This window comes from Lotus japonicus, chromosome 5 (assembly GCF_012489685.1).
Source record: "Lotus japonicus ecotype B-129 chromosome 5, LjGifu_v1.2".
NCBI lineage: Eukaryota > Viridiplantae > Streptophyta > Magnoliopsida > Fabales > Fabaceae > Lotus > Lotus japonicus.
This window is the reverse complement of record NC_080045.1, coordinates 7,005-136,267: the sequence shown is the minus strand read 5'-3', so window position 1 is coordinate 136,267 and position 129,263 is coordinate 7,005. Positions and strand designations below refer to the sequence as shown.

Here is a 129,263-nt window from a genome sequence, read left to right as displayed (position 1 = left end):
TACTTTCATTGTTGATCCAGTGCCCATAATGTTAGTGTCTCATAAGAGTAACTTGTTGAATAAACATGCTCGTATCACTTTAATTAAGTCAATTCCACCCATGATCCCTATTTAATGCAACTCAATTGGCTCCACCAATCTATTTCATAACCAAATTGATGTCGTTACACTCCCTTTTATTTGGGGTGGTGCAACCAGTTTGGGTATTCATTTGCTGGTACGGGATTAAATGATGCGTCCTAGGAAGCAGGGGCCCTGGTCTCCAAAGCCTATGGATGAACAAGGTTGCTTTGTTGGGCAAGTAGTTATGGAGCTTGATTCAGTGGGCTGATAAGTTTTGTGTTCAAATGAGGACGTTTAGGTATGTAGTCGTGGCTCTCCCGTATGGAAATCAGTTTTGAAAGCTAGAAATATGTTGCAAGATGGTTTTAGTTTTCGGTTTAGTCATCCAGATCCATCTTCTCGGTACTCTAATAGATCCCTTATTTGTCCTTTGCGTTATAACGTTTCATATATTGATATCCATGATTCGCAAGTTACGTTGAGGAATGTTTTTACTTTTAGACATTTTAATGCTTCTCAAATGTTCATTGGTCTTCCTTTTGATTTGTCCCATTTCTTATCTCAATTCCAACATGTTATTTTTTATGATGATACCTCTAATTATTGTCCTGTTTGGAGTAATTGTTTGGATGGTCGGTATACAACAAATGCAGGTGGGTTATAATTTGTTGCTGGACAATGAGCAAAATCGTGTGCTCAATTATGTTCAATGGTTTTGGGGTGGAAGCTTCCCATGCTTGAGAATATATGCTTCTCCATTTTCATTTATTTTTATAGTTTTTATTTTATAATATCATGTTTATATGTTTTATATTATTATTTTTAGATTATCTTCTTTTGTCATTGTGAGCATCCTATTTTTATTCTAATAAAGTTGGTTTTTATTTCTGTTCTTCATATTTAATTTAATTTTTATTCATTATGTTATGATTTTGTAATACATACCTTATTTAAAAATTATATAGATTCGTTGTCAATTAAGGGCAAGGACAAGGTATTTATAGGTTTTACAAATGAAGGTATTTGAAGAAGATGAAGAGCCTAGGTTTTATTATTTTATTATTTTTAAACCTAGAAACCGTTAAAATTTGGATGGAAATAGACGGAAAATCAATTCTGCAAACGGAGGTATTCATTGAGGACGTGAAATGCAATTAATTTTTGTGGGGACCGAAATCGTGAAAAATGTATATGTGGAGATCAAATGTGCAATTAAGCTTATTTATTTCTTTGCGTTGGGGTTTCTTTCTGTGTTACCAGACCAGCTGCTGTAGCGAGGTTTATTCAATCAACATATGCAGTGAAGTGGTGAGATTGGGAATTAGAGCAGAACAGAGGGGAATTGAAATCAGATCAAGAATGCACCTGAGCGAGAACGAAGGAATAGAGGGCAAGACCTTGGTGGTCACGGGTGGACTCGGATTCGTAGGATCTGCTCTGTGCTTGGAACTCGTACGAAGAGGTGCTCATGAGGTGCGAGCCTTTGACCTCCGCGACTCTTCTCCTTGGTTCGCTATTCTCAAGGACAATGGAGTCCGTTGCATTCAAGGTTGGTTGGTTCAATTTTCATTTTCATTTTCATTTCTTTGTTTTCTGAGATTGATTCGATTGATAGATACTGACCAAATCCAATCCAATCCAATCCAAAAGGGGATATCGTTCGCAAAGAGGATGTGGAAAGCGCCCTCCGCGGTGCCGATTGTGTGTTCCACCTTGCTGCTTTTGGAATGTCAGGGAAAGAGATGCTCCAATTAACTCGTGTTGATCAAGTCAACATAACTGGGACTTGCCATGTTCTTGATGCTTGCCTACACCTTGGCATCAAAAGACTTGTCTATTGTAGCACCTACAATGTTGTCTTTGCCGGTCAACGCATAGTCAACGGAAATGAGTCCTTGCCTTATTTCCCTATTGATCACCATGTTGATCCTTATGGCCGCTCTAAATCAATTGCTGAACAGTTGGTTCTCAAGAACAATGCCCGCCCTTTCAAGAACGATGCTGGGAATTGTCTTTACACTTGTGCTGTTCGTCCAGCTGCAATCTACGGACCCGGCGAAGACAGACACCTTCCAAGGATCATAACCACGGCAAAGTTGGGTCTGCTTCTGTTCACAATTGGCGACCAAACTGTAAAATCAGATTGGGTTTTTGTAGAGAACCTTGTCCTTGCCCTTATATTGGCAAGCATGGGACTTCTGGATGACAGTGCTGGCAAGGGAAAACAACGCCCTATAGCTGCTGGCCAGGCATACTTTATATCCGATGGTAATCATTTCTCTGTGTTATCTGTTAATGAACCTGTTTGGATACCGACTTATTGGAGCTTATCTACTAGATAAAGCACTAAATAAGCTCTAATAACTGCTTTTTGGTTTGCATCCAACGGGATTCAATGTTTACTAACAAACTATGCTGGAATTTTGAGAAGCAACTGCTCTGCTGACTCTTCTTTTCTGCAGGTTCACCTGTCAATACTTTTGAATTCCTCCAACCTCTACTCAGGAGCTTGGAATATGAACTGCCCAAAACTTCCTTAGCTGTTGACCATGCTCTTGTTCTCGGGAGGATTTGCCAGGGCGTTTATACAATCTTATATCCATGGCTTGACCGCTGGTGGCTCCCTCAGCCATTCATCCTTCCCTCTGAAGTACACAAGGTTAGTCCTTTTCTTTTATTCTAGCTGAATAGTATGCACTTCTTAAGTCTTGGAACATGTTGTGTAGATTACCAGTTTAACTCCATTCAAGAAAGTTCTATGAATTACCCTGATGTTAACGTACAACACATGTATTTTGAGGATGCATGGATAAATTATCCTGATTAGTAAAATGCTATATTATGCACTTTCATACTTGTTCGTTTACAGGTGGGGGTGACCCACTATTTCTCTTATCTTAAAGCCAAAGAAGAGATTGGCTATGTTCCCATGGTGAGCTCGCGAGAGGGGATGGCTTCGACCATATCTTACTGGCAACAGAGGAAAATGATAACTCTAGATGGCCCTACGATCTACACGTGGTTGTTTTGTGTCATTGGAATGATCTCTCTGTTTTGTGCTGCTTTCCTACCTGACGTAGGGATTGTGTTCCTTCTCAGAGCTACGAGTCTATTTGTCTTTCGGTCAATGTGGATGATAAGGCTGGTGTTTATTCTAGCAACAGCTGCTCATGTCTTTGAGGCAATTTATGCTTGGTACCTGGCTAAAAGGGTGGATCATGCTAATGCAAGAGGCTGGTTTTGGCAAACTTTTGCTCTTGGGTATTTTTCATTGCGTTTTCTACTTAAAAGAGCAAGGAAATAAATGAGCACCTTACAATATTCTTTTGCTGGTGCTTATAAAAGAGTAAAGTAAGCAGTTGCTGCAAAATAAATTACACAACAACGAACCAGTTATCAATTGCAGAAATTAAGACAGAACAGGATGAAGAAATAAGTTTGGAAAAAAATGTAGTAGAGAAAATTATTGAACTTAGTTTTGTTTTTTTAACTTTGTTATAGTGGTGTAAGACTAACTGCTCTAGTAATGTCTCTAAAGATGAAGATGAAAGGACTGGTGCTAAACAGAACTGGATGATAAGGTAAACGATCCTTGAGTCTCTCGAAGGATGAGGGAGGCATTAAAAAAGAAGTAAAGTGTTCTCAGGAACGATAGATTTAGCCTTGCAGCCCTTGCTGATTATGTTATATTCCATTTTTGCCATACCTTCATCAACTTATTGAGAATGGTTCTTGTGTTTTACACTAATATTTTCTTTGATTTCATTATTTATTTCAACATTTACTTAAAAAAAAACCAAAATTCAATTCAAACTGATTAAAGTTGGATTGAATTTGAAAAATAAACTCAACCCATTGTATGATTAAATTATAAAACCGAAGTAATCTATTCACAACATTATACAATAATAAAAATATAAGTCATCATCAATCAAGAGTTTTATAGTTTTATCATGTGTCTTTTTGAATATCAAGTGTCTTTTTTTAAAGGATATTAAGTGTCTTTTTAGGAAAAGATTTCAATTTTTTGTCAGTAAAAAACTTAGTTTTAAGCGGTGATTATAAGATTTAACATAGTTTTTATTTTCCTTCTAAATTTGAAACTTACAAATAGTTAACATAGTTTTTTTTTTTCTTATAAACTTGAAACTAAGAAATAGTTCTCTTGTGTAATTCGTTCAGATAAATTTTCTCCACAAAACTAAATTAAACCGGACTGTAAATACCCCTTGTAGTGATGTCTCTTAACTTTCCTAGGTTGGGTAAATTCACAACATTATAAAAAAATAAAAATGGAAGCCATCATCAATCAAGCATTTTATAATTTGAATTTCAAGTGTCTTTTTTTTTGAAAGGATATCAAGTGCCTTTATGAAAAGATTTCAATTTGTTGTCAGTAAAAAACATGGTTTTAAGCGCTGATTATAAGGGAGAGGGAGCAGCACTCTACACATGTATATTGTATTTGTGAAGCCGTTACTAATAAGCAATTCTAACTCTTTCAACCTCATTCATAATTTTTTTTTTTCAAATTACCATTTTTATGTAAAAATTAAAGAGAGAAAAATGACTTTGTTCAACATGTGTATCCCAAAAGTTTCTTCCTCACAATCACATACATACATACATATACAACACATACTATATTTTACCTCAGATTTTCAAACATCCATTTTTATGTAAAAATTAAAGAGAGAAAAATGACTTTGTTCAACATGTGTATCCCAAAAGTTTCTTCCTCACAATCACATACATACATACATACATATACAACACATACTATATTTTACCTCAGATTTTCAAACATGTTCTTAGTTTGAAAGAAAACGAATTGAGGAGTTTATTGCATAATCACATACTCAGGCTTGATGAGTTTACGAAATCGAGGAGTTTACGAAATTTCAAACATGTTCTTAGCTTCAGAAATTCTTGCTGCAAAAACTCAGGCTTTATTTGTCTTCTGTTAAAATCAAGGCACAACTTGACCACCAAACAAAGAAAATCGAACAGAAGCTGATATAAATCAGCTAGAAATATATCATCAAGGCATATATGGTCCATCAGCAAAAACAGCAGTTACAAAAACACTTCAATCAGTGTTTTTAAGAGATCAAAATCCTATATAGAAGGGCAATCATCCATAATTCCTAAAACAGACTTTGACATGCGCTCGAGAGAAGCATAAATCGGTAATCATGAATTCCTACATTCATCAAATCATCATTTGTTAATCCTAAAGATAGGTCTTGTCCAGGTCATCAAAGTAACAATGTTCCATAGCTTTCTTTGCTGAGATCCTCTTGGAAGGTTCATAGTGCAACATTTCCTGAAAATGAAGAGATGATGAAAGTCAACAACAATTGCTACAATAGAAAGGATCAAAGGAGTAAGTTAAGGGTCAGCCAACTTACAGATAGTAGATCCAGTCCAAGCTCATCCAAATTTGGAACAGCAGTTGACAAACTTTGAGGATTCCACTGAGGATACTCATGCCAGTTCATTAGTTTACTAACCCCTGGCCACACCTCTTCATTAGGAGTGCCCAACAATCTGCACAAAAAAGGAGTGCCCAACTATATAACAACACATACACAAAATGAAGCAACTAAGCAGGTGATGATAAACAATAATTTTGCTAGATTTCCACCTGAATATATGAAGGAGTTGCTGCAGCTCAGAATCACCAGCAAAGAGTGCTTGCTTGGTTACAAGTTCAGCTACATTCCAGATGAAGAAGAGAGCGATAAATGTTACAATACTAAACACAATAAGAGGTAGTAGTTTCTATCAAATAACATAGTAAGTGCTCACACATCAGCATTTCTTGCAACTTTTCTCAGGGACATATTAAGATTATAATACTACTACCCCCGGCCCGCCCCATAATAACATAGGAAAATCCTTTTGGCAAAAAAGGAGGGGAATCAAGGCTAATAACAGGAATGTACTGTAAACTGAACTAGTATAGTGTAAGTACATTCAATTCAATGTCTATAGTACTAGTGTACTGTCACAGGAATGTTCTTTTTGGTTTTTACCTGTGCCATTTTTGGTTGTTTTTGGAATATAGATGATACAACAACTTGGAGGGCCAGTTAAATTGAAATCTAATACAAACACAACCTATAGTACTAGCTTCTGTGATGTAGAAACTCGACATGATAGAGGTGTGAAAATGTAGGAAAATCCAGTTAGATGATGATGCTTACCAAAGATGCAGGCAACGGACCACATGTCCACTGCCATTGAGTAATGGGTGGCTCCCAAAAGGACTTCAGGAGCTCTGTACCACAGGGTGAGTATCTGAAACCAGAGACAGAAAAGTGCAATAACTAAGTAAGGTAATGAATGATGAACCAAAAACATGAATTAGCAATCAGAATGTATAATATACCTCATGCGTGTACTTCTTAATTGGCACGGTGAATGCTCGAGCAAGGCCAAGATCAGCAATTTTAAGCATATTAGTTTTTCGATCCATCAAGAGATTGTGAGGCTTCAAGTCCCTTCATAAAGAAAGAAAGACCCAATCTTAATCTTGTGTTGATTAGATAGATAAAATAAGATTCGAAAGAGAGATTAGGTTAGGTTAGGTTAGGTTACCTGTGCAAGATTCCATGACCATGGCAGAAAGCAACGCCCTTGCAAAGTTGGTACATCAAGCTTTTGACGGTTTTGGGTGGGACATTTTGTCCAGTTTGACGGAAAGTGCGAATGAATTTCTTGAGATCGGTATCCATGTACTCAAAGACCAAGTACAGCACTGTCTTCCCTTCCTTACTCTGACCTTGTTTAACATCCATTAACCTGTGTGTGTGTGTGTGTGTGTGTGTGTGTGGAGATTAGATTAAATTAAATTAAATTAGGGTTTATAAAAAATCCCAATTCGAATTCGAATTGAAAGATTAGTACCTGACAACATGGGGATCGCGAGAGAGCATTCGCAGAATGGAAACCTCACGGAGAGTGGTGGGAGGGACACCTTCTTCGTCTTCATGGAGGCGAGTCTTCTTGAGGGCAACGATCTTCCCAGTAGCCTTCTCTCTTGCCCTATACACCTTCCCATAAGTTCCTTCTCCAACCTTCTCCAGCTTCTCGAATGCCTCCTTCACCGACAAAACTACTCCACTCTTCTCCATCTCTCTCTCTTCTTTCTCAATCTCTCAATTCAAATGAATCGTCGTGCTTGTGCTTCTGCTTGTGCCTATATCAATCAATATATAGCCGTTGTCACCATTTCGGAATAGGAATGTCGCACACCAACGGATCCTTCCCTTTTCATTTTTGAATTTCAAATCCCGCTCCCCTCCCTCCTATCATCTCACCGTTCGTTCAAATTATTACCAAAATCATATTTAAATAATTCAAAACATGCTCAAAAAACTAATATATTGCAACAATAAAATAATTAAAAAATAATGTCTGTAAGGAAATTATTATTAGTAAGATGATTACAGTAAAATACTAATTAACATTATTATGGATTAATCAAATTTTAAATATAATTTTTCATATTTGGTCTTTTTTTTCGTCCGGGGGAGGAGTGCATGGGTGGAGGAGACCTGGTCCGTGACAGTAATGGACATTGCCTGGTGGGATTCATGAGGTATGGAACAAGGGGTACAACTTTCTGGGCAGAGGCAAAAGCGTTGAAGGAAGGGTTGTGGTTAGCCTGGACTAGGGGTTTTTGAGAGGTGATTTGTGAGACAAATTGTTCTGATCTTGTTGTTGTGCTTTGCGGATGATGATAGGATTTGTTTCAACAATCACCACCGAGTGTTGATGGACATCCGCGAGTTACTTCACCGAGATTGGAGGATAACGATGGTTTGGGTTGATTGTTGGCTTAATTGCACTTTTGGTCCCCCAACTTTGCCCTTCCTGCGAAAATCGTTCCCCAACTACGAAATTAGTAAAAACCATCCTCAACGTTTACACTCCGTTGCAAAATTGGTCTGCCGTTACACTTCCGTCCAAAACCATTCGAAACTTAACGGATTTTGGGTTAAAAATGAATTAAAAATTAAAAAAAATGAAACCCAATAACCTTCATTCATCATTCATCTTCTTCAAACATCTTCATTTTCATCCCTCTCATTTGAATATTGGAAAAACCCAGAAAAATAAAAATTTCCTTCAACAAACATAGAAAAACAATCTTCTTTAATTTTTTTAATCAAACCCAGAAGAACAAAAAAATTCTTCAAGAGGTCCCAAACCCTACCCAATTTCCCTTCTTCCTCTTGTCTATTATCATCCTCAAGAACACACACCAAGAATCCAAAAACCCCATTTCTCATAAACTCGCAGTCTTCAAAATAACATCAAGAACCCGCGGTGATGGTGAGAGTTCGAGATTCGATTGCGCTCGCTGAAATTTATGGGTTTCTACGTGATTTCATATTCTGAACAATTACAATTACTAATACAATAAATATTTGCCATCATATAGGAGAAAAGATGATAGAAATATCAAATCGATTTGACAACAGAAGGAGGCCACATAAGAAAATAAAATATAACACTAAATACACCAAATTTATTGACACCAAAAAAGTAAAACCCATATGGATCAAAAGCCAAAGTTTCTACAAACTCAATTTCTACTGTTCTACATTTATACTTCAGTAGAAGAAAAAAAATATCATGAATTACTATGGTCTATGGAGGTAAAATAAGCTTAAAGTTGGCCTAGTCATGATAATCCATGTTATTGTATCTGCAGCTGAAACTCTTCATGCATAAATGTGCACTCAATACAAAACCAACCACATTCATCATATACGACAATATGAATTTGTGAGACTTTGATACATTAAAGAACACCAATTTTGACATCAGTCACTGGACCAATCAAAATTCGCACTACATACTATGTTAATTAATCCCTGGAACATACTTGGCACTACAACAAAATCTAAAAGTCTCACTAATTGAATCAAAAGGAGCTGAAAGGAAAGAATTAAGTACTTGAAAATCAGAGAGCTCCTCCAGATACTCACATGTGGGAAAATATCAGGCCTGATAGACATTCCCTGGTCCAATTTGACAAAAGCTGGCCCAGCCGAGTGAATGTACTTCAATTTTGAATAGCGGTCCATTTCTTTGGTCCAACAATAACTTCAACGCAATTATACATTAGAATATGAAGTTCCTTTCACACTACCTAGTCGGTAACAAGAAAAGGGTAATCAATACCGGCCAATAGCGACGACTTTTTCCATAAGACCATAAGTATGACTACCTCCGTTCTTATTTAACTTTTAAAGAAGAGAAGAAACAGACATATTAAGGAATACAATTAATTTCGTTAATTTTCATGAAAATATTCTTTGTTTTCCTATTTCACCCTTTAAAATGTATTTTTATCTTTTCTCATTTATTGTTTCTGTAAGGACATTTCTTGGAAAAACATAATTTAATACTCTCTTAAAACTCTAAGTGGATAAATATATAAGAACAATTTTTTTCTTCAAAGTGGACAATCTATATATATTAGAAAAGAACAATTTCTAGCATGACGTGTCGCTCCCACAGGCCAAGTTAGTGACGTGTCGCTCCCAGATTAATTCTCATAAAAATTATTCCACGTGTCAATTTGTTAGAGGATATAATTTTCAATTGATATATGTTTTAATTTTATATATTCTAAAATAATTGATTGATATTATTTTAAAAGATAAGATTTGATCTTTTAATTTATTTTTAATTTATTTTTAGATTTTACTTCCAGAAAATATTTTATTTTATTTTACATTTATTTATAGAGTATAATAATAAATTTTTATTGAATTTTCGAATTTTTAATTAATGCAGGATTTTATGAGTTTTTATTGTGATTTGCTAGATTTTGATAGTTTTTATCTATCTTTATTTAATACCATTTTTAATATTAGATTTGATTGGGATTTAGGTTGTTAATTTCTTAATTCTATTTTAATTTATCTTATCATTTATTTTAAATCCAGAAAATACTTTATTTTATTTTAGATTCACTTTTAGAGTATATTAATTAAATTTTCTTAAATTTTCATATTTTTAATTAAATCAGGATTTTATGAGTTTTTATTGTGATTTGCTAGACTTTGTAGTTTTTATCTATCTTTATTTAGTACCTTTTTAAATTTTAGATTTGATTAGAATTTAGGTTGTTTATTTCTTAATTTTATCTTATTATTTATTTAATTTTACTTCTAGGAAATATTTTATTTTATTTTACATTTATTTATAGAGTATAATAATTAATTTTTATTGAATTTTTGAATTTTTAATTAATGCAGGATTTTATGAGTTTTTATTGTGATTTGCTAGATTTTGATAGTTTTTATCTATCCTTATTTATTATTTATTTAATTTTAATTTCATGAAATATTTTATTTTATTTTTGAGTTACATTTAGAGTATAAATGAATTTTTATGGTATTTTTATTGAATTTTCATATTTTTATTTAATTCAGGATTTTATGAGTTTTTTATTGTGATTTGCTAGATTTTGGTAGTTTTTATCTATCTTTATTTAGTACCTTTTTAAAGTTTAGATTTGATTAGGATTTAGGTTGTTTATTTCTTGATTTTATCTTAATTTATCTTATTATTTATTTAACGCTAATTCTAAGAAAAGGGAGTTGATTTGGTGCTGAGGGTCCACAAAGCTACCATGGACACGCAGAGATTTGATAGCTGTTATTTCTACCTCTGCCACATGTCACGATCATGACAGAGGTATGCCGTAAGATGATGTTACGTGAAGAAGAGTTTATCATGTTGTGATTGATGGTTTGTGCTATTTCAGTTTATCCTTTGTTCGTAATTCAATCCTGGATTCTTAAATTTCACATATTTTGTGTGTTTTGATCCAAAAGTTTACAAATTTTTGCATAGACCCTTTAACGAATCATTGTTGAAGACGTAATGTTTTTTTCTATTGTTCTACTTCCGCTTTTGTATTTTTTTAAACCAGATTTTAGTATAGTTTGTAGAAATCCATGCGTTTGAAGCCATTCTAAACCAGATTTTGGTATAATTTATAGAAATTTACGAAACTTAGGATAGCCTGAATTTATATTCATTTCTATCATGTTTTAGCTGTGTGTATAAGCATACTATTTGCACTGTATGTGAATGATGCACAACTTACTAATTTTTTTTAATGATGCACAGGTCAGTCAAATTGATGAAAGCATATGAAGAGCTCACATTTAATCTTCATGAGTATGGTTAGCTCATTCTTAAGGTTGGTTCATGTTTAGTGAAGTAACCACAATTATTTTGGGTGAGAGAATTATTTTGTTTTTTTCTTACATATATAGATAATTTGCTGGGGTGCGCACATATGAGGCAATACATCATTTTTTGTTTCTCTTGACTGAAATGTTCCTTTGATTTTTTGTTTCACAAGGGCTCTACCCCAAGATTCACAAATACACTAAATACAATTCTTTCACCACAGTCCTTTCAAATTGGTGAAAGAGGGTATTTTGTTCTTCAAGACTTCATTTTGGGTTTCTGTTTCAATCTTCTTCATGAATTGATTTTGTTCTTCAACTAATTGTAAGATGTCATATGCTTTAAGGATTTCTGCTTTTATCTTCTTAATCAAAAGCAAAAGGATTGAGGAAAAGAAAATCTTCTAGGGTGCAGAATATTCACTAATTGGAAGAATAAAATAACACGTGTCATTCTCAGATTAATTCTCATAAAAAAAATACATTTTAAAATTTTAAATTTGATTAGGATTTATGTTGTTTATTTCTTGATTTTATCTTAATTTATTTTTGATTTATTTTTAGAGTAAAAAAAATACATTTTTAAATTTTAGATTTGATTAGGATTTAGGTGGTTTATTTCTTGATTTTATCTTAATTTATTTATTATTTATTTTTAGAGTATTAATTAATATATCCCAAACTTTTTTTTAAAAGAGTGAGTTTGAAAGCTATAGCTTAAGTTAATTTGTTAATATATTTCCAAATAATAATAATAATAGTAATAATAATAATAATAACATGTGTGTGCGGATATGGGCCGGTTGGGTACTATAGTACCCATACCCGCACCCATACCCTCTATTTTTTGCGGGTAATTATCTATACTCAACCTCATACCCATTTAGCGGTTTTTTACCCTACCCATAGTGGATATTTTTTGCGGGTACCCTATGATTTTGAGACCCATTGTCATCTATAGATTTAGATTTCGGCAAAGATGAATAGCTTCCTATAATGACATTGAATTGTCTAAAGGTGGAGAGCTTCGAGTTGCTACCCACGTGAGTATGGAGACGGGTACATGTAATTTTTAAAAACGCGGGTATGGAGATGGTACTATAGTACCTACCCATTGTCATCCCTACTTAGTTGGAATAAACACAATAATGTTATACTTTATGATATATCTTACACAATCCTGATTTGTGCTACTATCACATTAATTTTTTTTTAAGATTAATATGTTAATAATTCTTTATATCTATGATTTGTGTTATCGTCTTCATATTTACAAAGAATGTGAAATGAGTTCCTCTTGGTCTCAATCGGGCTTAGAAGAGAAGTCTTTATATCCACTTTACTCATCAATTCTGACTTTTCTATTTCATTCGTTGTTTAATATATTTTTAATAATCAAAGTATTAATTAATGTATCAAATACAATAGACATATTTCCCGTGCAACGCGCGGATAAAAAACACTAGTTAATAAGAAATTGAGATATATGTAATGGGTAAAGTAAATATTTTCTTGAAATTTCTCTTAAGACACATTTTTCTTTGTTGTTTTTATATTTTGGATCTAGCAAAAAAGAAAAAAAAAAGTTTCCGTAGAATAAAATGATGAGGTACATGTTGTAGCACGAGGAACAAGGCAGACAGTAGTGAGTGGCGAGGAGAGATGGTTTTGGTTCATCCAGTAGGAGTAGGAGTAGGAGTTGGGGTTTGCCGTGGTTTCCTGTCTCTCTCTGTAAGTTATGCCGCAAAAGTAAAACCGAGAAGAAGGTTCTTCTGTAATGCTTCATGGCAAGAGGTTTCTTTTCGTTTCGTTTCTTTCACCCAATGAATGATGAATTATTCAAGATAATTAATTAATTAATGTTCTGTTCTGTTCTGATTGAAGCTTGCGGGAGTTTTACTATTCTCAGCGATCCCTTTCACTGCCGTGAAAGCCATAGCTAATAGTCCGTTAGGTGAGTCGCTTCGGAGGAACATGGAGGAGAAAAAGAAATTCGCTCTAGAAAACTCGTCCAAATTCAACGCCTTGGCCGACCAGGCCCAAAAGGAGAGGTAAATATCTTATCTGTATCATTCATTCATTCGGATACTTGATTATTGGTCAGTGTCATTATATATTTTCAGCTTTTGGTATGGAGAAAATCGGCCTCGTTGGCTTGGTCCTATTTCTTCATATGTCTACCCATCATATCTTACTGGGGAACTGCCTGGGGACTATGGCTTTGACATCGCTGGCTTTGCCAAGGATCCTGTCGCATTGCACAAATACTTCAAGTATGTCACTCATATTTTTTATTTTTATTTACTATGCTCATTCCATGCTGATAATTAAGAAATATTAAATATGTTCATTGTTATCATATAATATGGCTAGTATGAAGAATTTCTTCTAAATAGCTTTTCAATCATCAAAATTTTGACAAAGAAGCTCATAAAAATGTTTATTCATGATTTCTTTTATATTGTGTGAACCTTTTTTGAATTCAGATTCTGAACTGATCATTTTAACTTCTTTTATCATTAAGCTTCGAGATTTTGCATGCTCGGTGGGCTATGCTTGCATCTCTTGGTGCTCTAATTCCTGAATTATTAGACCTATTTGGAGCCTTTCACTTTGTAGAACCTGTCTGGTGGCGTGTTGGCTATTCAAAGCTCAAGGTTATCAAGTCCTGTCTCTTTGACCATTTTTGTACAGTTCGTCTTATCAAATTGTTGAGCTTTTTCATGTCCAAGTTCGGGAATTAAATGTACGATTATTCTCCATTACCCACTCAGTCAATCTATTAGTTAAAAGGGAAATCGTGTCTCTTATTTAATGTTGGCCAACAATTTGTTCTCCATAAAGCTGCATATGCTCTAGACATGGCAAATGAGTATTTCCATATCTAACCCTATAATTCATTGACATATTCTTTTCTATTATTGTACTATGAACTGAAACCAGTTGATCCGTTCTTGCGTGAGAAAAATATGCAGCTATTATCTTTTTCAGGATGACTTTATGAATGTGTGCTTTTATATTGAGTAAACTGGTAAATTATGGTAATGTAATCAGCTCTCCTTGCTTACGAGTCTTTCAATTTTTGAAGGGAGATACTCTAGATTACCTTGGCATCCAAGGTCTTCACTTAGCTGGAAGCCAGGGAGTGGTTGTGATTGCTATTTGTCAAGCACTTCTTATGGTAATGCTTGTATTAGTTGTATCCACTATCTATTGAATGATAAACTTGTATTAGAATCAGTGAGTAAGATATTACACACTATGAACGTATATAAAAGTTCATGTAGAAGAGGCAAATTGAAATACAATTAACTACTGATCAGAATCAGTTGAGGGAAAACTAACTAAGCTGCTAACAACTAACTTCTATTCTTAGCTTCTATACAATTAACAACTAACATCTTGACTATAGTAGGTAATACTCCCCCTCAAGATGGAGAGTCAATATTTTTGATCCCCATCTTGGATAAGAGTAGTCTGAAAGTAGGCAAGGGAAGTGCCTTGGTCAAGATGTGCCCGAACATGAAACAAATTAATCCCTCAATCCCTCATTGACCTTGTCATGAACAAAGTGGCAATCGAGCTCAATGTGCTTAGTTCATGCTTGAAATGTAGGATTTGTAGCTGTTAGATATCTTGTAAATAAGTAGGATATCCTTTATTAATTGTAAATAGGTAGCATAATCATGTAATTAGGGAAATAAGATTATTTTGTATTTATTGTACCTTTATGGTACCTATTATATATAATGAGCTCCGCTGTGTAGTTGAAACACACGGATTCACCAAATTCCTCATCTCTTTCTTGTCATTCAACAGTAGCAATATGAACCGAGGCCTGATTATCACAGTGAAACAGCTGCTGAACCAGTGTGAACTTGAAAATCACTGAGGAGGTAATTTAGCCATGTGATTTCTGAAGATACTGCTGCCAAACCTCGGTACTCAGACTCGTGAATCACCAAGAAACCTGTGGTAGATCTTCGGGTGTCTAACCCGTGGTAGATCTTCGGGTGTCTACACAGGTGGCCCAATCAGCATCCATAAAAGAGTAAGAAATGTCAGGCCGAGAGAGGGTGAGATAGAGTAATCTCCTAACTAATCTCCAGTATAAACTGTTGCAGGAAGCAAATCACCATCAGGATCATTCAGTTTGAGCTGAGTTTGCGTAGCAGTGTAGTAGGTTTAGAACCAAGGAAACCAGTGTCTTCTAAAAGAGATAAGGTATACTTTTCAATGAAAGAAAGATCCCAGCCTGTGTTCTTGCAATCTCTAGGCCAAGAAAAAAAGTGAAGAGTGCTGAAGTCTTTGAGCTGTAAATGTGCTTGCATTTCAGATTTGAGAGAAGCAATGAGTTTTTGATTTGCACTAACTATGATGATATCATCAACATAAACTAGAAGTGCTATAAAGGAAGCTCCTGAATTCTTGGTGAAAAGTGAATAATCTGATTTGGATTGTGTAGATCCCAACTTTAACAAAACTGCAGCAAACTTACTAAACCATTGTCTTGTAGCCTGCTTCAAGCAAAAAATGGACTTGTTCTGTTTACAAACCTTCTTTTGGGTTCCTTTTGTCTCCCCCTCAACATGATAGCCAAGGCGTAGGTCTATGTCAATTTCTTCAAAAAGATCTTGAAAGATGAATGGAACCAACCCTTAACACTGATATGCGTGTCATATTTGGAAATGTGACTGAGGAATTGTGGAGGAAATGGAAATCATGAAACACTTTACTATCAAAGCATACATAGTGGGTAGCACCCGAGTCCACTATCCACTCAAAAGAAGATAAAACATGAGTCAGAATACTAGAAGTGGTCAAAACAATACCTGCTTCTCCTAGGGATGCATCAGGATTGTTAGGATCTGAATAATCCTAATGGCACCCACAATTAGAGGAAGACAAAAATGGATATTGTTTTGGACCTAGATCTCACATGAAGAAGAGACCTTATCCAAAACCCTAGCAGACAAAGCTAGGAGAAGATAAGAATGTAATATATTAATGAAAAGATCCTTTTTACAATGAATGACCTCCTCTTTTATAGTGGGATGGTCCAATATCCTAATACTATACTAGTTGGGCCCTTGGGCCTAAAAAATCCTCAGCCCAGAGAGTTGGTCGCCCTATGGAGGTCTCGCCTAGCCGTCCTATAGTCGCGTCAAGGTCTAACTCTGGGCGGGTCCTATCATGAGCAGGTCCCGCCCAGTCCAGATATCTTTGGTATTTTTTATATATATTTAAACTAGGAAACAAATGCTGGAAAATAAACCAGAAGGTAAACCTTCTTACAAGGGAAAATCCCTTCGAAGGGCGAAACCCTTTTACAATACTCAATACTCAAATCATACCCTAATCTAATGAGAGAGCTCTTATTTATAATAAACTAATCCTAATAAAGATAGACTTAACCACTAAGAGATAAAGATAGACTACCAAAAATAAAGTTAAACTCTTAAAATAAAAGATAGACTCGTAAACTAAAAAGATAGAAATAAAATAAACTCAATCCCTTATATTTTGAACCTAATAAGGTGTCACATCACAAGTATGAGAAGAGGATGAATACAGTTGATTGGACAGAAAGTGGTTCAGTTGTTGACATTGATCTAGAGACAGAATTTGCAGAAAGCTCACCAGATGTTTGAGAATTTGTATCTGATACTTGCCCTATGATGGCTGAAGAAGGTAACTTCAATTTTCGCTTGGACCCTGGTGGATAACCATGCAGCTCGAAGTACCTCTCAGCTGTGCCACAATGTGAACATGTTGGTTGATTCTTCCAAGACTTGTACTTAGATCCAGAATCTTGAACTCCTTTAGAGTTAGGCTTCGGAGCAGCTAACCTTACAGCAAAAGCCATGAATGAATCATTAGAAATTGGAGCAGAACCAACCTCCCTCTGCCTTTCTTCTTGAACAACCAGAGAGAACACCTTGTTGATTGAGGGTATAGGTTCCAGAAGTAATACCTGGCCTTGAATTTGGGAGAATGAGTCATTCAACCCCATGAGAGAACACATAACATATTCAGTCTTGTAATATTCCAAGAGAGGTCGAATTCCTCCACAAGTGCAATTGCAATTTTGCTTGTAAGTGACTAGTTCTTCCCAAATTGTCTTGAGTTGAGTTTGGTGTAGTAAGTGCGCTGAGTAAGACTCATGAAATCATGGCGTAATTGGAAGATTCTTGGATCATTTTTCTACTGGAAGCGCTCTGTGAGATTCTTCCATATCTCTGAAGCAGTGTCTGAATACATACTGGTGGTAATGTCCTTTGAAACAGCATTGAAGATCCAGGAAATGACCACATTATTGTTTCGAATCCATGAATTGAGCTGTGGATTATCTTCTTCGGGCCGAGGAAGAGAGCCATCAACGAAAGGTACCTTGTTCTTCATGGACAAAGCAACAAGTACAGCACGGCTCCAAGTGTTGTAATTGGATTCAGTGAGTGGTTGAGAAACAAGACGAGGTCTAGGCCATCGGAAAGATGAAGGAAGAAATGATTGGCAATGTCTTCCATAGCTACAAATAGAAATCGACGATGATGATTAAGCTAGATGAAGACGAAGATGATGCCAAAGAAAGAATGATTCATGAAGAAAGGAACAACATGAAGGCTGTGAAATCAGAGTCACGGAAAAATACTATCTGATACCATATTGAATGATAAACTTGTGCTATTATAATCAGTGAGTAAGATATTACACAGTATGAACTTATATAGAAGTTCATGTAGAAGAGGGAAATTGACATACAACTAGCTACTGATCAGAATCATAAATGAATCTGTTATTGAGGGAAAACTAACTAAAACTACTAAGAACTAACTTCTATTCTTAGCTCCTATACAATTAACAACTAACATATTGACTATAATAGGTAATACTATCCACCTTCGCCTTATGAGCTCTGCTAACATTATTTATTTCTTGTGACATTTGTCTTCCAATATAAGTTTTTGAGCCTTGTGATGTGAGTGGTGCCTTGGTGTAGCATATATTGGATGGCAGTCTTTTTTTTAGCTCTACAAACGTAACATGTTAAAAAGACTTTCCCAGGCTTTTCTCATGGCCGCTCATCCTTCGTAGGTGGTCTGAGATACCTGACTGCAACTATAAAATCATACTTAGTTCGTAACAAAAATTTATATTCTCCTAAATCATAGTTTCAATCATTGTAGCTGCTGCTTAAGTACAAAGTTTATCACTATCAGACAGTCACATTATATACTAATTAGAGATTCTTGTTATTTAACAGGTTGGACCAGAGTACGCTAGATATTGTGGGAGTGAGGCATTGGAGCCTCTAGGAATATATCTACCTGGTGATATAAATTATCCTGGAGGAGCATTGTTTGATCCTTTAAATCTTTCAAAAGATCCTGAAGCATTTGCAGAGCTGAAGGTGAAAGAAATAAAAAATGGACGCTTAGCAATGATTGCCTGGTTAGGCTTTTACATGCAAGCAGCTCTGACGGGTAAAGGTCCGGTGCAGAACCTTCTGGATCACTTCTCAGATCCATTTCACAACAACTTGCTGGGCTCCCTCAACTTCTTGAAAGTAATCAAGTATTAGTAGAAAGGAACTTACATCCATTCGGTTGCTCTTTTTCTAACTTTTTTTGGAGTTAATTCAGGTCAAATGGTATAGCCACGGTGATTGTCTCTCGCCACATTCAATTGTCAACTCCCACTCCAAAAGAAACTGGTCTTTACCTTTTTTTTTTATTGTTTTTAGCGAGAAGTACTATTTAGTCTCGGACAAAATATTTGTGATAGTTTATATCACAAACTTTGTAATATATCATTGGGTGTCTGCAATGCAATTATGTGGGCAATGGATGCATAAATGCATTGAATTAGTTTTCATTGTATGATTGTAAGGGCTTGAATTTTTGCGCTGTCTGAAAAGGCAAAGGTAAGGCTCCTTTTGTTTGGTGATGTCTACCCATTGAAAGTTTATAAAATAGTAATTGATTAGGTATTTAAGTTAGGGGAATTGTTATTTGAGAAAAAGTTTGATGCACCGACGGTGTAAAGTTTTTTTACACCGTCAACCAATCAGATTTCAAGGATGTGACATGTCAATTAAAGAAATTAAATGAAAAGAGAGATTTTCTCACATCCTTGAAATCTGATTGGTTGACGGTGTAAAAAAACTTTACACCGTCGGTGCATCAAAATTAAACTCTTGTTATTCAGACCCCACACCCCTATTTAGAAATTTTTGAAACCCGAAAGTACCCCTTTCGAACGCACCCTTGTTGTGCGTTTCTCTTGCACCTGCCCACGGAGCGACGTAGACGCCCCTTAAACATGCGTTGTAGGCGCATGTTGAATGTGCGATTAAATAGGGTTAGAGTTGATGTCCCAGTGTTTGTCTATACATAGGAGAGGCATATATCCTCTTAGTGAAGTGCGTTACCATCGCCCCCTGAGCGTGCGTCGTTCACGCAGTTCTGTAGTGCGAGCTATCAAGCAAGACAACAGTAGGAAATTGGTTGAATAGTTGGATGGAAACTGGATGGGCCCAGAATAAGGACCGGATCACCGTGGAACCCTCTTCAGTTATGGATCAGTGCGTGTACCTGTCTTACTCCAACAACCTCATCAAGTGCTGCATCTCTGACAATTGCCCCCTCTTGGCCATGTGTGCCATCCGCTCATTGTACACTTGCCTTATGGTAGTCACATTCTGAGGGTTGGCATCCTTCAATGCAAGCAACATGTTACCTAGCTTCACTCTATTGTCAACCATTTTAGCAATCATATCCTTTTCTTGACTTGTAAGGCGACCGACATAGGCATGACCAACCAGAGTCTCGGCTGGCTGATGGTTGTGGTCGCCACGTACTACAGTCAACCTCTACAAACCATCTTCTGATGTGTATCTCGCCTTGAGCCTGAACGGACAATCACATTTCTTGGTTCCTGTCCCCTTCCGCACCAACACAGGCTTGTATTGTTGTACTTTCCGCTCATCTCGCACACCAAAGTAGCCACCTGTCTGCCTTTACTCCCACAACCCTTGCTCCCACAATCAGACCTTCTAATTATGATCACAAAGCCATGTTGCTTTCCTACATTCTTAGCCGAATCCAAAAGCTCCTCTGGAGTAGCAAAAACCTACAAAATATTAACACATATACGCATCACATATAAATTCAACTTATTGACATAAACTCACTCATTGGTTATGAAAATACCCTGTCTGTGGTAAATTGTTCTGTGTAGTCCGCTGCAATTGGCACATTATGTATATCTTCTACATTGGCTAATTGCCTTTCTTGTGGCATGTTCACTTCATATGACTCAGGGAGACTCATCCTGAAATGCAAAAGAAAATATGCAAATTGTTTACTGTTTCTGTACAGGCCAGAAATGTTTTAATCGCACGTTGAAAGCGCGTCACACACACACATCTTATAAGTGCGACAGCGACGCAATTAAACAATGCGTCTGGATAAATATAACAGATAAACGCACTATAAGTGTGCGTCTCTGTCGCACTCACAGGGTGCGAACCAGACGCACACATAGAGTACGGTGCTCACGCTTAATGAGAGTGCGATAGATCTACATCGGGATTAGAGTGCAGTACCTTCACAGATGACGACATCAACGAGGTAGGAGAAGTCGGTTGACAACGACGACGGCGGTGGCGACGTTGGTGATGGTCTTGGGTGAGGACTACAGCGACGGTTGCGTGGGTGGTGGAGGCGGTGGCCGGCAACAATGTGGGAAGTTGAGAGTGGGTTTGGAAGTTGTGAATGAGTTTGAAAGAAGAAAGAGAATGTGGGGAGAGGGGGTGGGGGGGGGGGGGGTTCCAACAAAGCATTAGGAAGGTGAGGATGGAGGGAGGGGTATTTTTCAATTTTTTTTTCATTAAGGGTATTGTAGACATTTCCCACATTTTTGGGGGTCTAAATAGGGGTGGGGGGTCTGGATAACAATTCCCTAAGTTAGTTTCAAACTTATTTAAGTTGTCTATATGTATGTTTGACCCAAACATAATTGTTTGGTAAAAAAGTTTATTTCACCATCTTATAGTGTATGTTTTTTGTAAGGAGGAAAAATCCCCAAAAATAACTAAGACATTAGCTATCCTACTCAAAGACTGCCCAAGATGATCTTGGTCAACAACCTACGACATTCCATATTTTGATGGTTTACAACATGCATCCCAAAAGTGAAATCATGAGAAAACTTGGCCATAGAATCTGCCACCCTATTAGAGTCCCTATTCACAAATATGAGAGATATCTCAGCTTGGGATTGGACAACTTTAAGGATGGAGTTGATCATATTAGTATAAGGGTGGTTAGAGGGGGAAAGGAGTACAAAACACTGAGAAAAAATCACTCTCTAAAATGACCATGGGAAATCTATTCTTCTCAATCAAATTCCAATGCTAATCTAGTACCCCATAATTTAGCCATCAGGATGTTTGATGTGCGTAACTTCGTACAAAAGCCTAACATCCATATGCTGGAACTATCTCTCAACACTCCCCCACAATCTGCTTCATACTTAAGTAACGTTGAATCATTGTTGCGATTCAAATACACGCGCAAAGAACAAGTGCATTTTATCGCAATAGTAATGTAGGATTTAAAGTCCCAGTTATTGTACCTAAGACATAAAGTTTAAGAGATGTGTTCATTGTCTAAGCAATTGAAAAGGTTGCTTGGTTGTGAGCATGCTAGAAAAAACAAATAAAAATAAAGTTGTGGTACAAAGAGGTCTCAATAATAAATATAAATCCCCCAATTTATGTTCCATTATTGAATCCTATGATTATTCATTAACCCCAAGTTGTTAATTAGTTTGGTGTATACTTAATTAATAGTGTTACCTAGACGCACTACATAGCAACAATCGTCAACAAGAGTTTTAGAGTGAGTAACTATGAAGTGTATGAGGTTACCTAAGGGGTGACTTTATGGCCTACCAATACCATTCTTAGCGAATCAAAAGTTTTAGAAAGACTAGTCCTAACAACCACTAGGGGTCAACTAATAGTGATTCTCCTATACTCGGTTTTCTCGTAGTTCTGAAAATTAACACCCTGATTAAGGCAAGCCAAATTACTAAACCTATAAACCGAGGTTCACATAATCTATTACATCGTAACCTCGAGAGAGGTTGCTTAGCTACTCATCGTAAACATGAAGGTTAGTAAAACCCTAATCATAGCTTAACATGAAGGGATGAACCAATGTTGTGCAGTCTTTGCCAATTCACCTCTTGATCTTCCTCAAAGGAATCCACATTAGGATTTCTTCTCATCTACGAACATCTCTCCATGTTGTCTTGCGAAACTCCTCTTTTTTTTGTGTCCTTTTGTATTTTCTTTTATGTGCTTCTCGAATAAGTGGGTTTATGACATTAGCATGCTCGTGGATAACTAACATTAGAATCACGCTTGGTGACAACTTAAACGTTCGTACTTCTTTCACATAACGTGACACATTGACTTTTCTGGTCTAGGGATGAATGGAAAATAGTGCAAAGGACTAACGTGAAGTCACTTTCAAGTTGGAGGAAATCTGGAGGTATTTTCTAAGTAGAGGGACCAACCTGAAGTCAGTGTGCAACTTTAAGGACCAACTTGGGTATTCACTCTAAAAATACACTTCAAAGTGTAAAATAGTAAAACAAAGAATATATTTTAAAAAGTTAAGAATATTATGTGTCTCTTCTTTTTGTAAATATTTATTTTAAAATGGACGTAGTTTTTAACTTGTTTCCTTTTTAGCTTTCAACTAATAAATTGGGTACTTTTCCCAGAAACAATGGTAATGGTTTGATGTTGTAAGCATTTCAAACAAGCTAATATTTGTCCAAAAGAAAAACAAGCTAATATGAATATAATTTTGATGCATTAGTACAAAAGTATAAAACCTAACACAATAATAACATTATGATGATTAATCTCGCATTGTTCATAATATTCGGACATTGTAAGACGGTGTTATGACGCAGGTGATAGTTGCGTTGCAATGGTCCATTTTGTAATTGGTTTTCTGCCAGTTTTGATTCCACTCTGCCGTTGAAGCATGAAAGCGTTGGTTCCAAACATAATAGCAAGTAAATTGCCTGCAGTCAGAACAAAAGTTACAGAGCATCCATGGACTGTAAAGAGTAGAGATTGCGTAAGTCAACAAGCCTTTGCTTAGAATCAATCTTCACTCAACATTAACCTGGATCACTTGAAGAAAACAACAACCTACATTCATTCATCAGTAAGATCAGATCAAACACGAGGGGCAGAATCGGTTAGATCTAAGGTTAGATCATTCCATCTATTAGACAACCTCTTTCCTTTTTTTTTGGGTTGTTTTTTAAAAGGAAGCAGCAAATTAATACACATAGAATCTGTTCTGCACTAATCAACTAATTCTCAGTCATGCCAAATCATATGCCCTTTCCTTCTCGCAAGCTTCTTCCCCTCCTATAGTCAACCTCTGCGTCAGAACATGATAATCCCATCTGATATTTCCGGCAGATTCTGGATGACCCCATTTTTGAGAATATATCTTCATCATCCAAGAGAGTGTGGTTCTCTGGTGTACTTAACCCAGAGCTGTTGCTACAATACCCCGGCGATTTATTATCTGACATGTGCAAGAAAGAAACGTATGTGCTTAGATGTAGATAGCGAGTAGTGTCAAAAGTTGAAGCAAAGATATTAGATAAGACAACCAACTCAGTTTAAATGCATACAATATAACCATTTTCCACAAAACTGCCCTGCACTTTATGATATTCATATCTCATACTTTACCACTAGAATATACAAAGATGGACCAATATCTTACCAGAGAAAAAATTGTTATATCTTTAATCTATAAAGTACAACACACCATGACTATTGAACCTTTTCAATTCTCAGGTTTTGATTAATAAGGAAAGGAAGGAGAAATAATACATTCTTCCACACTGTCCAATCAAACCTTTGGTGGTGTTAGGAGTTTTCAATGGTGAAATTTAATTTAAGGGTTTGATGACTTCGAAGTGACAATACATGACAGTAGAGTTTGACTTCAAGCAGGGATAAACTTGAAATGTTGCAATAACTTTTTCAAAACAAATATGTGAACTCATTTTAACTTCTTTCCTTAATTTTGTGTGATTTTGTTTAAAGGACCTTATAAATAGGACAGGAGGGAGTAATTCATTTAGAAGTGCTCTGGTCTGTTTTCTTTTTCTATTTCCATGATTCCTCAAGATGTAACAAAAACAAATCATATTCAGATCAAGTATTTATAGCATACCTTCATATCCATGACATATAGGGACAGGACTGCGTGCTTCCTTACCAACAGGACCCGGATCTAATCTAAGGCTTTTCAGATTCTGCATTGCCACATGTGTCTCATGAGCTTTGAATCCTTTCATCAACGAAGGCTCTATGCTTTCTTCCATTGCTGATTTGCCAGTGGTGAAGGGCATCATGGTAAATGAATCATCCATTACATCAGAAATTTCTACGTATTGACTGGTAGATATAATCTCATCTGCACTGAAACCAAATGATGCTCGGTAAGCTTCTATTTCTTCCACATCTTGCTTAGGACTTCTAGCATGCCTGCTCTGATGTCCATTTCCACCAGTAGATTGAACATCAGAATCTTTTGAAACGCTTAGTCTCCCACCATTATGAGGGAATGGAGGATTTTGGTCTAGATAGAATTGTGCATAGGTAGCAGGGCAAAAGAAATTTGTATCTTGGGATGCAATAGTGACACTATTTGTGTCATGACCTGAAACCCTCCCAGACCCAGTCCTCTGATATTTTCCATTCTCAAGAGGTATAGATGAATTCCACTGTGGGCGGAACTCCCGTTCAGGAAAAGAGGATGACAAACAGTCACCGGAGTTCCTTGATATTGGAGATATAAGGCTACTGGCAGGACTTCCAGGGTAGAGTGAATATGTCGCTTGAAGATCATTTGCATTGATGTAATTGTTCTTGTCCCTGTTTTTGAGATCTGCTGAAGATGATAGAAAATGAGCAAAAGGTACATCTGGGGAAGATGGAGTTGTTAAGTGAGCCAACTCTGGCGGAGGAGTGAGAGGAGCAGTAGATGGCTCAGTAGTAAAATTTGAGAAGACTGGAGGAGACACCAGTTGGGTTTCATGAGCATATGGTCCAGTGGCAAACATTGTAGATGAAGGACCACCAGGCGAATTAGCAGATAATGACAAGAAACAACTAGGTGACTGCGCAGTTGAAGGAAGGGCAGAATGCGTGAAGGATGCTGGTGAAGAAGGTGGAGCTAAAAGAGAAGGAGCCAGTCCTGTGGTTTGATTGGTTAACCCAACCGCTTGAGGCCCATTTGGCTGCGCAGCTGATCCATTACTATCAGGAATGCGAGATGCAGGTACAATGCGCTTCCCACCTTTCTGTGACCCAAAACAAGAAAATGCACCCCAGCATCCTCCCCATCTCTTTCGCTGTCAATGCAAGTCAAGCAATATAGACTTACTCAAAAGAACAATGAGATCAATAACAGGTAGATCTGTAAAGGAAATACAACTTAACAATTCACCATGAAATGTTAAGTTTTTAACAAGAATTCAACCCAAGAAATTCCACACAAATATCATTAAATATTTTGCCAAGATAAAAGCATACACTTAATAATCAAAACTTACGTTATAGGGTCTAAGTTCTTATCTATGGTCATTTTTTTTTATGGAAACTGTTCAAGGGATGATAATTAAAATCCCAGACATTGCAAAGTGTATTCACCAAGTGTCACTTTGGCTACTAGTCTAGTAATTTTTACCTTCATATATATACACCCATTTGATTTTTCATTTGTTTTTAGAAATGATTTTACCCCACTTTTTAATCCACTCTCCTAATCACTAGCAGTTTCTCTGAGACAAACACATATGTAAATGTAAAACTCCCCCCAAGGTTTAGGTCTTTCATTTGGAAACTCTGCTTAGTAGAATTAGCACAATTGACATGTTCCACCTTCAATATTCCTAGACTTCATGCAGCACTTTATCCTAAAGCTGTCATGTAGTGCATTCATTTTTATCATTGTAACGCAGCATCTTCTTGTGGAATAATCTATTTGGAATTTTTGGGGAACATTGGGCGTGTCCTCTCATCTATGAGTAATTTCTCATGATACATTATGAAAGGTTTTGGCACGAAAAAAGAGAGGAGTGCTTTGATTACAAATGAATCTGAGTACAGCTCAGGTTTTATAGAAATTCAAGAATCTTCTCTTAGAAGCTAAGGGTAACTGAATCTGTTAGACTCTGCCTTACAGCTGTCATAACTAAACTACTGTTAGAGCTAAACTACATAACAAGGTTATTACTTGCAAATACTCCAATAGTTTTAATTTATACCTTTTATCAACAAGAAAAAGAGAGCATATGAGATATATGGAATCCATCATGCATTCATCTTGAGAATATAAATATCACTGAATATCTGGCAATTAAAATATTTATTAATGATGAAATGAGATCACAAATATTTGGAAGAAAACAAAAAAGACAGCTGAAAGTTGCAGGCCTCTCTATAAAGAAAGGTTAGAACACTCTTACTGCACAAATATATTTAATATAATGATCTTTCAACATAAATAGAATGGTATTTTTTTAAATAACACTTAAATAATAGGAAAGACTTCATTTTTGGTTTTGTGTGATTTCTGTCAATTACTGTAGTGTTTTGTATTCTCAAGGACCATTATCTAGATTTGGCTTAAGTTGATGTTTAACTAGATTTGGCTTCTGAACTTAGGTTTACCCCCAAGGCTGATGACTGTTGTTGCCAATCTATCTTTGGAGGCAAAGAGATATTTGTTTAATTGAGTTTTATTTATCAGCTAATACAATCTTATTTGTTCCACCAATCCTATGCTAAGCATCAAGCTATTTTATTGCAATAATTCAATCTAAGTACCATGCTGGATTTAGTATCAAATAGAAATACTAGATTTGGAGAACTAAGGGAAGTCTTTTAATTTTTTTTATCTACATTATTAAACAAACAAACAAAAAGAGCCACAGTAGAGGAGCAGAAGGGAGCAAATTTTTTTATTGAGAAGAATAATTGACCAGTTTTCTAGATATATTAGCAACAAGTGTACTAAATCAGTTAAGTATAAGTAATAGAAACAAAAATGTGAAAAGCTCAAGATAGGAAATGGAAAACTAAACAACTCACGACATGGAACAAGAAGTTTTTCTGAACCCTGGATGGAAAAATGCTATAACAACAACAACAATAATAATAATGATCATAAATAATAATAATAATAATAATAATAATAATAATAATAATAATAATAATGATTTGATATGAATTTTATTTAAGTCTCTTCAATTTGAAGGAGAGCCTTGGTTCAATGGTTGGCATTATGCCATGTGACTATGAGGTCACAAGTTCAGTTCTTTATCATACAGTATTATTTATAGAGAGAAGGATAAAAAGATATTAGAGCAGCAGAGTATAAGGTATCCTCCTAAAAAAAAGGTGCAAAGAAGATTCGAAGGAGAAGAAAAGCACAATTCAATAAAACCAGGCCCTCTTAACTCTTTAAATATTTATTAGGGGACTCCCTTGTAGAGACTATTGACCAACCAGTAAACAACTAAAGAGCCTAGATTAACAATCTTGTCAGAACTCTCAAATGAAATCTGACCAACAGGCTGAGAATAATTCTTCAGAATATGACCTATTGGTAAGATTTCATTTGAGAGTTGCGATAAGGCTTTTGTTGTTGTATGAGCAGTTTGTTCAAGCCAAATAAATCATATAGCAGTATTAGATTGCATAACGCCAGAAATCCTTTCCTTTCTTAAATTTAGACCAGTTATGGAAGCTAATCAAAAGAAATAGTAAGAAACTGGATGAGAAAACCCAATATTAATCAAAAGAGCTGCACTATTTGGTACAAAACATTTTGTACAAAAAAAGTTACCAGCATACTACCAATCTTGTTGATTGTAAGAATACATGGAGAATAGATAAATATTGTATGATGCCATATATACTCGTATTCTCATCATGCAAACAAGTTTTGTACCATAACATTTCTCTAACAAAAAACAATAAATAACTTACTCCAAATGACAGAACTTGCTTGTCAATGTAAGAACTAGTAGGTAGTTATCTCAGGGAATTATGGCTGCTTCTTTGATATTATAATTCCCCTTGCCAAACTCTTCCCTTACTTAAGTGTTGAATGATCTTGGATATGTGGTTCAAGAATCAAGGTAACACAGAAAATAAGCAACACAGTTTTTCAATCTGATTTTGTTTGTGAATTTGCACAAGTATATGAAATTATAAATCTCAGAAAATCTGAGAAACTTTAAAACATGAGATTTTCTTTCTATTAGTACCCGGAAAGAAAGAAACACTCACTCACTCTCGATCAGTTATTAACAGTATGGTTTGATTTGTTATTTTGACTGCAGAAGACTACTAAGGAGCCTGATATTCAGAAGACTACTAAGGATCGATGCTGTGACTAAAAATTGAAGCAAAGTACATGGGTGGTGACTCTAATTTAAAATGAAGCAGCTTTAGAAACTAATAATTCATTGAACAATGAGATCAAATGAAATGAAATGACCTCACCTCCTACAAGTGGTGCTAAAATAAGAAAATCAAATTGTTTGGCGTCCATAATGTCATGTACACTAATGGATGCAAACCAGAAGGCGAAACAGAAAAAGCATTGGTGGCAGTTAGTGGTTTTAAATGCAATTATCGTGGTTTGATGTGAGATCTGAGGTTTAGTAGTAGGAACCTCAGATCAGATCTAACCCCAAAAACCCTTTTCTATCACTCGCAAATAATGTAAAAAGCACAATTGTAGGTGAGTAATTTAGAAATGAAATTTGCAAAGATCGAGAGAGAGAGAGAGAGAGAGAGAGAAATACTCTTTCATGCTGAGGAAATCGATTTTGCTCGGACCCCATTCGATATTAGCTGGGTTGGCTGTTACACTGCACTTGCACTAGAACTGTCAGCTAAGATCGATCGTTCTCACATTTCTTCTTCACAAGCTGACACCATGTAGACTCTTTTCATGTGAAGAGAGGAAGAATATTATTATTATTATTAATTAATTACTATTAACAATCAAAGGACAAAGAAAGACAAAAGCGAAAAAGATTGAAGACAGAGAAAAAGCGATGGAGAGACCGGGACATGGCCGATGTTTTTTTCCTCTTTTTTCTTTTAACCTTTTTCTTTAACATCTAAGTGCTACATCCGCTCTTTTATTTATAAGTAACAAAAAAAAATCACATAGTTTAAGAAATGTAGTTAAACTAGATAAAATACATTAAATATGTCTTGAATCAAAATAAACTTCCAAAATTACCCTTTGATATTAGTGTTGTAAAGTGGGAAAGAGAGAGAATAATTAATGAGACATATTTAACAAGTTAGAATTAATAAGGGCATCATGGGAAAAAAATAATTAATATAGCTCAAACTTTCATTTGGTTCTTATAAAAAGGAACAAAATTTTTCTTCTCTTTCATGCTTATAAATAGGACCGGAGGTAGTATTATTTATTAGGGTTAAATATTATTTTCGTCCCTGAACTATAGCAAAATTTTGATTTTCGTCCCTCAATTAAATTTCTGATGGTTTATGTCCCTTTACTTAGTAAATCGTTTGTTTTCCGTCATTTGACCATTTTGACCGTTGATGTGACATGTCAACTTTTAGGTGACTGCTGACATGTCAATTGTTTAGCCGGTTTTGAATTATTTTAATTACAAGTAGAATATGCAGAGGGACTAAAACCAAAAAAAAGTTAAAACTTCACTTTAACCCATCATCTTCATCCCCAATCATATTCTCTCCACCATGTTGATCATCTTCCCCGTATTCTTCAAAAATACACCACCCACAACCTCATCTTAACAAAATACTAAAAAATAAAGCCCAAAACAACACCCACAACTACATCTTCTTCAACCATTTATTGAAGAATCCCCTCCCCCTAATTGCAAAAATCAAACCCCAAGAATAACTACAAAAACCCATTCAAATCAAACCCATAAACAACAAGTAAAAGCCAGAAAATCAAACTCATTCAAATATTCTTCTTTTTCTTCCAAAACATTGCTGCCACCTCTTACTCTTCACTCAACCTTCATCTCTTCTCCACTCTCATCCCCTCTCTCAGTCCACCTTTTCCCTCACCCCCAAACCGCCACCACCTCCTTCGACCCAGAACCCTCGCACCCTTCAGTTTCTCCGACCACCGCGAATCTCGTCTCCGTCGTGCGTCTTCTCCCTCATCCAAAAAAGAAGATCTGATGGTTCATATTACAATTTCGTGAGAGCCCTGGATTTGGCACCCCAGAGCTTAGAAATGCCACCCCACTTAAGTGTGGGAAAATACCATAATGTCCCTGCGTGTTTATTTTCGGAACAACAATATCCGAAGGCTTTCGGATTCCGGTATTCCTAAATGATTCGGAAGGAACAGTTCCGAATACTGTTAGTATTAAAACAAAACACGGTCAGTCCCATTTCATTCCGAAACCTTTCATTCTGAAACCCTTCTTGGTCTCTCATTTCCGAAGCTCTCGCGATTTTCTCCCTCCAAACCTTCATCATCTTCGTCAACTGGAACGGGCTCCTGGAACGGTAGAGGTAAGAGCCTTCATCTTCTTCATCATCTAGTTGTTGTATTCAATTCAATTCGTATGTTAGGGTTTGGAATTCGAATAGTTTGGTGCGGTTTGGGGATGAGGTTGTTATTTGGGGTTTTAGGGATTTGGGGATTGTGGGGTGCGGTTTGGTTTAGGGTTTAGGGATTTATGCTGCTGAGATACCATTGTGGGGTGCGGTTTGGTTTAACTCTCAGGGATTGTGGGGTGTGGGGTGCGATTTGGTTTAACTGCTATGATGAGGAAGAAATTTTGTGGATTTTGGGGTGCCATGAGCAGTCTTGGGTTTGGTCTGCTTGTTTTGGACTGCTGTTACATACATGAAACTCCAACATAGCAGTGAATATAGATAGTTTATAGCTGAAGTTACATGAAACTGCTGTTACATTCAATGTTATTTTTTAGTCAATGATTCATGCTTATTGATCTAATATAGATAGTTTATAACTGAAGTATGAAGATCATTCCAACATAGCAGTGAATACACTCATTGACTTTGTTTCTGTATACCTGTCAATTGAACCAAGTTATTCTTTTCTTCCAATAACTTGGTTAGCATTAATGCATTCATGATACGTGAGTAATATCTTTGTACTTTTTTTTTGCTGCTGCTCTGCCCCCTTATATTAGAAAATATGCATTTGAATTAGAAGCTTTCATGGAACTAGTCATTATTAGATTTCCTTTTAAACTAAAACTCTTTCTTTTATAATGACAATATACAAATGTCAGGGACTTATGAGATAAGGTGAAGGCAACATTACACATGCACTTTCAACCTCATTTATATTTGATTGAAGTTTTTTTTTTGGTTACATGAAAGTATGAAACAAACACACTAGTATATTTGAATTAACATCTCTATTCTCAGAATCAATTCTGAAACGTAGAAGCTAATCTCCCTTCATTAACTAGTGATACCTATTAGTGGGAATATTGTGGAGCATCAAGGTTGGGTGTTGGTACATCCCACACCATCATCATTTCTGAACCAGTAAGTCTGAGTGAAACGAGCAGCACCTTCTGGAACATCTTCCATCACACACTCATGGCCTTTTGGGTAGTAAATTCCTGTGCGTGGGTGTGGAACCCAGATTGCTGAAGAATCCTCTGTCTTCCCACTAATAATCTTTGGAACTCCTTCTTCAGAGCTTTCTGCAGCAGCTGCTTTAGCAGTAGTCCCTGAGAACTTCATGACCCTATTCTCTGCCCGCCTAGCTCCCCTGCATGACATTGACACATTTCACTTGTTAATAAAAAATCTGGACAAGACTATGAAACCAATTGATAAGAACTTTGTAATGCCTTTGAATTTGTCATTAAGAGACTGATTAATGATAATTTACCGGAGAATCAGCAAGGTTGATTTGGTGATGCCACCTCTAGCCATGAGCTGCAATTAATACACTGTGATTGCAGTTGTACAATAATGTCTCAAATCTCAATACACTGAACTAACTTAACTGCCTCAGTATCTAAAGCCTCAAAACCTTATATGGTTGTACTCATTTTGATAATGGCAATGTCCTATTCCCCAATTGCTGAGTCATTGTGATAATTGTGAAGTTAATTAGTTAGTCCATTAGATAGTTAGCTAGAAGGGGATTCAAAAGGATTGGAAAATCAAGGTAGGTAGGAATTCATTCTGTACAATTGATTGTTTAAGAATTAAAGAAGAGATTCTCTGTGAAGGAAAAAAACTTGGGTAGAATTTCATTCTCCATTTTCTTCAGTTTTTTCAATTATACATCTTCATTTGTTTAGCTCTTTCTGTTAATTCTCCATGTTCTTTCTTTGGAATCCTATAGGTTATACTTATATTACTTAAGGTTTCAGATCTAATATGTGAACTGTCATAATCAATTTTGTTCCATTTCTGTTTGTTTCTTTTACTATTGATCATGTTTAAAGAAAAGTTGATCTAAACATCCTCAACACACTTGATACATGTTTTGCCCTCCGTACTTTCAGTTTTCATTCTTAGAAAACTATCTTCAAGTTGAGTAGCATTTACATATACTGGTTTATTCTTTTCAGTACATAAATATGCTAGACATGCTTATTGATCAAGTATGTTAGACATTCTTTTTATTTACATATACTGGTTTATTGATCAGGAAACTGTTGAAAAGATTAGAGTTGCAATCAAAGAACAAACAGAAATCACTGTTCAGTTTATCAGAGGTAAATAACCTGTCTTGGTTGATATTTGTAGCCTCTTGAATATTAAGTTACTTCTAGCTTTCAGCTGATTGCATGAATATTAAGTTGATAATCTTAGTTTCTTCTAGTTTTCAGTTGATTGCATGAATATTAAGTTGATAATCTTAGTTTCTTCTAGCTTTCAGCTGATTGCATGAATATTAAGTTGATAATCTGTCTTGGTACATATTTCTTGCTGATTGCATGAATATTCAGTTATAAAGCTCATCAATTGGTACTTTTGCAATTATCTGATGAGTATTATTTTTTAATAGATGGCTAAGAGGAAGAGCCAAGGGCGCAGGAAATCACATGTTGCTGGGAGCTCCCATGATGCCACTGAGGATGTTGAGGATCGCCACACAACCCCGGAGGATGTTGAGGATCGCCACAGACGGCTGCATGCTTCTTATCGTAGAGTCAGAGGAAGATTTGGTGAGGACCAGGATGTTGGTGGGACATCATATGAGGAGCGTCGAGACCCTTGTGAGATGACTCCTGAGCCTTCTCGTCAGACTACTCCCGAGCCTTCTCCGCCTTCTCGTCAGATGACTCCTCAGAGTTCGACAGAGAGTGAGCATGAGGTTGATGTGGAGCCTGAGGTTGATGTGGAGCTTCAGGTTGATGTGGATCCTGAGGTTGGTGTGGAGCTTGAGGGTGATGCTGGAGCACGACGGGATGAGGTGCCGGTCCAGACAGAGGCACCGTTTCCAGGGGGCCTGATGATCTGTCACTTTTGGTCTGTTACCCACATCACGTTGCGCCGTGTCTGTGGCATCATATTATAGGCACCGACCCGCGTTACCCCGATCGAGGTGTGTTGAAGTTTTCCAGCGCTGGGATGAAGCTGGCAAAGCTGACGTGTGAGGGCGAGGGAGACGATATGAGCGCTGTTCGTCAGCGTGTGGAGGGGACCGGACTCTATCCGCTCTTCAGGTGCACCTATCCGGAGATAGACACACCCCTTCTATCTGCCCTCGTCGAGAGATGGCATGAGGATACCAGCAGCTTCCACATGCCGTTCGGGGAGATGACTATCACCCTGGATGACGTATCATCTATCCTTCATCTGCCGATGAGTGATAGGTTTTATACTCCCGGACAGGCCAGCAGAGAACAGGCAGCGGAGACCTGTGTTCTGCTCTTAGGAGGGGTAGCCACAGACTACATCATGGAGTTTAAGGCGGTGAAGACCATTGGCTTGCGGTTCGGGTTCTTGCAGACTCTATATACTAGGGCTCTTGCTGGTTAGTTATACTATATATTTAATTTATTTGCAATTATTATATGTGAATTAAATGATTAATGGTTTCTTTATTGTACTTTAGAGCATCGGCATGACCATGCAGCACGGATGTGGCTACTTCACCTCCTCGGCTCGACCTTGTTTGCGAACAAGAGTGGAGGACACTACACTTCTGTCGATTGGATCGGCATGTTGCAGCACCTTGATCGGGTGTCAGAGTATGCGTGGGGCGCCATTGCGCTAGCTACACTGTATGATGCACTTGGTCATGCCTCACGGAGGAAGACTAAGCGGATGAACGGTTGCTCTTCCCTCCTGGTAGCTTGGGTGTTTGAGCACTTCCCACCCACCATTATTCAGCGGATTGAGGTCCCCGAGTACACGGAGGACCAGCCCAGAGCGTGCAAGTGGATGGAGTCACGGGCTGGGCATGCAGGACTGATGGAGAGGCTAGTTCTCTTCGATGAGATGACGGCAGAGGACGTCATATGGACACCGTATGAGGAGCACAAGAATCACAGAGAGCTGGACGTCCGAGCTTTATACTCAGGCTACATCCGGACTCCCATCCGGGCGGTCGTGCGACCTCATCTTCCTGAGCGTGTGCTGCGGCAGTTTGGGTACGTGCAGCCTATCCCGCGACACCCATCTGTCGTGATGGGCATGAGTTCTGCTGCGGAGGTCGTTGATGCAGCATACCTGGATTATGAGCCACACTTGATTCCAGAGGGCGTCCCTAGTATAGTGGATGGAGCGGCAGTAGATGATTACCTGGACTGGTACACCGGTGTATCTCACCGGTTCATCATCCCGGATGAGAGTAGGGCCGATCTCAGTGCTGTGGTAAGTGTGAACTTAATTTTCTTTATGCATTTGTGGTTTTGTGTATGCGGTTTACTAACATGTATATTGATTTATTTTCAGGCTTCTTTGTGTCGGGCCGTTGATTTGCTAGAGCAGGGACTTGAGGTCGACGGCGGTCCCCCTAGAGTTACACGCTCCCGCACTTTATTAGAGAAGTGCCTCACTGTCATCAGAGACTTGAGCAGGACCCAGGGGGTCGCTTTCGTTGGTGTACGAGGAGGCAGAGGTCGAGGCAGAGGAGGAGGCGGAGGTGGAGGTGGAGATAGAGGAGGTGGCAGAGGCGGAGGCAGAGGTCGTAGGGGTAGGGTGGGTCGTAGGGGTAGGGGACAGTGACATTATTAGTATGTGTACTTTTATCGCACTATTAGTTTGTACACGCTTTACTATCGGTCTGTACTTTTATCGCATTATTAGTTTGGATTTCACATTATCACGCTTTACTTGATTTGATTACATTTTTATCTCTTTTTAAATCAAGTAAAATAACAAACAAAATCCAATGGGAAGTAAAATAACGCACATAATCCAATTGAAGCAAAATAACGTACATAATTCAAGGGAAGCAACATAGCCTACATAATCCAGGTCAAGGATTTTTTAAAGTTACAAATAATTCAAAATTAGCCAAATAACATTAATCAATCTTCTGTAATGTCGGTGAATGTTTCTGATGGAGGTCCACAGTCACTGGAGAATACCTGTGAATATTCACATAAATGAAAATTGAGATCTGTAAAAATCTACAGTCACTTTTATTTTAATTATATATGTGTAAAAAAGATTTTCATACCTTAACTATGTTGGGCAATGTTATGTTCAGGTAACAATTAGATTTTCTAGGAGAAAACACAGCTACCTAAAAGCAAAAAAGGAAGAAACAATGTTCAACTTGTCTAAAGAAGTAGAAACAATAGTCAAGTCGGTTAGAAATAATAAACCTTCTGGATAAGCATAACAGATCCAACATTTATGTCCTTCGCAAATTCGCTTTCAGTGAAAACCTTGTGATGGACAATAGCACCGACAGTGCCCGTAGGATCCTGAAACTCAAACTCATATGGCATGACAGAGGACATTTAAATACCATGACATTGATGAAAAAGAACGCGGAAGATGGAAATACCTTCAGTGTAACTGACACATCGCCGAATCCGTTTGGTGTGCATGATTTGATAACTGCGACGATGAGATCGACCCTTTCTAGATGGTGAGTGATGGAACCCAGAGGAGTTGCAGATCCGCCTAATTGCAGGGCTGAAAGCCAAGCATTGGAGTGAAAATCGGGATCAGTGTCGTGACCGTCTTCGACGACTCGCCTAACAAATTGTTGGGTTGGAATGAGGTGTCCGTCGGTGGTGGAGCTGCGTTGAATCATGGCGGCCTGGACGACACCAGCAGGGCCGGGAATGAGAGGATGAGAACTTGCAGAAGAGTTGCCTCGGAGTTTTCAAGGGCGGATGAAGGTGGGCAAATCTTGTTCCATTTTGATTTTGAAGGTTTCGTTGAAAGAATGAAAGGAGAGGATGAATACCAGAAAGCGTAAATCAAGCAAATTTATAGATGAAGGATTAATGGGGTTGGTTGTTGTTGGTGGTGGATAGTAATGAGGTTGGTTGTGGTTGGTTGAGAGTAATGAGGTTGGTTGTGGATAGTGATGGAGAGATTTAAAACTAAAATGAGAAATAAAAACTAGTTATTAAAGAGGGGAAAAAAATTAAAGTTCGGATCCCCAGATTCCGAAGTTGCTCGGAAAGTAAATGTCAATCGTGCCAACTCATGGAAGCATAGGAAGAAATGGCACCATTTCGGATACTGTAATTCCGAAATGTCTCGGAAACCGTAATGTCGAAGATTACTTGGGGTGCCAAATCTTAGTACACGCATGGAAATGGAAAGGAGACTTTCGAAACATTTCGGACTCCATAGTTTCGAACTATTAGATTCGGACTATAGCCTTCCGAATGGTGAAAACAAATGGGGTGGCAAGTTACCTGACTGTAATAGTACGGACATTAGCATTCTGAAGAACTTCGGAAACCGGTGTTCCGAAATCCTGTTAACCAGTTAAAATGACAGTACCAGAAACAATGCAGGCAGAAACCACAAATTCTCATAACCAGCTACATTGCAGGGCAGAAACAGATAAAATGCACATATTCAAACAGTTTAATACTGAATCATAATACTTTGAACTTCTAATTAGTGGTTCATATGTCATAGATACAAATTAACAAACATAAATCCTAGTCTCAATCTTCTGCAAGGTCTATAAAGACATTCTCTTGAGGACCACCCGTAGCATCAATCCAAGCATTGAATTCTGCCGTAAATGTAGCCAAATGCGTCGGGTACGGGATGATCCATTGGTCGGTGGGTTCTTTGGCCAAAAACGGCCATTGGGGAGCGAGTGTTGGCATAGGATGTCCCGTCTTTTGCTTGAGCTACATTTGAGAGTATAGCAATAAAGTTAGATAAGAACAAAGTGGTTGAGAACAAAGTTTACTAAACGTAAATAATTTAACGTGACAAGCGAGTGTAAGGTACTTAACGAAAGATATACCTGAACAAAGTGGTTGGTGACATGACCAACTGCTATAACGGGATGTACTTCCGGGGGGGCGCCTCCTCTCAATGGCAGATAAGTGTAACAACCGGCTAATGAAATGGAGATGAAGACAACTTGAAACCTCGTAGCAATGAGGTACCCCATCTCCGGTAGAGACGTCCACTTGTCTTCAGTTGCTTTTGTACCAATCAGGAGGATGAGACGATTTTGTAGGGACTGAACCCTCTCGTAACCATATATGTTGCTATAGTAAGCGGTATTCTCTGAGAGTTCTACAAGCAACTCTTCCCTAATCAAAGACCAACCGTCTTGACCTATGTCGGGTCTCAACAATGCAACTACTGATTTATAACCACAATTACCATCTGGGATAACATCTATGACTTTTTCTATATATTGATGGAAGAAAGATGGCAAATCTTCCAAGTATATGCTGGTGGTGGACTGGTTGCTCTTCTTAGACTTCTTGTTTGACTTCAGAGCTTGTGGTGTAGGAGTTCGGTTTCGAGGACAAGAGACTTTGTTAGGTGTTGGCTTGAGGCTATTGTTAACATGTTCCCAATAACAAGGATCACGCTGTAATGATGGTTTTTGTTGACTAGGTGGTTTACTCTCCATTGCCTTGGACGAGCGCTTGGGCTTTATCTTCACTTGAGGAGGACACAGTGAACTACTAGAAGGACAATAGAACTCATTTACCTTCCTCCTTAGCATACTTTGGCCCGCAACATCCAAAGTGTTGAAATAAGCGGTCAAGCCATCAATCTCTGACTGGAGGTCTCCTTGGTTTGAGGCTTGACTCCTGTTGGTCAATTCGCAAGTGTACGAATACCTCCGGGTTTTAAATTATCGAACCACAGGGAATTAGTTTGCAAATTCAGTTTAAGATTCAAGTTCAAGGTTGAAAAGCAAGTAAAATTCAGTTTTAATAATTGGTTGTTTCTTGAGTTTGTAAAAGACAAGTAATCAAGTAATAAAGCGATTGAAAAACAGAGATGAGATTGCCTTGGGTTCTTGTTCAACTAATTCAGTTTTAGCAAACTGATCGAGGTCGTACCCGATACAAATAATTAATTTAGAAAACTGTAGTAACTAGGAAGTGACTCCTAGGTCGTTTCCCAAGGATTATCGTTTCAACAAAGATTCAGTATTAAGAACGCACAACGCACACACACTGGGGGGGGGTTTTGTGATTCAGTTCAAAAGATTAGCAGAAAGTAAAAACAGATTAATACGATAAGTAAAGACGGACGAATCCCTTTGTTCAGTATATCGCTGCTCAATCACGGGTATCTAAAGATCAATTCTTGTTATTAGTTTCCTAGTTCGTGAGAATTAATTAACTAAGCGATAACTAATTCACAGATTCCTAAACTAAGCGATTAAGAATCTTTTACGCCCTAATATGAACTAAGCGAACATACATCATCTTCTAATTCGTGAACCTAAGGAATTATGCAAACCCTAGCCAGAAGTAGAGATGAAGAAAACTAATCATGCGAAGTCTATTAAGCACTATACCTCAAGAGCGCGATATACTTTGCAAAGGAATTCGTTCGAAGGAAATTAGCCTTCCATGGATGGGGCGAATTCAACAATTATATTGGAGAAGAGACTAGGGATTAAAAGCATAAACCCTAACAGAACTCTAATAATTACTGAAATTCGAAATTGCATATAATAATAATGTAGAAGGCCAAAAAAAGTTCTTGTTTCTCTCAGCACAAACCCTTAAATAGGAGCTGAGATCACAAATCCTAATCAAAATCAAAATCAAATCCTAAAAGATATCAAAATCAAATCCTAACAAATCCTAAAGATAGAGTTTTAAAATAACAACCTAAATAAGTTTGAATCTGAAAGATATCAAACTTAATTTATTCCGAAATTAAATCCTAATATTTCCTAAAATACAATCTTCACTCCAGCACAATCAAATCTTCATTCCGCAAATCTCCAAAATGCCCTTGATGTCAAATAAAACCTGAAAATAAGAATAAACGTAATTAGACAAAATAATAGAAATCTCTGTCAAGCAAGGTCAATTAATTACGAATAATCATTAATAATGACAAATTAAGGCTATATAAAATGGGTAAAATATTGCTCATCACAAACCTTCCTATTCAATTAATCCGGAGTCTCTCCTTGATGTTCTAGCCTAGTTAGTTATCTTTCGATGCCTCGCAAAGAAAACCCTTCCTAATCAAAAGATAGGTTCAATTCCTTGATAACCTAAACATTTGCTAGAAGCACTAAGCATACAAATCAGGCCAACAAACCCCAACCCTTCCTCTATTCCTAGCAGCAAGTATAGAAGGAGTAATCTCACAACAAGTCCCAATTCTATAACAAACTATCGTTATGATTATAGAAAAGTAAGAAGCTAGCATGCATTCAAGCTTGAAAGATAAAGCAAAGAAGTGAGATTCAAGGGTTTACTCAGAACATCATGAATAGAAAAGGATTGATAGCTAAAACATTCAAAGTCTTACAAAGAACCCAAAGCAAGCATGACTATGGAATCCATACAAGAAGATAAAGATGAAACCTGAAACATAGGGCTTAGGGAAAGCTCCTCAAGCTCCAGAACTCAAAACCTCTCTTCTAACTTATGAAAATATGACAAAAGGTTCCAAGAGAAATGTCTAAAAACCATTTTATAGGCAAAACAGGCGAGACTGGGCGCTTAGGCGCCAATTCAGAGCGCCTGAGCGCCAATTGCATGCAAAAACATGCTCTCTGGACCCTAATTGGCGCCTAGGCGCCAATTCCCAGCGCCTAGGCGCTCAAGCTCGCTGGAAAAGACTTTTTAGCTTCTTGTAACTCCTCTTCCAAGCCTCTTTAAGTCCTCCATCAATTCCAAGCTTCTTGGCCTTCTTTCACCTTCAGTTCCTGATCTGCAAACTTAACCAACAAGCCAAGGAAAATTCTAGAAGCTCAAAGAGCTTATTAGCACAAGAGATCCTTCAATTAACACAATAAAACCATGCAAGTCCTAAACTTACTTAAAATGGAAGAAAACTCCCTATAAAACTACAAAATTACCAAAACGAAGAAAAGACTCAAAGAAAGATAAAAATGCATGAGAATGCATGAAACACTACATGAGACTCAACAAAAAGACTCAAAACAAAGAAAGAAATGACCCTAAAAACACCACTAAACAAGGGTCATCACACCACTATACTCAACGACAGATCGCCCTCGAGCGTAAATAACACTCGCTTGCCCTCAAGCGCAAGAAATGCTCCCAAACAAGTGCTCTCAACAAGGAATACTTCACAAAAAACAGGGGGACAAAGGAATCACAGCTAGTTCCAAGAGAAAGACCCAACAACCTACTTCATGCATCTTTTGAAAAGAGAAGAGTGTAGAGTCCATTCATGAGAAGCATATAGAACTAAAATCCTAGGACGAGATATTGATTTAGTGCACTGAGCACACAAGCAAGTTCATAGGTCCTGAATGTCATTCACTCAATAGCAACCACGATCAAACATGCAAATATTCAAAGAGACTTTAAAAAGGGCTGAAACATTGGCTAGGTAGACATGATGGTGGTTGGTCCCTAAGGAAATTCTAGGCTTCAAGCACATTGAGTGTGGTCCAATTCTAAAACCCCTCGGAGCTTTTCACAATAAACTTTTTAGCACAAGTCTCTTGTACCCCCCTTTTTCCAACTTTTTTTCTCTTTTTCAACTCCAGTTTTTGTTAAGGAGTTCTTTTTTCTTTTTTTTAATGATTTTTTCTTTTCGGGGCAAGAGACTATTTCACAATTTTTCAGCTCCATACAAATATAATCAAGGACCATCACTCCCCAATATTCCAACCAAACATCCGCCCCAATCACTTGGCTAAAATAAAATCTCCAAAAAGGCTCAAGTGGGGCAACTAAAGACCATGTTCAATCAACTAATTCAGAATATCAAGAAATCCTATAAGTCTCAAGAATAAAGCAAGAGTCACAAAGCATGCTATGAGTGAAATTAATGCAGAGCCAAGAATTGCAAGTGAGTCAGGATCCTCCAGGGAAATTTTATGGTGAAGGGTCAAAGATAGACCCTTAATGGACTCACCTCAACTCCTTTCTCAAGAAACACTCGGAAGACCGAAGTCTCCTCCTCTCTTCCCCAAACATGCAATCACTCAACCCCGAAAACAGCAACAAGTATTCACAAAAGCATTTTCAAAACAGCACAAGTAGGGAAGCAACACTATAGCTAAAAGCATGTGAGTATAGGGAAGTAAAAGACCCAAAAACAAAAACCAATTAACAATGCATGATAAAAAGAAAAATAAAAGCTACAAAAGAAAAAAATATGTAAAAATGCATGAGCTAGACTAAAGGGAAGAGTTGACCTTCTTTACCAACTACCATGGAGGCCTTAGAGCCACCTCCTATTCCAGAATTTAGGTTCTCAATCCCTGCACAATGCAACAACCAAACAAGCAAAATAAAACAAAACTTGGGTTGTCTCCCAAGCAGCCCATTGTTATAGTCTTAGGTAGACTATCCCCCTTATCAAGGAGGTTTGAAAAACATGGTTTCCAACTTCAGCACCTCACCACCTTGGTACACCTTCAATCTCTGCCCATTCACAGTGAAAATATTCTTGGTCTCTGGGTTTTCAACCTCAACAGCACCATGAGGAAACACCCTCTTGACCACAAAGGGTCCAGACCATCTAGACTTGAGTTTTCCAGGGAAAAGTCTCAATCTAGAATTGAAGAGTAGCACCAATTGCCCTGAGACAAATTCCCTATTCAAAATTTTTCTATCATGCCACTTCTTTGTTTTTTCCTTGTAGATGCTAGCACTCTCATAAGCTCGGAGTCGAAACTCATCAAGCTCATTCAATTGCAAGAGTCTCTTCTCGCTAGCAACTTTCCAATCAAAATTCAATTTCCTTATGGCCCAATAGGCCTTGTGTTCTAACTCCACAGGTAAGTGACACGCTTTCCCAAAGACTAAGTGGAAAGGAGAAGTACCAATCGGAGTTTTAAAAGCGGTTCGGTAAGCCCATAAAGCATCGTCAAGTTTCCTTGACCAATCCTTTCTGGAAGAATTTACCACCTTTTCAAGAATACGTTTTAATTCCCGATTAGAAATCTCAACTTGCCCACTAGTTTGGGGGTGATAGGGGGTAGACACTTTGTGCTTTACACCATATTTTTCCAAGAGAGACTCGAAAGCTCTGTTGCAAAAGTGGGTACCCCCATCACTTATAATCGCCCTAGGAACACCAAACCTAGTAAAAATGTTCTTTTTTAGAAAAGCAACCACCACCTTAGAGTCATTTGTTGAGAGTGCAGAGGCTTCAACCCACTTGGAAACATAATCAACAGCCACTAAAATATACTGGCAACCAAAAGAAGGTGGGAAAGGTCCCATGAAATCGATGCCCCAAACATCAAACAACTCAATTTCCAAAATATTTTTTAGGGGCATCTCATTTCTCCTTGAAATGTTACCAGTTCGTTGACATCTATCACAACTCTCAACAAAAGCTCTACTATCCCTATGCAGCGTAGGCCAATAGAAACCACTTTGGAGAACCTTAGCAGCAGTCCTCTCCCCACTAAAATGTCCACCATAACTTGATCAATGGCAATGCCAAAGAATTTTCTCAAAATCAACTTCTGTGATACACCTTCTAATGACTCCATCAGAACAAATTTTGAAAAGGAAAGGGTCATCCCAGAGGTAAGATTTTGCATCATGCAGAAATTTTTTCTTTTGCTGCCATGTCAAGTCATGGGGAATAAGTCCAGCAACACGGAAATTAGCAAAATGTACATACCAGGGTAGGGGTTCCTTGGTGGAAACAGCTAGGAGTTTCTCATCCGAGAACTCCTCTTGAATAGGTATTGGGCTGCACGCCCCACCTTCCAATCTTGACAAATGGTCTGCCACGCTATTGTCCTTGCCTCTCCGGTCAATAATCTCAAGGTCAAACTCTTGAAGGAGTAAAACCCATCGAATCAACCTTGGCTTAGAGTCCTGTTTAGCAAACAAATGCCTCAAAGCAGCATGGTCAGTATGAACAATTACTTTAAAACCCAAGATGTAAGGCCTAAACTTTTCACAAGCAAAGACTACACCCAACAACTCTTTTTCAGTTGTAGTGTAGTTCCTTTGAGCCTCATTCAACACTCTACTTGCATAGTATATCACATACAACACTCTTTCTTTCTTTTGACACAAGACAGCCCCTAAAGCTAGATCACTAGCATCACACATGATTTCAAATGGTAGAGACCAATCCGGAGCAACAATTACCGGGGCTGTCACCAAACTCTCTTTAATAGACTCAAAAGCTCTCAAACAATTCTCATCAAAAGTAAAAGGTGCTTCCTTCTCAAGCAAGTTGGTCATAGGCTTAGCTAATTTGGAAAAGTCTTTAATAAACCGCCTATAAAATCCAGCATGCCCGAGAAAACTCCTAATACCCTTGATGTTAGTCGGGGGAGTGAGCTTTTCAATGACTTCAATCTTAGCTCTATCAACCTCAATCCCCTTTTCGGACACCTTGTGTCCAAGAACTATGCCATCCCTAACCATGAAATGGCATTTCTCCCAATTCAAGACCAAGTTGGTCTCTTGACATCTTTTCAGAACCAAGGCTAAATTCCCTAGACAAGCATCAAAATTTGGACCAAAAACAGAGAAGTCGTCCATAAAAATCTCGATGCAAGTCTCTATCAAGTCAGAGAAAATAGCAAACATACACCTTTGGAAAGTAGCTGGGGCATTACAAAGCCCAAATGGCATTCTCTTATAAGCAAACACGCCGTAAGGGCAAGTGAATGCCGTCTTCTCCTGGTCTTCCGGTGCAACACAAATTTGGTTGTACCCGGAATAGCCATCAAGAAAACAGTAGTATTGATGCCCAGCCAACCTATCAAGCATTTGATCTATGAAAGGCAAAGGAAAATGATCCTTTCTAGTTACCGAATTCAGCCTCCGATAGTCAATACAAACCCTCCACTTCGTCACTTGACGAGTGGGAATCAACTCATTGTTCTCATTGGCAACCACAGTGATGCCTCCTTTCTTGGGAACCACTTGAACGGGACTTACCCATTCACTATCCGAAATTGGATAAATCACACCTGCATCAAGCAATTTAATTATCTCTTTCCTCACCACATCCTTCATGGAAGGGTTAAGTCTTCTTTGAGGTTGGACTATAGGTTTGTAATTTTCTTCCAACAAAATTTTATGCATGCATATCGCAGGACTAATACCTTTGATATCATCAATAGTCCAACCCAAAGCTGACTTGTGATCCCTCAAAACTCTGAGGAGTTTCTCTTCTTCCAAGGGAGTGAGAACACTATTCAAAATAACAGGTTTATTCTCACCTTCCTCAAGATAAGCATACTTGAGAGAGGAAGGGAGTGACTTGAGCTCACTCTTCTCCTCAATTGGAATCTCCTCATCCCTAGTTAATTCTTCTTTCCAAATGCTTTTGGTGGCAAGAGATGAGACAGATTCTAATTGAGATAGAGTAGCATTCACCTCATGGTACAAAGAATCAAGTTCTCTCTCAAGATTTTGGTCCTCTATCTCTAACCCCTCCATGATTGTTGTTTCCAAGGGGTCCTTAATAGATATCCTAACAAACTCTTCACACACGAGCTCATCCACTACTTCACATCGGAAAACTTCCTCATCCGCTCGGTGTTTCAAAGAGTCAAAAATATTGAAGAGGACCTCATCTTCACCTACTTTCAAAGTTAGAGTTCCCTTAGCCACTTTAATCTCAGCCTCACCAGTGGCTAAGAATGGTCTCCCCAATATGAGAGGAACTTTAGAGTCCTCTTCCATGTCTAAAATGACAAAATCCACTGGGAAGACAAACTTATCCACCTTAACCACAACATCTTCAATGATCCCGTAGGGGGTTTTTAAGGACCTATCCGCCATTTGCAAAGAAATCATAGTTGGGGTAACCTCACCTAGGTTCAACCTTTTAAACATTCTAAGCGACATCAAGTTGATACTCGCTCCTAGATCACACAAGGCTTCTACCATAGTTAACCCCTCTATCTCCACCGGAATAGTAAAACTCCCGGGATCTCTCCTCTTTTTAGGCATCTTCCTTTGCAAAATGGCACTGCACTCTTCAGTCATCAAGATAGTTTCATCGACCTCACTCAACTTCCTTCTCTTACTGAGGATATCTTTCATGAACTTAGCATAGATTGGCATTTGCTCCAAGGCTTCGGAGAAAGGAATATTAATATGGAGTTTCTTAAAAACTTCCAAGAACTTAGAAAATTGTTTATCCAAATTTTTCTTCACCAAAGCCTTGGGAAATGGAATCTTGCGGAGTTCAGGAGTATGGGTATTTACAACTCTAGTCCTAGTGGGCTCTCTAGCTCTTTCCTCCATAACACCCTCATCTCTTTCTACCTCAGCTTCCTCATTTTTCTCTCCCTCTACTTTTTCCTTTGGCTCATGTAACACTCTTCCACTCCTAGTGGAAACAACAGCGGTATTTTCTTGCTCAGTTAAAGTTAAAGTTTCGGAAGAGAACTTACCTTGGTGATTCTCGGACATTTGCTTTGCTAGCTGTCCCAATTGACTCTCCAAGCTCTTTATAGCCATATCATGGCTCTTGTAATTGCTCGATGTATGATCAATGAATCTCTCAATCAGCTCCTCTAGACTCTTCTTGCCAACCGTCTTTACAACAATTTGCGGCTGGTCAAGAGGGCCTTGTTCTGAGGTTGGAGCCCCTCTTCCAGGAGTTAATGCTCTGACCTTGCTAACATCATCATTGACAGTACACTGGTTACTATCATGAGACTCACCACAAAATTTGCACTCCAAACTAGTTACTTTCGCTCCAATTGACTTGGTATCCTGTATATGTTTATGCATTTCCGCTACTTCCTCGGAGAGTTTCTTGTTGGAGGCTATGAGCTTATCATAAGTTTCCACTTCAAAAGAACTTCTTCGGATTTGGCGTTCATTCTCGGAGTTCATGGCTCTCATCGCCATTTTCTCTATCAAATCATATCCCGCTTGTGGGGGAAGAGCATCGAACTCCCCACTTGAAGCCGCATCCAAGCCAAACCGTGATGAATATAGTAACCCATCATAGAACTTCGCCACACATTCAGCTTGGGTGAGATTGTGTTGAGGACATTTCCTCAAAAGCTTCTTAAAGTGCTCCCAAGCCTCATAAAGATTTTCATCTGTGGATTGTGTGAACGTCATGATGTCATTCTTCAATTTCCTCAAGAGGGACCTTGGGAAGAACCTCGTTGTGAATTTTTCTGCAAGGTCTTCCCAAGTAGTGAGACTCCCTTGAGGTTGTGAATTCAACCATTCCTCTGCTGCGTCCTTCAAAGAGAAGGGAAATAGACTCAACCGGATTGCTTCTGAAGAAACATTCACCACCCGATAAGTGTTGCAATTCCGGATGAACTTCTCCATATGAGCATGAGGATCTTCCGAGGAACCTCCACCATATTGGCTTTGGCTCACCATGTTGATGAATGCCGGTCTCAACTCAAAGTTCCCCACTCCTTCGGGAATGACAATACTTCCGGGATAGTCAAAGCTCATGGACCCCGAAGTTAGTTCCCGAAGAGTTCGGTTGGCATTCTCAACTTCTTGTTCACGCAAGCGGAGGGTGATACCCTCTTGGATCCTTGCCTCAATGTGGGCTTGCATCTCCTCCTCTGTCATGCGGCCACCCATGGTGGTGCCTCTCTTGAAAGCAACCTACGTATGACACTCAACAGAGAAAGATTAGTAGCTCCAATTCTAGACAAGTTAAAACTTTAAAACTTAAACCAAAAATCGCAAAACAATTCCCCGGCAACGGCGCCAAAAACTTGTTGGTCAATTCACAAGTGTACGAATACATCCGGGTTTTAAATTATCGAACCACAGGGAATTAGTTTGCAAATTCAGTTTAAGATTCAAGTTCAAGGTTGAAAAGCAAGTAAAATTCAGTTTTAATAATTGGTTGTTTCTTGAGTTTGTAAAAGACAAGTAATCAAGTAATAAAGCGATTGAAAAACAGAGATGAGATTGCCTTGGGTTCTTGTTCAACTAATTCAGTTTTAGCAAACCTTCCTATTCAATTAATCCGGAGTCTCTCCTTGATGTTCTAGCCTAGTTAGTTATCTTTCGATGCCTCGCAAAGAAAACCCTTCCTAATCAAAAGATAGGTTCAATTCCTTGATAACCTAAACATTTGCTAGAAGCACTAAGCATACAAATCAGGCCAACAAACCCCAACCCTTCCTCTATTCCTAGCAGCAAGTATAGAAGGAGTAATCTCACAACAAGTCCCAATTCTATAACAAACTATCGTTATGATTATAGAAAAGTAAGAAGCTAGCATGCATTCAAGCTTGAAAGATAAAGCAAAGAAGTGAGATTCAAGGGTTTACTCAGAACATCATGAATAGAAAAGGATTGATAGCTAAAACATTCAAAGTCTTACAAAGAACCCAAAGCAAAAGGGGTTTTAGCCAAGCATGGCTATGGAATCCATACAAGAAGATAAAGATGAAACCTGAAACATAGGGCTTAGGGAAAGCTCCTCAAGCTCCAGAACTCAAAACCTCTCTTCTAACTTATGAAAATATGAAAATATGACAAAAGGTTCCAAGAGAAATGTCTAAAAACCATTTTATAGGCAAAACAGGCGAGACTGGGCGCTCAGGCGCCAATTCAGAGCGCCTGAGCGCCAATTGCATGCAAAAACATGCTCTCTGGACCCTAATTGGCGCCTAGGTGCCAATTCCCAGCGCCTAGGCGCTCAAGCTCGCTGGAAAAGACTTTTTAGCTTCTTGTAACTCCTCTTCCAAGCCTCTTTAAGTCCTCCATCAATTCCAAGCTTCTTGGCCTTCTTTCACCTTCAGTTCCTGATCTGCAAACTTAACCAACAAGCCAAGGAAAATTCTAGAAGCTCAAAGAGCTTATTAGCACAAGAGATCCTTCAATTAACACAATAAAACCATGCAAGTCCTAAACTTACTTAAAATGCAAGAAAACTCCCTATAAAACTACAAAATTACCAAAACGAAGAAAAGACTCAAAGAAAGATAAAAATGCATGAGAATGCATGAAACACTACATGAGACTCAACAAAAAGACTCAAAACAAAGAAAGAAATGACCCTAAAAACACCACTAAACAAGGGTCATCAACTCCCAATGGGTACATGTTCTCAACCAAGTATCTTCCAGAAAGTATGGACTGCCTCATACGGAATTCTATCGTAACTATGAAGTGCACACGCACAAGGAAGCTCATGGGTAACTTGAAACACGCATCCACAACCATCACGCATCACTCTGTTCTGTTCATCTTCCATGAGTTGCATGGCCTTTCTGGACACAAATCCCCTGACATTTGTATACATGGGCGACTTGAAACGATGTTCTACAAGGTTGATACTGCGCTCAAATGATGCCTTGATTTCATTGTGTCTTACAGTGGTCAACTTATCCACTGTAGGGATGGCACCCGCGAGGGGCGGGGGCGGGGAGTGCCTCCCCCGTCCCCATCCCCGCGTCTCTTTCATGTCCCCATCCCCACTCCCCATCCCCGTGGGGGGTGAATTTTCTCCCCATCCCCAATCCCCACCTCCCCACGGGTCCCCGCAGATCCCCATGGGGACCATTAACACAACATTAAAAATAAAATAAAACTAAATTAAATATAAAAATACTTAAATTTCCACGTGGACTACAAATAGTTAAATATGAAAATCACAAATGAGAATGGAACATGTCAAGTTCTATGAAAATATATAATGAAGTTCAAATAACATTTAATTTACTATTAAGGGTATTATTGATTTTTTACCTATGTATACAGGGCGGGGATTCCGCGGGGCGGGGAGGGTGATCCCCACCCCCATCCCCAAATTTATCTCGGGGGAATTTTTGTCCCCATCCCCATCCCCACAGGGAAAAATTCCCCAAGATCGGGGCCCCAAACGGGGCAGTCCCCACGGGGATCCCCATATGCAGGTAGAAATTTCCATCCCTAATCCACTGCATCCCACGAGGCGCACAAGTCACCTCTACCGTCTTTCAGCATCCTCTTCAAGGTTGAGTGTGCACTTTCAGTCCTGCATACAAAAGATCATACTCTATCAATTTCTGGTAATAAAGCAAGACTATAAAATGAAAAAAAATATCACAAGCAATAAAGTGTGCATTGTACCTGTTACTCGTTGTTGTTCCAAAATGCAACACAGAATTGGTCCACGCACTCACAAATTTCTCCTTGTGCTTTAACCATGTAGTAGAAATGTAGGATATGAAATCTGGGTAGTCCTTACACATGACACACATTTCCTTCCATTCCTCATCAAATTGTTCCATTGTTTCAGCATATATCAGGCATTTCCAGTTCTCCATCACTGAAAGGGCAAAATCATCCGTGCCAATCAACACTTTGCACTTTGCCTCCACATTCTTGTTTATGTGGAACCGGCATAATAAATGGGTACAATTGGGAAGACATTGCTTAACAGCACTCAGTAAAGCCAAATCTCTGTCAGTCACAATCACTTGAGGTAATCTGGCGTTATCGGCAATAAGAGACTTCATGCACTCCAAGGCCCAAACATAGTCAATTGTGTGCTCCCTAACTATGTAGCAAAATGCTATGGAGAAAGTCAACCCCGTAGAAGTGAGACCAACCATTTCAAGCAAGGGGATCTGATATCTGTTTGTCTTGTACGTGCAATCCATGATGACCACATGAGAGAATGTGTTGAAGAGTCTGATCGCATCAGGATTAGCCCAGAAGAGATCCCTAATCTCACTTGAATCAGCTTGTTGCCTTTCAAAGTGAACATACTTGACTTCTACCAACTTCTTCATCAAATGTTGCATTTCTGTCAATGGTCCCCTCTCCTATTTTTTAAACCTTTTGTTGCAACTGTAAACTTGAGTGATTGTAGTCAAGTTACCTGGATTGTTTTCCTTCAATGCCGCTAGTATTTGTCTCGGTGGAGTCCAAGTACTAGTCATGGTGCCCACAAGCCCCTTCTCTTCCTCTGTTAGTCGACCAACGTAGGGGTGGCCAACTAGTGATTTAGCTGGTTCATGGTTGTGTTTACCATCCATCACTTTCAGCCGCCACATTCTATCACCCTTCGCAGGTCGTCCTTTGAGATTAAACTTACAATCGGCTTTTTGTGATGCGGTCTTTTTGTACTTGAATGTATTCGGGTCCTTGTATGGCCTGTAAATACCATGCTTCACACACTTAATAGTAACAAATACCTTTCCTCCACTTATAGCATAGTCAGACCTTGCGATCACCAGCACATAACCATTCGCCTTTCCAACATTCTTAGCCCATTGTTCAAGCTCATCACGAGTATCAAATATATGTTCAATGATAACATATTGCTTTAGAAATAAAACATCCTACCAACCATCACTATTTATTCAATGATCATCACATCATTTTCCAAATACATAGTAGTATGTTCCAACAATAATTATTCAATGAATACCTGATCAGTTGTAAATAAATGTGTGGCGTCCACGCTTATAGGAGGGGGCACCCACGGAATGATATTGCTAGGCTCAACATTTCCAGAACCGCATGCGGCATCAACCAGTAAATCTTCTTCATATAGGTACGGTTCAGTCATTCAGCCTGCATAAAACAAACTGCCACTGGTTAACTATTTCGGACATGTTGATTCCGAAAGGCTTCGGATAGAGACAATCCGAAAGGGTTCGGATACCAACAATCCGTAACAAGCTCGACAACATCAGAATACAAGCAAACAATGGTGGTGCAAAACGAACTTCCAACAAACACCAATGAAATGTAACTACAATGAGAAGTAAAGCAGGATATGAAGGGGGGAGAGAAATGAAACTTATCAGAAGGAACTTGGTAGCAAGGTGGAACTTGGAAGGAGATGGTGGTTGAGGGTGGAGCAAGGTGGAACTTGGAAGGAGATGGTGGTGAGGGGGAGGAAAACAAACGTGGAGGAAGAAGAGGAAGAGTGGTGGTGGTGGAGTTTTATGAATCAGATTGTAATGGGGGGGGGTGATGGGGTTGGTGGTGGAGGAGTAATGGTGATGGAGTTGGTGGTGGAGGAGTAATGGTGCTCAAAAGGTGGCAGTGTGCGACAGGTTTTCGGACCCAAAGAATCCGAAGTACTTCGGAGAGGAAGGTTCCGAATTATGTCTGTCATTTAAGTGTCAGTCTCAATAAGGTATTATTCGAAACTTTGGATTCCGAAGTGTTACGGATACCTTGTGTCCGAAAGGGTATTTCTGGCATTTTTTAAAAAATCTGGGGTGGCATTTCTAAGCCCTGGGGTGCCAAATCCAGGGCTCATTTCGTGAAGGTTCAGATCTGGGTGAGGGGATGCTGAGGCAAATGTTTTCCGACGTCCTCCTTGCGCTCTGTCACGCTTCCATTCCCTTCCTGGTGGTGTGGTGGCTGGATCTCGATCTTTCTCCCTCTGTGGTGGATGCATAATCTACTCTCAATCATGGTAAATGTTCTTCCTTTCATCCATGTTCTTCTGTCACTTTTCCATTTGATATCTCACTCATTGTCCCTTGTGATGATGTTGTGTGTCGCTATTGCATTTTCAATTTTCCCCATCCCCTCACATTATGTTTTGAAATGGGATCCAATTCAAGTCAAGATCTTATTTTTATTTTTTGTTGGGTTTGATTTGCGTAGCAGACAGGAAAGTGGCAAGGTTTGAGAGGAGAAGCCTAAAGAAAGGCACTAAGAAGGGAAGAAGAAGAGCATGTGAAGCAAGATGCTGAAAAAGATGAGACTTCTGACTGACTCAGGGGGAGTAGAAAATCAAGAAGTCTGAATTAGGAAAAGAGAATAGGAATTTTGAAGAAGAATTACCATTCTTTTGTTTCTACCCTATCTTTGAGCCAAACCTGTTTCTTTTGACCAATTTCCTACCGTAATAAACATGATGATTCAGAATGACAATTTTTTTAAGTATGTTTTGCTTCTTATAATCTATCTCATTTCTTGAATCTGAATACTCTAATAACTTATCTCATAATATTTTCTCTAGTAAATTGCTCTGACTTAATGTTTGCTCTGATGCCATCACAAGGAGAATTTCTGGTTTGGATTTGGGTAATGTTTATGTTGTTTCTGGGTTTGTGGGTCACATTTTTTTTGGGATTTTGAAGAACATGGTGGAGAGAAGATGATTGGGGATGAAGATGATGGGTTAAAATGCAATTTTAACTTTTTTTTGTTTCAGTCCCTCTGCATATTCCACGTGTAATTAAAATAATTCAAAACCTTCTAAATAACTGACATGTCAGCGGTCACCTACAAGCTGACATGCCCACATCAACAGTTAAAATGGTCAAAGGATGGAAAACTAACGGTTTACTAAGTAAAGGGACAGAAACCATCAAAAATTTAGTTGAGGGACAGAAACCAAAATTTCGCTATAGTTCAAGGACGAAAAGAATATTTAACCCTATTTATTATATTTAGACCATTAGGTGGAGTAAAATTACTGATTTAGATAACTCCTTATTACTCAACCAACACACAATGGATATGGATGCTAGTAAACAAATGGTTAAATATATTTTCTTTCCTAAAACATGCCTGATTTGATTTTCGTCTCTCATGAGAGTAAAGTTTGTAAATCATCCCTCTATTTAGAGACATCTCCATTTTTAGTCCTTGACGGAAAATGGGCTCTAATGAACTTGTCAAGTGTACGACAGCATTAACATGACACGTTGTGTGTATTAACAATGGATCAAATACAAATTTTTTCCACATAAATTTTATTAATACATTAAGTAAAATAATAAAAACTTACAACAAATTAAATACAAAACACTAAACTAATTAAACCCAAAACAAATTAAACACAAAACACATTCACCTTTTTGTCATTCTTCATCCTTTTTCCTTCTTTATCATTCTTTATCTCAGCCTCACTCCACCTACCATCTTCTTCTCAACCCATCAAACCCACAAATTCATCCATCCCAACCCATAAACAAACCCATCAATCTCAACCCCCACTCCCTCAAAATCTTTTTCTTCTTTCATCTTTTTTCAACCTAGAAACAAACCTTATAATTTTATGAACTGAAGCCAACAATTAGTGGTTCCTCTCATCATCTTCAACGTCACCATTGGATTACCTTTCCTAACATCATTCTGAATCAATCAAATGACATATAAAACCTCAACCTATGTCTTTGTCTATCTATCTTTGTTTTAGAGTAAGGTCACATAGAGGCCGTTTGGATACCATAAATAAGCTCTTATTACAGCTTTTTCACTAGAAAAAAGCTAGAGCTTATTAAAAAGTGGTGTTTGGATAATTTATTTTAACTTATTAAAAAGCTTCTTAAAGATCTTTTTGAAAAGCTGGGTCCTGGAGCTTATTTTTTCTGCTTTTTCGGGAAGCTGTTACCTAAAACTTTATTGACAAAATTACCCTTAGCAAAATATCAGAATGACAAGCCTTGTCCTACATTTCAATTCTCTCCATCCGAAACACTAAACCCTAGCACACAAATGGTTCCCCACTGAATCTCGTCGCCGCCGCCGTCACGGCCTCCGCCGCCGTCACGATCGACATTCTTTGGATTCAACTTATCGACATTCTCATTCGAATTGAATCAGTTCATCAAAACCTAATCGTGCAGTTCCTTTTCTCTCTATTTCTCCTACCAAGGTGCGTCTTCGTCTGTTTCGAATTCATCAAATTGCGACTCTGTTTTCATTATCTTGAATTCTGATTTATCCCAAATTTGTGGTTTAATTTTTGTAGTTCTTATAGGTTACAATCCGATTAGGGTTTGATGGATAAGGGATTTATATGTTATAATCTGATTAGGGTTTGATAATTGATCCTGCTTATGTTATCAATTTTGAGAGATTCACTTTCTGTTGGTGGTTCTGTTCTTTGCCAATTTCGAATTCATCTGGTTGCGTTCTGATTTTTGTGATTTTCATTTTGTGTGAATTTGTTCCCCAAATTTCCAGTTCAATATTGTGATTGAAATTGAAATCACCACACTGAAATCTGATTAGGCATGGAGCCTAATCAAATCAAAATATTTATAATTACATGGATCTGTATGTGTCTTATGTAGTTATGTTAGATTTTATTTCTTATTTCTTTGTTCTGTTTCCCTGTAGTAGATTTGTTATGATCGTTGGGTTTCTGAAATTCTAAATGGTCATCCGATTCGTTGTTACCAAATGTTTAGAATGAAGAAACATGTCTTCTTCCATTTATGTGATGTGTTGCAAAACAAGTATAACTTGAGGCCAACTCGCAATGTGGGAATTTATGAGCAGGTTGCTTTTTTTTATACATGGTGGGTCAACCAGCTTCTGTTCGCAATTTAGAGGAGAGATTCCAACATTCTGGAGAAACAATATCTAGACAGTTTCATAGCGTCCTAAATGCTGTTTGTGGACTTGCAAGAGACATAATTAAACCTATTGACTCATCATTTAGTGATGTTCCTGATGAGATTAAGAATGATGTCAGATATTACCCTTATTTTAAAGATTGCATTGGTGCAATAGATGGTACTCACATAAGAGTTTGTGTTCCTCCTCAACTCCAGACAACTTATATTGGTAGGAAAGGTTACACTACCACTAATGTCATGGCTGCTTGTGATTTCAACATGTGTTTCACCTTTGTCTGGGCTGGGTGGGAGGGTTCTGCACATGATGCTAAGATTTTTATGGAGGCTCTGCGTAGACCATCATTGCATTTTCCCCATCCTCCTCATGGTACGTAATATTTAAAACTTATAATTATATAATATTGTTACACTTATGTATTAACATGCGATAATATTTTATTGTTTAGGTAAATATTATCTTGTTGATGCGGGATACCCTACTTTTATGGGTTTTCTAGGGCCATACAAAAAAAATAGGTATCATCTTCCGCAATTCAGAAATGGACCTAGAATAACAGGGAGAGTTGAGGTGTTCAACTATTATCATTCTAGTCTTCGCAATGTGATTGAACGATCATTTGGTTGTTGCAAAGCAAAATGGAAGATACTAGGTAGTATGCCTTCTTATGATTTGAAGACACAAAACAAAATCATTACGGCTTGTATGGCTTTGCATAACTTTATTAGAAGAAATGATAGAAGTGATGAAGAATTTGATGCAAATTATGAAAATGAAGATGGAGGAGGAGAAAATGAAGCTGGCCCAAGTACTGTTACATGGGAGGAACCTGATTTTCAAAGTTCCTTGCAAATGGAGCAAATTAGGGAACACATCAAAAATATGTTTCCAACACGAGTTTAGCTTTTTTCCTAGTTATCTATGATACTTTAGTAGATATGTCTTTTTATTTGTAAGGTGGTATGATTATATTCAAGACTACGAATTATGATTTGTATTAACTATTTGATACTTGATATGGTTTGACGTTATTGTTAGAGCATTGTTAACATTATGATATTATGACATTTTTTTTTAGTAGAGATGCTTAGTGTACACACACATTTAATTTTTTGAAAATTTCTAACACAAATAAATAAAATATTTCAATGTTATTTTAAAAAAACATTGTTCAAATATTTTTTGCCAAAAATATTTCATTAAAAGCTACAAATATAATATTTATTTATAAAATAACTTAAATAATTTTACTAATAAATAGTTTAATGATAAATTTTTTAGTATTTAAATATTTGAATCTATTAATATTAAAATCATGACCTTTTTCGTAATTTTATAAAATAAAAGTGCTTATACAAATGTATCCAAACGCCACTTTCTACTTGAATAAGCACTTATGTATGTGTGCATCCAAACGCTAAATAGCTTATTTAAGAGGAGCTTTTTCATTTAGAACTTCTACAAAAAAGCTCTTTTTCTATAAGAGCTTATAAAGAAGCTCATCCAAACTGCCTCTATTCAATTTCTCATTTCAACAATTGTTTATCTTTATTTATCTTCTTCCCTCTTTTCCCAATTTTAGCTTCATTTAATAAACCACCAAATAGGCAAAACCCTTGTTTGTTCTTCCCCTACACAATTCAAGAAATCAAAGCTAAAACAAGCCAAACGCACAAAACAAAGCAAAGCATAGAGCCATAGAACAATACTATGAAGGATCTGAATCTGGTTGAATGTTAACATAAAGCCATAGAGTATGGTGATTCCGATATGGTTGGGATTTCTTCCCGGCCCTTCTTAGGATATGGTAGCTGATTCGCTGGCCAATAGTGAGATGGGGTAGTCTCGAGGAGTGGTGGTTTCAGATTCACTGGTTTGGAGACAATTGAGGCAGCAGTTCTTCATTGGGTGGTGTTTACTGAAGCCATATGGTTTTGTCTCGGCGATGCTCTATTCTAGTCCTTTTGATTTTGGTCTCATGAGGCAGCAAATTTCGAGTTTGCTGTGGAGCTTGGTACGTTGAGGTCTTCGTTATGGTTTCTTGGGGCTTCAACTGGCTATACCGTGCCTCTTATTTCAGCGTGCATCTCGTTTTTTCTGTGACGACTCTCCTCTATGCCTCTTTTACCTCTGTCTTTAATGTTGCCCTTGATTTCAAAGTTCTTCTCTTGGGTTTTAGGTTGTTCTCTACCTGTCCTGATTCGTTTTTGAAGATGCATGTTTAGTCTTGTTTTTTCTTTTTTAGTTTTTTTTTTCTATCTCTTATGTTTATTTCCTTTAGTTTTTTTTTTCTTCTGGTTCTAGTTTTTTACGTTTTGGTCGGATTTGGTTTTGTCGATTCTCCCCTCGTTGTTGTTCAACACCTTTTCTTTGTTGGGATGATATTCTGTTTTAGCCGGGTTTGTGGCTTAATTTGATCATGTTTTAGTTAATCTCAATCGACGTTTCTTGGTCCCTAATGGAGGCCTCTTCTCGGTGTGGGTTATTGATTCTAGGTGTTGTTTGTTGTGCTTGAAGCATACTTTCATATTGTTATGGTTTTGTTGGTTGGGATCTTGTTTGGCGATCCATGGGGCTTTTTCAGAGATTTTGTTTGTTTTTTCTTTAATGGATGGTATTTTTCGGGTTCATTTACCATACACACGTTTTTCCTTGTGTAGGTTTGTGCAACCTTGCGCAAGGGAAACGTTATGTATAGTAAGTTTTTGTCTGATCTACGTTATAGATTCTAAGATGTTTGGGCTTGTACTTTTCAATCCTTTTCAAGATTGGGCTTAGCCCTAAAACAAAATAAGGTTGGTCATTTCTTTTTCTACCATTCTATTATGGCTGCACAAAGCCAATATCGTGCGAAGGTTTCACAATTAAGTGACACCATGTTAACCGAATGGAATGATCAAAGTGAGAATTTATCTCGCCCAACAGTTAGTCAAACAGAACAAAGTTGACATACTTATTAAATAATTGCAAGGTTACTCAAGCGTAACTATCATCTCGTCAAGATTAATATTAATAAGTAAATGTTTGGCAATACAATATACCATTGTTTAGTTGTTTATATTAATAAGACGCGGTGAGAAAAGTGTAATATCCAACTGTTGTTCAAATGAGCTTGACTTAACTAGCTATATTCAAGAAAGTTGGCCGTGATTAATTTATAGGATGAATTAGAATAAAAGTTATTCAGCCAAAGGACAACAATAAATGGTTTTCTATAACTAAGACAAAACTGACATAAGACTAGAAGAAATATATGAGTAGCTTATAGGTAGTGTTGGACTTAAATTCATAAGATGAATTACAATATGTGTGGTTCACCCAACTATCCAAGAGTTGTACGACGATGTCAGCAGACAACAATGTCAGGGTCATCTTCCACTCATCTTTTGAGCAAGCTAGAGATCGAACCGAGTTAAGCATAAGAATTGTAGGCCGTTCTCTTATATTCCAACCATATGTTCTTATAGGCCATTCTCTTATATTCCAACCATATTACATTATATGCTCAATTTGGACTAGTGCAGCTCTATAAGGACCCTTGAGACAATGTGAAAGTTAGGTTGCCAAGACATTAGACGATGTTGGCACAAACCATGTCTTCCACAATCCACAATTAAGTTAAGTCATATGAATGATTTTATATTATATTCTAAAGGTTGGAAATGCACGAACCAACCTACCATGTGCTGAAATTCAACTTTTTATTAGAAGAATTGATCTTATGATTGTCAGTTTTTTTAAAGCTATTTTTAATTGTACAATTTGTCACCATTAAAATGACCAGATTTTAAGAGTTTTTTTTTTCCTAATAGAAACCCAATAAAGTTAGGCCTCACACTACCTTAAAGGCATGAAAAAAAAGACATTTTCCTGGAACAACTATGGCACAATGTAGAATAAGAATCTTGTACCCCCAAATGGTGTACCCGAATGAAGTTAACCAAAATCCATATTGTTTTTATCCCTTAGATCTGTTCAAATTGAATAAGATCTTTATAGACGGCAGCAAAACTTTTCCTCTATAAAGTGACTCAAGTGAAGTTAATAAAAAAGTGACTCAAGTGATCCACGTACTCGGTGTAAATCAATTTCCTAATACAAAGGCATGTCCATATATTACAACAGGCATTTTTTTTGGTACATCGGAAAAGTATTACAACAGGCATTTAATCAAAGATAGAGCATTACATTTATGTAAACTAAAATCAAACGGAAAAAAAAATCTGGGAGGGTATTGAATCGCTTCTCAACACCAGCTTAAACATTATACATCTATAGCGCCCTCATATTGTTCATCTAGCAATCATTACAGGTAAGTCAAATAAAATAAATAAACTGAGCGTGACAAAGAAATAAAAAAATCAAAATAAAGAAACATTGCTAATGGGAGAGAACGGGAGCCCATTTCCTAAACACCGATCGACTTTTAGTGAAGTAAAAGGAACAAATCAAATTGAAGTAGTACACTTTAAAATGGAGACTATCCCTTCTCATCAATCTAACCTTTGGCCTCACCAAGTTCAACATCCTTCAACGGGTTGTTTTCTACTCCAGCCTTCAATAGTCTTATTTCTTCTTCCGTTAGGCTGTTTTTCGAATGAGGAAGAGTCTTGGCGTTTGACTGCTTTTCAACCTCCACAGCCCAACTATAAATTACCATGCCAACAACTGCAAGAACCATTCCCATGATATTCTTGAAAGTTAGCTCTGAATCAAATAGCAACCACCCCAACGTGAGAACACAAACTGTTTTCATGTGGCCTAAAACCTGGAAGGAAACAGCTGAGAAGCGCCCAATGCAAAGGTACTGACTCACATTGCAAAATACAGCTAGGGTGCACGAAAGAAGAATGAATAACTGCAGAGATTTACAAAGACACTAAATAAACCACACAACACAATATTATAATTATTATTAACAAATACAGAGAGAAAAAACTAGATTCAACAGGGAAATTGATGATCACTTACAATGGCACCGGAAGACATTTTATAGTTGGTTATCAACTTGGCGCTAAGGTAGTAATCAATAAATGGACCAAGAACTAGAAGAGAGACGGCTTGAATAGGAGCAGTTTTACTCAACAATTCAAAAGATCCAATCGAATATTTCTTTTGTAGAGAACCAATTGACTGTCACAACAAAGGGCAAAATATAATCAGGCATAAAAAAGAAGCAATCCTACAAATGTCGTAGTTACAAGCATATAGCACAAGAAATACCTTTTACAGTAAAAGTAATAATTTAAAACTTGCGCTGGTTATTGAAGTAGTAATTAACAATTCATTAATTAGGCCATGGTTAATCAATGACTTTTAATATGATTTCATATATTAAGTCATAAACTAACATAAAGTTATAAAAAATCAAGGGAGTTAAAATTTTAAATTAATATAAACGACCATATTATGTCTTACAAGATTAAAAAAAAGAAGCTAAACAATAACAACACATTTGTAGGCTTTTGTAACTTGACAGGGTCTCTATATGACTGAAATCTTTTTTGATCGAGTTAAAAATATTAAAAGAGTAATTAAAAATAAAACTACTGGATCAACACTGGTTTTCACCAGTTTTGTAACAGTTATCACTAGTTCTTTGGTCAACCAAATTTTTAGGGTTGAATAGATTGGATCACTAGGTCTGTGGCCAAACCAGTTAATTTCGTATAAAGTTTTTATCATGGTTAGAAAGTATGTTTTGAACTCTTGTTTAACAATGAAATCTATCTGATCTACCATGAACATTCACGGGAATTTGTTAGGTACTCACATATGACATGGTTTAGTTAGTTAAGTGAGGGACTTATTACATAGTTAGATAGTTAGTTAGAGGGTTAGTTAGGCTCGTGCCGATAAATAAGAGGGGGTTAGAGAACATTGATCCTCTTTGGTATTCTGTTGGAATTGGGGTTTAGTGAGAGCATTGGCTTTCTCTCTAGGTTTTGGAAGAGTGTTTGGCATCTCTTTCATGTAACTTGCTCTAATTCCCAAATTAGGGATTAGGGTTCTTCAATAATTCATCTACAATTTCTGGTTTCTATCATTGGTAACGTGGCGCGGGTGGTGATGCCGACATTGCAGTGTTTGCCCGGGACTAGTCAAGGGGCTAGTGCACAGCCAGCCCGCGTGGGCGCCGGGGCTGCGGAGCGTGGTGGGATGTTAGGACCCAATTGCAAGGTATGGGACTTGAGTCCCACATTGGAAGTATGGGATTCTAATGTGGGGTTTATAAGGCCTTGGGTTCTCCAACTACAACAGCTAGCTTTTGTGGTGTGATTCTCCCAAGGTTATCAATTGGTATCAGAGCACTGATTTGGTGCCTGAACCACGATTTCCCTATGCTGTGTTCGATGGAGCAGGATCGCAAAGAACTTAGGGCCAGAATGGAGTCGGTTGAAGCTAGGGCCGCGACGAACGAGTTACAACTTGCAGCGTTTGAGAAGAAATTGGGGGTGCAATTCGTTGCAAACCCTGAACTTGAGAAAGAAATCTTAAGATTAGAGAACCGCTTGCGAGAACTCGAAGAGCGGAGAAAACAGAGGGAACGGGAAAAGCGCGAATTTGAAGTAGCAGAGGATCTGAGGCGGCATCAGAGGAAACAGAGGCGACAATCAAGGCGGGACGAACAACGGCAGTGGTAGCGCTGCTGAGGGTAACGAAATTGACAGGGGAGGAAGAGCGAGCATCAACCACGGTGGTGCAACTCAAGGGAAATCAGGAATTGAATTGCAGAGGTGGTGGTGGTCCAGAAGGAAGGAGAAACAGAAATCGGAAGCAAGAATGAAGCTTTCAAGAACGGAAACAACAACATTTTGGGTCAAGAATCTCAGAGACATCCACAATCGCACATGGAGATGAAGAAAAAATTATCATTTCAGATGCAGGGGGTGACGTTGGATCAAAGGGGGAAGGAATCGCTGAAATCCACGGTGCCTCAATTCAATCTTGAAGCGATGGATGAAATAAGAGGTGATGGGAAGACGATTGGACACCGACTGAGTCGACGACAAAAGATCCATCAACTACTGAAGGTGATGGAGAAACGCAATCACCAACCGCCATCGGCGCTAACAAGAGGAAGGGCCAAGGTGTCGCCAGCGGCGGAGCTCCGACATCCACAGAAGATGCAATCGCTTAAACGGCCACCACCGAAACCACCGCACATCAGGGTGAGAGTGTTGCATGCGGGAGGGTCGTTAATTGGGTGGATCGAGTTGTTGAACCAGCATCCTTGCGGACCGGAAAAGGCGAATTGGTCACTGGCGAAGCTGCCGGCCTTGTGAGGTGTCGACGGTCGTGACTTTGCGCCGCAACATGAGTCGAGTTGTGAGATGATGGAGAAACACGATCACACACTAAGAAGAGTAAGGGAAGATGAGGGCATAACTGGAATCACTTTGGGGTCAACTGTTTGACCAAAATTGCCCATGAGGTAAGTGGAGATCTTTCAACACAAAGTTGTTTTACCAGTTTTTACTTCCTGTTGATAGAGGAGAGAAACACGCGTTAGACTTGGGAAATAATAGAGTTAAAGATAAATTTTCTGAGGTTGTGGAGTGGACACATGTCCCAGCCAGTGACAGGTTCCAGGATGGAAGGATTTACATGAGTTTAGGCCAACTGCTACGGTACATTAGAGGAAGGGAAAGGGTGGGTCAAGCCCAAATTTGAAAAGGGGCTGGAGCGGTAGTAAAAGCCAAGAATGATTTGGATTTTATGTGCCAAATTCAGCAGATTGGTGGCCACATTGCATTCCTTGGATGTCTTCACACTTTTCAAGCTGATACTCGTACTGTGTATAAATATGGCTTTGGGTATTTAGTTTGGGGTGGCTAGTTTTTGAAAATTTTGCTAGCTTGATACTTCAACGGTTAAGGGACCACACCAGAATTTATTTCAGCTGTTCCAGGGATTGGCTCAACACATCATACATGGCTGACTTTTTACAAAGGGAGCAAAACTATAGGTTGGAGAGGTATACAGTTCCAGAACTTTTAATTCATAGGTAACCAAGTGCTACTATGCCCTGTCAATCAAATGCTTCCATCGATTTAGATGCTAGTTTTCAAAGCTTGGGCTCTCACAGTACTGAGTTCAATGTTTTGGTTTGGAGGCAAAAACAGAATTGGGGGTATCAACATATTTGTGATAGTTGGACATTTTCACAACTTGAGTCACATGGTAGTAAAGGGTTGATTTATAGTGCTGATTCAAGTATTGGTCAATTTGAGAACTTGTGGGCTGGTAATGGGAAGATGTCTACCAATTCATTCATGCCTGGATTTGCTTTTGAAGATGCTGTTCCAGTGCTATTTTACCCGGTTTGCATCAACTGGCTCTTCTGCAAATCGTTTTTCCGGCCTTGGGACTTAGGCAACATTAGTTTCAGCAGCCTAGTGAAGATGTTTTCCAATACTAACACGGCTTGGATTTTGTGCTGGTGCTTATGCCAGTGGGATCCAGGTGGCAATGAGGCAGCAAAATGCTATGTTAGGGAGATTTGGGTGACTTTCAAGCTTTTTCTGAATCTTTAGAGTTGACTACAAATGTGAACAATGAAGACGAGCAAAGGGATCCTGGTGGAGGCTGTGCTTGCCACATTTGGATTGCTTGGATAGTTGTTCCATGTTGTAGCTTGTATTTTGTCCTTCACCTTGAGGACAAGGTGAATTTTCAGGGGGGGAGTATTGTTAGGTACTCACATATGACATGGTTTAGTTAGTTAAGTGAGGGACTTATTACATAGTTAGATAGTTAGTTAGAGGGTTAGTTAGGCTTGTGCCTGTAAATAAGAGGGGGTTAGAAAACATTGATCATCTTGTTATTCAGTTTAGGAATTGGGTTAGAGAGAGAAGTGGTTCTCTCTTAGGCTTGGAAGGGTGTTTGGCATCCCTTTCTCTTGTATCTCTCCCTAGTTTCCAATTGGGAATTAGGGTTTTCTATCAATAAAAATCAGGTTTCTATCAGTAAAACATAATTTGAGACCTTCAAAAAAAACAAAAATGATGCTTTCTGTCATGATTCTACATTTATATATGCTCCATCTAGCACTCAACTTCACTTTCTCCAATTCGTAATACATAAAAGGACAAGAATGAAAATATCCCAGATGAGCCTAAGGAAACACTAAAATGCGATGGAAAAAAGGAAATGACAACAAAAATTGAAATGAATTCCATTTTACCTACATGGCAGAGCAGAAACATTAAATAATACTTACAATTTGCTGTAAAGATGTTGACAAAATTGCTAGGCAGGCACACACGAAACCTTTGAGGTTGACTTTTACATCAGTTACAGTGCAAACACCAACACCAATAACCACAACCATGACTGACATTTTCACTTCCCTTGAGTAGTTCTTGCTGTGAAGGATCCATTCCATCACACAGACCACCGGAATCATGCTTAGTTTTGATATCTATTTACATATACAATGAGAAAGTTAACAACTTAAAAATAGAGGAAATGAAAATTCAAAATGAAAACACAAGTTGGGTCATTCAAAAGTTAGAGCTTAGCACATTTGAGTGTTCCACAGATCCCAATATTTATATATTGAGATATATTAATCAATACTACATGTGTCTCTAAGATGAAGAGTTGAGCTCAATTTGAAATCACTACTAGATAATGAGGAGTGCAATATTAATTAAACTTGAAAAAGTATTCCTGAGGGCATACTCTAACAAAATGCCTTAGTTAACCTCCATTGCCTACATAGGTTGCCAAGCACTCTTCAAGATGTAAATTTTATCATTAAATTTTTGTACTCACAAAACTCGAATTGGTATTTCTTACATGTATTAATAAGTATCTTTTTGGGTACTAATAATGTAAAGGTTGACATCACCAATCACAATTGCAGATGTCAAATGGTAAGGCATATAGACTTGGAAACATCTCATTATAGCTCAACAAAGGTATATCGAAATTCAAAATATACAAGCACCTATGTACAATCATACAAAGATTTAATATGGAATTCCTGTCACATTCTTTGGGTAAGCTTTTAATAATGGATCCACATAAGGACCAACCCTGATACCAATAGTAATTGAGCTCAGCTACATGATTCAAAAGGCACCACCAGGCTTTACCAGAAACCAAGTTTTCAATAACTCCTCCAGTTAGTAAGCTTTTTCTAAAGATTTCCCCTAAATTTGAACCTTGTGTTTTAATCAACTTATCTTCCATTTGATCCATATTTATCTTGAATAAGTATTTGGTGCTACTCCATCTTGTTCTAATTCTTGTCACATATATCCATTCATTTATCTCAAGTTCTTATCTACCGATCAAGGGGATGTATCTATTGAGAGTGTCTTTTTAGATAAAAGTGAGAGGAGTAAATGTTAACAAACTATACAACCATATATGGATGATTAAGATTGGAAGTCATTTAATGGTCACATGGCTCTTTAGAAAAGACGCATGATTTTATGTTTTAATCTTGACTATTCATATGGTGAGATCAAATTCTCAAAACTTTCCTACCTAATATGTTTGCAATATGCAGTGCTCATCAACCATTGTGAAGTGTAAATTAGGTAGAGAGTTGTGATTTAGACAGAATTAAGTAAAGTAGACTTATATACAAATGAAAATTAGACGGTAGAAATTCTTAACTAAAAGGAAAGAAAGCAGGATTGAACATGATGATGATATATGAATAGGGGCAGAAATGGTCATACTTGGTAGAATCCAACAGAGTTGAGCATGAGGCTGAGGTTCATCCCCGTGATAGACACATTGGCAATCGCTGAGAACCAAAGAAGCTCCCACAAAGGAACATGCTTTGACGCAGAATAACCGGTAGCATTTGACACTAGACCCACGAGAGCAGTTACAGCAAAGTGGAACCCAGTCAATGTAGTAGCTGGAAAAAATAGCAAGACATGAACATAATTTGTCACTTATATAACAATACCAAATACGACAAATAACATAAATCAATTTGCTGAATGAGAAAAAATATTATAAACATTTGGATCTGGCTGAATGAAAGAAAGAAAGAAAGAGATCTGATAGTGATGTTAGAGCAGATCTATCACTTTAATTGTAGATTAAAAAAAAAGAAAGAAAGAGTTGAGAAGACTGACTGACCGAAGCTGAAAGCATAGCCATTGTTGGACATGAGCTGTTTATTAGCCATGATAATTCCAACGGAGCTGACAATGTTCATAGCCCATGCTCCCACATCAGATATTGCCGACGATTTCTTTTCGCTCTCCATCTTCCGGGGAGATCTGAATCTGAATCTGAATCGAATCTGAGGAAGAAAATTTGATTTTCAGAATTCAAATTCAATTTAAACACTTGAACCTGTCTGTGTCGACTGGACTGGGAAAGTGAAAGAAAGGGAACAGAGGAGAGGAGATGACTCAAAGAGAATAATAATAAAGAAATCTGTGTCTGTGAGGGAGGAGCTTTTCCCGATTTAACACTTTACTCCGCTCCTGGCCTTTCTTTCTATCAGTCTCTCCTCCCACAACACTTCCCGGTTCCTTCCCTCACCTTCACATTATTATTATTGTCTTCTTCTGCGTCTTCGCTGCCACCTCTCTAAATCTAAATCACTAAAAATATATATAAAATTAAATCAAATTACTCAACTCACATTGCATCACATGGACCTATCTTTCTACTACATCTTATTTTTCAGTTACTATTCGTAAGAAACCACCAATGAGATTTCGCCACCTGGCTTTCTTTCATTTATCCTAGTTTTTTTTTTTCAGAATGCTTTGGGGGACGACGTCGTTTTCACTTAACCTTTCACTCAAATCAACCCATAGCTGCTATGGCGTGTTGTGTTTCCCTCTCTCCCGTCTCTCCCCTTGCTTGGATTTCCTTCTATCCCTCTAGTGCGAACCCTAGATTTCGTTCCGTGTTCAACTTCGTTTTTCCACCCACTATTGACCGAGCCATCACGTTCGTATTTTCCGATTGATCTGATGATTCATTACCATCGCCGTCGATTATTGTTCATTCGTCATGTTTTTCCCTCAGTACATGAAGTTTTGGGTTCCAATGCATCTTCAAAGGTTGATCTGTGTTAAAATGGTCAGTATCAATTCAAATCTCAATGGACATGTGCTACTAGTATGGTTCAGTCAGTGTAGTTTATAATTTTTTCTATAAATACCCCCTTCCTGTGAACTTCTAGTCAACACATTTCCCCTCTCATTCTGTTTGAAAAATCCCCTTGATTTCCATTGATTTCACTGATCTCTCTGTTTTCTTTGCACCAATGTCTGGACACATGAGTTCCATTCAAAGCTTATGCCATGGTAGAGAAGCCTGGAAGATAAGAGCAAGGGTTATTAGAAGAAAAGAACTTTTACGCATGAAAAGTAACCTGAAAAATACAATCAAAGATAGAGGAGATGGAGAAAGATAACATAGGCCAAAGTCATGGACTACGCAAGGTGAGGTAATAGAATGATCCATTATTCTTTTTACCTCACTTTTTTGGTTTGAATTTGTAGACCCTTTTTAAATCTGTTATTGGATTATTGATTGTTGGTTTTATAATAGGTAATTGCTGCAAAGAAACCCAAGAATAGGACATTGGAAGTTGATCTTGACTTTGAGCACAATGTGTGACTTGCTCCTGTAATCACTGAGCTTAAAACTTCAATTGAGGATATGATCAAGAAAATGATTCTTGAGGTAAATTAGATGCTGAATTGACATGCTTGGATTTTGTTATAATGCATTGCATAATGTTATTTTGATAGAAGTTGGATTTATATTCTGTAAAATTATATTACTGGTAAAAGTCCTTGAAACTGAACTTGGTAGGGATGGCAATGTGTGTGAGCTAGATATCATGTTTCATTTAGAAAAGGTACATTTTATGTTGGAGGAAATGATCATGAATGGATGGATCGTGGAGACAAGCAAAGCAAATCTTCTGGCTCCTATTCAGCTGATGGATAAAGCATCTTAGGAGAAACAAATGAAGCATTCCTTGTAATTTCAATATTATCATTGGATGTCATATAGTATACAATAAAGTGAATATAAACTATAGCAATTAATCTCTAATTTTCTTTATGTTTCAGTAAGGAGCATTGTGAGGTAGGTGGTACCTAGAGTGAGAGAGATTGCACTTCAGAAAGGGAGTAGAGAGAGAGTGTGTAACTGAGTTTCCTTGTAATATTGAGCAAATAAGCCAAAAGTCCCTTTACAATTGATAACTACGCCTATTTATAGGTGTGGGTGTGGGCCCCAGTGTTAGTCCAATCTAGATGGGCCACTTGGGCCGCTCAATCAGGCCCAACTTAGAGGCCAGCTGACCCGCCAAAGGCGAGCTACCTTAGGGCGTTGCCCCTATAGGGGCTCGCCCGGTCCAGAAGTCCACAAGACACCAGACTTGAGGTACGAAAGCCGAGCGTGTCTTTAAAGAATTTATTGGTTTGCTAAGTCTAACTTAATTCTAAACATGCATTGATCGTAGGTCGCCAACATGGCGTTTCAATCAGAAGCTACCAATACAAGCCTGTCAGTTCAAGGAGTCCACGAGTCCACAAGTTCATGAACGACGAGAGGCGATCCTAGGGAACTCCCATCGGGTACTGCGAAGTGGCCATCTTGGCGGTTGCTATGATCAAACGGCCCCTATTGAGCCGTCCCTTTGAATCCATCGCACGTCGTTTCAAAGCAGAAGTTGAGGGGACTTCTCACCAATCTTGCGCATTCATTCACATTAATGCGCCGCCTGCGCTCCCCGAGGTAATCATTCGTCTTTTCAAATCATGGGTCACACCTCCTCATCAACCCCACGTGTCCTCCACACGTCGCATGCCAAGAGTCACCCCTTGCCTATAAAAACCCTGCACCTTCATCAACTTTCACTTTTCGAACTCCTCCCCTCTTGGATTACACTGAGTAAACCACAAGCGCACCCTTGCTCCACCAGTGTTGCCGCCTATCCCTTCTTTAACCCTTTGCTCGTTCCGTTCCCCGGTGAGTCTCCTCCTTTCCTGTCCTTGTCTCTTTCTGCATTCCTGCATCATTCTCTCTGGTAGTCGTCTAGCTTTCTCTACATAGCCTACTGCATAGTCATGTCTTCCTCAACCCTAATCTATTCTTCTTCTCAAAACCCTCCACGCCAAGAGTTTCTGAGTGACTCCTCCCCTGCCGACGGGCTCCCCCTCAAACCCACAGAGGTTGCGGCCTTCCGCCTGAAAACCTTTGCCACTCTCCCAACTCCTATTCAGGAAGCTCTATCACAATCGGTGATCGACCAACCCACGGATTTTGCCACCGTGGACACGGTGACTGACTTTATTGACGCAGTCGATGGCTTGTGCAATGAGGATGCTCTAAATGAAAAATTGCGCGCTGCTGCTTGCAAAAGGGAGGAACACCCCTGGTTTTATAAAGCCAACGACGACATATCCCATTACCATGTGTTTTATGTATATGAGTACCTTTTTACAGAGTTGGGAATAAAATGTAAGATTAAATTTGATCTAAACATGTCAATTCACTAAACAACATATTCAGATCATTCAACAGCGGAAGCAAAATGAAGATCATGTTACATACCTCCAACCATTGCGATAAATTGAGATGAAGGAACTGTTGTCTGATTTGATTTCCAAACCCTCACTCACTCAAACTAGATGGTGTTGTTTTTTCTGAATAGAGGAGTAGGTTTAGTGAACCGTTAATCTTCAGAGAGCAGCAGAAGTCTTCTTTATAGAGTTTCAAAACCATCACAAACTCACACGTGATTAAATAAAGGGGTAGTTTCCTGAATTCCCTCAACTGACTTAGTGGGTATCAAGATTCCCTTTACTAAGTCAGTGGGCTGAAATTAACAATTAAATGGACCATAACCTGATTAGTTTTATCTTAATTAAATAAATAGAAAATCCATTATTTAATCTTTAATTTAAACTTAATAGATAAAAAACTAACATTCTCCCACTTGGTCCATTTAACCCATCATCAATCTAAATAAGAAACAAAACATATGGATCATGGCGATAGATCCTCTAACTTCAAGTATTATCTTCCATGTATCACAATATATAAAGTCTCTCAATTTATGCTCTTAACTTAATGAAATTAAACAATTATGTGCACAAATATATGAGAAAAACATCAAACTGAATAAGAGTTTCATTGTGAATAATAAATTGTACTTACAATGAAAATCACATCATGGAACCAAGTCCCATTCGTACTACATGATCCTTAAAATTCTTTGGTGGCATGCCTTTAGTCAAAGGATCAGAAATCATCAACTCAGTGCTAACATGTTCAATGACCACTTTCTTTTCCTTAACACGTTCTCTCATGGCTAAGTACTTAATGTCATTGTGCTTACTTTGACTTCCACTCTTGTTGTTCTTAGCCATAAATACTGCAGCTGAGTTATCACAGTACATCTTCAATGGCCTAGAAATAGAGTCCACAACTCTAAGCCCAGATATGAAACTCTTCAACCATACACCATGTGAGGTAGCCTCAAAACAAGAAACGAACTCGGCTTCCATAGTAGAAGTAGCAACCAAAGTTTGCTTTGCACTTCTCCAAGATACAGCTCCACCAACTAGCATAAAAACATAACCAGATGTAGATTTTCTGGTATCAATGCAACCAGCAAAGTCTGAGTCAGAGTAGCCAATTACTTCCAAATCATCAGTTCGTTTATACATGAGCATGAAGTTCTTTGTTCCTTGAAGGTATCTCATTACCTTCTTTGCAGCTCTCCAGTGGTCAATACCTGGATTACTCTGATATCTTCCCAAAACTCCAACATCATATGCAATGTCAGGTCTGGAACAAACCTAAGCATACATAAGACTTCCAACAGCTGAAGCATATGAGACATTCTTCATGTGTTCCCTCTCAAAATCATTTTTGGGGCACTGACTCAAGGTAAATTTGTCACCCTTCACAATGGGAGCTACACTTGGTGAACATACTTTCATTTTAAATCTCTCTAAAACTTTGTTGATATAGGTCTCTTGAGATAAACCCAAAATACCTCTAGATCTATCTCTATGGATCTTAATGCCAATGACATAAGATGCATCTCCCATATCCTTCATATCAAAGTTTTTCGAGAGGAACTGTTTCACCTCATATAGCATACCCTTATCATTAGCTGTAAGCAAGATATCATCCACATATAAAACAAGAAAACAAATCTTACTCCTACTAACCTTCTTGTATACACATTGATCCATGATGTTCTCTTCAAAACCAAATGAAGTGATGACCTCATGAAATTTAAAATACCATTGGCGGGATGCTTGTTTCAATCCATAGATGGATTTATTAAGCTTGCAAACTAAGTGCTCACCTTCACTAGAGGAGAATCCTTCAGGTTGCTTCATATAAACCTCTTCCTCTAGATCACCATTGAGGACCGTTTTCACATCCATTTGATGTAACTCAAAGTCAAAATGAGCTACCAATGCCATAACTATTCGAAGAGAATCCTTTTTAGATACGGGAGAAAAGGTCTCCGTGTAATCTATTCTTTCCCTTAGAGTGAATCCTTTGGCCACAAGTCTTGCTTTATGTCTCTCAATGTTGCCTTGAGAGTCTTTCTTAGTTTTGAAGACCCATTTACATCCAATGGCTTTTACACCATTAGGCAACTCAACGAGATTCCAGACTTTGTTAGATTCCATAGAATCCATCTCATCTTTCATGGCATTAATCCATAAGTTTGATTCCTTACAACTCATGGCTTGTGAAAATGTCTCAGGGTCATTTTCGGCTCCTATGTTATAGTCTGATTCTTGTAAATACACTACATAATCACTAGGAACTGCAGGCTTTTTGACTCTAGTAGATCTTCTTAATATTGCTTCATTATGTTCTTGAGCAACCTGTTGTTAACCGGCTGTCCAACTTGTTCAACAGGTTGTCCAACATCATTTAGTTGCCCTTCAACAACAATTTGATCTACAAGGTCATTTGCAGGTGTTTGTGGAATTTCAATGGGTGGTTGTCTAACACCCATTTGTGCTTGAGGGGCGTGTATGACAATCAATCTGTCACTTGATCCAGAAGGTTGATGCTCAATGTGATCCTTTTCAGAAGCAATGTCCTGAAATTGATCACTCCCACTGATCAAGTCATTCTCAAGAAATTTTGAATTTCTTGATTTCACAATTCTAGTGCTATGTGATGGACAATAGAATCTATACCCTTTGGACTTTTCAGCATATCCAATGAAATAACCACTAATAGTCCTCGGATCTAGCTTCTTTTCTTGTGGGTTATAAACTCTCACTTCAGACGGGCATCCCCAAATGCGTATATGTCGCAAACTCGGTTTCCAACCTTTGAATAACTCAAAAGGTGTCTTTGGGACAGCCTTGGTTGGAACTCGGTTCAATATATATGCTGTTGTCTTTAGTGCTTCAATCCACAAAAATTGAGGAAGTTTTGTACTACTCCTCATACTTCTCACCATATCCATTAAAGTTCGGTTTCTTCTTTCTGCTACACCATTATGCTTTGGAGTACCAGGCATAGTGTGTAACACCCCGATTTCGGTGGCGTCACTTTAGTAACCAAAAGTAAACTTAATGCGGAAAAACGTGAATATATTTTTTTTTCTCGATTATAACTAAGACAAGACTGAAATAAATAAAACCCAAGTGCGAAAAGTAATAAAACTAATATACAATATATAAACAGCCCCCGCTGTAAGTAGCAACCTCGTCACGAGTGAACCTCCAGTGACGGGTAATAGAAGAGTAGCGCCCGTAGGCAAAAGTACAAACCAAAAGAAAAGGTTAAGTGTCCGCAACACTATCCCTCAAAATGAGAATAAGCTGGCCCATCGGCCTGAAACAAGACTTCCTAAGTCCAACCAACTCTCTGTGATTCCCGTAACGAAACCACACAAAAAGCTATAGGTGGGAAACTACCCTGTCCCGAATGAAACAAATGATGTTCAGAGCTAAGACTCTACTCCCACACTAATCCCATCTCGAGGAGCTCACACTAACACTCAATCCTACATGCTAGCGTGATCGTCGTCCGAATCTGAATCCAGAACGACTAAGTCTAGGTACATCCTCCGTCCTCCGCTCGCTATCGCGATGCGCTCCTGTTCCAGCATCCCAACTCTAGTTTCCCCCGAAGGGTGAACCGTCGTGAACTAGTCCGCCAAAGACATCTGACAAAGGGCGTTTGTTCGCCAAAGCACACACAGAAGACGCGAGGGTCAACTCCAAAGAATTATGTAAATAATAGCAAGGATAGATACAGATAATAGGATAGCCACTTAGGCTTTTAGCTAGGGATAACATCCTAGGGTTGCATATCTCATGATGAATATAAACGACGATAAATCACAGTTAACATGCCTCAAATAGAATTAACAAGTATCAAACACACTCATCACTAAGTCAGTATGCATGTTGCATGAAATGATATGCAGGTTAACCTAGTTAACCACATGCATTCCGGAAAGGGATGGACATCAAACGGATCAGCCCTAACACCAGCCACGGTGGAACCATTTCGGCCCGCGTGCCTCTTACACCACACAAAGGTAGCCAGATCAGCAGTAAAACCCGAAGGCCTGCCATTTCGGTCTGCTACTAAGAGTCACCTAGCAGCGCTCTTACGCGGAAATCCTGGTCTTATAACCAATTTTGGAATCCGCCGTGGTCCGGTATCTCGCCGTGTTTAAACCACTTAATGAGTGCATGCAATGCAGTGATTAGCCAAACAACGTCTCCGACCTCACTCGACACGTCGCCACGTGTTCTAGCTAAATTAATGTCTCTAAAAGCTTACCCTAAGGTAAAGTCGATTCTGCGACAAAAGACACACTTCATAACGACACATAACTGCTCCAACAGCACCCCAACAAACGCTGCTCCAACAGCACAATAACAAACGCTGCTCCAACAGCACAACAATAAACGCTGCTCCAACAGCACAACAACAAACGCTGCTCCCACAGCACAACAACAAACTCAACACTTGGATCCGACGACACTCCTCGTTTTTCCAAAACTATGATTTGACTTCCAATGCCTTCCTTCGAGGTTGTTATCATTACTTAAAGATTTTGAGGTTATTTAAGGTCTTATGAATTTTCTTTATAAAATAGATTCCATTTTGTCTTATCGCAAGTCTTATACATTTTCAGGATCTCCCAATCCCAAGTCGCTTCCAGAGGATGTCTCGATCCACTAAACAAAATTAAGGCCCGAACCTCGTTCGTCCTATCAAACTTTCTCAAAACTCTCAAAATAAAATCGGCATGACCTGCCCGCTATTCTCACCATTCAGAATCTCAGATTCCAGTGCAGAGCATATTTAAATCATCACAATCAACAACATGTCATATATCGAAGAATCTCATCATAAACACTTAGCACTTAGCATATAAAGCATGCACCACACATCCTAGATTACCCACTTAGCACATAGCATGTAAGTCAATCTCAAAAACATTCAGTAGATGAATCATCTACATTGTCAGCCGAAGCCTCAGAAAACATTTTCCAATCACACACAATCCAGTGCATAAACAGTAAACAATGTCGAAACATCGACCCTAGGCATTAACTAGAGATTCAGTGAGAAGCCCTCATCTGAAAGTTCTCCAGAATGATCAACTAGTGCTTCCTCGCTCTCAAAGTGTTGGTCCTCGGGGAAATCCTCAAAAGCACCTTTACAATAAAATCACAGAATACTATCAGAATCTATCGGAAACTAAGCTATCGATACTTACTAAGGTTACTCGAAGTAATCTATACCCTAAGGTACGATAAACTAGCGCGAAAGACAAGTTTTCGGAAAAGGAAATTTTCCTCCTCCCCCCTAATAGGGCTCGGCCACTTTGTGCAATTATGGGGCTCGATTTTTCTTCGATCAAACTTGGTTCCTATGCTTTCATAAGCCGTAACTAAGGGTATTCTGAACTCGGAAAAAATTATCGGATCAAAAACTGTCGCAGGGGTATTTTGGTCATGATTTTTAACTTAGGATTTTTCAAAACTGAAATCCCAAAAATAAAATTTTGCAGGGACGTCACCAACGACGTTTATGACAACTAATCCTACTAGCACTAAGCTAAGGCGATAGTTTTCAGCCTAAAGGTTGAAGCTTTACACCAAAAACTCCAAAAATGGGTATTTTAGGCTCAAATTGATTCCGGCGGAATTCCGGCGACATAACGGAAAATCTAACCCGGCAGAAGTGATCTTGGGCGCATAAGGAAGAGGTTTAGAATCAGAAATGAAAGATTCAGGATAGTTTTGCAAAAACCCATAAACTATCCGCTCAGAAAACTCTACAGAAAAGCTATGGAAAAAGCGATCAGAGGTAAGGATTAGCGACTATACCTCGAAGCCTTGAAGTAGCAACTGATTGATCGACGATCAAGCAAACGATGAAGAAAAACTCTTCTTCCTTCTTCCTTGTTCTTGGCCGCGGTTTTGGGAGAGAAAATGGAGGAGAATTTGTGTTTTTCTTCCTTTCTTTGCTATATATAAAGGTTGGAAATTCGCGGGAAAATGAAAGTTTCGCGAATCTGATTTTTCCGACTTCATTCTCCATGAATTAATAGATATGTTTTGGCAAAAGAGTTCCAAAACTATAAAGAGGTCTCCTTGTATTTTTGGCAACTAAAGCATAGTCGGTATAAAACTATTTTACCCGATAAGTTGCTTTTTGCATCGAATGTCGGAATATAAAACTTCCTTCGGAAGAAAGATTGAAATCATCAAGAGAAATGGGTGTACGCGTGTGGAATATTCATTTGAAGCTCTGAATAGAAAAAGTCTTCATTGTCGAGAAATTCTAGGGTTTTGAAATACCAGGGATTCGGTTTCGGCAAACTTCCGATGATTGGAATCGGACGTTCGTAGATCCTAGAGTTTCGCCTCGAAACGATTGTGATATATGGAAAAAGAGAAGTTCTAACATTTCTCTGAAGATTTTTGGAATTAACTTCCGTCGTGCCTAAAAGTGAAAATTAGCTATATACTAGGGTTTCTGACCTAGGTTTAAGCGTAAAACGATCGTGCTATAACTTTTATCGACTTCAATACGAACCTCAGACTTTTCCTGAACTTTCTCCTTCATACATTTATTTCATTTACTAAACTCTTGTTCAGGTTTCCCTTCGCCATGCATCAAACCTACTGGTGAATAAGAATTTATTCACTTGGTATAAACTGAAAAACTTGGGCCTTACATAGTGTATTGGGCAACAATCCCATGTTCTTGAAGAAACTTCGCAAATGGACCAGGTGCTTGTCCATTCTCTGTATATCTACCATAGTACTCTCCACCCCGATCTGATCTCACGATCTTAATTTGTTTTCCACATTGTTTCTCTACTTCAGCCTTAAAAATTTTAAAGGCATCCAAAGCTTCATCCTTAGAACGAAGTAAGTAGAGATACATATATCGTGAATAATCGTCTATGAAGGTGATAAAGTATTTCGGACTACTTGCGTCCATGTTTGGACAACAAATATCTGTATGTATGATTTCCAATAGGTTTGAGCTCCTCTTGGCATCCTTTTTAGACTTGTTAGTTTGTTTACCCTTAATACAATTCACACAAGTCTCAAAATCAGAAAAATCCAAAGTACTAAGTACTCCTTCATTCACTAATCGCTTAATTCTCTCAATGGAGATGTGTCCCAATCTCCGATGCCACAAAATAGAGGATTCCTCATTCACAACACATTGTTTTAAACCAGCAGTTACATGCATAGAATTATAAGCAGCATCGTTTTGCAAATTAAGCGGGTAAAGACCATCAACTAATGAAGCAAAAACAATAGTTTCTGAATTATATAGCAAAGTTAAACCAAAATCTGAGAAATTGAAATCAAAACCCAAAGGGGCAAGTTTCGAAACTGAAATCAAATTCTTAGAAAAACTAGGAACATAAAAGGTCTTTCCAAACGCAAAATAAAACTGCTGCTTAAGACTAAACTGCAGGTCCTAATGGCTTCCACATGTGAACTTATCTTCCCTCCTGAATAGATGTATTGTTCACTTCCCACTGGCTTCCTTAGATTTTCCATACCCTGCAAGGTATTGGAAACATGGATTGTAGAACCAGAATCAATCCATCATGTGTTGTGATTAACATTAACCATATTAGATTCATAACAGACAAAAGTAAATGGAGTACCTTTCTTGTCAAGCCAACTCTTAAACTTCAAGCAATCTTTCTTCATGTGCCCTTTCTTCTTATAGAAAAAGCACTTTGACTCCTTTTTAATGTCAGCCTGAGGAGGAATGATGCCCTTATTCTTGGCATGATCCTTCTTATTCTTTCCCTGAATAGTCAAGTTCACCTTCTTACCCTTTTCCAGCATCAATCTCTCCTCCTCTTGAACACACATAGTCAATAATTCATGAATTGACAATTTATCCTTATGTGTGTTGTAAGAGATCTTGAAAGGAGCATATTGATGTGGCAGTGAACACAAAATATAGTGAACCATGAAAGAGTCAGACATGGTTACCTCCAAAGATTTCAGCTGAGCCGCAATGTCCCTCATGCGCATGATGTGATCACGCACACCTTTGACCCCAGTGAGCTTCATGGATGAGAACTGTATAGTCAAGGTGCTGGCAAGGGCCTTATCTGATGTAGCAAATTGCTCATCAATAGCTTTCAGAAGGTCCTTGACATTGGTAAGGTAATCAACTGAACCACGAATACCAGCAGAAATGTTAGTCTTTATGAAAGACACTGAGAGACAGTTAGATCTCTCCCACTTTTCATAAAGATCAACTGCATCTGGAGTGCTGGTTTCAGTAATAGCCGCATGCTCAGCTTTCCTTATGGCATATTCAATGTCCATCCAGCCTAAATGAAGGAGAATTCTTTCCTTCCATACCTTATGATTATCACCCCTCAGCTCGGGAATTTGACACTTAATATCAGAGATACTTGCAGGTTGAATAACTGCAATTTCAAAATATACATACTCATTATCTACAATTTGAGACAGAATAAAATTCATGTTTTACCAATGTAAATCATGCTTAATTTATGAATCTAGTGACATAAAACTTGCCTGCAGGCCGAAGTCTCACTCAATTAGACTCACCACTTAACCTCATGATAAAACTATTAAATTATGTTCCTTTCCTTAATTCCTGTGGGCAGGTTAAGAAATATAATCTAATATTCTATCCCAGTTAACCATACAAATATAATAAAATTCCTGTGGGAAGATTTCATCACATTACATATGATTAACTACAAGTAATGTTTCTTAATGTGATTCTGAAACTTAACATATAATCTTAATTAATTAAAGATGTTGTGGCCACTCCCTAATTAATTGAAATCATATCAATCACTTAACATTTAGAATTGCATAACTTGGGTTGTACAGGTGGTGGGTGCCAGATTTGAACCCACAACATGCTAGAAGCATTGGATTGCCCAAGCCACTCATGCTGCAGGTTTTGGCTTAGAATTGCATAACTTAAAGCAAATAAAAACAGTAATTTTGCACAAGTATTATTCATCACTATTGCATGTATATCATCATAAAAAACATGCATACAATTCTCAGGAAATAAATAATACATGTGTGTATATATTATTCACAACAAAGTCATGCACTAAGTAAACTAAGTAAACCGATAAACATGTTGTATATTCAAATAGCTAGCTTAATAAATTCAATCTTAATAAACTGTTACGGAACAAACAGATAGCAAGTAGATATCCATGTGATAAAACAAAATTTTGTGATAACAGCATGGCATCAGGTATACAAACAGATTCAGATTGCATTTCAAAATCTGCAAAAATAACAGAAAAAAGGCCCCAGATGGGCGTTGAACCCAGGCCACCAGCGTAATGCAGCGAGTTCACCACCACTCGTCCAAATAATATGTTGTGTTAAGCCTTACGTTATATATTATATAACGCATATAACGTTCGGGAATACTCAGCAACAAAAAATGAAAACAAGGCTGCATCAGAGTAATCTTTTTCCTTTATCTGAGTCATTATGACCCAGTTAAGACCCACGAACGTTTTAACACACAAAATGGATACTGACTAGGGTACGATAAGAATAATCGAAATAAAACAACCTAGGTTCATTCATGGAAATCAAAAATTACCACGCAAGGCAGAGATGATACATGCTCTGATACCAAATGTAAGATTAAATTTGATCTAAACATGTAAATTCACTAAACAACATATTCAGATCATTTAACAACGGAAGCAAAATGAAGATCATGTTACATACCTCCAGCCATTGCGATAAATTGAGATGAAGGAACTGCTGTCTGATTTGATTTCCAAACCCTCACTCACTCAAACTAGATGGTGTTGTTTTTTCTAAATAGAGGAGTAGGTTTAGTGAATCGTTAATCTTCAGAGAGCAGCATAAGTCTTCTTTATAGAGTTTCAAAATCATCACAAACTCACACGTGATTGAATAAAGGGGTAGTTTCCTGAATTCCCTCAACTGACTTAGTGGGTATCAAGATTCCCTTTACTAAGTCAGTGGGCTAAAATTAACAATTAAATGGACCATAACCTGATTAGTTTTATCTTAATTAAATAAATAGAAAATCCATTATTTAATCTTTAATTTAAACTTAATAGATAAAAAACTAACATAAAATTCCCCTTCTCGCCCTTCTTCTGCGACGTTATGTCCTACATCAACGTAGCTCCCAGCCAATTGCACCCCAACGATGCGCTGCTTTGAGATCTTGTGTGACGCCATAAGAATCAAACCACAAACCATCCACTTTTTCTATCTATACGATGTTGACGCCAAGTCTTTGAAGGCCAAAGGTTGGATTTCCTTGAAGGCGCGCATAGGCCGTAAGTGCCTAAATCCTCTGAAGAGTAATGCTAAAACCAGCTTCGCTCGCAAGTACTTCAAGGTGGGCGTTCACCAGGCCTATCCTGAAGTTTTCACCCTGAGGGACGGAACTGCCCGTTTCCCTCTTTACTGGACCAACCAACCCAACAGAATCATCGATCCTTCAGCGGACTCCCTGACCGTCAAGGATAAAACCATCATCAGCTTCCTCGCCAAGCTATAGATCCTCGATTTCTCCAAGGTTATTGAGGGCGCTCGCCACTCGAGAACCCCTCATATACTTAGGTCAACGACCCTTCTACTGACTCGACGCCCTTTCACTTTAGCCTGCTTCAATGAGTACGTTTAATTGAAATGCTTTCATCTAACTTGTTCTTTTTGTCTTTCGCATTCGACACGGGTTTCACGAATGAAGAGCTTCAACTTGCTGCCGCCAGAAGGCTCGCGAAGTTTCCGCCAAACTTCAATACTAACGCTGAGAACCCTAAGAAGAAACGCCCTCTTTGTGACGGCGAGGGCGATAAGAACTCTTCGCCGCTCAAGAAGAGAACCACCAAATCTGCTTCCGACACCTCCAACCGTCAAGGCGAGGAGACTCCCGCTCCCCATCAGCCTTTGCCGCTCCAGAAGAAGGTTGTCAAGCCTACTTCCGACACCTTCGACCTCCAAGGTGAGGAGACTCCTGGAATTGGGGCTTTCCTTCTCAGAGCTCAATTAATTTTAGCTTCTGGGCACTCTAACAGTGCCAATTAACGGTTTCAAAAGCTGCCCGCGAGGTGAAATTGGGGCTTTCCTTCTCAGAGCTCAATTTCTACGATTAACTATCCTAAAAGCTCCTACGACTTTCCAGTAGCATAAACCGATCCTGTTTGCATGCCAATTCACCCTCAGAAGCTCAACCCAATAGCTTCTTCGAGCTTCAAAAACCATGTATTGGTTCTCTCGATTCCTAACGATTCGTGGCTCTAAACTAGTCTAAAGCTTCCTAACTATGTCCTAACATGCTTAAGGATATAATTTGGAGCGAAAACGAGCTAAAACGAGCAAGTTGCAGAAGCTTACTCGCCGGAAACGATGATGCTCGCCGGAGAAGATGATCGGAGGGTCGTAAAACGTCACCGCCGTGCTATTCCTGGCTCAGGTTCTTGATCTACAGGCTTTGGGGAGTTGAATGGTGATCGTGGGTGTGGCTGAAGTGCTCGGAGATGGGAGAAAGGATGAGTTACAGGTCAGGGACTCGTCGGAGCTTCTCCGGAGATGGTGAATCCTTTGTTTCTCGACCAAAGCTTGACCAAGACTAGTCGATTTTCTTCCTCTCCTCTCCAGGAACTCAATGGAACAAGAATGGGGACCTAACTCTCTCTGGTTTGAGAGATTCGAAGAGATGAAGTTCAAGAACTTCCTCTCAGCCTCTCTCTCTTTCTGGGCTCTCTGGGCACTCTCTGAAGGTTCTAGGGAACTCTGTGGGTAGCTGTGGTCGCGTGGAGTCGAGTGGTAAGCTTTAAATAGGCTGTAAGGTGATTAATTTGCTAAATCAAGCTTAACCCTAATTCAAGTTGCACCACCAATGGCTTTTCATGCATGGGGATTATTCTAGGGCTTGAGGTTGCGTGGCTGCAGCTTGGAGATGATCAGAAGCAATCAGAGGTGAGGTTGGCATGGTGTAATGGCTGATTGCATGCCTAGGTCATTTGCACACAAAACCTAAGGCTCCGATTGGTCGATTTCTTTATCATTTTCCATGTCGGGACAAAACTGATGCAATATTATACTGGTTCAGGTCTGTTAGTGCTGAATTAGAGTATATTTCCCCTCTCAAGGTTCAATATCATCTCTTTTGAGTGATTAAGGTATCACTCTTTTAGCTTGATTCGGGTTTCGATCACTCTGAGACAATGCATCTATCATTGCCAAGAGATGTGACCAGATCATCTATTTAGCCCTATCCTACCTCTATCTCGAGTTCATCCTCTTTTTGGGGTTATTATGACCATGACTTTGGTACTTCTATTGCCGGGTCGATTTAAAGTCGATTGACCGACGTCTCGATTTACGTGCAAACAAGCACTACAATAAAATATTCACACATACACGCATACACACATATATATGTATATTATATAGTATAGTTATACTATTAGCGAATATTCACCTATTCCGACTCTCTAGGGTTTCGCGTTGCCTATGAGGTCTTTACCTGGTTGGTGGGATGTTACACTCTCCCCTCCTTTTTGAGAATTTCGTCCCCGAAATTCACATCCTAGAATACTAAACAGTTGAGGGTATGTCCTTCTCATATCCTCTTCTAATTCCCAAGTTGCTTCTTCATCCTCCCCCTCACTCCAAGCTACTTCCACTAACGAGATTTCCTTTTTCCTAGGTGAAATAAACCACATGTTAACCACCAAGACTCCTTCACAAAAAAGGAAAATTCAAAAACTAGTATTTACTGATTCCCTTAGCTTTTTGGATTTAAACTTTAAAAATTACTTTTATAAACAACATTTAAAACATCTACTAACTTAAAATGCAAGATGCAATTTCACTGTTCATGAGAGCCATTTTTTTTTGTTACAGATTTCTTGCTTTTGGGCCGACTGCTTTCTTGGGCTGCATTGGAGTATCTCAGCTACTAACTTCAGTTAGGGTTAGGAATTATCTTACTGAACACCTACTTTCCTATTGACCAAGATGAAAAACCTACCTCCTTCTTCCCGTGTTTTCCGGCCGCCGCCGTCGCCACTGAAGCTATTGTGCCTTTCTCCGTCAGGCACAGAGGTATGACTTGACCCCTCTCACCGGCCAGCGTTTATGCATCGATGTCCGATCCCTAAGGATCTACTATTTCGCTAAACCATGGCTTTCTCTCTTGGACGAACGCTCGACCCTCTCCTCCCTCTACCGTGTAGCCTCTGCACCATGGCATTCTCCCTTGTACGAACGCTCGTCCCTCTCCTGCCTCTACCGTGTAGCCTCTGCAACACCCCTCTACTCCTTCCCTAAGCTATGCGGTTTCCTCTCCTCTGCTCAGCCCTATGGAGATCACTTTACAGATATATTTCCTATCCCCTAATGCATCCCCTATTTTCTTTACAGCTGTTATGATTTGAAATGTTAAATTTATCTTTTTTATTTCCAATTTGAATTGGGCTACGAAACTGCTGAGAGTTTTTCTATAAATTGAGCCCTATTCTCCTCAAATTCCCACATTGTGTTCCAGTTTTCTGTCCTTCTTCCCAACCATTTTTTTCTCAAACTTGATCCACTTATTCGAAGTTTGGGTCTGATTCATGGGTGGTGGTGTGACTCCAGTCAAGAGTCTTTGCCCTGGGAAGAGTTTTTTGAAAATTAGGACTAGGGTTATCCGGATGTGGGAAGCATGTCCTGTGAACGATCCCTTGAGTCCCTATGCCTTGCATATAGTTCTAATTGATGCTGAGGTTTATACCTTTCTTCTGAATCTTTACTACATTGCAGTGGTTGTTTAAATAGTAGTTTTTCTTCTTTATTTGAATGAAATGTTGGTTTATTGATGTTCTGATTATTGTTCTTTTTATTTCAAGGGTGACAAAATTGAAGCCATTGCTCGGAAGGGTCTGATGTCCAAATTCAAGAGCGAGCTCCGTGAAGGCAAAGTTTACACCATCACTTATTTCTCTGTTCTATCAAACAGTGGCGGTTTTATGGCTTCTGAGCATGATTACAAGATTATGTTCAATGAAAAAACAAGGGCTGCAATTGAAGAAGCAATTGGAATCCCAATGACTAAATACTCCTTCAAGGACACTGATCAGATATTGGCTACTGGTGGTGATTATGATTTTTTAATTGGTATGCTACCATCAACTACATCGGCTACTTTTATTGTTTTTTTAGCTCATATGTTAAGATATTTATTGTTCAGTTTAGAATATTGAATTCTAATTTTTGTAATGAATCATGTTTTGTAGATGTGATTGGATTAGTTACCAATGTATCAAGTGAGAAGAAATATCCTAAGTTGGTAATGTAACACGGATGATAGAGCTGGAGCTGACAGATGATAAGTTAATTCCTATCTTACTTAACATATTCATGTCAAGATTTTACAATTATGATTGATTTCTAAATGACTATGATCACATTACAAATTTTATGCTCTAATTTATTTGTGTCAAGAATAATTAGTTGTGAAGGATGTAAATTATGTTTCTGAGGATACCTTAAGGCTGGAAATGATGGAACTCATCTATTACCTATGGTCGCTACTCCATATCAGTAATCTATGGTACTTTTCTCATCTTTAGTCATTTCGAAACAGCTGTTTTCTTTCTTTACATGATGTGTACATAGTCTCTTTACATGTTTTCTGTCCTCCATTTTCAATTGGGTGCTATAAATAGAACCATCTTGTGTGGAGATGATCATGTTGTGTACCGAGTCCATTGCACTTGCTTCCAGTTTGTTTATTGATTATTGATTTCCCTTAATTGCTTTCAATTTCAATTTCGCTCCAATTTTCTTGATTTTGAGTGAAGACATGGGTGGCAAAGTGAATCATATCAAGAGCCTATGCCCAGGAAAAAACTACTTCAGAATTAGGTGGATGTGGGAAGTTTGTCCTGTGAATGAACCCTCGAGTCTATTTGCTCTTCTCATTGTTCTAATTGATTTTGTGGTTCTGATCATCATTTCATGATCTTTGTTTGAGCTCAGTGTTTGTTTAATGGTGACACATATTATTCAATTTGACATGTGTTTTTTGTTATTTATATGCTGAGCCCTGTTTTTTTTGAATGTTAGGGTAAAACAATTGAGGCAATTGCAAAGAAGCCAATGATGTCCAAATTCAAGGCTGAATTATGTGAAGGAAAGGTTTACAGGATATGCAATTTTGCAATTTTGTCCGACAGCGGCAATTTTATAGCATCTGACCATGAGTACAAGCTTATTCTCACTAAAAAAACAAAGGTTGCACTTGAGAAAGACCCTGCCATACCTTTGAATGTTTATTCTTTCAAGTATACAGAGGAAATATTGTCAACTGGCGGTGACTCTGACTATCTGATTGGTATGTAAATCTCATATATTCTTTTAGGATTTTTCAATTTATTTTTAAGATATTCTTTGTTGTGATTTCGCGGTTGACCATTTATTGTTTGAATGAGTCATTGTTGCATAGATTTGATTGGATTAATCACCAATGTATCAAGTGAAAAGCAATACCCAAAGTTGGGAAGGTAACATGAATGATCGAGTTGGAGCTGACAGATGATAAGTATATTGTTACCTTGACTATTGAATTATTAGATTTATGGCTATAAATTAATGTAATTCCTGATTGCTGCAATACATGTGCAATTTCTCCAATGGTCTACAAATTGTTACTGATCTTTTACCATTGAAATCCTAGCCTCTACTTTGCTTTGCTCTCTAACTAAGTAATTTGTATCCTTTGTTATTATTTGGTTCAAGTGCTGTTAATTTCCTCCAGAAAATGCTATACAAGCCATAAGCTTTCTACCAAAGTGATTTCACGAAGTGAGTGCTTATCAACCGATTTAAATAATGTTAGGAATTAGGATTACTATTATATAAATGTGTTAAATTAGAAGAATGATTCTGATTCTACTATATATTTGCCCAGCCAAAGGCTCATGCTCCATTTTTTTCCAACCCCATTATTTTTTACCCACAAGCCATGGGATCCTGCTCTCAAGGTTGTGACGTCATGTTGCAGATTAAGCTTTTTGTGTAGAAACACTCTTGCTTACCACACAAGTCAAATGCAACTTCTATGCTCAGCATGTAAGGATTAAAATCAAAATCAAGTATTTTGCGTTAAAACATATTTTGGAGGACACTTCAATCGTGATTAATAAGCAAATCACATCTAATGAAGATGCTTCTCATGAAATTTTGTACTTCAAATTTGACATAAAGATAACTTGAAGGAGAGGAACCTGATTCAATTTGCCTTTTTTTTGCATTTCAATAATTTTAGCATTTGCTCTTTCTCCGGTCATTTGTTTGTTCCCTTGCTACTATTCCCAGCATGAAATATATTGCAGGTTTTCTTAAAATCTGTATGTTTTGCGCTTTGAATCAAATAATGAATCCGTCAACAGTGGAGATCTTTGAATAAACCATAAGGGGATTAATTTTGGAACTGGTTCACCTTTTTACAGAGTAGAAAAATGCTTGATAGTTTCTCCTTGTGAATTGTCCTATTCCTTGTGTGAATTGTCCTTCACATATCGGTTTCCCCTGGATTTTGGGGTAAAGTTGCACCTTGAAGCTCCATCATTGGTTTGTGTGCAGTAGAAGCTACCCTAAATAGAAAAGCAAGCTACAAATTTTGCTTTACAGGCTCTTTGAGCTACTACTACCTCAGAAAGACCAGCTACTAAAGGTGCTTCCAGGCTGTTTGATTCGATTGCTTCCAGTTCTTGTCGGATTTCCATATGGTTATCTACTTTCCCTGTTTGTGTGTTGATCCTCATGCAGGTATGTGCCTATAAATTGCCCCTTTGAGTGTGAGTTTGCTCATGCTGGGTTGTGCATCAAGATTTTGAGCATGTTTCTTTCACTGTTCTTTGGTGTTGTAATGTAGAAATTTATTGTCTAGGAAAAGTGTTATCCAAGGAACAACTCCCTTTCTTCCACAGTATTTATGTTAGAGTTGGTGCAAACTGAAAAGAAGTTCTTCTAATTTTTACTAATATTATCTTCCACTGCCAGTTTTTACAGGTTGGCAACTTACATGACAATGTCTACCATAAGGAAAAGATACTTTGACAGGGTCTGACTGTTTTGAGGAGGGAAATACTGTTTTATGTATTTCTTTTCTATGGATATACTGGTGTATTATTAAAATGCATTTGATGATGATATTAGAGTACAGTTTGTCCTCAAACCATTATTTTTGCCTTTGGAATAAGTGCTTTGGATGTGGATCTGAGCCTTAACTAGACAATGGCATTTTTTATATCTGTGTTGAGAACTCACGTTTTTTTGGGTAGGCGAGAACTCAAGTAATATACATTTTTATATATTAACTTGCTTCCTCAGTGCATCAAACGACATGATTTATTTACTCTGTGTGATTGGTTGACAAAATAGCATGTGAGAAAATCCTATCCATTCTTTTAAATCTTTTTTTGCTTGCATATATAATGGTTCCTGATATTTAAGTGTAGTGGGTGGCAGGTTATATTATAAAATTTATATGTATATATTTTTAAAATTATAGATGTATATGTGGGATTTATATGTTGATCTTTTTGCTTCCTTGCCACGAGCTGTGGGATATTGAAGCTGCTAAAGGAATCATGCCCTTAGTGAATCATGTGGTTGAAATTGAAGATCTAATGGAGCAGATAGTGTCCAAACTTATGATTGCATTTCCGTACCTTGAAGTAGCAGTTCAAAATTGTTGAAGTAGATCAGGAAGGTGAAAGAGCCACAAGTCCTGCATTTATGTTTTCTATAACATGAATTCAGAAATTTGGTATATTCAGCTATTGGTTGGTCAATTTAGTAGATAATGTGTTGGCTTATGTTGTCAATTTTTTTTTGTCTATCTTTAATGTACCAAGTCTTGCTTTCAAGCAGTTTGTTATATATTGTGTCAACGAATAATAACTAATATGGGTTATGTCCTGTGTAGCTTTGAAGGTAGCGTCTTTTGCTACATATTATGCTTATGCTATATCCATTTTGTTTGTTCTTGCACTGATTAAATTTAGGTTCAGAAGATAATAACTAATATTGTGGTATGGATATTTTTTTTATCATAAAAAAAAGGTTTTGTTTTACAAGAACTTTTGATCAATGACTTAACTGAGCCCCTGTCTTGTGAAATTGCAAGTTTTGTATTTACTGTTTATGGGCAATCTCTTTTATTTGTCCATTAGCATTATCATGTAGGTTGGGCTAGGCTTACACTTGCATGATGTGTAAAGTTCTTTTGATATCTCATTCACAATAACAATGAAACTATTTTCTTAGTGGAAAATAATGTGCAGTATCTAACAATAAAAGTAATAATAATAATTATTATTAAAACTCCATTAAAGTCAACAAATGATTTACAATTTATATATCTAAATTTGTATATAAAATTTAATTAATTTAAAAGTTTACTTTTAACATGTATTGGACCATAAATGTTTACATGGTTAAGGTCATGTGTTATCAATTCCAATTTCAGTCGCATTAATTATGTTTATTATATAACGTGCATCATTCAGATAAAATTATTATGTTAAGCAAGCAAAATTAGAGATTAAACCTCCGTGCATCGCATCGGTCAAGCTATCAAGCCTACCAGAGGGGGGAAATTGCTTTTTGAAGAGATTTTATGCTAATACGGTTAGCTCTACGTTTTTTTTAAGGACTGTTTAATGAACTGCATCAAGTTTTCCAGTTCATATTCATCATTCTAATCCATGTATTTTTTGAATATAATTGATTTATTTTCAACATGCACAGTTTATAGATGGATATCACCGTAGTTTGAAGAGTTAATATGCACTTTATATTTCTAATATTTTTATGTGATTCCTTATATTCTATAAGTTTCCACATCTCTATACTCTGGTATTAAACAGTATATGTTGTTGAGGTGATTTCATATTTGCTTTTGTTTCATAAGCTTTGGGACTGTGAATGTCAAGTCTCACTTTGAATGTCAATCTACACTTACCACGATGCATAGAACATTGGTGGTCATGGTAGATCTTCGGACACAGTTTTTTTTAGTTGTTTCTTATCATTGGCATGTATTGCATGTAGGAGTTCATTGCTCTTCCCAGGTGGTTTGTTCGAAACCATCCAGAAATAAAGCAGTTTGGAAGTGTCTTTTTTACTGATCCGACAAATCATTGGTATTCAGTGGGAGTTAAAACTATGTCCGAAGAGGTTCATTTTGAAGATGGGTATGACGAGATTCGTGAAGCACTTCATATCAATCAACCTATGACGATGCACTATACATATAATAGGTCGGGGCATTTCACCATCAGGATTTTCTATGATGAGGATACAGAGGTGGATTACGGAGCACACGAGGAAGAGGGCCATGTTGTGGAAGGGGAGGTAGCTTGGTTCAAGGATCTCACTCAGCCCATGAGCATGGGAGATCAAGTTTTGGTATTAATCATCCCAGTATCTTTTTTTCATATTTAAAACATATATAACTTTGCAAGAAGTGATGTTTTGTTTGATTTCCCAGCTTATCCCTGCAAGTGTTGTGATTGAGTACCTTGAACACAAACCGCCCTCTCTTAACATCATATTGTCGGATGGGAACTTAGTCAAATGGACAGTAAAATGGGCAGATGATAGGCTGAATTCTTGCGTGTTTGGGCTGGCTGGTACGAATTTTCCAAGGAGAAACGATTACGCGCTAGGGATCAGTTGCTATTTTTTAAGATGGAACAAGAGGATACCTACCGGGTTGAAGTGCGCCGCCATAATGTCCGCACTTGAATTTCTTCTTTTGTTATGTGTTAAATTTGAAGTTTTTGTTGTTAAGTTTGATGTATTTGAGCTACTGGACTTCATATGTATCGTTTAAACTATGGCGGTTGCAATGTTCTACATTTATTTCCAAAATTTCTTTAACAATTACTCCTCTTTTGCATAAATCTATCACATGGAATTTTATTTGCTAAATATATTCTGTTAATGAAGATGCCGCGAACTCATCCGGGTTTTATTTTGATAAATGCTCTTTTTTTTTATACATCGGAGAATTATTTTATAAATGCTTTTGAAGAATGCACGTAAGAGAATATATTAAGTCGTATTTGATACTTGATAATCGTTTATTGGTCGATATTTAACTGATGCTCCAACATTTTTAATGATTCATATCATAGTTAAAGGTATATCTAAGAACAAACCATTTAAATACATAAAATGAGCAGGTTCCATGCATCGCACGGGTAAAATCCTAGTGTTTTTAAAAGAAAAATCTGCTTCAGCGGGATGTTTTGCAAAGCTGAAAGATCTATGACTTGAAAACTAAAAACAAAATCAGAAGACATCACCGGGGTATTTTGCAATTTTAGTTTTAAAAACATAGAAGAAGAAGTGTTTATAAGATCAGTTTTCCATAACATATCTTATTAAACAAGAATCATAGAAAAATAACTAAAAACTGTTTTATATAAATCAAACGGGCCCTAAATTTTGACCATATTCTATAACTAGAAACAGATTACCATGATGATTGTAATGTAAATTCAAATGGACAATACCATTCTCACAGAAGGCAGGTTGAGCAAACTAAAATAGTAATATCTGCCCCATTTACAACAGAAAGGCAGAAGAATGCAAAGACCTGGCTTTCTCTAAAGAAGGTTTTACACATGAATAATGAAAAATTGTTCTCAAAAGACCTGGGCTACAAGAAGTAACAACAAATTCATTACCTGGATATGGATGGAACCCCAGGATTACTGTTTGTCTGTAAAATCTGGCATACTCATCAAGATACCTAAACAACGAATACAAACTCAGATCTCAAAAATCTGGTGTAGAAAAACCAGAAATGTATATCTCACTTTTTTGTGAAGCCTTCATCTCTAATAATCTGAGTGTACCATGCAGTTCATCCAACAGATAAATAATGAACTACATAACTGAATAGAAATGATAGAGAGAAGACAAACAGCACGCAAAAGAACAACCATGTACTCCATCTCTTTGATAAACCAAGCTTCAGTTTAAATTGGAATTATTTTTCACTTGATATTCAATTGTATTCTTTTGACTCGAGGTGGCATATATACTGCACACTCATAGCTTCCATTTTCATACGCCTCCAATTTATTAGAATTCAGGGTAGGTCTAACTCTACCCCAAAAGATAGCTAAGAGGTGAGGGTCGCTCTACCCTTTATAAATGTTAGAAAATAGAAAATAGATTGGGTTGTGAACTTAGCCGTGTGGCTTTCATACATTATATAGAGCAAGTACACATGGTGGTGGAGATGGATTAGTGATTCTCCACACACTCAATTGCAATGCTTTGATCCTATATATATAGGCAGTGTTCTACCGACTTAGACATGTCGGTTTACATTTTTTTATTTTTGGTTGTTTCTAGACTAGGTAGCAATCTAGATTTCTCTAGAAAATTGCAGCACTTTCTAACACTCCTCCTTGATGCAATTTTCTTGTGACTCCAAACATAGCTTGTAGCTCTTCAAATCTTGCTATGGGCAATGTCTCTGTGAATATATCTGCTAGCCGATCTTCAGCTTTGCAATAGTTGAGCTTGACCTCTTTAGTTGTCTTTGCTTCCACCGTTGATGGTGCAATTTTAGCTGGCTTCAGTTTTGAACCATTCTTCTTGCCTCCAACCCATTGATGTGAGACTTGTTGTTGGCTATTTCATCACTCTCATCAAATCCAACTAGAGTCATTTTGTTGGACTTGGATTGGCTGGGCATGTACTCAAGCGGAGCCTCAGAGACCGTCGTCATAGGCAGGCTTGTGCTCCTTCTAGATGAACTTGAGTCTCAGAGGCCTGTGGCTAGTTTTTTTAGATGATAGATTTCACCAAAAATAGATGGTGATAGATGAAGGTCGAGTGATATTAGCCAAAGCTTAGAAAAAGTTTAGAGATGGGTTAAGAGTGCAAGGGTAGTTTTTAAAATAGTAGGTGAGTAGTATCACTACGCCCAGTGTATGACCGAACGCAGCTCTGATACCATTGTTAGAAAATAGAAAATAGATTGGGTTGTGAACTTAGCCGTGTGGCTTTCATACATTATATAGAGCAAGTACACATGGTGGTGGAGATGGATTAGTGATTCTCCACACACTCAATTGCAATGCTTTGATCCTATATATATAGGCAGTGTTCTACCGACTTAGACATGTCGGTTTACATTTTTTTATTTTTGGTTGTTTCTAGTTGTTTAAACAACATTCTAGACTAGGTAACAATCTAGATGTCTCTAGAAAATTGCAGCACTTTCTCACAATAAACACTTATTAGGCCCTATCCATTTGAGACTTCTCAACACTCTCTTCATGCCCAGAGTGCGTGAAATTTGCATGAATGAACATCTACGGGTAGCCAATTTATGAGTGCCCAATAAATGGATCTAGTACATACTGCGTGACTATCTTAGAATTGCTTAGTATTGAATATTTTATTTTTCAGCTCATAACAAGATGAGGTATCCTGTTTCATAGAGTAACTCTGAAGCCTATTCTCCCAAATTTCCTAACAGACACCTTGTGAGCATCAAAAGCATCAATCCGTTGGAATCCATCTAAGTTTGAATACACAAGTATCTCCCTCTGATAATCACTAAATGAAATGAGAGCACCAATCCGTAGAAACAATTCCAAGCTAATAAAGAGAGATCCTATTAATGATAATAACCGAAGGAAAATTACGAAAGAGCAAATGCTCCAAGTCAAGGTATCAAACTACCACCTATATCCCAAGCTAATACTCGAAACTGATAAGAAAAGCATGCCTATCCCATTCTCCCCCGAAACTTCCCTACCCAACAAAAAGTTAGATCCTTTTTCTCTCTCCTCTAAATAACTGTTTTTCCCTAATGTCCTCCCATTTCTGTATAATTTTTTCCCTTATACAAAATAGGGGCAAAAAACCTATAAGTATACCACTAAAATAGTCCCTAAACAAGCAATAGTTACACATGTACAGTATGGTTATCTATACTACACAAGGCTCAGCATTTATTTGATCTGACATTCTATGGAATGGGGTCATATTCACAACCTATCACCAATCTTCAGTCATCAGTCAAACCTCTTTTTTAAACATGTCTTCATGCAGAATAGCCCATTTATTAGCAAAATTCATCTTGTAGTTCAAATCAAGGTTAAAATCAAATTGGAATAATAATTCAAAGAAACATCACTACAAACCTGCATTGCTATTACATCTGCATGATCAATAATCAGAACCTACTTAGAACAAATAATACACAATTGTCAACTTCATATAAGATCCATATAAAGGGTAACTACATATCCAAATAGAACTTTATAAGACATAGATGGTAGTTTGATACCTTCGCTTGGCCCATGTCTTATAAGTATCAAACTATCAACCTATAGTGCCCTGAAATGGAAATTATAACACATGGGCCTCCAACTGCTATGCCATGTCCAATATTAAATTAAGCAAGCAAAGCAAATTCAGGAAAAAAAATTGAAGTTGCTCAAAATATCAAACAACTGATTTGTATAAAACTCAGCTCAAAAACAGTCAATACATCGGCATATAGCCTTTAGTTCAAAAAGAATTAACAAGTTCATCTAATCATAATCCTATTCTACTATGGAGAAGTGTCTTCCTTTCTCCTTTGTTGTTTCTTCAGGTAGTTTAAAAGGCCTCCTAGAGCTGATTCTGCACCCTCAAAGCGAAGAAAATTTGCAGCAACTTCGGCAGGCGTGATGTCTAACACTTCAAGAAGGTGCTGAATTTCTTTAAAAGCCGGATGATCCTGATGCTCACCTCCGAGATAGTTCTTAGCCAAAATCTCAAAGGCCTTAGATTTAAGGTATGACATGTTGATTTGGTAATCAATACTCCCAGGCTTGAGAAGGGCCGGATCCAACACCTCCTTGTGATTGGTGGTGAAAATGATGATCTTCTGTTGGGTCCAGGTGGGCCAGCATCCTGCTTGCAGGTAGCATTCGAAACGGGGCGCTGTCTGCTACGCTATAAGAAATAACGTTGCGCCCTCACTAACACCAATTGGTTTTGGCGTAGTGGTAAGCGCGTGATCCTAAAAGTGGTATCAGAGCCAGGTCCCGTGTTCGAATCCCACGGAAGGCATGCTGTGCAGCTAGTTTGGCTGGCAGGTGCTGGGGGGGGATTGTTGGGTCCAGGTGGGCCAGCATCCTGCCTGCAGGTAGCATTCGAAACGGGGCGCTGTCTGCTACGCTATAAGAAATAACGTTGCGCCCTCACTAACACCAATTGGTTTTGGCGTAGTGGTAAGCGCGTGATCCTACATCTTCTCTTCCCCAGCTCCTGACCAGAGGCCATCCATAAAACTGAGCATAGCTGATAGGGTGAACTTGTGCTTGTCAGCTTCTTCACTCATTTTCCCAGCAGAGCGTGCGCGCACCTCCTTATTGCAATCAATATCTTCAATAATGATCATAGAGCGTCTGGGGGTGCTCAACACCATCTTCTTCAAATTAGCATCAGAAGTCACACTAGACAATTGAAGATCAAAGATGTCAAATTTTAGATAATTTGACATTGCTGCGATGAGACTTGATTTGCCTGTTCCAGGAGGACCATACAACATGTAGCCCTTCTTCCAGGTTTCCCTACCCTCTTATAAAATTCTTTCTTACTGAGAAATCTATCCAAGTCTTCGATTATGGCATCTTTAAGACAAGGATCAATGGCAAGCGTTTCCATGCTTGGACAATTCATTTCCAACCCAATAACCCTCGTAAGAAAATATTTTAGGAACCTTTACCTGAGACACTTTACATTCATGCAACTTAACCAGATGTGGGAGATATTGGTGGATAACTTTCTCCCTGCAGTTGTGATTAAAGCTCAAAATTATTGTTTTTTTCACATTGCTAAATGCTTTGTCGGATGCCTCAGCCTCCAGTTTCCATCCGATATTTATCCCTTCAAACTGATCCATCGCTTCTTGACCTTCCTCCACCGCCTGCAACAGAGACTTCTGGTCAAACCTTGCAACTCTCAGACAACTAGAGTTGTTTGCAACAAGAGTTGGTAGATGACTCTGCGCAGCCACATAAAACTCATTGGCCACCAAGCTGGCATCCCAATACTGTTCAATTCTCAATGCTGCTTTATCCTCTTTTTTCAGCAATAAAGAAACGATCTTTGACCAGAAAAAACCTTGGATTGATGGAGGAATTATGTCATCAAACGCTTTTCTCAGAAATCTGAAGAAATTGGCGATGGAAATGTATACTTTCACCCATGATTCGGTGGAACGATGCAAGTGTTGAATCTGATTGGCTAAATTTGAAAAATTGGAGGAGGAAGCTTTATCAATGCATTGGGAAGGGGTAGAAGAAGAACACGTAAGCGACAATGGTGTGGATGAGACAGGTGAGGGTTGATTTGGGAATCTGCAGCAAGAAGGAGTGTGATTTACGGAATTGGAGGAGAGAGATTGGGGTTGATTTAGGGTTTTCATCGTATCGTGTCAGAGGAGAAAGACGTTGAGGGTTAATTTTGGAATTGACAAGGAGATAGGGATGATTTAGGGATTTCGGCTATAATAAATCAATCATGTTTTTTTCCGACCGTTAGTTTGAATTCTTTTTCAAATAATAATTTTATTTTTAATTGTTTATTTAATGGGCTTTAATTGCTATTGTAGTTCAAATCTTCTTTCGAACTTAATCGAATTTTCCTTCAATTCAAAGCGACCTCAAAATTGAATTAAGGGTTAAATATATTTTTATTTCCTATAGAATAGGTGTTAATTAAATTTACTCCCTTCAAAAAAATTCATAGTTTTTATTTTGTAAGTGGATATAATTCGATCCGCAAATTTGATCAAACTGAACCGAACCAAACACATTATAGTTGATTGGCTTAGATCATCATTTCAGTTCGGAATTTTTTTACTGCATCCGATCACCATCAGTTTGGTGTCAAAATTGTGGATTGAATATTCGATGAATCCAAACCAACTCAATAGTGTGGGAATAATTTTTTTGTACCATTTAGCTCAAGACATAATGTTTGTTTAAGTTAATCACCTAATATACTTATGAGTTTAATATTATGTTGTATTGTATTCTAGAGATTGGGCGACGGTATTGGTGAGAAATGAGAATCACATATCAGGAAGGAGAATCGTACCTAATGAAGGAGTGAGAATCAAAGATCTCAGCTTCTCAATTCTCCTTTTTGTGATTTCTAGATTCTAGAGTTTGAAGTGGAAAAGGAATCATTGTTGATTGATGAAGTCTGAGGTTGTTTTAGAGGGATATATTAGCAACGATACCCATAAGAGGGACGACGAGGCGTGATAATATCAAGTATACCCAAAAGTACCAGATGGAGCTCATTTTCAGATTGAAAATTATGAGCTTCTTCCCCTTTTGTTCTTCAACAATTTTTTTGGGTTTATGTTTGGGTGTGATTTCTGGCTTTGGTTCGGCTTGATTGTTGCAAGGGATCCTCGGTAATGTGGAGTGCTTGTCAGAGCTATTGCAATGGTGGGGGCTGGTTTATAGTGGTGGTCGTGAGATAGGGGTTTATGCATCTTCTGATTTATACAGTACTGGGACAATACCTATGCGATGCACGACGCTTGTATTTTTTTCCTCGCATTTCAAGTCACCGACTGAATGTACAAAATGGTTGTTACTATTTTTAGACGTTCTTGACTGTGTTGTTCTATAGAGGCAGTCTATGTCTTTAGCAAAATTTATATACATTATAAAAAATTATGAGTATCTAAATTACTTGATTATTAGTTAGGTTTATTTAGGAAAAAATTTGGGGGTTTGATTATAAATTTAATTTGTTTATTTTTACTTTTAAAAAAATCCACGTCATTTCATTAAATGACGTGGCATGTCCACGTCAACAAAAAATGGATATCTGCGGTGACCGGAGCATCATCGGCGGTGAGGACGGTTTCTAAACAAAAACCATAGTTTGAGGACGTCCATAAGAAGATTTTCCGACGGGGAATGGAAATCAAAACTCACTCAAAGTTCAAGGACGATTTTCACGTTTAACCCAAATATTTTATTATTTCCTTTCTAGTTTGTTCATGACCACAACACTTGGATTCCACACACATTTTAAAACAGTCCCTGTCAACTCTACTTACATCAATCAATTTCCCTCCCCGGTCACTCACTGTAGTTGACGTCCCCGAAGGTTAGCTCAAGTGGTAAGAGTCAGAGACATAATAGTTGGGTGGGATGAAGGGTGAAGGGTCTAGGGTTCGAACCCTGAGGATGACTAATTTACTAACATTACTAACAACTAACATTTGCCTATAAAAAAACTCATTGTAGGTGACATAATTCACAATCTCCCCACTCAACATCCATTCCCATATATTTTTGTCCTTCCCATACTAATGAAAACTCAGTTTGTATTTTCGAATAATGCAAAAAAGGGTAAAAAAAAAGGTTTTGGGAGAGTTTTGGACAGGTGGAGGGCGAGGTGGCATGAGGTGGGGGTATTCGCAAATCCTGGCAGACGAAGAATGAATGGTGTGTGATCTAAGTGAGAGATGATGAAGAAGAAAGATGAAGGTGGTTTTTCGAATTGGGATTTTTTTTGTTTTCTAGGGTTTTTGAATTTCAGCATATTTGAGAGAGAGAGAGAGAGAGAGAGAGAGAGAGAGAGAGGAACATGGTGTGCGATTTCACGTTTCTACGACCTACCTCAAAAGCTGCAGGTGAACTCACCCCAGTGTCATATCCTCCTTTTGAAGCCTATGGCCATCCTAAATGTATATTATCCCTGACTATCCTGGATGAAGTTTGACCATAGTTGTCCCAGATACAGTGCCCTTCGTTGTACCAGATGTTGTTTGACTTAGTCTACATTCAACGGTGAAGTTTGGCCCATATGTACTAGATTGGACCCTGCTCTTCTTGATCCTCAAACAATCAGGTCTTAGTCATGCTATTATTTTTCTCATCAATGCTATTATGTCTCCAAACTAATGCAAAAAGGCTTGATTGTTGTTATTTAAGTTCTCGTTATTTGAAACTTCTGCACATTCCTGATGAACATTTCCTAATATTCATTACGATGAATCATGATTACAAAGAGATATGTATTTATGCAAACTTCTCTCAGCAGGGTGTCACTAACAGAAACTAACTTCTTAACAAACGAGCGACAATCAAAGGTAATTTTTTGAAACAGAATATAACAAACTAATACACCAACTAAAGTAACACATTCTAACATTGCTGCTTATAATTTGATTGCTAGGAATGTTTTGATGATGATCATTTAAGCAGTCTCTTTTTCCTTCGTTTATGCCCTCTATGGAATACGTGCTTTACAATGGTGCCTACTTTTGCCATGAAACCGAGATTTGAGGGTGTTTTGCAAGAAAATTTCAAGATTCAAGCGTGGATATCTCATGAAACAAGGTGGGTATGCTTGAAATAATGTTCTTGACATACCCAAGAGACCCATACCCGGTCAAATCCTCTGTGGAATACTTTCTTTGCCATGGTGCCCACTTTTGCCAAGAAACCGAGTTTCGGGTGTGTTTTGCAAGAAAATTTCAAAATTTATGTGTGCATATCTCGTGAAACTTGGTGGGAATGCTTGAAATAATGTGCTTGAAATGCCCCCAAATGCCCATAACCGGGGTAACCCATTATTGAATACTTATTTAAAAATGGTGCTGACTTTTGTCATGAAACCGAGTTTCGAGGGTGTTTTGCAAGGAAATTTCAAAATTCCTGCGTGCATATTTTGTGAAACTTAGTGGGAATGCTTAAAATAATGTCCTTGAGATTCCCCAAAAGGATCATATTAGGTTATACCATTAATGGAATACTTGCTTTGAAATCGTGCCCACTTATGCCATGAAACCGAGTTTCGGGGGTGTTTTGCAAGCAAATATAAAAATTCATGCGTGCATATCTCGTGAAAATGGGTGAGAATGCATGAAATAATGTCCTTGACATACCCCAAAAGGCTCATATTCGGTTATTCCCTCTATGGAATACATGCTTTGCAATGGTGCCCATTTTAGCCATGAAACCGAGTTTCGGGGGTGTTTTGCAAGCAAATTTCAAGATTCATGCGTGCATATCTAGTGAAACTAGGTGAGAAAGCTTGAAATGATGTCCTTAACAAACCCCAAAGGCCCATATCCGGTAAAACCCTTTGTGGAATACTTTCTTTTCAATGGTGCCCACTTTTGCCATGAAACCGAGTTTCGGGGGTGTTTTGCTAGCAAATTTCAAAATTTCTGCGTGCATATCTTGCGAACCTTGGTGGGAATGCTTGAAATAATGTCCTTTACATACCCCAAAAGGATCATATCCGGTTATGCCCTCTATTGAATACGTACTTTGCAAAATTGCCCACTTTTGCCATGAAACCGAGTTTCGGGGGTGTTTTACAAGCAAATTTAAAAATTCATGCGTGCATATCTCATGAAACTTGGTGGGAATGCTTGAAATAATGTCCTTGACATACCCCTATAAGATCATATTTTGTTATGCCCTCTATGGAATACGTGCTTTGCAACGGTGTCCACTTTTGCCATGAAACCGAGTTTCGGGGGTGTTTTGCATGCAAATTTCAAAATTCCAGCATGCATATCTCGTGAAATTTGGTGGGAATTCTCGATGGTCATATCCAGTTATACCCTATATGGAATACGTGCCTTGCAATGGTGCTTACTTTTGCCATGAAACCGAGTTTCGGGGGTGTTCTACAAGAAAATTTTAAGATTCATGCGTGCATATCTCGTGAAACAAGATGGGAATGCTTGAAATAATTTCATTGACATACCCTCAAAAGGATCATATCCGATCAAACCCGTCGTAGAATACTTTGTTTGCAATGGTGCCACTTTTGCCATGAATCCGAGTTTCGGGTGTGTTTGCAAGCAAATTTCAAAATTCCTCTGTGCATGAATGCTTGAAATATTGTCCTCGACATGACCCAAAAGGCTCATACCCGGTTATACCCTCTATGGAATACGTGCTTTGCAACGGTGCCCACTTTTGCAATGAAATCAAGTTTCGGGGGTGTTTGACAAGCAAATTTAAGTATTCATGCATGCATATCTCGTGAAACTTGGTGGGAATTCTTGAAATAATGTCCTTGACATACCTCAAAGGCCCATACCAGGTATTTTCGGCGCTCTAGCGTTTCGAGGTTTCGGAGTTTTAGGGATTCGGGTATTTAGGGTTTCAGCGTTTTAGGGTTTCACGGTTTCGGGACTTTTGTGTGTCAGGGTTTCGAGAATTTAGACTTTTAGACTTTTAGGGTTTAGGGTTTAGGGTTTAGGGTTTAGAACCTTCCACTCCTCGCATTGTGACTCCATGTTGACCTACCTCCTTATCCCCTCCCCCCACTTCTTGTGCAACAGCTGATGAACTAAGCTCGTTGACATCGTCGAAGGTCCAAGATTACGTGACTTGATGGGCATACCACTCTAATGAATTAATTTGAAATGGAAAAATGAAATTTAAATAAAAAACACATAAGCTTCATTAAACACATGACAATTCTATGTAGGATCGGTGAAGCCATGTGGCAAGATCACCTAACCACCACCTCCTGTAGTGATTAAAACTAGGTAGTTTCTCAAATAGTAGAGATTAAATTCAAACTTTGCACCGAAAAGATAATACTTTCAAACTTAAACTTAGTGTAGTATAAGGGCCAAACCTTATTTAACCCTAAAATGAATTATGTTAAACACAAAAGCTCCTTGCTAAATCAATTCTTAATTTATGGCACTCCGCATAAGGCCAAACAGACACACACATAGTATTATATTGGAAAAGATGTTGGGAAAAGATTTCATTGAAAATGCGAAAATGGGAACTACATAATAATAATAAGGAAAAGAAGAAAGGCATGCAATGCCGGTGGTGTTCAGAATCTTGTAATGGTGGTGGGTGTTGTGCGGTGGTTCATGGCCCTCCGCAGAAGGGCCTGACGTCCAGGGAATGGGTTGGCAATGGGAGCATTCTTCACATCTTGTTCTTGTTCTTCTTCCCTATGGCTATGAGTATGACTCTTATGGAAATTGTTGTTCAGCTGCTGTTGTTCTGCTTGTGCTTCCTCCTCCTGTGTCCTCAATTTCATCATTTTCCGCCTCTCCCTTCTCTCCGTTCTCCTACTAGGTTGAGGTTCTGGTGTGTGGTTGTCTCTGACTCTTTGTTGTTTGGGTTGAATGAGATTGAGATTGACAAGTCTGGGAATTCTACCACCCTTAGATGTGCCGAGAAGGTCGAAATCAAGTTTGCCCCAACCAATCTTGTCAAGATTATCCCAACCAAACCTCTCACTTATCTCCTCAAGCTCAGAAACCGCTCCTCCTCTAGTACTGGTGGGTTGTCTCGAAGAAGAAGAATTGCCATTCAACACATTGAGAGCCAACTCCCACTCGATGCGGTCTCTGTAGATTGGGTCTCCAAGGACTTGGTCTGCCAGCTTTGCCCACTCCTCAGAATCCCCTGCTCGTAAATTCTTCGAGACCCACTTCAGGTAGCTTGATGGAAGGCTTCCCAGCATCTTCCCCTTGTATTTCCCGAAATCAACTACCCTGTCTCGTGCTGCCACTGCAGTTTCTCTTCTTCCTGATTTGCAATTGCTTCCTCTCGACAACACTGACACTACACCCCTACACGCCTGATTTTGTTTCGTTCTAGTACAACTACAAGGGTTCCTAAAGTTCAAGTAAACATAGCAATGCTGAGGGTGCAACGACAGATACATGAGATCGAGATTCAAGATGACGGAGGAGGAGGATAAGCAACTGCAGCCGCCAAGCTACCTTAGTGGTGTTGGTGTATGTGTATGTGTATGGCCTCAAGTTCTTTAAGATTAGGGTGCTTCGTCGCTATGTACCGCTCAACTGTCAACTCAGGTCAGTACAGACAAACAAAATTAATTTTTTCTTGTTTTTTTAATCAAATTGTTTTAAAATTCAACAATTGAATTGGAGGGGAGATATGAAGAAAAAACAAAAAGAGTGGAGATGTCATTTGATGAAATGATTAACAAGAAGAAGATGAAGATAAATAAGGAGTGAAGTGAAAATAAAGTGAATGTGTGCAACTCTTTTAAAAATACTCAAATGTAGGAAGATTGTACGAATAAGTGATTAATTTAAGTAGTACATACTTGATTCCCTTGAAATACCAGTAAGCACTGAAGAAACATTGCAGTGTGAAAGTATAAATTCTACAGTAACTTTCAATATCCTTCTTTTTCTGTCTACGCTGGTTCCACATAGACTTCCTCTCTCTAGATTTCTTTTATTTGATTTTTCTTATTTTGGTGACCATACAATACAACATATGATTTATCATTACAAAAATGCAAGAAAGACTCATTAGCAGTTGTTGTTGTGCTTTTGATATGGTTGTTTTGTTCTTTCCAGTCTCAACCTTGTTCTTGTGGATGCTCATCTGAGTTCAGATGTCATATTGCGGGTACAAATTCGCTCTTCCAATTTCGCAGGCACATCACAGTTTCCAATCCCAACCCTACTCCCTCTCTTTCCCTCCTTCTTCTTCACATGCTGCTACTGCTAGTAGTAGTAGCAGTACTATCGCTGTCACTGGCCTCCTCAGGCTTCCTCCTTCTTCTTCTACTTGTTGTTCACGGCTTCAGCAAATGTCTGTTGTGGAACCATCCTCAGACTCAGCCTTACAACAACAACAACAACAACATGATCAACAGAACATCAACTACCATGAAAATCCCAGTCCCAACACCAACAGTGTCAGGGACGGAGATGTTGATGATGATGAAGAAGGAGTTGGAATTTCTAAAATACAAGTGCCCAGACAGAAACACATCCCTATTTCCAAGTCCCACCTTCTTGATGCCATCCTCTCTAACATGTTTAACCAAGACCAAGACGATGATGCCCATCACTTTCGCCTTCTCACCTCGTAAGTACTATCCTATCACATTACTCATTACTCCTCTCACTCTTCATCCACAGCTAACTAACCTGCATGTTTTAGTCACTTATCTAATCCACTATATATTAGCAAATATCTGTACATACATGCTAACTGTCGTCCACAGCTATCATCACTCATTAATAATTGATTATCATATTTTCTTATATGCATCTGAATTCTCTTCAGCTGGAGTGAGATGAAAACAATGTTATTATTGAAATCTTGTTGGTCTCTTCTTAGTGTTTTCTCACATTGTATGCTAATTTACTGCAATAACAGATGCTTGGACTCAATAATTCACGCTGAGCACAAAAGTATATTAGAGGAGATGCGTTCCGATTACCACATTTCCAATTCTGTTGAACCCGTTGGACAGAATTCAGCTGATTCAGAGAAACAAGTTGTGGCGAATGGGAAGGATTCAAGCTTGGCTAGCAATGACATCATTGAAATTGAAGACAGGAAGGTCTTTCAGGACATGCAGGTTCAACTGGAAAACTCTATGCTTTCCGACAGTGGTTTTGACCTGAGGAGTCTTTTGCGTTCTCTGGAGGGCATAACTAGCAAAAAAGATTATGAAGGGGGGTCCAGGTTTGTCCCAAACAGACACTATTATGCTCCTTCTAATTAATATGGAGAAGCATTGCAATTGATTGAATTCAGATTCAATTGATGCTCTCCATAAAAATAAAAATAAAAACTACGATAGGAGTTCTAGTCAATATAAGTTGGAAAATGATCAAAACTTAAAGGAATGGAATGTTTTTTTCTCAATGAGTTCATGATCATAAAAAAAAAATTCTTCTCTGTAATCTGTTTTTTTTTAATAATTTTGGATCCTTCTATTTGTGCCGTTAGATCTTTATGGGAGCCCTTCCACTGAAGAAGGATTCAATTGCATAGGCAGAACAAAACAGAAAATTCAATATTAGAAGAAAAACAGAGAAAATGAGTGTAGAAGTGCTTTTCACATAACTGTATAATATATAAAATGCATGCTTCTGTTAAACAAATAGGAGCTGTCTATTTGAGTACAGTTTTTTCATCCCCCCCCCCTTTTTAAGAAAAAAGTTTGCTCCTCTGTCTCTGTTTCGACTTTGTTCAAAATGATGCTTTGATTGACATTTTCCCAAAATTTCTGGCAGAGTTGCTGTCGCTACTCGATTCCAACGTGCTTTCATGCAGCTTCTTTCTAATGCCCAATTTGAAGAACTATCAGCCAGGGATCTAATGTTAACATCTGCATTAAACACAGATTATCTCCTTACCTTGCCGATATATGTTGATTGGAAGAGAGCATATGAGTCTAATGCCATAATATTTAGGTAGCTCCATATACTTTATTTCTGCATGTTTATTCTTTCATATTAAATTTTAAATCAAATTTCAAAAATTGAATATTTAATCCTTGGTTTGCCTATATTTCATTTCAGCTTTGAAAAGGGTTATGTGAAATATTACTATTGCATGCTGGGAATTTTTGAATGATAGTTTCAATATCAAAGCTTCGAAGGTTTTAGTAAATATTCTTTTGTGACTGGTTTTTTTTGATTGGTCAAATTTCCCTCGAGGGATTTGATCCTGGACCTTCCCCTCCCCAATCCATATGTTCCCCAGCTCTTACCACTTCAGCTATCCTTCAGGGACTTCTTTTGTGATTGATTACTGATTAGTGAAATAATATACTTATTTTTTATTTTTTGTAATTACTATATTTGTTTTTAACTTTCTGGTACTGCTTTATCTTTTAATTTTTTCCCCTTTTTTATAGTTATTTCTGAGTGGATATTGACACAGTATCTGTTCTAAGTAACTGATCAGTTAAGCTTCTGGTTTAGGTAAACTTCCAGATGAAAATGCTTCACAAAACGCTTTAGGTGGAAGTGGGCTTGAGTAATGCAAAATATATAATTTAACATATTTCTTCTGTTTATCTATGAGTAGTGTAATGTCTTTTTCTATTGTAGGCGGGGTTATGCAACTGAAAAGCAGAGTGGCCTATTAATTGTTGAAAAACTGGATTACTTACAGTCTAAGCTTCTACAAGCAATCTTCTCTGTTATATCAAAACCACTTGCAAGACTTGGCACCTCGATAAGTGAGGTTATTATTTTGTGGTAGTTTTATTATTTACCTTTTTTGACATCTGAGTAGAGATATCAAATCATCCCATTTTTCAGGCTTGAAAATTCTTTACACATTTTACTGCATAAATATATTGTCAATGATTGTACAGATACCTCATGGCATGGCTTATGATTAATTGATTCATATCTCTGATTTGGCACTGAAGTTTAGAAGTTACGTATGATATCATGATTATGTCTAACGTGTCAAAATTATCTTACAAATTTTAACACCTTAAGAAGTATCTGGAAAGTGTAACATATTTTGTTTGATTCTTCAGCTTTATGAAAATGCCAGTCAGAAACGTGAAGTACAAAATTGGACTGAAAGATTGAGGCTCTGGCTAAAGGAATTGTCAGTATTCCAAAAGTCACTACTTTATGGTGACCATGCTTCAGATGAGCAAATAGGTGTGAGCCAAGTACCGAATGCAGAACTCCCTATTTGGCTGGCAGCTCAGAAGGCAGTAGCTCTATATGAAGGGATTTTGTCATCAGTTGGTCCTCGTGAAAGGCTATTGAGGAGATTGCTTTCTTGGATTGGACTTATTCCCCCTACACCAGAAACACCTTTTGAGGTTAACAGTGATAGTAACTCTCCTGAACCTTATTTAAGGTTTGCTCCATAAAACAGCTCTTTTATTACTGTCTGTTAGCTCTGCTAGATGCTCCTTCTCCTCTAAATCATAAAGGAACAAAATTTTCTGTTCATGAAATTAGCTTTGAACTGATATTGGTGATCTCAGCAACAGTGACATAGCTAAATCTAGACAATGCAGTATTGTCGTATGTAATATATACATAAAAAAATTAAATGCTGAAAGTACTATTTATGTAGTGTTTTCAAATCGGATATACTTTTGGGTTTTTCAAAGAATGGAATAGGTAGCTTAGTGGCGGGCCAAACCAGTGTGAATTGAGCTATCCTCTGGTTAGCACTCTTTATGCATTAACTCCCACTTTATAATTGGTCATAATTTTTCAAATATCTCACTGTATTCATTTGGGAATCATTGTTTTGAACCATGTTAGCTAAAGCATTGAAATATATTACATGCACATGGAGTGATTGAATATCTGCAATCGACAGATACGTGTGTTGATTTCATGTTTAGTTGGCTACTTTAGAGAAAGTTGGTTGAATAATCATTATTTGATATGACCAAGCAATAGAATTCTCCATCCAGGCCTACGTTTTTATCAAGGATATCACTAAGTGATATATGGAGACCTGCAACAAGGAAGGCCTGCAGAAGTGATCCTTGGAAAATATTGAGAACTTCCATTTCAATACTTTTTTCACAGTCAGTCCTGCAGGTAATACCCATTTTCTATAATTCCTTGTATAGCTACACAAAAATGTAGTTTGGAGAGCCATTTTAACTCTACCTTTGTGTATTATTTACATTGGAGACTGGCAGTGATGGTTTGTCTCCAGGTTATACTGATATAGTTATAGTTATGGTGGAAAAGTTGATCCAAATTTCGTTCCCCAATTAGGAGCCAGCATTTGAAGAATTAATTCTACTTTATACCAAGGAAGCTGGTGAAATAAATGCTAAAGATAAAGCTGAGGTTCCATCATTGCAATTAAAGATCTATGAGAGAATTCCTATTCCAGATTTAGCGGTAATAATTTTCCCGCTACAGGGATTGTCAGATCTCATATTAGAAGACTATTCTTAATGTTGTTTTAGTTGTAACTTTGCATTTTATACGTATAATTCTTCAGATGATATTCAATTTATTTGCAGGTAATCTTTCCTCACAAAAAGCTATCATTCCGCATCATAGACACAGTGAGAAATCTGCTAAAACTCGGGCTTCTTGTTTTAGCTTTAATTTCAAACTCATTTGAAGTTGCATGCTATGTATATTAAGTGTTTTTATATGCTTATTCTGTATTTATGACAAATTGCATTGTAATTTGAGCTTGTTCTTTTACTTGATAATAAATTTCCCAGAACATACATTTTTTTAATCAGAGCCTGGTCCAGTTTGACAAACCAGACAGTGTTTGGGTGATTCAATCTCTATCTAATAAAGGAATGATAAATACGCATGGGAAAGCTTTTGTGATAATGTTATATTGTGCTCATGCTTCAATGCCTCTGTAGTTGAGTTGAGATTAGTACACCGGAAAGATAAAACTGACATGCTTTCCTGTAATAAGTTCAATAATGATATAGATAATAGATCAGCTAAGTTTAGCATTGTAGGTATCATTATCCTTATTTGTTCAGTCTCTTAGCTGTTAACTGTAAACTACAGGTGCGCTTGGATGCTGCCACAATTTTGGGACTTCTGGCATATTTTATAAACTACAAGTTTGAGAATGTCTTAGATTCCCCGTAAGCACATCTCAGTTTCATATCTTCTCTAAACATGATTTCTAGTTGCAGTTATAAAATTGTTATTGTTAGCCTCATTACCTCTGATGCTAGAAAGGTATTGTTTAAAAAAAAATAAACAAAGTGTGTAGCTCCCTGTAATCTAGTATCCCCCCCACCCCCCGCCCTCTTAAACTATCAAGCATGGTAGTTTACTTCTATAAGAAATGTGTTGATCTGAGCATAAACTGACGTTATAATATCTACAAAAGATCATAGATGGAGAGAATAATGCATAATAATATATTAGGATAGTCTGTTATTTAGGATGATGGTGTTACCTTATTTCTAGAGTGTGTTTTGTTGGACGTATCTTAAAATATTCTCGGGAAAGTACGCATGGAAATGTTTTATTATTCCCAGGCATAATTTATTCTTAGCAAAGTTGATTATACACATTTCTATTTCCAGTACTTCTGAAGATAACTTCCCACTTCTACCATTTTATCACATGTTTTTCTATTTTTTTAATTGATGAATTGAATAAAATTTCAAAATATTCCTGGGAATACAAAATACCTACCAAATATAATTATACAATTTACTTGGGAATAAATTATGGCTGCGAATATAGCATTCCTGGGAATATAATTTTATATCTTCAAACAAACTCCCACTTAGAGATCTTATTTTGTTAAGAACCTTATCTTATTCTTAGGAATTTTTCTTTCATGTTTAGTGAGTTGTTTGTCCCTTAATTACGGTTTGGAGGTTAGTCTTTGTAACACATCATTTACTCCATATATCAGTAATCAGTATACTATTTTGTTATGCAGAATACTTATTCTCTCCTTTACTCCTTCTCAACCTTAAACCCTAATATTTTCAATACAGCATGAACTATCATTCTCCGATATACTGTTATTCGTTATTTTAAATTGCTAATTGGTTTATTGGATCTTTTTGTGATGTTATTTTATCACTAAAAAGCATTCCAAACCAGATTGTGCACACACACACAATGTACATTTTCTTGATGGGCTAGAAGGAAATACCTCATTTCTTTCTTCCATCCACTACTCTTGCTTAGAAGTTAATCCCTCCGGTCCTTTTTATAAGAAAAACTTGGACAAAATCACACAAACCAAGGAAACTAGTATTTTTTATAAAATTAACTACTATGCTTAATTCCAATGATGTTTTTTCCTTTTTACAAGAACAATCATGCTAATTACCATAAATGTTGATCATACCTATTGGGTGCTTGCAATTTCCCTCCATATTTTTGTATTGGGAATAAGTCCCTTTGCATTGGTATTGATTATTTGACTTAATTTTATAAGAGTGTTTCTTATAAAAAGGACCAAGAAAAATCTCCTAAGTGTTTCTTATAAAAAGGACCGGAGGGAGTACATAATTTGAGAAACTGTTGGAGTGCTTGTTGACAATATTTGACTTTGATTTTTATGTCAGATCAGCAATATTACTTGATGTACTAGCCATAAGTGCTCTAATAATATATGGGACTCGTGTGGTTCTTGGCTACAAACAGACATGGGATCGGTATCAGGTGGACTGACATAATCTTTTCTGGTGCTATTGGAGATTATTGTGCTAAAAGACCACGAGAACATAGCTCTATCTTCCGCATTCTATTGAAAAGAAAATGTCTGAATTGTGAATGTTATATTGCAGCTATTAGTGAACAAGACTCTTTATGAGAAAACATTAGCGAGTGGCTTTGGCTCAGTGCATTTTCTTCTCGATGCTTCTGAACAGCAGCAAGTGAGTAACTTCCTCTCTTTGTGCTCTCTGTGCATTTATATGTTTTCAGCTTCTGTGGATTACTTTATTTTGACATTTTTGGCCCCGTGGGGTTGGGGGGGGGGGGGGGGGGGAAGGAATGCTGCTGAATCAATCATTTGGCTTATCACAATTAAGCCCCCATCACTTTTATTCTACTTAATTAAGATATTTTAAATAGTCTTCCACTCAAATCCTGCCAACCAATATATGAAGTTTCACTTAAAAAATGAGAAAATCCAAAATTCTCCTTTTTAAATCCTAATTTCACATCTCGTAAGATCCTTTAAATTTTATTAAATTTTCACCAAGTTTTTTACTTTTATACTTTTTTTTGTATTCCCAAGCCACCATGAACTCCAAAATATTTGAATGCAACATGAAGATTTATGAATATTTGTATATGAAAATTGACAGAAGGACCAAATTTGCATAAATTTTGAAAGTAGAGGAATTTAATTGACTAAAAAAAACTGGGGGGGGGGGGAATCGCACACATTCCAAACTAGATGGGCCAAATGTGCAATTAGCCTTTTTGTTTATATTAAATTATTTGAATAAATTTGTTTGAAAATTGAGGTCTAATCTATTTTTAAACTATTGAATCATATATATGTTTCTTGTATAATTGGCCTGGAAAATGTTGAAAAACGTAGAATAACTTATATTATTTTCACGTGAAAAGATACAATAGGGAGGCTCTATATATAGAGACCTAGGACAGCAAGTGCTTGCACAGCAAGCAAGCAAACCCTAGATTGTCACTTAAGTGTAGCCGCCACATAGGCAAGGCTAGATAAGTAAAACATAAAATATAAAATATAGAATATTACAAAAATAACCCTGAACTAATTATCTCTAATACTCCCCCCACAAACTGAACTGTGCAGATCTGTCACAGTCAGTTTGTCTCTCAAATCCTTGAACAAAGTGGAGCTGAGGGGTTTGGTGAGAACATCAGCAAGCTGGTCTGGTGCAGAAATATGTTTTGCTAACAGCTGGTTTGCTAGGACCTTCTCACGAACAAAGAACAAATCCAGCTCCATATGTTTAGTCCGAGAGTGCTGAACCGGGTTATGTGCAAGCATGACTGTACTTAAATTGTCACACAGCAGAGTAGGGACAGTAGTTGCAACTTTAAGCTCTTGTAGAAGAGACTGAATCCATAGCATATCTGCTGTAGCATGTGCTAAACTCCTGTATTCAGCCTCACAACTGCTGCGAGCAACAACAGTTTGCTTCCTTGACCACCAAGTAATTAGATTGGGACCAAGGAAGATACAAGCTCCTGAAGTAGACCTGCGATCATTTGGATCAGTAGCCCAGTCTGCGTCACAATAACCAATTAAGGACAACGGAATGCTGCGTGGAGCAGGCTTCAGAATCAAACCACAATGTTGTGTCCCTTTGAGATACCTCAAAATGCGCTTCACTGCCAGCCAGTGACTCTCTTGAGGTTGTGCCATGAACTGGCAGACTTTATTAACAGAAAAACTCAGTTCTGGTCTCGTGATAGTGACATATTGTAGGGCGCCTACAGTGGACCGATAGAGAGTAGGATCTTGAAAGGGAGTACTACCTTCTCTAATAAGCCTCAAACCAGTCACCATAGGAGAAGAAATAGGTCGACAATCCTCCATCTTGGTCTTTTCAAGTAAGTCCCTTATATATTTTCTTTGAGACAAAAGAATTGAGTGATCTGCCAAGTGCTTCACCTCAATACCCAAAAAGTAGTCAAGTTGCCCAAGATCTTTCAAAGCAAAAACTGCTTTTAACTTGGACACAAACAATTTGACCAAAGATTCTGAGGGACCAGTAACTATAATATCATCTACATATACCAATGCATACATGGTGGCGGTAGAAGTAGTGTAGACAAACAGCGAAGGATCACACTTGCTAGAGACAAAACCAAACTGCAAGAAGGCTGATCTTAACCTCTCGTACCAAGCCCGTGGGGCCTGCTTAAGGCCATAAAGAGCTTTATTCAGGCGACAAACCAAGGTTCTATCACTAGCTTCAAATCCTGGAGGTTGTGTCATATACACTTCCTCTTCCAGAATGCCATTAAGGAAAGCATTATTGATATCAAGTTGTTGAATACACCAGTGATTGGTAACAGCCAGAGTCAACATCACCCTAATGGTGACTGGTTTCACAACAGGGGAGAAAGTCTCCTTGTAATCAAAGCCAAACTGCTGATGAAACCCCTTTGCAACCAGTCTTGCCTTGAGTTTCTGTACTGAGCCATCAGGGCATTGTTTGACCCTAAAAACCCATTTGCAGCCTATGGGTTCTCTGTTCAGAGGCAACGGAACCAGTGTCCACGTGCCATTTGCATGAAGAGCATCAATTTCTTCTTGCATAGCGGACTTCCAACCTGCATCCTGCAAAGCTTGCTTAACAGAGGTTGGTTCAACCATGGTTAGTAACAAGGTTGGATTCAATCTTGGTTTAAAAATTCCACTTTTAGATCTAGTCTGCATGGAATGAGTGTTAGGGCCATGATAAGAACTTTGTTCTGCCAATGCAGAAGAGGAAGTGGAGGATGAGGTAGAATGTGACAAGGACTCAGGAGAAGGCTCACCATGTGAATGGTGAGGAGAAGAAGTAGACTGATTTTCATGATGAATGATTGATGATGAATGCGGTAAAGAAGAGGGATTCTGATTTTGGGAAGTTGACTCTGAAGTGTGGTGAGCTAAAGGACTCTCAACAGAATTTGGAGTAGTGAGAGGTGAGTCAATAGTGACCTGTGGTTGCTCAACTTGTGGAACAAGAGGAATAGTAGCTGGTATGAAGCTTGACTCTGAATCTGTTTGGGGTGGACTAGAGGGAAAAAGTTTTGGATAAGGAAAACTGGTTTCATGAAAGACAACATCCTTACAGATAATGATTTTACCCTCTGCAGTTAAGCATTTGTAACCTTTGTGCATAGTGGAATAGCCAAGAAATACACATTCTTGAGACCGGAATTCAAGTTTATGCTTATTGTAAGGTCTCAAGTGAGGGAAGCATGAACAACCAAAAACATGCAAGGATTTGTAATCTGGTTGAACCTTATACAACTTAGTATAGGGAACCTGAAAATCAATTGAGGCTGTTGGTAGTCTATTTATGAGATATACTGAAGTGAGAAAGGCTTGATCCCAAAACTTATAGGGAAGTGAAGCATGAGAGAGTAAAGTCAAACCTAACTCCACGATGTGTCTATGCTTCCTCTCAACCACACCATTTTGGTGGTGAGTATGTGGACAAGCAACCCTATGCCTGATGCCATTGTCAGTGAGAAACGTAGAAAGAGGGCGAAATTCTCCTCCCCAATCAGATTGGACTGAAAGAATAGGGGTTCCAAACAACAACTCAACCTGTTTCTTAAACTGCTGAAAGACTGTGAGGGTTTCAGATTTGGCTTTTAGCAAATAAATCCAAGTGAAACGACTATAAGCATCAACAAAGGAAACATAGTATCGAAAGCCACCAGAAGAAAGAAAAGGAGCCGGCCCCCACAGGTCAGTGAAGATTAATTCTAAAGGTTTAGAGTATACAGTTGTAGAAGAAGGTGAATGTAACTTATGAGACTTGCCAATAACACAAGCTGGACAAAAATCAAGATCAGTTTTATTAGGCATAGCAATATTACATGCTTGCAAAATTTGCTTCATTACATTGATACTCGGATGGCCTAGCCTAGAGTGCCAAGTATTGAAAGAAACTGAATTACAGGAAGGAAAAACATTATTCAAAGACACTGGATGTGGAAGACTTTGAGGAGGAGACTTGGCATCCAAAAGTGATGGAAAGTGATAGAGACCGTCAGGACCAACTGAGCCATACAGCAACACAGCCTTAGAACCCTGAGATTTAACAACACAAAAAGTTTCATGAAACTCAAAGAAGACTTTGTTGTCTTTACAAAACTTACTGACACTTAGAAGATTTTTGGTTATCATGGGAACATGCAGTAGATTTTTAAGAACAAGTGTAAGACTAGAATCAAAAGGAGATTTAAACCAAGAAGATCCATGAGAGGAAATACTCAAACCTTGTCCGTTGCCTACAAAGACATGATCTGGTCCTTCAAAGGGTTGTCCATGGTGAATATTCTGCTCAGTTGGTGTGACATGATGAGTTGCTCCGGAGTCAGGATACCACTCTGTAGGAGCTGGTGGTCGTTGATAATTCTGAACAATGTTACCTGGTTGCAGGGATGTTGCCCCTGCTGCCAAGAAGCTTTGTGCTGGAACTGAAGAGGATGCAGCACATCCCTGAAACTGAGGTGGAGTAGGGAGAAGAGGAGGTGCTTTGTTTCCTCCCTGAACATTCTGAAGGGGAGAAGGAGCAAGCAAAGGTATTGTCTGGAAGTTCTGTGCATAACCAGGGAACTGCTGAAACTGCGGAGAAGCCATTGATGCATAATTCTGTGATAAACAAGGGTTGAGAAACTGCTGATATGCAAGAGAGGCCAAAAAATTCAGACTTGGTGCACCAGGAGGTTGGACAATATTAGTGGCTGAATTGGGTGAATTATGTGTTGGTGCTCCACTGTTTCCATAAGTATGTGGGTTGGGACCACCATAGAAGTTTTGATAGTTCTGGGGAGGTGGTGATGCAACAAAATTTTGATTGAACCGGTGATAGCATACTGCTGCAGTGTGCCCTATTTTAAAGCAGACTTGGCACTGTACAGAATTTCGACCACGACCTCTACCTCCACCTCCACCTCCACGACCTCTACCTCCATTGTTTCCTCTGTCACCAGCATAGTTTCCTTCCTGCCACTGATTTTGTGGAACAGATTGAGGGTGTTGGTGATTAGCAGCATTTGTTTCAGTAGGTAGGGTCTGTGGGACCTGTTTTCCAGCAGTTGCTGTATTGACGGTGAACTCCGTTGCAGCACTGTGTTTATTCTTTTCAATCCGTGCTTTTTGGGCCAATAAGAGAGCACCTATCTCTTGAATTGACAAGGACTGAAACTTACTATTCATGGAGCAAAGGCTGACAAGAGTCTCATATTCACTAGGAAGTCCTTCTAGCACTATATCAACATGCTCTTTGTAAGACACTGGATCCCCAATAGCACTCAGAGAATCTGCAATTGACTTGATCTGCTGAAGATAATCACTCACACTCTTTGAGCCAAGACTCAAATTGCGAAGTTCTGTTCGCAATTGACGTGATTTTGCTTCTGTGCGTGTGAAGAATCCACTGTGCAAACGCTGCCACAGTTGATGAGAGTATTTGCAACCTATCATCTGAGTAAGTACGTCACGAGAGAGTGTAGATTGGAGCCATGTGAGAAGATAGGCATCTTGCTGCTCCCACGCGAGATACGCAAGGGAAAATTGACCAAGGGCTTGATCAATATCATTCAGATATTTGTCTGGAATTTCTGGATCAACGAGAAATCGCTGCAGCCGATGAGAGGTGACAACTGGTTCTACTTGTTGCTTCCAAAGAAGAAAATTGGAATCAGTGAGTTTCTCAGCGATGGAGAGAGGGTATTTCCCCAACGGAGATGGAGCGGAAATAGAGAGAGGAATGGCAGTGGTTGTCGCACCAGTTGGCTGCCGTTTTGGCGACGGCGGTGGCGACGAAGGAGGGGTTTGGTTGACTGCCGCCATGTGCGCAGTCTTTAGGCTCTGGATACCATGTTGAAAAACGTAGAATAACTTATATTATTTTCACGTGAAAAGATACAATAGGGAGGCTCTCTATATATAGAGACCTAGGACAGCAAGTGCTTGCACAGCAAGCAAGCAAACCCTAGATTGTCACTTAAGTGTAGCCGCCACATAGGCAAGGCTAGATAAGTAAAACATAAAATATAAAATATAGAATATTACAAAAATAACCCTGAACTAATTAGGGTTGAGGGTTAACTATCAGATTGGTCCCTGTCTTTGTGTCGCCGTCTGACCTAAGTCCCTTCCCGGAAAATTTATTGCATTTGGTCCTCGTCTTTGAATAACTTTAGGAGCGGATCCTCGCCGGAGGGCGGAGCTCCGGCGAGTGATGAAATGGCACGCTGACTGTGTTAAGTTAGCTGACGTGGATTTAAAAAAAATAAAAAAATAAAAATTTAATAACATGTCAGATTTTGTAATTTAATTAATAAAAATAAACCCAATTAATAAAACTAACCCCTTAATCTAAAATTAAAATAAAAATACCAACCCCTTAATCTGAAATTAACCCATAAATCAAAATAAACCCCAAAATTAAAATCAACCCCCAAAATCCCCAAATCAGACAAACCGAGCTGCTTCTTCTTCCTGGCACTCTTCTTCTTCGTTACGCCGCCAAGCTCCTGTTACGCCGGTGATGGCAGCGTTATCCAAGCTCCTGTTTCGCCGCCATCACCGACCCCTTTCCACCATCAACTCGTCTTCTTTCTTCGATTTCAATCTGAGCTTGCCTTCTCCTCATGGAGGTTGGGGTTTTCGTTTGGTGTGAATTTGGGGTTTTTGAGGTTGACGTTTCGGGTGGGGGTGGGGTGAGGTTGCAGAATTGACAGTGCTTCTGCGGCCATGGGTGAGGTTGCGGGTTGGGGTTTGGGGTTTGCGGGTGAGGGTTTGAGGGTGAGGTTGTAGGTGGGTGAGGGTGAGGTTGTAGGTTGAGGTTTGGGGGTGGGGGTGAGGTTGCAGGTGGGTGAGGATTGCTGAGTTTGATTGCTAGGTTGCATGTGGTGGGGTGGGTTGCGATGGGTTCTGGGGTGAGGAGGGAAAAAAGGAGAAGAAATTGGGGGTTTTGTTGTAGCAGATCAGAAGCAGGAAGAAATTGGGGTTTTTTCTTTCTCATTTCTTCTGTTAACCTCTTTCTCTTCTAGACTCTGCAAGTCTTTCTCTTATCTTATAGATTCCACCCCACTTATGGCTTGCTTCCTCTATCTCCTTCACTGGATCTTCAACAAAGGTGGGTTTGGAGGTTTAACATCGTGACTTCATGAAGGCAGAGGATGACCAGCGTGAGGTTCTTCTTCCGATTGATCTCCCTTTTTCAACATAGCGAGATTCTTTGCCACCACCACAAGATTCTTTCTTCTGAGTTTCTTGGCCACCACCACCACTTCTGGGTCTCACTCTCCTAGGTTTCTTCTTCCATGGGGCGGTTATGGTGGGGATTGGGGTTTTTTGTTTTCTGGAAATTGATTTATGTGTTTCTGGGTTTCTGTTATGATGTTGAAGATCAGAAGCAGGAAGAAATGGCTTCGGTTCAACGTGGTTCCAGTTCGGGATCAGAAGGAGGAAGAGGATGGTGTCGCTGATTCACCTCCTTTGATCTGGCTATTGACAACAGGAAGAGGAAGAGGGTGGTGTCGCTGATTGAGCGAGCGAGAGAGATGGAGGATCTCGAGGAGGAAGATAACAGAGGAGAGGAGGTGCTAAGGTCTACCTTGACCATGGAGAAGGTTGCGGCAGCTAAGAAGTTCATCGAGAATCATTACAGGGAAGAAGAACTGGTTGTTAATTGTTTTGATTAATTTAATAATTGGTATTAGTTTTGTTATTTGTTTTTATTTTTTAAATAAAATAAAAATTTCTTATCTGTTAATTTTTTAAAATATTTTTTATTCCACGTCACCTCATTAAACCCAGTCAGCATGTCATTTAAGCACTCGCCGGAGCTCCGACCTCCGGCGAGGATTCGCTCCAAAAATATTTCAAAGACGAGGACCAAATGCAATAAATTTTCCGGGGAGGGACTTATCTCAGACGGCGAGACAAAGACAGGGACCAATCTAATAGTTAACCCAACTAATTATCTCTAATAGAAAATATTTTCAAATTATGCAATCAAACTGGGGTTGGATGGTTAATTTGCTACGCTGAAAATCAGATCATGGTATACTTCCTTATTTGAGTAATTATCAGCAATTATGAACTGGTTTCGTGTGGTTCTGAAATCCAATGTCTAAACAAAAGCCCCATTAACATTTGTAGATGAGGTTATGGCGTTATGCACAATATTTATCTTGTAGAATAGGGGGACTGGATTGGAAACATGGGAGTACTTCTTTCCAACCTCATTATTATTATTATTCTGTATTCTGACCTTCATAACCTTCTAATTCCCAAAATCTTACGCATGCAGTACAAGGAAGCTATTTTGGCTTATGCTGTCCTGCTCAAAGCAGAAAAGGATCAGGTTTGTTAATTGTTCCTCCTAATTGAGTAATGCTATCATGTCTTCTGCAATTCATTTTAATGTTGTCTTGCTACTTGCTAGGAATAATTGTTTGCAAATCCATTTTATGTGATAGCATTCTAAGTGGTATATAAATCGTGTGTAACATTCCTAACTGCAGGTTACTTCTCGACAAAGTGTAGGAGAGAAATGTGAGAGATTCATGTATGAAGTGTTTAAAGTGAAGGTGATTTTTTTTATTTTCTTATTGCTCACAGGGGGGAATGTGATAAGCTCTCTGTTAAGTTGTAGTGCTGTCTATAATCATCGCAAAATTTGCATTTTTTGACAATTTGAAATTGACAGGTTGAAATGCCAATTGACAAGGCACTCAATACATTATTAAGACTGAGCCTAGCAACTGAAACTTGTATTGATGGAAGGCATGGATTTCTGGCAATACCTTGTCCTCAGGCTTATGTTGCCCTTAAAGAACGATGGAACAGTTTACTTTGTTAAAATCCAATATGCACGTTCCCCAGTGTGCTGGAAACGACCTCTACCCAGTAATCCTTTCATGGCACCTGGTAATAGTTCTGTAGATAGAAGAATGGAGGCATTATTCATGTTACACTTTCATTTATGAAACAAAGTATACCAAGCTTGATGAACAGCTACTGTATCAGTTGCATAAGTTAAATTTGTTTTGGATTAGTTATGGTTGGTTATGCATGTTTTTCTGTTCATTTAGTTGAATTCCCCTTACTGAAGCACACCTGTGTCTATAAATTGGTGTACTACATCAGTTTTCTTCAATCAGAGAGAATAATTCTCAGTTCATTCTTTCTCTGTTTCTCTCTTGTTAGTTGTTAATCTTCACCCACCGGTTCCATAAAGGAGTACCAAGTTGTCAGTACAGCAGCCTTGGAAATGGAAACGACCATTCTACCTCAAAGCAAATGAGAATCCAAGCACAGAAGAAATATTTAAATCTAAGTGGAACTTTGGAAAGTTAGATTGGATGCACCAATTGGCGGTTGTTTCGGTTGTAGATATAGGTTGCTGAAGAAGATTGGAAGTTGTGTAGGAGTAGATGCTGAGACGTGACTGTCCTAAGAGTTCATTCAGCGCAATTTCAAAAACTCGATGATTTAATAGCCCCTCCTAATAACATTAAATTTGTGAATCACACTGCACATGGGTTTAAATCGGATGATTTACACTGAATTTGAGGACGAATGTTAATTTTGTTATTCTACAAATTTTACTTGCCGTTCAAGACTAGCAAAAATGGAGCTCGCAAAAGTAGAGCTCGCAACGTCCCATTTCTAATACTGTTATTGTCGCAAACCTGACTAGGGCGTGTCTCAAAGTGGATGATAGTTGGCTTCTAAGTGCGCACGTGATGGGTGCCAGAGGGGCCACTTGTGATCCGGATGATAGATGCATTCCAGGTTTTTAAGGAAGTTTTGTTGAGGGGATTCGTTTTTTGTAGAGTTACTAGTTGTGGATTTTGGTCTTAGACATGCCTAGGAACTGAAGCATCATGATATCGTTTTTAGGAGGAAGTGGATGTTTTTATTGACAACACAAACATTCATTACTACTAGCTCATAGAGTAGAATACTAGCATTCGCAACTAGTTGGACATAGATTGGATACTCACCTTATGTCATGTTTATCATTAGCTCAATTTGGTTGTGGATGTTTTGACTTGATTCCGCTTTTGTGTCATAATCTTTTTATTTTGTCATTTTTCTTTTCTGAGTGTTGTTTAATTTTCCAAGTCTAAACAAATTAAAAATAGAACAAATGATATACCATGTTTTTTCAGGTTGAAAAAATGAGTATGATAAAATGTAAATAATTAATTTGTGAATTTAATTAATATGAGATCGTTTTTTTAGTACATCGAAAAGATAAACTGCATCTTTCAAAAATTGATCCTTGGACCCCTCACTCAACCCATATGTCTCATACCTCTTACCACTTAAGCTATTAGTCATTTACAATGTCAAATCGTCTTTTATTTTTGGTGCTTGTTGTGGTACCTTAAGGCAGATCAATGTGTGGTACCTAAAATGATATAAATCAATGAAAAAATACAATTTGAACTTAGAGGAAGAGAATGAAGGAAGATTTGCATGGTTCAACCTCGGTGGGGCATGGAGGAAGAAAATCCTAACAAGAAATGAACTTAGATGATCTCCTATAGTTGCAAGTTAAACTTAAAATCCTAGTTTTCAAATCGTGCATTGAACAACATAAACAAATTTAAGAACAAATTAGTTCATTGAGTCATTGAACTTAAATTTTTAAAAATTGCAACAATAAGTCCTCCATTTTTTTTCAACAAAATTATAACTTAAGATACTACATAATGTATTACATCCAAAAAAATATTATGAGTACCACAAAATTTACCTTTATTTTATATGGGGTCGTTTGTAAATAGGGATGGCAATGAGTCTCAGACTCATAGGGTACCCGCAAAAAATACCCACTATGGGTAGGATAAAAACCCGCTAGATGGGTATGAGATTGGGTATGAGTAATTACCCGCAAAAAGTAGTGGGTATGGGTGCGGGTATGAGTATTATAGTACCCAACCCGCCCCATACCCGCACACATAATAATAATAATAATAATAATAATAATAATAATAATAATAATAATTATTATTATTATTTGGTAATATATGAACAAATTAACTTAAGTTATAACTTTCATAAATTCTTTTTAACAAATAAGTGAGGATTTAAGGTATTCATAATCATTGCTAATTTACTCCCACATATTTTTAAAATTTGTAAGTTATTAACCTACAACTTTAGAGTTATATTATTAATCTAAAATTATAAATTTAAAGTTATATCTTTTTTCGTTTATTCCTTCTAAAAATATGTTTAGTTTAATGATTTATTTATTAAGTATTTGAATAATCTTTTGTATTTTATTAGTGTTTTTTTATTTAAAAATTTAGTTTTGTTTTTTTTATTAACAAAAATAGTAAAAAAATATATTTTGATTAGCTAAATTGCGGGTAATGGGCACGAGTACGGGCAAATAGGTACTCAGAGGGTACGGAGACGTGCATTCAAGTTGCTACCCACGCGGGTATGGGAATGAGTACTATAATACCTTACCTAGACCCTACCCATTGTCATCCCTGTTTGTAAAAAGAAAAAACGAGAAAGAATAAATCGACCAAAAAAAATAACAATGTGAAATTTAAAATATTTATTTTATTATAAATAATTTTGTTTAAAGATAAAATTAAAGAAAAATTGTGCGAAAATGTGAGTGGAGATTAACCAGTACTTGTCTGAAACATTTGGTTCGCTGAAGAAAAACAATTTGGACGGTGGCCGCCGCCATCTCCTCCTCCTCCATCCAGCGTCATCAAATGATATGGAGTCGGTTTGGATTAGGAAGGCAAATGAAGAAGATGATGATGGTTAGATTGAGATTGAGAGCACAACAAACACACAAGACAGTGACTGCTCCTGTTTCATATTCATATTCATATTCATATTCATATTCATATTCAAGTGAAACGAAAAGGGAGAATGTGCGTTCTTCTGATTTGATTGCTCTCTCTTGCTTCTTCTGGTCTTCCCAACGCCGCCGCGATCACCAGTCCGTCACCGTCGACCACATGGTCCCTGTGCTTGGTCGCCTCACTCGCCGCCACAAAACCCTCCAAGCCATTCTCCTTCAATTGGAATCCATAGGCTGTATCCTCACCAAAAATCCTAATTCGTTCTTGCTCTTGTTGAGGATTTTATGGCGAGCAGGTATGCATGCCATGTTCTTCCAAGCTTATCACCAAATGCAATCTTACGGTTTTGTTCCCAATACATTTGCTCGTAATTTGTTTATGGATGCTCATTTTAGGATTGGCAATCTCCATCTTGCTTTAACTGTTTTTCAACAAATTCAACCCCCTAATTTCTTCACCTTTGACATTACCCTTTTTCATCTTTCCAACTTAACTACTGATCTCACTCTAATCACTCCTATTCTCAAACGTATGTTGAGGATGCATTACTATCCCAATGCTAACACCTTTCACTCCCTTCTCAATGCTTTCTTTAAGATGGATGCATTGCTCGAGGCTTATCAGCTCTTGGGTCTCATGGTTGTTTTAGGGATCCAATTCTCCGTCAATGTTTGGACTATTCTCATCCATAAGCACTGTCAATTGGGTATACTTGATGTTGCCAACAAACTGTTGCAAAACATGCTTCATACAGGTTGTTCTCCTAATGTTGTAACCTATACCACCTTGATTAAGGCATATATGGAATCCAACAGGGTAACTGATGCCTCTAATTTGTTCAATCACATGCGTTCTGCCGGCCATACTCCGGATTTAGTTCTTTGGAATGTGTTAATTGATTGCCATTCAAAGGCTGGAAGGCACCAGGATGCACTTGGAGTTTTTCGCAGCTTGTCAAAACAAAACATACAACCTGATCCTTATACCCTTACTTCATGGTTGTCTATGATCTGTCAGTCTAGAATGTTTGATCTCTTACCCAAACCAGCTCTAGTCTTCAGATATATAGATCCTGATTTAGTTTTCTGTAATGCTCTGCTAAGCTATTTAGTTAAGGCTGGGCATCCTTCTGACGCTGCTGAGTTCTATGATCTTATGATTGAATTAGGTTTTGCGCCAGATAAGTATAGTTTTGCTGTATTACTAAGTGCACTTTGTGCTGCGGGGAAAATTTATGAAGCAGTTAAAGTGTACCGTGGTGGTGTTATGAGTTCTCAAGAAACTGATGCACGCATCCATACTGTAATAATAGTTGAGCTTATAAAGGCTGGTAAGTATCTCATGGCTGCTACTGTTTTTAAGCAAGCAGTGGTGAGAAAATATCCACTTGACAATGTAGCATATGCAGTTGGCATATGTGCACTTCTTAGAAGTGGAAGAACCCCGGATGCTTGCACATTTTACGACCAAATGAAGGAGAATGGTCTGAAACCTAATGCTCATACATGTAATATGATGCTTTTCACTTTTTATAAAGAAAAAGACCTTCAAAAGGTTAATCAGATGCTAAAAGAGATGATTGGTTCAAGGATAGAGTTGAGTGACAGAAATTTCTTAAACTTATGTAACTTTCCATGTAGATCAGATGCTTATTATTCTACATCAAACTTGTTGGCTGAGATGAGAGAGATGGGTTTATTACCTGCCAAGGCTTTGCACGCCTTAAGCTCTGACAAGTATGCTGAAAGCTTAGAAGAAAAATATGAACATTGTGCAGAAGTTAATACAGAACTGAACCTAGTTCTAGATTCATCCAGTTCTGAAGATCTGTCAGATGTTGCTGCTTCAGTTGGCTGAGTTATCATGCTTACCATGTGGCGGACCTGTCTAGCTGGAAGTTGGAGTTACATCATTAATCACTCATCTCTGTAAGTTCCATTTTATTTAATAACATTTGAAAATTAATGGACTTGTTGAAAATTATAAATTATAATACATGTGATCAGATGAATTATCACATTTCAAAACAGTGAATGCTTTCTTCGAGGAAGCAGAAGCTACACTTAAGATCTTGATCTTCTAAGGTAAAAGGCGAGCTAGTGCTGAAAAAACACTATGGAGAAGAGGGCGGAGATGATATTGATTATGATCGGAGGCTGCTAAGCTCTTCTGATGAATACACTTTTGGAAAGGTATGTATCATATTTACAATTTGACCTTTTTGTCCAATCATTTTCTGTCTTCTTTTGGTTACATTTTTGTCTTCTACTTATCATGAACCAACTATCCCAAAATCTTAGTGATTGGTGAAGACACGTGAATGGTTTTATAGTGCACTCATGAATGGTTTTATAGTATACCCTAACCTGTCCCGTCACGCAAGAGCCAAGTAGGCTCCACGTCCTGTTTGAAAATATTACTTTCATTGATCTTTGGTATTATGCTTGCAGTGTTTCTTTATGCTGCCCTTACTGATGTGCTTTTCTTCAACCCTTTACTTCTATGATGATTTTTATTTCATAATCTCAGATTCCAAATATGTCAGCCACAATACCTTCACAGTCACTACTTCCACGGATGCAGGTTTGTCTTTGATGTTCTCTGCCTAAGTTGTATTCTCAAAAGGCCTGGTTGGTTTTATTGAACTATAAATTTTGATGGATTTGAGTGTAACATGAAGAGATGTATGAGGAACTTATGGTGAAGACCTTTGATATACTGGGGATGTTTACTAACTCCATAGTTTAGTCCTTTTAGAGTTTAGTCACTATTTTGCTTGACTTAATTCCATTCATGCACTTTCTCCATGCTAGCCAAACACATTTTGTTTCAAAAGTTTGCATTTGAAAAAAAAATATTGGAATCTTGCAACCACCCCAAACACGCCCTTAATTTTAGGAGGTGTTTTGATTTGCAATTTATGAATTGATATTTTGATTTTGGCAAATTTTTAGTTGTCTTTTATTTTGTGATATTTTATGACAAAGAACTATCATTATGACATACTTTCATTTTGCATAAAATTTGGCTGGTCTTCCCTGACGCACTTCAAGTTGGTCATTCTTTTTTTATCTCATCTTGCTTTTTGGTTAACCCTTGATCACATGAGGATAACAACAGACTGAAACTTGCTCTACTTTTTTTATTTCCTCAGTTCGGATTATCTGGAAACAACCCTCAGCGAAGTCATGCTTCTCAAATGTTGAATGATCAAAGTATGAACTTTGTTCCTCAATGCCTTTTTTTTTGTCGAACTCAGTGCCTGAAATCTTATTTTATCATTAGTTAGTTGTGGATCCTGTTGTGTTTAGTCAACCCTCATTAAAAGGGTTATGATGCAATATGAAGTGTCATTAATTCTATGAGATTAACTTTCATGCAGTTAGTGTCGAATTCTTTTATACTGACATTCAATCGTTTCATATCACATCAGCTTAAATGCTTTTAAGAGGTTACATGACTTCTTATTTTGATTAAATTTATTTTTTAACTTGGAAACAACTATTGGATGCCAGTGTAAAGAAGTTTTACGCTGATAGTACATGCACATTAAATCCATTCTATATTCTACACGTGTGTGTGTCTAATAGATGGGTTTTACATTGCAGTGTTTAACATGGGAGGTGGCAATCCCAGTGGTATGATGCCCATACAGCAGCAGCAGCAGCAGCAACATGGTTCACAAGGTGCATTTGGTGGCATGGCATCAAAAGCTCAGAATCTACAATCTGGTATGGTGACACTTCAGAACACACAACAGAATCATCACAATTTCTCTCAACAAAGGCAGCAAAATCAACAGTGATTATGAGTGGGCATGGTGGGTTCAGTTTAGAATGAACTGAATCATGTGTTGCCCTTATGATGTGCTTTACAAATACTGAACCAAACAGTTTAAATATAGAGTAGTAAAGAAGAACTGAATTGAAAAGGGAGAAGTTATTCTGGTTTGCTTCTGTTAGCTGGTTATTTTTAAGAAAAAAAAAAAAATAGATATGATTTGACCACAGGTTATTGGGTTTCATCTGATTTAATATGAATCGAATAACTGAAAAGAAAAAAAACATGGGATGAATTTCATCAAATAAGCAGTAAGTAATCTTGCTTTCAAGCTCTAGCTCTCCACCTCCTTTTATTGCATCTGATCCTACCAGTTTCAGCTCAGAAATTTTTTGTTTATATGGCTGACCAAGGATAACAAACGTTTTTTTTTTAATTGGTAGAACGGAGATAAAACACCTTTAGACAACCAGACAGGGTAGCAAACAATGTGGAAGAGCTTTATGAGTGTTTAATGTCACTATTTTAAACTGATCTTAGCACAGAATTTCTTTAGATGGATTGAGATATAAGTCTGTTATTGTTGCACACGATTAGCGCACGACTAATATTCAAGCACGTTATACTCTTCGGTTAATTGCTGTAAATTGATTTAATAGTGTATCTGTAGCTATTAACCAATCAATTTCAAATTTAGAAAACTGGATTAACTTTAGGGTCCATTTGTTCTAGTTTGATTAAATTAGGTTTAGTATAAATAAGTTCAGTAGAATCAAGTCTAAGAGTATGAATGTGTAAAAGTAAGTATAAAAAAATGAATGTGGTTTAACAAGAATAAAATTAAATTACTTTAGGTATTAAGTACAGGTGGATTGTTTGGATTACGAATCTCGCTTCATTTCACCCCATACTATGAGAATATTCAAACATGGGCTAATTCACCCTAACATTGAAGACTTGAGAGGAGAGGGATATGATAACTGATTGACTGGACCTGAATTCCGTTTAAGTTTTTCCAAACAGAGAGAATAGAAAAATGAGAAGAAGTTTTAATGTGTCAGTAGACAATTAGTTGTTATTTCAGCAGAAACGTTGGAGCCGACTTGAATGCCTAAATAATAATCCTTGGGAGCTAACTCTATTGCCACTAATTTGAATCCTGGAGCTGTTCTGTGGTGTTAGGGAGTTTCAAGGAAATTTCTCACAGCAACTGCAACATCTTCGTATAAACCATTCCAACCTGTATTAATTCAGGGGAGAAAAAGAAAAGGTGGTTAGTGTTTGGACTGGTTGGTGCTTGGAATGAAATGAACTAAACCTACCAGTCAAGAAACTTCCAACAAATATCATTTGTTGTGGTAGTGGGATAACAAGTAGTGTCTAGGACACAAGGAAGCAGATTATTCTTAAATTGTCGAATGATTCATGTTCTCAAACTGAGGGAACATGAAAATGTAACATACCAACCAGTAATTTGTGTGTTGTTGACTTGTATCTATTTCCCATGTCTTCATCAAAAGTATGATTCGGTGTAAGTGTGTGAAAGACAAGAGGGCTTACAAGTCCTTGAGGCATGTACTGTTGTTGGATTCCGTTTCTTGAGGATGCTGGCAATCCAATGAAAATACTGCTGGCACGTTAGGACTACCGAGCGTCTTGTCCAGAAGAGGAAGATTCTCAGGAGATGAGTGTGTGGAGAAGGGTGGTGAAGGAGTTGACGATGCTGAGAAGGAGTATCTCCGGTTGCCTGGTCCAAAACTAATGGGAAGTGGAGAGGGAGGTGTAGGAGGTGATGATGTTGGAGATTCCCACACCGAATTCATATTAGTTTTCATGAACTCTCTCACTCACTCACTTTCATTCTCCTTTGCTTCTCTTTGAAAAATCCTGTTAAAATTACTTTTAAAACAATACTGTTAATTAGTTGCATCTTGTTTTAGGTAAAACCTAACGGTCAAATGCCAAGTTCCCAAGCAGTACTAACTAACCATCAGTTATACATTCCTTTCTTGGACACATGATATGAGCATCATTCAATCAAACCATGAGTTAGTTTGACTTTCTGGTTGGCATTTAACCATTGTACGAATACTAAACTTTCAGCTCAAAACACCATACCATTTTAAAAGCGAAGACTCCTCATTGCAGCATGTTGAGATCACTTTTCTCTTTCTTTGTCATGAGAATTCCAAGAAGGGAAGAACGAAGAAACTTTTGATAAAATATTTATCATCATAAAAAATTAACCGATTTAGTTATCTAAGCAAATTTAAGTTGAGGCAATACAAATAAAGAATCAAGTATTACATATTTACATACTCATTGATCTTCCTTCCCAAAGGAGGTGGCAACTGGCAAGCCTTTTCTCTCAACAAAAGGGATTTTTTCTTTAAATGATTTTCAGGAGGTTTTATTGAAGGATTTTATGTCCCTCTCCTCTCCTTCCATGATTGCTTGTATGTATAATAGGTTCATGAATTAGGTCGCGTTTGGGAAAACAGCTTAATTAAGCGCTTATGACATAAGCGCTTATTCATAAGCTGTTTTAAAAAGTTTATTGAAAGAAATTGAAAATAAGCTATATATAAGCATAAGCTCTTTTTCATAAGCTATTCTGAATAGCTTATGAAAATAAGCTCAAAACAGCTTATGGTAGGTCATAAGCTGTTTGCATAAGCTCTCCCAAACACTGGCATAAACGCTTATGCTATCAGATAAGCTCAAATAAGCTCTTTCAAACTGGGCCTTAATGATTTGATCTCGAATTCTTTTACTTGTACATTGCATTAGCTAGCGGGTATAAAAAACTGATAATGCAGCTGCTCAACCTCATAAAATTATTGTTAAAGGAATCAAAACATTGAGAACTCACTTAGCAGCTATCGAGAAGCTTTTTATTATGTTTTAGTCGTAAGTGGATTGGGTGGATGATAAAATATCTTTAGATTACTGGTTCCTTACAATTTGTGTAAGAATGTTTATGTTATCATTGACTTCTATAACTGTCTCTGGCTCTCTGCAATAGTGAGGATCAACATCATATTATGTGGTTTGATTTTATATCACCTTGGATCCTCTGCTTCCTTTGGTGCAGATAAGTAAATGGCGTTTGATTTTCTTTGTATATAACTGACATTATATTTCTTACAATAGATGTTAAATTGAATTGAAAATATCAGGAGAAGGGATGGCTAATCTAACTTGCAAGTTATTTCATGCACAATGATGCACCCACCGAACCAGCAATCACATGTTCTTAGGAGTCATTGGTTTTTTAGGACATTAGTTTTAACACCTCCCCTATTAATCTCACACCCTCTTTATTGCACTAAAATGACTCAAATACCCTTAAAATTTGATTTCATTCCAAAATATCCCTTTTCCTACCAGATCACCACCATCCTCTTTGTTTGTTATACCATCCTTCACTTTCACACTCATCTCATGGTTTTTTTCGTTGCTACATTTCACACTTAAACATTTCACACTTTATAAGTGTGAACCGAGGTCTGTTTATTCTCTCTTCACCTTTCGTTTAAGCGTTTCACGCTTAGTGAATGTGAAACACTTTCACACTTAGTGATTGTGAAAATGTTCACAGTTAGTAAGTGAAAATTTCATTTTATCATTGTTGTTCATATTTCACACTTTAGAGTGCGAAATTGGTGCGTATTTCACACTTTGGAGTGTGAAATTGTTGTTCTGTTCACACTCTAAAGTGCGACATTTGCCTTGTTTGCGAGTTTTTCTTTCTTTATTCTTACTCTTTGCCATGTTCTAGTTTCCTGGACACAAAAGCAACTGGGCAACAGTTTCACACCCTTGAGTGTGAAATTGAATTGTGTTTCACATTCTTGAGTGTGAAACATAATTGCATTTCACATTCTTTAGTGTGAAATTATAATTTTTAAAAAAATATTTGAAATTGAAAATAAAATTCCCAACTGTTGGTTCATTCATATTCTTGAGTGTGAAAATGATTTGTGTTTCACACTCTTGAGTGTGAAATGAGTGTTGCTGGTGGCGGATTCAGGTGTGAGTGGTTTGCGGCGGCGGAGGCAAGTGTGGGTGGCGGAAGTGTGTGGCTGGCTTGAGGGAGATCAGAGTCTGTGAGAGAAGGTGGGGGTGAGAGAGAGGCAAATCTGATTTCACAAGGTTTAGGGTTAGGATTATTGATTTATAAGAGAAGGTATTAAGGGAATTTTCAAAAAAAGGAAGGTGTGGGATTAATAGAGAGGGCTTTTTTTTTTAAAACTAATGCACTTTTTTTTATTCTGTCTTGAACATCAAGGGATACTCATTATTTCTCTGATCAGAGTGTCCTCTAGATAAACCATGGCTACAACTTTCAGTTTTTCCTTTCTAGATATGGCCGGTGATTCGTTAGGCTAGGCCATAGTAAGTGTACTAAATATGTTTACAGCAACAATGATATATACACATTTCATTTTTTAAACACTTCATCTCTACCTATTTTTGTTTTTATCTCTCTCATCTTATCATCTTCATATCTCTTTTTTTTTCTTATTCATGGGTCATTTCAATCTCTACGTCATAGCTTTGCTTTTGTGTATATAAAAACCTTTGGCAGGTAAGATATCTTCAAGTCAAACGACTTCTACAATGTAAATATTATTTGACAAAAGAAGATATTTGGCTTGTCTTGGCCACAAGATCACATCCATGTCTGCATAGGCCAGTGACACAGCCAGCAAAGAGTGTACGGCCGAAGATGATTGATTTGTAGACCCTTTTCAGTTTTCATCCTCTACAGGGTCAGTTTGGCAACTTCTCCATGACCCCCCGTGCTCAGTATCACCCCCTAGATTTTTCTCTTCCACCTATACAAGC

General features: G+C 38.0%; 14 protein-coding genes, 1 long non-coding RNA gene, 1 other non-coding gene and 1 pseudogene across 22 annotated transcripts; 7 read left to right on the top strand and 10 right to left on the bottom strand.

Moving 5' to 3' along the window:
- The first annotated feature begins 1,278 nt into the window (after nucleotides 1-1,278).
- Nucleotides 1,279-3,828, top strand: LOC130719175 (uncharacterized). The gene is made up of 4 exons (XM_057569813.1): nucleotides 1,279-1,612; nucleotides 1,714-2,331; nucleotides 2,526-2,722; nucleotides 2,933-3,828. Exons 1-4 carry the CDS (start codon nucleotides 1,423-1,425, stop codon nucleotides 3,365-3,367), a joined length of 1,440 nt encoding a protein of 479 aa, XP_057425796.1. The 5' UTR covers nucleotides 1,279-1,422; the 3' UTR covers nucleotides 3,368-3,828.
- A 1,237-nt stretch (nucleotides 3,829-5,065) lies between these two features.
- Nucleotides 5,066-7,316, bottom strand: LOC130717259 (cyclin-dependent kinase B2-2). The gene is made up of 7 exons (XM_057567426.1): nucleotides 6,976-7,316; nucleotides 6,667-6,870; nucleotides 6,458-6,569; nucleotides 6,273-6,366; nucleotides 5,711-5,780; nucleotides 5,475-5,613; nucleotides 5,066-5,389 (listed from the first exon to the last, which is right to left on the bottom strand). The coding sequence occupies exons 1-7, from the start codon at nucleotides 7,200-7,202 to the stop codon at nucleotides 5,297-5,299; spliced, it is 939 nt and encodes a 312-aa protein (XP_057423409.1). The 5' UTR covers nucleotides 7,203-7,316; the 3' UTR covers nucleotides 5,066-5,296.
- Nucleotides 7,317-12,897: 5,581 nt separating this feature from the next.
- LOC130717258 (chlorophyll a-b binding protein 7, chloroplastic) lies at nucleotides 12,898-19,235 on the top strand. The gene is made up of 6 exons (XM_057567425.1): nucleotides 12,898-13,082; nucleotides 13,173-13,339; nucleotides 13,412-13,561; nucleotides 13,813-13,945; nucleotides 14,377-14,469; nucleotides 18,553-19,235. Exons 1-6 carry the CDS (start codon nucleotides 12,951-12,953, stop codon nucleotides 18,868-18,870), a joined length of 993 nt encoding a protein of 330 aa, XP_057423408.1. The 5' UTR covers nucleotides 12,898-12,950; the 3' UTR covers nucleotides 18,871-19,235.
- A 3,957-nt stretch (nucleotides 19,236-23,192) lies between these two features.
- LOC130717063 (uncharacterized protein At1g76660) lies at nucleotides 23,193-29,461 on the bottom strand. The gene is given in 4 exon segments (XM_057567167.1): nucleotides 23,193-23,717; nucleotides 23,720-23,911; nucleotides 24,572-25,754; nucleotides 29,220-29,461. Coding segments are annotated over 4 exon segments (1,434 nt in total). The 5' UTR covers nucleotides 29,259-29,461; the 3' UTR covers nucleotides 23,193-23,697.
- Nucleotides 29,462-31,917: 2,456 nt separating this feature from the next.
- Nucleotides 31,918-32,361, bottom strand: LOC130717301 (uncharacterized). The gene is made up of 2 exons (XM_057567482.1): nucleotides 32,318-32,361; nucleotides 31,918-32,194 (listed from the first exon to the last, which is right to left on the bottom strand). Exons 1-2 carry the CDS (start codon nucleotides 32,359-32,361, stop codon nucleotides 31,918-31,920), a joined length of 321 nt encoding a protein of 106 aa, XP_057423465.1.
- A 1,695-nt stretch (nucleotides 32,362-34,056) lies between these two features.
- LOC130717300 (protein MAIN-LIKE 1-like) lies at nucleotides 34,057-35,616 on the top strand. Its single transcript, XM_057567481.1, has 3 exons — nucleotides 34,057-34,420; nucleotides 34,502-35,262; nucleotides 35,344-35,616. The coding sequence occupies exons 1-3, from the start codon at nucleotides 34,057-34,059 to the stop codon at nucleotides 35,614-35,616; spliced, it is 1,398 nt and encodes a 465-aa protein (XP_057423464.1).
- Nucleotides 35,617-35,921: 305 nt separating this feature from the next.
- On the bottom strand, nucleotides 35,922-36,766 carry LOC130718339 (uncharacterized; annotated as a pseudogene).
- A 766-nt stretch (nucleotides 36,767-37,532) lies between these two features.
- Nucleotides 37,533-38,467, bottom strand: LOC130717299 (uncharacterized). Its single transcript, XM_057567480.1, has 2 exons — nucleotides 37,844-38,467; nucleotides 37,533-37,724 (listed from the first exon to the last, which is right to left on the bottom strand). The coding sequence occupies exons 1-2, from the start codon at nucleotides 38,465-38,467 to the stop codon at nucleotides 37,533-37,535; spliced, it is 816 nt and encodes a 271-aa protein (XP_057423463.1).
- A 3,907-nt stretch (nucleotides 38,468-42,374) lies between these two features.
- LOC130717298 (uncharacterized) lies at nucleotides 42,375-46,862 on the bottom strand. The gene is made up of 4 exons (XM_057567479.1): nucleotides 46,400-46,862; nucleotides 44,180-45,634; nucleotides 43,654-43,903; nucleotides 42,375-43,449 (listed from the first exon to the last, which is right to left on the bottom strand). Exons 1-4 carry the CDS (start codon nucleotides 46,860-46,862, stop codon nucleotides 42,375-42,377), a joined length of 3,243 nt encoding a protein of 1,080 aa, XP_057423462.1.
- Nucleotides 46,863-46,992: 130 nt separating this feature from the next.
- LOC130721651 (small nucleolar RNA R71) lies at nucleotides 46,993-47,099 on the top strand. Its single transcript, XR_009013572.1, has one exon. It is a non-coding gene; the product is annotated as a small nucleolar RNA R71 (small nucleolar RNA).
- Nucleotides 47,100-50,752: 3,653 nt separating this feature from the next.
- Nucleotides 50,753-51,501, bottom strand: LOC130717290 (uncharacterized). Its single transcript, XM_057567465.1, has 2 exons — nucleotides 51,361-51,501; nucleotides 50,753-51,271 (listed from the first exon to the last, which is right to left on the bottom strand). Exons 1-2 carry the CDS (start codon nucleotides 51,499-51,501, stop codon nucleotides 50,753-50,755), a joined length of 660 nt encoding a protein of 219 aa, XP_057423448.1.
- A 3,703-nt stretch (nucleotides 51,502-55,204) lies between these two features.
- On the top strand, nucleotides 55,205-56,168 carry LOC130717288 (uncharacterized). Its single transcript, XM_057567462.1, has 2 exons — nucleotides 55,205-55,634; nucleotides 55,714-56,168. Exons 1-2 carry the CDS (start codon nucleotides 55,205-55,207, stop codon nucleotides 56,166-56,168), a joined length of 885 nt encoding a protein of 294 aa, XP_057423445.1.
- Nucleotides 56,169-59,339: 3,171 nt separating this feature from the next.
- On the bottom strand, nucleotides 59,340-66,817 carry LOC130717447 (UDP-rhamnose/UDP-galactose transporter 2). The gene is made up of 5 exons (XM_057567670.1): nucleotides 66,375-66,817; nucleotides 65,963-66,147; nucleotides 64,489-64,689; nucleotides 60,237-60,398; nucleotides 59,340-60,123 (listed from the first exon to the last, which is right to left on the bottom strand). The coding sequence occupies exons 1-5, from the start codon at nucleotides 66,502-66,504 to the stop codon at nucleotides 59,764-59,766; spliced, it is 1,038 nt and encodes a 345-aa protein (XP_057423653.1). The 5' UTR covers nucleotides 66,505-66,817; the 3' UTR covers nucleotides 59,340-59,763.
- A 33,752-nt stretch (nucleotides 66,818-100,569) lies between these two features.
- Nucleotides 100,570-101,545, bottom strand: LOC130716579 (uncharacterized). Its single transcript, XM_057566549.1, has one exon. It carries the CDS (start codon nucleotides 101,543-101,545, stop codon nucleotides 100,700-100,702), a length of 846 nt encoding a protein of 281 aa, XP_057422532.1. The 3' UTR covers nucleotides 100,570-100,699.
- Nucleotides 101,546-101,556: 11 nt separating this feature from the next.
- Nucleotides 101,557-117,946, top strand: LOC130716577 (uncharacterized). Of its 5 annotated transcripts, XM_057566545.1 has the most exons (15): nucleotides 101,557-101,696; nucleotides 102,213-102,729; nucleotides 103,024-103,335; nucleotides 103,890-104,069; nucleotides 104,712-104,847; nucleotides 105,152-105,486; nucleotides 106,058-106,187; nucleotides 106,371-106,499; nucleotides 106,625-106,669; nucleotides 107,142-107,221; nucleotides 108,674-108,770; nucleotides 108,896-108,985; nucleotides 117,098-117,151; nucleotides 117,312-117,377; nucleotides 117,497-117,946. In XM_057566545.1, the coding sequence occupies exons 2-15, from the start codon at nucleotides 102,251-102,253 to the stop codon at nucleotides 117,647-117,649; spliced, it is 2,286 nt and encodes a 761-aa protein (XP_057422528.1). In that variant the 5' UTR covers nucleotides 101,557-101,696; nucleotides 102,213-102,250; the 3' UTR covers nucleotides 117,650-117,946. The 5 variants fall into 5 exon arrangements, 4 of the variants coding, with proteins under 4 accessions (XP_057422528.1, XP_057422530.1, XP_057422529.1 ...); XM_057566547.1 differs by lacking the exon at nucleotides 102,213-102,729; XM_057566544.1 differs by lacking the exon at nucleotides 101,557-101,696 and having other exon boundaries at nucleotides 102,139-102,729.
- Nucleotides 117,947-120,431: 2,485 nt separating this feature from the next.
- On the top strand, nucleotides 120,432-124,583 carry LOC130718686 (putative pentatricopeptide repeat-containing protein At1g16830). Of its 3 annotated transcripts, XM_057569311.1 has the most exons (6): nucleotides 120,796-120,927; nucleotides 121,230-122,560; nucleotides 122,663-122,824; nucleotides 123,162-123,215; nucleotides 123,787-123,847; nucleotides 124,241-124,583. In XM_057569311.1, exon 2 carries the CDS (start codon nucleotides 121,230-121,232, stop codon nucleotides 122,487-122,489), a length of 1,260 nt encoding a protein of 419 aa, XP_057425294.1. In that variant the 5' UTR covers nucleotides 120,796-120,927; the 3' UTR covers nucleotides 122,490-122,560; nucleotides 122,663-122,824; nucleotides 123,162-123,215; nucleotides 123,787-123,847; nucleotides 124,241-124,583. The 3 variants fall into 3 exon arrangements, with proteins under 3 accessions (XP_057425292.1, XP_057425293.1, XP_057425294.1); XM_057569309.1 differs by having other exon boundaries at nucleotides 120,432-122,560; XM_057569310.1 differs by having other exon boundaries at nucleotides 120,432-122,560; nucleotides 122,639-122,824.
- Nucleotides 124,584-125,236: 653 nt separating this feature from the next.
- Nucleotides 125,237-126,294, bottom strand: LOC130718687 (uncharacterized). The gene is made up of 2 exons (XR_009012762.1): nucleotides 125,973-126,294; nucleotides 125,237-125,652 (listed from the first exon to the last, which is right to left on the bottom strand). It is a non-coding gene; the product is annotated as an uncharacterized LOC130718687 (long non-coding RNA).
- Nucleotides 126,295-129,263: the final 2,969 nt, after the last annotated feature.

Bases quoted from the DNA above. Each gene is read 5' to 3' on its own strand.
- LOC130717290 (XM_057567465.1), bottom strand. From the start codon at position 51,501: ATGACTGAACCGTACCTATATGAAGAAGATTTACTGGTTGATGCCGCA. The intron at 51,272-51,360 runs GTATTCATTGAA...GATGGTTGGTAG, and splicing joins ATTTATTTACAACTGATCAG to GATGTTTTATTTCTAAAGCA.
- LOC130717299 (XM_057567480.1), bottom strand. From the start codon at position 38,467: ATGGAGAGTAAACCACCTAGTCAACAAAAACCATCATTACAGCGTGAT. The intron at 37,725-37,843 runs GTATATCTTTCG...TCTCAAATGTAG, and splicing joins TCACCAACCACTTTGTTCAG to CTCAAGCAAAAGACGGGACA.
- LOC130717301 (XM_057567482.1), bottom strand. From the start codon at position 32,361: ATGGCTAGAGGTGGCATCACCAAATCAACCTTGCTGATTCTCCG. The intron at 32,195-32,317 runs GTAAATTATCAT...AATGTCATGCAG, and splicing joins TCAACCTTGCTGATTCTCCG to GGGAGCTAGGCGGGCAGAGA.
- LOC130717288 (XM_057567462.1), top strand. From the start codon at position 55,205: ATGGTGGGTCAACCAGCTTCTGTTCGCAATTTAGAGGAGAGATTCCAA. The intron at 55,635-55,713 runs GTACGTAATATT...TTTATTGTTTAG, and splicing joins TTTTCCCCATCCTCCTCATG to GTAAATATTATCTTGTTGAT.
- LOC130717300 (XM_057567481.1), top strand. From the start codon at position 34,057: ATGAGCGCTGTTCGTCAGCGTGTGGAGGGGACCGGACTCTATCCGCTC. The intron at 34,421-34,501 runs GTTAGTTATACT...ATTGTACTTTAG, and splicing joins ATATACTAGGGCTCTTGCTG to AGCATCGGCATGACCATGCA. The intron at 35,263-35,343 runs GTAAGTGTGAAC...ATTTATTTTCAG, and splicing joins GGGCCGATCTCAGTGCTGTG to GCTTCTTTGTGTCGGGCCGT.
- LOC130718686 (XM_057569309.1), top strand. From the start codon at position 120,537: ATGATATGGAGTCGGTTTGGATTAGGAAGGCAAATGAAGAAGATGATG.
- LOC130717447 (XM_057567670.1), bottom strand. From the start codon at position 66,504: ATGGAGAGCGAAAAGAAATCGTCGGCAATATCTGATGTGGGAGCATGG. The intron at 64,690-65,962 runs GTATGACCATTT...ATATGTAAATAG, and splicing joins ACTCTGTTGGATTCTACCAA to ATATCAAAACTAAGCATGAT. The intron at 60,124-60,236 runs GTAAGTGATCAT...AAATCTCTGCAG, and splicing joins AAATGTCTTCCGGTGCCATT to TTATTCATTCTTCTTTCGTG.
- LOC130716577 (XM_057566545.1), top strand. From the start codon at position 102,251: ATGTCATATTGCGGGTACAAATTCGCTCTTCCAATTTCGCAGGCACAT. The intron at 105,487-106,057 runs GTTTGCTCCATA...TTCTCCATCCAG, and splicing joins TCTCCTGAACCTTATTTAAG to GCCTACGTTTTTATCAAGGA. The intron at 117,378-117,496 runs GTGATTTTTTTT...TGAAATTGACAG, and splicing joins ATGAAGTGTTTAAAGTGAAG to GTTGAAATGCCAATTGACAA.
- LOC130719175 (XM_057569813.1), top strand. From the start codon at position 1,423: ATGCACCTGAGCGAGAACGAAGGAATAGAGGGCAAGACCTTGGTGGTC. The intron at 1,613-1,713 runs GTTGGTTGGTTC...CCAATCCAAAAG, and splicing joins TGGAGTCCGTTGCATTCAAG to GGGATATCGTTCGCAAAGAG. The intron at 2,332-2,525 runs GTAATCATTTCT...TCTTTTCTGCAG, and splicing joins GGCATACTTTATATCCGATG to GTTCACCTGTCAATACTTTT.
- LOC130717259 (XM_057567426.1), bottom strand. From the start codon at position 7,202: ATGGAGAAGAGTGGAGTAGTTTTGTCGGTGAAGGAGGCATTCGAGAAG. The intron at 5,781-6,272 runs GTAAGCATCATC...TCTGGAATGTAG, and splicing joins GTCCGTTGCCTGCATCTTTG to CTGAACTTGTAACCAAGCAA. The intron at 5,614-5,710 runs GTGGAAATCTAG...TTTTTTGTGCAG, and splicing joins CAACTCCTTCATATATTCAG to ATTGTTGGGCACTCCTAATG.
- LOC130716579 (XM_057566549.1), bottom strand. From the start codon at position 101,545: ATGTATCTGTCGTTGCACCCTCAGCATTGCTATGTTTACTTGAACTTT.
- LOC130717298 (XM_057567479.1), bottom strand. From the start codon at position 46,862: ATGGCGATGAGAGCCATGAACTCCGAGAATGAACGCCAAATCCGAAGA. The intron at 43,904-44,179 runs GTTTGAGAGCTT...TGGGTTTTAAAG, and splicing joins TTTTACTTTTGATGAGAATT to TAATTGTTCATACTGACCAT. The intron at 43,450-43,653 runs GTATGTACATTT...CCATTGATCAAG, and splicing joins ACCAAGGAACCCCTACCCTG to TTATGGTGGACATTTTAGTG.
- LOC130717258 (XM_057567425.1), top strand. From the start codon at position 12,951: ATGGTTTTGGTTCATCCAGTAGGAGTAGGAGTAGGAGTTGGGGTTTGC. The intron at 13,340-13,411 runs GTAAATATCTTA...ATATATTTTCAG, and splicing joins GACCAGGCCCAAAAGGAGAG to CTTTTGGTATGGAGAAAATC. The intron at 14,470-18,552 runs GTAATGCTTGTA...GTTATTTAACAG, and splicing joins TTTGTCAAGCACTTCTTATG to GTTGGACCAGAGTACGCTAG.